Source organism: Oryza sativa, chromosome 12 (assembly GCF_034140825.1).
Source record: "Oryza sativa Japonica Group chromosome 12, ASM3414082v1".
Classification (NCBI taxonomy): Eukaryota; Viridiplantae; Streptophyta; class Magnoliopsida; order Poales; family Poaceae; genus Oryza; species Oryza sativa.
Window position 1 is genome coordinate 22,632,261 of NC_089046.1, and position 144,179 is coordinate 22,776,439.

A 144,179-nucleotide genomic window follows, 5' to 3' on the forward strand; every position below is an offset into this window, starting at 1 on the left:
GGTTAAATAAGCCAAAAAATAACTTAGGATGTAAACTGGACTACCAAAATAGTTCGGGTAGGGAATGGAACCTTTTTCTTCTGTGGGATATATCAACCTTTTTGCATTATTCTTTTCTTAGCTCTTTTTCCCTTTCAGCTAATTACTACATCATGTGCAAATAAAAGTCATATACAAAGTTATATTTATTCTGCATTTAATTCAGTAGTGCTTTGCTAGCTACTCCCTCCGTCTCAAAATATAAGTATTTTTAAACTTCAACACAGTATTCGAGATATTACTTTGACCAACAATATCTATAAAAGTAAAATATTTTAAATAAAAAGAGTTGAATATTATGATAGTTTGTTTAATCATAAATCTAGTAATATCAATTTTATATAATTGATCTTTTTTTAATTAATAGTCAAAGTTAAAAATGTTTGACTTTACACTATGCTAAAATGCTTATATTTTGGGACAGATGGAGTAATAAATTGCATATGACAGGATATGCATATAGGAGTATGTGAAGTGATCATGCATCCAAGAGGAAGGAAAAGGGTTTGTAACATTTATGGAACCGATATGATATGCATAGCACCAGTAGAGATTTAGAAATGGAAGTGGAAGGCATCGGGAAAACTAATGCTCCTACCAACATATGATGGAGATGGGTTGAGATGATTTTCCACAGTTTGAGTTTGCCATTGAGGATCTTACCTAAACCAGAAAGCCGGCCATGCCTTCCATGCGTAACATTAGTGGAGAATGCCCCATCTCTCCCGGTTCGCAACACCGGGAGGAGGAATCCGGGACTAAAGATCGTCATTTTTACTGCCGGTTTAAATACCCAGGAGTAGAGATGCATCTCTAATCCCCGGAGTAGAGATATTTTTTCCTTTTTTTATTTACTCGTGAATCATTGTTTTTAGCTACCTGCACTTGTTTTTCAACCGAACCCATCCACGGACCATCTCCCGATATCCCAAATCATTCACAACAACAAAATCATCATACACAATCTCAAATCAACCACAATCTCAAATCATCCACAACAATTATATAGTCAACAAAAAATCATCCACAAATTAAGAGGGAAAAAAGGAAAAAAAAAAAGAAAAACGTCCACGCCGCCGCCTGCCGCCCGGCGGCCACCGCGGCCCCTCCGTGTCCGCGCCGCCGCTTGCCGCCCGGTGGCCACCACGGCCCCTTTGCGTCCGTGCCGCCGCCTGCCGACCAACGGCCGCCGCGGCCCCTCCTCGTCCGCACCGCCGCCTGCTGCCCGGTGGATGCCGCGCCCCTTCACGTCCGCGCCACTGCCTGCCACCCGACGGCTGCTGCGGCCCCTCTGCGTCCGCGCCGCCGCCGCCCGCCACTAAGCGCTAGTTCACCACTCCTCAGCCGCTCACTCGCTTGCCACTAGAAGAAGAACACGACTTAGTAGCTAGGATAAAGAAAAGAAAATAGAGAGGACAAGAAAAGAGAGGAGAAGGGAAGAGTAGTTGCTAGAGAATAAGTGCAAAGGATTATATACTATGCGCCAATTTTTAGTCCCGGTTGGTGTTTCCAACCGGGAATAAAAAGAGTAGGGGACGACCACTTTTTCATCCAGGACTAAAAAGATCTTTAGCCGCGGTTGGTGTTACCAACCGAGACTAAAGATTATAAAAGGGCTTGTAAGATCAAACAGAAAAAACTAAGCCAACCAGAGGGGGTGAATGATTGGAGTACCCAAAAACCAAAACTTTTAGCGAAATTAAAAGTTATCCTCAATTCGATTCAGATCGGTCTGACCGAGGTTGATCTACCGGTCTGACCGCGCCTTTGCCATCGGAATGACCAATATAGATTGCCCGGTCTAATCGTCCCGAAGTCGCCTTGCCTCCTAACGCCACCGCCGGTCTGACCGCCGGTATCTCGCCGGTTAGACCGCCAAGCCCGAGCAAATACAATTTAAAGAACTCTCAGAGTAGATGACAACATTATTACTTCTCTATGTGTTTAGAAAGTGCAACAACAGCACACCACATGGAAACTCGACTAAACTCAAAACCGTAACTAAACTCACAACTCAATGCTCTAAAAAATGATACAGGGAGGCCACACCTTCCCTCTCTATTTATACATGAGGTAGGCAGCCTAAAGCCACGAATCAAACTCGTACAAGAAGTCCTAATCCACCTAGGAAACCTTCCCGTACAAGAAACCAACTTTACATACTCCAATCATACCAAATTTGGACTCCTTCCAAATTCGACTCCGCATCCCATACGCACACACAATATCTCCATCATATGCCATATGGAATCTTCACCAACCACGTGCATTGATCTTTAGCCAATGTATCCCGCATGCTATCTGATCGTCTGGACGTCGTCTTATCTCCAAGTCGACTCCCGATCATTCACCGGCAATACTCTCCCGAGGCATCAAGACACCTACACATGAATCAAACAAAGAAATCATATTCTAAGACTAAGATATCTCCAACTTGACTCATTTTTAGCAAACAACAATATTACATACAAAACATCCACGGATATCCAAACAAACAACCCGAAACCAAAACTGACACAGAGTCGGCCGGCCAGACTGTGGGCTGGCCGGTCTGACCGCTCGATGCGCACAGGTCTGACCGGACCAAAACTCCAGCAGTACCTTTTCATCACCTATAAAATCCAATCATCTCCAAAACCACTCCGCCGATAATCTCCAAATATCAAAACCAATAATCACATATGCCAATTGTTCATCACAGAATAAGAATCAAACATACTTTGATTTTACAACCGGGGCTAAAGATGATTTTTAGTCCCAATTCTCTTTAGAACCGGGGCTATTAAGGTTTTAGGTCGACCCAGCAAAGATCAGCTCTCAGTAGTGTAAGAGAAACAGAAAGGAGTGTGTCATGGAAATTAGCACAAATTGTAGCATGAGCAGCTGAAACTGCAACGACACATAGTACCACGGGGAATACCTCTGATCCTGCTATGATGTTGAATTGAATTTACTTTGTGTTTTGTGCTGAGATTTGACCTAAATTAAGGAGTATATGTTGTTTAATTTGGTAATGGCATATATCAACCATGACTGATCAATACAGTTACACAGATGCTATTCTAAGAATGAACTTTTAGGTAAACCTAGTATGTTCATATCATTTCCTAGTGTATTGATTGGATCAAAAACAAAAATCCTTTGAGTTGGTCGACCGATGGAGAAAAAAATAAGCGGGCGCTCTCCTGACCAATCATCCTCTATCCCCCTCTGCATTCTTATCCATTCCCTTCCTCCCCTCTTGCTCTCTTTCTCTCCCACTCTGTATTCTCTCCGGCGCAGGAGGGTATGCGGAGGGCACAGCTGGCGGTGGCTTTGCTGGCGTGGCGGGGGACGGTGCGGATGGGGTGGCAGGTGGCGGTGCTGAGGGAGTGATCGACGTCGTGGGCATCAGCGACAGAGGCACGTCGATGGGGTGGCAGGAGGCGGGGTTGTGTTGTTTGCAGCGGGTGCTACCGGCAGCGAGGTCAGCGCCGGTGTGGTGGTCTTCGGCGATATCTCGCGACTTCTTCCGGAGTAGACACCGTCATGGGGAGGGGATGCGGAGAGCACAACCGGCGGTGCCTTCACTAGCGCGGGCGGGGGACGGTTGTCACGCCCCGAACTAGCCCCGAACGGAACAAACCCGTGACGCTCCAAACTAACCTGTTAATCGATACCAGTCCCAGGAAACAGTGCTGGTATCATAGGAAGACAGATATCACAGCAACAGAGGTCTCTTTATTACAGAGTAGGAGTACAGTCATGTTGGGTTGCGGACAGATCCCGAGCTCACAACTGCATTACAAAAGGTAAAAGTGGAAGCCAAGACTTGGACCAATCATCACAGGCGCGACTTGGGAACTAGACCGAAACCCTAAAACTCATCGTAGCTGACTTGCTCCTGGAAGATCTCATCAGCGGGATCCACTTCATCTTCTTCAGCAACTGGGGGGTATTATTTATATAGAGCAAGGGTGAGTACAGGAGTACTCAGCAAGCCATAGGAATTAAGTGTTTAATGCAGGCTTCAAAGAAAAGGTTGTTGTTTTTGCAATTGATTTTATTTAAACTCCTTTTTGAAACAACTAAGTGAGTGCTTCTCAAACGACACGAATGAGACAGTGCGTCTCGTCCGGACGGAGTATGTACAGTGTATCAGTCTTTGAATTCATCAAGGTTGGCACCCGGCCAACAGCTTTCAAATGGCCATCCGGGCCTATCTGATCCCATCAGCCGCAGATTTTCCAAACATCGATCCCATTCCACAACAGCAATTATACAAAGTAGTAGTCAAACAAAACTACGCTAGGGATCACCTCACATCCGCCCATGACCGTGGGCACGGCTGTTCTAACAGTTTAATAACCTCTGCAGAGGGGGTACACTTTACCCACACGACATTACTAACCCGGATCACCCAGCTCATGCAGAACAGCCACGTCTGGAGACCTTGAGGCATTCATGACAAGGCATTTCGAAAGCCGACACAGGTTCACCATATGCCAACGAGAGGGGTCCCAGACTGACATCAGGTTAGGTCCCAGACCATACTATGCCAGGAAGCCCGGGGGTTCTCCTCGGCACCACCCCGTTGAATCCACATGTCTCTTGGCATCATGGCTCCCTCGGTCTGTGGTTTTGGAAATTCATTTAGTTCGCAAGCACCGACCCAGGTGTCGGGTATTCCAAGTCTTTTGTAAAACCCCAAGTTTTACCCATCGTTGGATATTTTAAATTAGAGGGGAGGTGTTCCGATGCCCGTGCCCGAAGGCCAGTGCATCGAAGCACAACAGTTGACAAAGGAGGTTTAAGTGTTCAATAATTCACAGAGGGTAATTGCAGCAATTAGGATTCGGGCCGGCAGGCTATCTAACAAGCCGCGGCCGAATTACTTGTGTTTAACCTATTCATGCAACATTTGTGGAAAAGAAATACTTAGATTTAAATTATAGGTGCAAGATGATCAAAGGTGACTTGCCTTGCTCGAGATCTTGAGCTCGATCCTCGAAATCCTCGCACTGCGGGTCTGCGGGCTCTGAAACTACACGCGAAACGGGACAACTCAACAAACGGCGAAAACAAAGCCCTATTATTGACCTCTAAGCGTGCCATTAGATCTTGAGATTTGAGGAATCTTGGAAGTTGAACGGAGTGAATCGGATGTACGGCTGAGAAGATATTGAATTTATAAGATTATTGGATTTTTGATCTAAAGGAAAAAGGATTTAATTAAACCCTTTTGGAAAAAGAAAAGAAAGAGGGAGGGGAAATAGACTTCCCTCGGGCGGCTAGGGCGCGGCCCGAGAGAAAAGGGCGGCTCGGCCGAGCTAAATGGGCCGGCCGGCCCGAGAAGGCAGCCCAAGGGCACGCGAGGTGAGAGAGGGAGGGGGAACCGGTGGGCCGGGTCCACCTTGCGTGGCCCCGAGTGGGACCCGCTTGTCGGCGGCTCAGCTCACCGTGAGCGGGGAGCAGGTAGCGCGGCGCTAGGGTTCGGAGGGGGGCGCGGTGCACGCGCGCGGCTCGCGGAGGACGCGGATGCGGCGGGCCCACGCGTAGCCTCACGGCTCGCGGTGGACCGCGCGCGCAAGCGGGGCGGAAGGGAGCGGCGGGCCGAGGTCGGGTTGACCCGGTCCTAGCCGAGGTGGCGCCGACGTGGCACCTACGTGGCTGCCACGCGGGCCGGCGGGAGGTTGAAGAAGGCGTCGGCCGGAACAGACGGCGGACGGCGGGGCGAACCACGGCGGTACAGACGAAAGCGATCACACCGGGAGGTAGCACGGGTAGAGAGGGGACGAGCCAACGGCTCGGATTCACCGGGGGATGCTCGATGGCGGCGGATTGCGGCGGCGGCATTCGGCAGCGAGAAAAGAGGGAAACGGCGACGGCGCGACGGGAGTTCGATTCCTCTGGACCAGAGCATCTACGCGGCCACCGGAGTCCGTTTCTAGCGTCGGATTGGGCGGAGCTACACCGAGCGAGGCCAGCGATGAGAGGCGCTACTGAGTATGGGCGGCAACGGTGGCGAGCACACAGCGGGCGGCGGCAAGGCTTGGGGCGGCGCCAGCTAGCTACGGGGGGTCTACTCGAGCTACTACCCAAGTCTAAGGGGAGGAGATGGAGCGAGGAAGGAGAACGGAGAGGATGCACTACCACTGCAGAGGAGGGCGCTGTGACGATGGCCGACGGCGCGGGGCGTGATTGCTCCGGCCTCGAGCCGGCGAAGAGGAGGAAAACGTGCGCCCAGAGTCCCCTTCCGTTCCTAGCGCGCACCGGCTCCTCTGGCACACGCAACGGCGGAAGGCGACGGTGAACAGGGCACGGACGAGGCGGCAACGACGCGGCGGCTTGGAGCGAAATAGGGGATCGAGCGAGAAAGGGAGGGGTGGCTTTTAAGGGGTGGCTATGTCGGTTCGGGAGGAGAGGAAACCGACCTCGAGCGGCATTGGGGCGAGGGAGCTTCGAGGGGAAGGGATGGGTTCACGGGCGTGGTCAAACAGCAGGGGCGACGGCTGGCGCGGCTGCTCCTCTGTGTCCATGGCGCGGGAACCGAATAGAGGAAGCAGGGGCCAGGCCAAGAGTGGAAAGGGAGAAACGGAAGGGGAGAAAGGGAGCTCGCGCTATGCCGATTTGGGGAGGGAGAGAGATGGGAGCGGGAGGCGCTGCCTCCGGTTTTTGGATGGATACGGGCAGCGCGGCTCGGGCAGGGCGCGCAGAGCAGCGGCAAGGCGGCTCAGGCGCGGCACGGGTGGCGACCGCGGCGGCGATCGCGCATGGAACTCAAAAACGCGGCGGGGAGCTTGCCGGGGATGGAGCGGGGAGAGAGAACGAGAGAGGGGGATAGTGCTCGGCTCGGCGTCGGCTCACGCGTACACGCACGCTCACGCGTGTGCGGCGCACTGGTAGAGCGAGAGGAAGGGTAAGGGAGAGAGAGAGAGAGATGGGCCGAGAGGGGAATTGGCCCACCGAACCTGAGGGAGGCAAACTAGACTTTTGCGGAGGAATTTGAATTTGGAGAGAGTTGGATTCGGAATTTGAATTCGACGATGGATAGGGAATTCTAGATCAGAGATTGGCACGGAGACTGACAACAAGCAAAGAAATAGATTTCGCAATTAGGGTTTTTAAGATTTAAATTTTCCCTCTAGGTGCCACGACGGAACGGGCGCTACAGACCAACCCCCCTAACAAGAATCTCGACCCCGAGATTCAGCACCTAAGGGAGCAGCTCCGGAAACTCGGCGCGGAGATGATCTTCTCGTTCCCAGGTTGCTTCATCTTCTGAATGGTTGCTCCACTGAACCTTGTAGAACTTGATGGTCTTTCGTTGAGTCTGACGTTCTGCCTCTTCAAGAACTTTGATCGGCCTTTCTTTGTAGGTTAGATTCTTTTCCAGCTCGGTATTGCCCAGGGGAACTTGTTCTTCTGGAACACGAAGACATTTCTTCAACTGAGACACGCGAAACACGTTGTGCACATCTGCAAGACCTTCAGGTAACTCAAGCTGATAAGCCACTTCGCCACGTCTGGCGGTTATGATGTAGGGGCCGATGTAGCGGGGTGCTAACTTGTCGGACATCCCAAACCTCCTCATACCACGGAGGGGTGATACCCGCAGGTACACATGAACTCCTTTTTCAAACTCGAGATCACGTCTCCGATTGTCGGCATAACTTTTCTGACGGTTCTGAGCTGTCTTCAAACGTTCTCGGATCAGCTTAACTTGCTCTTCTACTGCCTTGAGTATGTCGGGGCCAAACACTAGTGCTTCGTCGACCTCATTCCAGCACAAGGGGGTGCGGCACTTTCTTCTGAACATTGCCTCATTCGGCGACATCTGAATGCTGGCCTGATAACTGTTGTTGTAGGAGAATGCAGCATATGGCAGGCAACGGTCCCAAGTGCCTTCGAAATCCAGGGCACACGCACGAAGCATGTCTTCTAGGATCTTATTTACTCTTTATGTCTGACCATCGGTCTGCGGATGGTAAGCTGTACTGAAATTTAGATCGGTTCCGAGAGCTTCATGCAATTGCTTCCAGAACCTTGAGGTGAACTGAGTGCCTCGATCTGACACAATCTTCTTGGAACAACCAAATCGACATACGACATGGGTCATGTAGAGTTCTGCCAGTTTCTTTCCATCAAAGGTAGTTTTCACTGGCACGAAATGAGCCGATTCGTGAGTCGATCCACGATTACCCAGATGGAGTCGTATCCGCTAGGGGTTCTTGGCAAACCGGTGATGAAATCCATCCCGATCTCTTCCCATTTCCACTCGGGAATCGGTAGGGGTTGCAGTAGACCAGCTGGCCTTTGATGCTCTTCTTTGACTCTTTGGCAAATGTCACAAAGGGCCACGTTTTCTGCGACATCTCGCTTCATTCCAGCCCACCAAAAGTATGCCTTGATATCCTGGTACATCTTCATACTTCCCGGATGGATGGAGTAGGCGGACTCATGAGCTTCCTTTAAAATGAGGTCTCTTAACTCCTTCTTGGCCGGTACACAGATGCGTGGACCGCACCAAACTATGCCTTGATCGTCTATGGAGAAATCGGTGTCCTTCTTCTCCTGTATTCTTTTTATTAATTCTTTTATTCCTTCATCATCTTTCTGAGCTTCCCGGATTTGCATTTCTAGGGTAGGCTGCACTGTCAAGTTGGCAGGGACTCCTGACTACACCACGGTCAGCCTTAACTTCTCCAATTCTTTGCACAGACGATCTTGGTCTAGCAATATTTGAGCTGCATTGCAATAGGTCTTGCGACTTAGTGCATCAGTGATCACATTAGTTTTACCGGGATGGTAATGAATTCCAAGATCGTAATCCTTGATTAGTTCCAACCATCTTCTCTGCCTCATATTTAACTCGGTCTGAGTGAAGATATACTTAAGTCTTTTATGATCGGTGTATGCTTCACATTTGTTCCCGATTAAATAGTGCCGCCAGATCTTAAAAGCATGAACCACGGCTGCCAACTCGAGATCACGGGTGGGATAGTTGACTTCATGAGGCCTAAGCTGCCTGGATGCATAGGCCACAACCTTTCGCTCTTGCATTAGGACACATCCTAAGCCTTGTCTTGATGCATCACAGAAGATTTCGAAATCCTTTCGTATATCTGGCAAGGTAAGAACTAGGGCAGTGGTCAACCTTTTCTTTATTTCTTGAAAGCTGTCCTCACAGGCTGCTGACCATTCAAACATCTTTTCCTTCTTTAACAGCTCGGTCATAGGTCTAGCTAGCTTTGAGAACCCTTCGATGAATCTTCGATAATATCCAGCTAGGCCAAGGAAACTGCGGATCTCTGACACGTTCTTGGGCGGATTCCAAGCAAGTACAGCTTCAACCTTGCTTGGATCCACTTCGATACCGTTAGAGGAGATCACGTGTCCAAGGAATGCTACTCGGTCCAACCAGAATTCGCATTTTGAGAACTTAGCGAACAATTGATGACCCCTTAGCTTCTCTATTATCAGCCTCAGCTGTTCAGCATGTTCTTCCTCATTCTTGGAGCATATCAAGATGTCATCGATGAATACCACAACAAACTTGTCCAGGTATTCCATGAAGATTTTGTTCATCAAGTTCATAAAGAATGCTGGAGCATTGGTAAGTCCGAAAGACATCACTGTGAACTCATACAGACCATAGCGCGTTGAGAAAGCGGTCTTACGGATATCTTCAGATCTGATTTTCAACTAGTGGTATCCTGATCTTAGGTCAATCTTAGAGAAAACCTTCACTCCTTCCAATTGATCAAACAGATCGTCAATCCGTGGCAACGGGTACTTGTTCTTTATAGTTACTTCATTCAGGGCTCTATAGTCAATTACCATTCTCTCAAAGCCATCCTTTTTCTTAACCAGGAGCACTGGGGCTCCCCAAGGGGATGAGCTAGGTCGCACATAACCTTTACTCTCCAGTTCTTCGATCTGCCTTTTGACTTCTGCTAACTCGTTAGCTGCCATTCGGTAGGGTCTTTTCGCAATCGGTGCGGTACCTGGTGCCAGTTCTATGGAGAACTCGATCTCTCGATCTGGGGGCATACTCGATAACTCTTCTGGAAACACGTCGGGATATTCACAGACTATGGGCACCGATTCCAAGGGAGTGGCTTGCAAATTGGTTAGGATTGACCGACTTGCGGTAAGAGTGTTGGGGGTAAAGTGAACTTGCTTTCCACCAGGTCCTTGCAAGGTGATGGACCTTTCGGCACAATCTATCTGTCCTTTGTGCTTAGCCAACCAATCCATCCCTAGGATGATGTCCAAGCTTTGCGAGTCCAGGACTATCAGTTTGGCTAGGAAGTCAACTTCCTCAATTCTAAGGTTAACTTCCGGGCATATTTTAGTTGCCCTTATATCCCTTCCAGTGGAATGTACTATCATTGGTACTCGTAAATTTTAGGTTTTCCAACCATTTCTTTTCACAAAGGCTTGCGATATGAAAGAATAGGAAGCTCCTGAATCAAACAGAATTATTGCGGGTATGGAGTTGACAGAGAACATACCCATCACAACGTCTGGAGCATCCTGAGCGGTCTCAGCTTGAATGTGGTTCACCCGACCTCGACCGAAGTTGTTGGAAGCATGGGAACCTTGTCCACTTGCCTAAGAGCTAGGACGAGACTGAGCTGCTGCTAGAGTAGGAGTTCTGGCGGTGCTGCCATTAGCATGCCCTGAGTTGGTGTTGGTAGGATTCTGAGGGCACTGTCTAGCAGAGTGACCCATCTTGTCCCACCGGAAACACTGTACGGTTGACAGTCCTGGTGGTGACTTGAAAGAGGTAACACTGTTTGGCGCAATATTGCCACTTGGGGCACGCTGCTGCGGCGGAGGTGCTGGACGGTTCATCTGAGGGCGAGGGGCATAGCCTGGCTGGCGGTTAGCCTGAGTGACCGACTGGTGATACTGCTTAGGCTGACCAAAGCGAGGGTGGGGTGCACCTCGGGAAGAATTCCCTTGATGGGTAGACTTGCGTTTCTTATATTCTTCAGTAGCCTCTTTTCTGGCATCCTCAAGTGGAAGTGCCTTGTTGATCATGTGCTGAAAGGTGGGGAAGTCATGAGCAAGCAACTGGAGTCTCATTCCAACTGTGACTCCTTTCAAGAACTTCCTGATCTTCTTCTTGTCTGTGTCCACTTCTTCAGGAGCGTATCGAGCCAACTTGTTGAACTGACTCAGATACTCATTGACACTGCTATTGCCTTGCTTGAGCCTGATAAATTCTTCCTTCTTCATGTCAATAGTGCTTTTAGGCACATGAGCTACACGAAAAGCTGCAGCGAACTCATTCCATGGAATGTTAGTGGGTTCGGGGTGTGCATTGCAGTAATTCTCCCACCAATCTGCAGCAGGTCCTCTTAGCTGGTGAGAGGCGTAGACCGTCTTCTCAATAGGAATACACTGCACTAAGTTGAGTTTTCTCTCAACATCCTTTAGCCAATCGCCAGCCTCAACGGGCTTGACGGTCTGAGAGAACTCTGGCGGACGAGACCTCAGAAAGTCTGTCAGCTTGGATCTATTGTTGCCCATGTGAGGGTGGCCATTTCCATGCGCGTTGTGCTGAATACCGGCTATAGCTGTGGCTAAACCTTGCAAGATTTGAGTCTGAACTGCCATCAAGTGCTGCATGTTATTCTCAACATGGGGTGGTGAAGGAATGCGTTCTTCACCAGAATTGTGACCGACAGAGCGGTGAGAGCGGTGAGACTATTCCACTTCTGCATTACGGGAAACTATGCGATGCGAGCGGTTGCTGCGGTGGGATTGCTCAACTTCTGCATTGCGGGAAGCAGTACGGTGCGAACGGTTGCTGTGGTGAGACTGCTCATTAGCTGACTCATGATCTGCTTCTGGCTCAACTCTACCTTCCTCAAAACCGAAGCGGGCTGGTGCACGAGCAGCGCGGTGGGGCGGCTAGCCATCTAAACTCCCAGAAAAGGGCGAGATAAGCAACAGATAAGCACTTAAGGAAGACAAGAAGCAAAATAAATAACAACTCAGATAGCACATACTAGGCATAAACTGGATTTCTCAAATCATAAAGACACCTGATACAACGGGTGTGGACAAGTCACAGAGCTACGCCGAGCTTGACTATACGCACACCTCCTAGGAGAATCCAGACTACCATACAACATCCACATCAAACACACGCACGCACTACCTCGCCACGACTCCAAAAGAGTTGGCGGCGGCACAAAAGGGGCCTAACACACGGAAAACTGCTAAAGACGGCCTCCTCTACTCCTCGCCTGCCTGGCTGCCTCCTGTAGTCGGCTCCTCAGTCGAAGAAACGTTTAAGTGTTCAATAATTCACGGAGGGTAATTGCAGCAATTACGATTGGGGCCGGCAGGCTATCTCACAAGCCGCGGCCGAATTACTTGTGTTTAACATATTCATGCAACATTTGCGGAAAATAAATACTTAGATTTTAATTATAGGTGCAATATGATCAAAGGTGACTTGCCTTGCTCGAGATCTTGAGCTCGATCGTCGAAATCCTCACACTGCGGGTCTTCGGGCTTCGAAACTACACGTGAAACGGGACAACTCAACAAACGGCGAAAACAAAGCCCTATTATTGACCTCTAAGTGTGCCATTAGATAGATCTCGAGATTTGAGGAATTTTGGAAGTTGAACGGAGTGAATCGGATGTACGGTTGAGAAGATATTGAATTTCTAAGATTATTGGATTTTTGATCTAAAGGAAAAAGGATTTAATTAAACCCTTTTGGAAAAAGAAAAGAAAGAGGGAGGGGAAATAGACTTCCCTCAGACGGCTAGGGCGCGGCCCGAGAGAAAAGGGCGGCTCGGCCGAGCTAAATGGGCCGGCCGGCCCGAGAAGGCAGCCCAAGGGCACGCGAGGGGAGAGAGGGAGGGGGAACCGGTGGGCAGGGTCCACCTTGCGTGGCCCCGAGTGGGACGCACTTGTCGGTGGCTCGGCTCACCGGGAGCGGGGAGCAAGCAGCGCGGCGCTAGGGTTCGGAGGGGAGCGCGGTGCACGCGCGCGGCTCGTGGAGGACGCGGATGCGGCGGGCCCACGCGCAGCCTCACGGCTCGCGGTGGACCGCGCGCGCAAGCGGGGCGGAGGGGAGCAGCGGGCCGAGGTCAGCTTGACCCGGTCCTGGCCAAGGTGGCGCCGACGTGGCCCCTACGTGGCTGCCACGCGGGCCGGCGGGAGGTTGAAGAAGGCGTCGGCCGGAACGGATGGCGGACGGCGGCTGCAAACGGCGGGGCGAACTACGGCGGTACAGGCAAAAGTGAGCACACTGGGAGGTAGCACGGGTTGAGAGGGGACGGGCCAACGGCTCGGATTTGCTGGGGGATGCTCGACGGTGGCGGATTGCGGCGGCGGCATCCGGCGGCGAGAAAAGGGGGAAACGGCGACGGCGCGATGGGAGTTCGATTCCTCCAGACCAGAGCATCTACTCGGCCACCAGAGTCTGTTTCTTGCGTCGGATTGGGCGGAGCTACGCCGAGCATGGCCGGCGACGAGAGGCGCTACTGAGCTCGGGTGGCAACGGCGGCGAGCACACAGCGGGTGGCCGCAAGGCTTGGGGCGGCGCCAGCTAGCTACGGGGGGTCTACTCGAGCTACTACCCGAGTCTAAGGGGAGGAGATGGAGCGAGGAAGGAGAACGGAGAAGATGCACTACCACTGCAGAGGAGGGCGCTATGACGATGGCTGACGGCGCGGGGCGTGATCGCTACGGCCTCGGGCCGGGGAAGAGAAGGAAGACGTACGCCTGGAGTCCCCTTCTGTTCCTAGCGCGCACCGGCTACTCCGGCACACGCAACGGCGAAAGGCGACGGCGAACAGGGCACGGACGAGGGGCGCCTTTTAAGTGGTGGCTATGTCGGTTCGGGAGGAGAGGAAACCGACCTCGAGCGGCACTGGGGTGAGGGAGCTTCGAGGGGAAGGGATGGGTTCACGGGCGTGGTCAAACGGCAGGGGCGACGGCTGGCGCGGCTGCTCCTCTGCGTCCTTGGAGCGGGAACAGAACGGAGGAAGCAGGGGCTGGGCCGAGAGGGGAAAGGGAGAAACGGAGGGGGAGAAAGGGAGCTCGCGCCATGCCGGTTTGGGGAGGGAGAGAGATGGGAGCGGGAGGCGCTGCCTCCGGTTTTTGGACAGATGCAGGCGGCGTGGCTCGGGCACGCGCGCTGGCTCGCGGGGCAGGGCGCGGCAGAGCAGCGGCTAGGCGGCGCAGGCGTGGCAAGGGCGGCGACCGCGAGGGCGCGCGTGCGAGGCAACGGTGCGCGGGGAACTCGAAAACGCGGCGGGGAGCTTGCCGGGGATGGAGCGGGCAGAGAGAACGAGAGAGGGGGAGAGCGCTCGGCTCGGCGTCGGCTCACGCGTACGCGCACGCTAACACGCGTGCGGCGCACGGGCAGAGTGAGGGGAAGGCTGAGGGAGAGAAAGAGAGAGAGAGAGAGAGAGAGAGAGATGGGCCAAGAGGGGAATAGGCCCGCCGAACCTGAGGGAGGCAAACTAGACTTTTGTGGAGGAATTTGAATTTGGAGAGATTTGGATTCGGAATTTGAATTCGACGATGGATAGAGAATTCGAGATCAGAGATTGGCACGAAGAGTGACAACAAGCAAAGAAACATATTTCACAATTAGGGTTTTTAAGAATTAAATTTTCCTGCTAGGCGCCACGACGGAACGGGCGCTACAATGGTGCGGATCTGGTGGCAGGTGATGACGCTTAGGGGTGTCGGCGTCAGAGGTGGCATCGATGGGGTGACAGATGGTGGGGTCGTGTTGTTCGCACATTCGGACCTCACCTAGTCTCCGTTCTCATGGGGACCAGTTTTAAGTTTTTAGAGAGTGGTCATCATACCCTTGCTTTCAGGCTTGGGCTTGGCGGATCATCTATGTAATGGGTACGTATGATGACTAAGAGCTGGTACAAGCCACCTTTAGGGCTGCAATAAAAGCAATTTACATCTACATGATTCCAAGATAGTAAAAGGTAGAAAGTAAAAATGCTATGGAACGCATGGTGAACAACCTGCGGGAGCACGGTAATCCCGACGAGTAGGATCTGGAGGAACTCAGGCAAAAGTATTGCCTCCTTGGTTGGATCGCATGTCAACTAGCTGAGGACAGCAAGTCTTTTTCTATTGATCAGAAAGTCAAGTAAGAAAGTAGCTATTCAGAGAGGTACTTTATTCTTATCATTCTTCTGTTTCAACCTATTATTTACCTTAGCTTCAGATCTTTACTCACTTCAACCCACACGCTTAGCTATTCCCTTGATCTCAAACCTCAGATAGCGACACAAGAAGACATCAAAACCATAGTAGCATTGCGAATGATAAGAAGAAAAAAGGATGAGTTTGGGATTGCAGCCATGCTTCGCTTTGATGAACGAAAGAAAGAGTCTGGACTCACTAGAACTCTCTCCCTGGTTGCAGTTCCCTACTAGCTTTCCCAAACTTCACTAGCAAAAGACCTGAAGAAGGAAGCATTATGAAGGGGAGTACTCTTCTTCTACTCAAGTGGTCCATCACTGGAGGAGCCCACCGAAGACGAGGAAGAAATCAGATTTGACATGGTACATTTTTATGAGTTTGTGATGTTTCAGCCAATGTATCTGGATGTTTATTTAGGTTGGATCGAAATGTTGCACTTGATACTTCAATGGTGTTTCATCTTTTTTGTTTACGACTCTTGGAATTTGTTATGTTTCAGCTGTTGAAGCTTGATGTTTCATGTTTCATCTGTGAGAATAGCATGTTTCAATCGTGATTAATATGTTTTTCACCAATTTGATAGTTTAAAATATTTTTGATTTATTTGGTGAAACATTTTTTATTTATTTGGTCAAACATTTTTGTAAGTAGCGGTGAAACAACGCCCAATTTTTGGGAAAAAATTGGGTGCCCGAATTGTTGATGTTTCACCTATCGAAGCTTTGATGTTTCATATGTGAGAATAATATGTTTCAGTCATAATTAATTTGTGTTTCACCGTTTGATAGTCTGAAACATTTTTCTAAGTAGTGGTGATACATCGCCTGATTTTTGGGGAATCTTCGGGCGCCCGATATATAGATGCTTCCGATCAAAGATACAAGATATAAAAGTTCACATAAATATGGAAAAACACACTGCAGACCTTGTTGCTCAGACTATTTGTGACATGAAGCATGCAAAAGTTTCTTTTCTGTAGTGTACTCTACTAATTTAGAAGCTATAACACTAGCACAGATATGGCCTTCTTAACCGGCCATGCGGTGATGTTATTACTGTCATATTAAAAACACAAAGATGTACTCCCTCCATACTCGTAAAAAAAGTCGTTTAGGACAATGTTTAAGTCAAACCTTGGGAATATAAATCATAAATAACTCCCAAGTTATTGAGTTTAAAAAGGTAAAAATTATATGAATAGATTTGTCTTGAAAAATACTTTCATAAAAGTATACATATATCACTTTTAAATAAATATTTTTATAGAAACAAGAAGTCAAAGTTGTGTTTTGGAGACCGTATGTGTCGTTGTCCTAAACGACTTCCTTTACGAGTACGGAGGGAGTACACCATATATTTGTACATTATTTTTGACTTTATTGCATCTTCCACTTCAACATACGTGAAAAGCAGGTGGAAGATGAGAGGAGGAAGAATATGAACGGTGAACCGGGAACTTCGTTCTCTGTGATATTTTCATAGCATTAACAGGCTCCGTGCTTCCCGAAGTAGGATAGAGAGGCACCAGGAAGCAAAGGCGTCCACTATGTGTTGGCCAACCATCCAATCCTAATGAAATAGCACCCTTATGGTAGAGATCTTCAGATGGACTAAAAACTCTAATACAACTGCCGGCGGGACATGACTCCTTTCTGGCTTCCATGAGCTCCCATCCTTGCCGTCCTACATGGCATGCCAACGGTCTCCAATCCGTTCTTGGCATAGAGGCTGACCGTCGTGTGGCGACGTCGCTGGCGCCGCCGAGTGGCCGCTGCCGGAGGCCACACAGAAGGGGGCAGTGTACAGGGAGATCGATGAATACGAGAGAGATTGGTGAGAAGATGAGGAGATGAACAACGAAGGGGGGCAGTTTGGACCCTAAAAATTAGAAAATGCAGTGGAAGGCACACTACTGGAGAATAAGTGATCTTTGGAGAGTCGAACGATTTCCATAATAGTCCTGGTTCTTTAGAACCGGGACTAGAGAATATTTTTGTCCCAGTTAAAAAAAAAATCATCTTTAGTCCTGGTTGGAGTTACCAACCGGGACTAAAAATCATCTTTAGTCCTGGTTCATCCCTGTCAGAAGCCTGTCAGCGGCCGAGGATCTTTAGTCCCGGTTGATAGTACCAACCGGGAGTAAAGATTTATCTTTAGTTCCGGTTGGAGTTACCAACCGGGAGTAAATATTTCTCTCCCATCTCTGATCGGTTAAGTACTAGACGAGATATTTAGATAAGATCGGTTAAGTCCCCTCTCCTCCTCCGCTCAGATCCGATCCCCTTACTCCTCCTCCCCTCCCCTCTCCTCTCCTCTCCACCTCCCCCTTCTCCCCTTCCTCCTCCTCCCCTTTACTCCTCCTCCCTCTGCGCGGCCGAGCACGGGCAGGCGACCGGCGGAGGCCGGCTCAACCGCGTGCGGGCAGGCGGCCAGCGGCAGCCGGCGGGGCCGCGCGCACAGTAGGCGGCCGTGGCGAGCGGCGGCCGGCGTCCTCTTTTTTTTGATAATTTGTGATTCACTGAATGTATAATTTCTAGAATTTGTCATTCATTGTATGGATCTGAGATGTATAATCTGTGATGTATTTGATTTGTGTATAATTACTTATAGGATTTGTGATGTATTTGATTTGTGTGTATAACTTAGGATTTGTGATGTTAATGATTTGGGGTTTGATTTGGGGATACGCATCCTACTCAATTTGGGAGAAAATACAAGGATTAACTCTAGCCAATAGCAAATTAACAATGAAAAAAAAAGAAAAGGGGACCTCGAGGGATTGCCGCTACCCTCTTTTTAGTCCAACCGGGACTAAAGATGGCTCAGCCAGCGACGTGGCCAGCGTTCTCAAGTTGGCTAGGTGGTGAGACACGTACTCGGACTTCTACAAAAGGACCTTTCTTAATTAGGATCAAAATGTTACATAGGAATTACATTATCAATTAGTAAAGTGCGACCTTAGATATCCATTGCAAACTCTGAGATTTTGTGAAATTTACTCAATGCAATATGTGCATTCTTAATAATGTGTATGTGCAATTAGATCAGTGACATCCACTGAATTCATGCCAAATCCTTCACTTCATGCGCACTATATATGTTTGCTCCTATGATAGGGAGAAGTGAGCCCTGGAGAGAGGTGGGTGGGACGCCAGTGGGCGACGAGATTCGTGGCTGCAGCTGGTGGCGCGGCTGCGATAACGGGTGGCGATGAAGCCAACGTGGTGAAGAAACCAACAGCCTTAGTCACTAGATCTCGATCCGGCCTGATTAGAACTAATTCAGAATTTCTTTCCCTTGAGTTTCAACTATTTCTTACAACATTTAGTTTCTCTCTTTTCAATCAGTACTTACAACAGTATTATCACACCTGAGAGAGGGGGAAAAAGTTTACCAATTGTGGTGTTATTATTTTAGTGTGCTATCAATCACCATCTGATAAAATTAAATGGAGACAAGGGATGACACTACGTCAGAACTGACATTCTGTAACACTATTTTGTAACACATTCGGAGATGTGTTACTGGCGAATGCTATAGCAACGAAACCTTATGTGTTGAAAAAAAGGTTGTAACATATTTCCAATATGTTACAGTTGGTATACATATAGTAACACCAATTCATTGTTACTACCACCTATAGTAACTCTGTGTTGCGCTATGTAATTAAAACAGATTTAGTTTGGGATAATATATTGGTGCCTTGGTTTATTATAGGTTTATTTAACATAGTGATGTAACATTATCTAATCACATAAAAAGTACTAGGGTTGGATAATATATTGGTGCCATGGGTTTATTTAACATAGTGATGTAACATTATCTAATCGCATAAAAAGTACTTGGGTTGCTTTCTAAAACAACTAACGTGCCTAACAGAGGAGTTGAACTCCTAACCTCCTGTGTAAATACACAAGAATCGCACCAGACTAGCCAACTGGGCAAGCAAACATTTGTGTCATTAGTTGTAAATTATTGTACTTGTTTTTTTTTGCATTAATCAAATTTTAAGAAATTTAATTTTATACACACATGCGTACACTTTATTTTTAGGAATTGTGGTTTGATCAATGAACCAAGCATTCATTGGGTTGACCAATGCCCATTTTATATATAAAAAAAGGATGGCTGGACTCAAGTTATAAAAGTACCACAAGCACAGTGAGAAAGCATGCAGAATTTATAGATGAGGCTGTGGGCTTGGTTCATAACTCCTTGGATTTATTTTTTAATTTAGCGAGTGAGTCTGATCCATGACATGTGTATAAAAATATTTAATCACAAAATTGCTACAATGTAGCTGAGGTATTTGCACAGAATCTTTTTGTCTTACATCATGAACTTAGAAAAAAAAATGGAAGAATAATCATTTCGGCAATATGAAAGAATAATCATTTCAGTAATATGGTAAAAAACAAGATGCTAGAGAGATCACATAACCCAGACATGATTACAGGACTAATCAATATAGCAGTAGAAAAGGAAAAGCTCACACGAACAAATTTAAAATAATCTATACATATAGACTACATTGGGAATTATTATTGACTACTGAAGACTGGCCTAAACTCATGTTTGCTTGGACTAGAACTGCCATATGTTGGTTAGTGACAGCTGCTTGTTCACTTTCGCTTGCCGAAAGAAACAGTAACACCCTGATGCCACCTGGCCATGTAGGAAAAGAAACCAAGTTCATCAGCAAAGACATGACATTTCTTTTGTTGTTAAAGAAGACATGGAGATAGCGAGCTGATCAATAGAATCTAGAAAGACAGATACCTTGCCAATGTAACTGCGTCTGCATCAAAATAATGGACCTGAAACTAAACAATATAGAGCAAAGAATGGACATGAACATGCATGAACAGGTTTTAATCAATCAGAAATAAATATAAACACAACGATTATTGCTATCTTTTAATAGAAAGAATAGCCAAGGTAACCACAAATTATTCATCCACTACGCTTGTAATCATATTTCTCACAAGAACATAATGTAAGATCATACTTAACCAGTGGACCTAATAGTTGTACCGTACACCAAAAAGGCAGAAAAGTTAAATTAAAAGACCATAAATATTGTTGGATTTAGATGCATTCAGTTGGATAGAGTTTTCGATAGTTCTAAAACTGGAAGCACCTTTGCTAACAAAAATAAATCCATCAAAAGGTTTTAGATCAGGTAATTGCATATACCTTGAAGTAATGAAATAAATCATGAAAGAGTAACTATTTTCCTCTGTTATCCTTCATTATTCAAAGCATTATTATCAACATCTACTGTTGTTCCTTCAACATCTGTTCTAACCCATTGCTTGTAATTGTTTGCATTACTGGACATTCCACCAAGGTGTGAAACATGGAATGGCTCAATTTCTATGTCACCTGCCCATTCATCCTCACCAATGTCATATATATCTCTAGGTTTGTTCTTCCTTACCACAGACCACCCAGGATTCATTGGATCATCGACATAATAAACTTGATCTGCTTGATTGGGGAAAATAAAAGGCTCATGCTCAACTTTTTCTCCAGTATGTATGAGATGTGAGAAGTTAACTAGTGTGTAACCATACTTATCTTTTTTAACTCCTTTTCCAGAAACAACATCAACCCATTCACATTTAAACAGTACTACTGAAAATTGTCCAGAGTAATTTAGCTCAATAATATCGATGACTCTACCATAGTATGTTAGATCACCCAATATTGGATTTGTGTCACTTGATTTAGTATAACTGGATGTTTTTGCACTTAGGACAACTCCGCTATTCTGTGTCACTCCATCCAAATGTTTAGGCCTAAACCGGAAGCCACGGGTATTGAAAGCACGATATCTTTTTGCTGGACCAATCGGACCACGAGCCAGCCATCTATGATCATTCTTGACACTGCATATGCCATTTTTCCTCTCTAGATCCATTATCTGTGTACATAGGATTACTTAGTCATGATTTTATTTGTTGATCTAAATGATAATAACACGAAACTTACATGAGCTCTGAACCATTCATGGAATTTTTCATTTTGGATACGCTCGATAATCTTTGGGGTGATGCGGCCTTGCCGATATGTTCTTCTAATCTCATCAACATGAGTTCTGTAAAAGGAAAAAGTGTCATGAAGTATGCTTTGAAGAAAATGATTAGTGATGAAGTGTATGATCTTGAGCTAATACCGAAGGTATGGGTTGACATCTGGACAGTTGAAGAGCACATATCTATGTGCTTGCATTTTAGTCAAGCCCCTAATAACATAACTTCTCGGCTTGCCAAGTGGTTTTCCAACATGAGGAAAAAGATATGGTGTGCATTCATCATCTGAACATGCAACTGACTCATCATTATCATCATTTCGTGTAGGCTGGTTATGCTTTGTCTCAAAACCTTCAAGATATCTTGAACAAAATGTCATACACTCATCTGCCAAATATGCTTCTGCAATACATCCTTCAGGATGTGCCTTATTACGCACATATGACTTTAATACACTCAAATACCTACATAAATAAAGAGAAAGATTAAAAATGTTAAAATTTCTATACTAGATAACAAATGAAATTATATTTGTGAGAGAAATGTACCTTTCCACAAAATACATACATCGGTAACACACAGGACCTCCTAATTTTGCTTCAGTGGCTAAATGAACAACCAAGTGCACCATAATGGTAAAAAAAACTGGTGGAAATATCATCTCCAAACGACATAATGTCATTTTAATTTGTTCCTCTAACTTGTCAAGCACATCAATGTACAGGACTTTTGAACTCAGTTCTCTAAAATATCCACATAGATCAAATAAGACAGAAGTGACATTGTAAGGAAGCACACCCCGCAAAGCAACTGGGAGAAGTTCTTGCATTAGAATATGACAGTCATGACTTTTAAGACCTGAAATTTTCCCTTGACTAACATTTATACATTTTGAGATGTTTCCTGCATAGCCATCTGGAACCTTAATATCATGGAGAACTTTGCAAAATTGATGTTTCTCCCGTTTAGACATTGTATAGAAAGCAGGAGGCAAATAATACTTATTATTAGCTTTTCTTATGGGATGCAAATCTGGCCTTATATTCATTTCTTGTAGGTCCAAGCGTGCTTGTAAATTATCCTTTGATTTGCCTTCCAGTCCTAACAATGTCCCATATATGTTATCACAAACATTCTTCTCAATATGCATTACATCAAGATTATGATGGAGTACATTCAAGTCCCAGTAAGGCAACGAAAATAAGCCACTACGGCATTTCCATGTTTTTGACTTCTCAAAATCATTAATTTTCTCTATCTTTTGTAAAACTGATGTTTCAGAATAAGCAAGAGGTTCTACTCTATGTTCTTCAGTTCCATCAAAAGAATTTTCATTATATCGTAATTCATGGTCCAGAGGAAGAAATCGACGATGTCCCATGAAACAATACTTGTGTCCATGTTTCAAACGTTTAGAGCACGTTTCTTCATGACACATAATACAAGCAAATTCACCATTGACACTATATCCCGCAAAGATCCCAATCCCAGGATAGTCACTAATAGTGAACAGTACTGTAGCACGAAGCTGAAACATCTCGTTTTGAGATGCATCATATGTAGGAGTTCCAACCTCAAATAAATCAAATAACTCTTCATAAACTGGTTCCATAAATAAATGAAAATCCTTTCCAGGGTAAGATGGACCAGGAATTATTAGTGCAAGCATAATAGAAGATGCTTTCATGCATAACCATGGAGGAAGGTTATATGGAATCAAGACAACTGGCCAACAACTATAAGTTGAACTCAATGTCCCAAAAGGATTAAATCCATCACTAGCCATTGCAAACCTAATGTTTCGAGAATCCGATGCAAACTGGGGATTCCTAGAGTCAATGGACTTCCAAGCCTCTGAGTCAGCTGGATGACGCAACACACCATCCTTTGTACGACCCTCATCATGCCATCTTAATGCTATAGCTGTTTCCTTGTGCATAAATAACCTCTTAAGCCTTGGCTTAATTGGGAAGTACCTTAACACTTTCCTTGGGGTTGCCCTTCTCCTTTCCTTCTTTGTTAAAGTAGTTTTATCTTCTTTGTTTTTCCACCTTGAAGTACCACATTTTGAACAAAAGTCATCGTTTGCCTTAGCTTTCCTATAAAGCTGGCAGTTATTTGGACAAACATGAATTTTGACATAATTAAGTCCAAGCTTTCCTATTATCTTCTTAGCTTCAGCAAATGTTCCAGGTAAATTCTTACCATTTGGAATTGCTTGTTGCAAGATTGCTAGCAAATCATTTAATGATTTATTACTCCACTTGTTAACTGATTTTATGTGAAACAAGAGAACTAGAAATGACAGCCTTGTAAGTTCACACCCTTCCCACAAAGGGTCATGAGCATCTCGGAGCAAGTCATAGAATGCTTTTGTTTCATGGTCTGGCCCACTGTTTAAAAAATTTTGTACATCATATTCATTCACTGGAGGGTCATTGTTTGTGTTCCCAAAAGCATCTTGCACTAGTTGGCGCATGTTACCATCCATTCCTCTACTTTGTGACTCTGTTCCCCTACTGTTGGCAGAGATGAATGATGTGGTTTCACCATGACAACCCCATGGACTATACCCAAGTAACATTCCATGACATACTAAATGATCATACACTTCATCCCGCGTTAATAACCACTTGTTGACACACTCCTTACATGGACATCGGATCTTATCTTCAAGACTCTTTTCCCTATATGCAAACAGAAGAAAACCATCTATTCCAGCAAGGTACTCATCACTTGGTCTAGGGAAAAGCAATAACTTCTTAATATTATTCAAATCCATCAATTTTCTGTGTTAAAATAAGAAATATAGTTAATACATGAGTGTTCCTAATTTGACAACAACCACTAAATATTTTTGATTCTATAATTATGCCTTCAAGCCAAAAGAAATTTGTCTACCGAACATGTGTAGGTGAGGTTAACTGTACCTGGAAGCTTAGGATTAGGATCCAGTAGATACAGCGTCGATGCAGCCCTGATGCTTGTTTAATTGAACCAAACGAAAACGACCATCTTATCTACTGGCTAGATCAGAAAAATAGCAAAGCAGTACATGAGTGGATCAGACATTGCTGCAGATGGGATTGACAAAAGCAATCAGAATAAAGAATTAAGGACTTTACATGATAATTGAGGAATTAAACTGCACTATGAGCCAATATTTTTGGTTGTACAGATTAAATTATATGGTTAATATAAGAGTTTCTGTGAGCTAGATTAAAAATTGAAACAATAAGATGCAGGGTAAAGTTTTAAGATGCCATCTGCGTACAAGAAAAATGACAAACACTTGGTGTGCATAGAAAAACTTAGTGCTTAACAATTTGCTAACCTGCCGTCATATGCACTTGACTGCCTTAGGGTCTTGACCGTCTTGATCACCAAGCACAGATCCACCAACACCAAGTGAAAATGTGATGGTGAGGTCGCTGTTGCTGATGTGTGGCACGCACAAGGGACATGTAACGGGGACGCACGGAGGATGCTAGCCACACCGCGCGAGTCGGAACTGGACCTGGATTCCTAGGGATAGGCCACCGGGGCGGCTAGGGCACGTCTGCACCGGCGTGGAGGCGACCGGTGGCCAGCGCTGCAGGGGCTCGGGCCTGTTTTGGTGGCTCTCGTCAACGACGGAGTGCTGGGGAACGAGACTAGATTGGATGAAGATTGGAAGGGAGCGCACAGGCCTACACGTAGGAGATGAGCGTGTTTCTCAATCGGTATCACAACTGCTTCTGGATAAGGAGAAGTGAACCCAGGAAATTGAGAAAGAAACATGCAAAAAGATGTTTCTAGACTCAATTGATGAGCCCAGGAACTTCTTTTTTTTTCATGTTTTTCAGGAACGATATAAATAGATTAGATGCAATTCTTTTCTTTTTAGGAATGAGAGAAACAGATAAGATGCAATTCTTTTTTTTAGGAACGAGAGAAATAAATGATTGCCATTTTTTTAGGAACGAGAGATTTTCTTTTGTAGGAACGAGTGAAATAGATGATTATTTTTGTAGGAATGGGAGATAGGTGAGATGCAATATATTAGCTAACTCTTCTGAATGCTAGAACACGTGTACACATTTTTAAGTGCTAGAACACGTGTACACTATTTTATCTGTGCCATTGCAAATGTGTCTTTTTAGATAAATACTACTCCCTCCGTCCCAAAATATAAACATTTTTAGCCTAATGTAAAGTCAACCATTTTTAACTTTGACTATTAATAGAAAAAAATAAAAATATAATCATGTAAAATTGAGGTTACTAGATTTATCATTAATCAAACTATCTTAATATGTAACTTTTTTATTTAAAATATTTTATTTTTATAAATATAATGTGAAAATAGCATGCATCTCGAAGACTTTGTCGGAGTACAAAAATACTTATATTTTAGGACATGAGCATTAAAATTCGTCTATTTGTAAGGGATGTTGTGCGTGAAGCTCCACAAGGAGATCTATGCTGCTGCCCTCCCCGGCGGCTGCGACGGCAACACCAACAGCTGAGAGCCCGAGAACAACGCATCACCATTAGTCTTTGTCTTTAGAAAGCCAGCCGCCGGCAACACCAACAGTAGAGAGCCCGAGAGCGACGCGTCGCTGTTAGTTCTATCTTTAGAAAGCCGCACTCGACACGTTAACACTACAAATTCTCCTAGCATCGGACCCTATAAATCAAGTTTGACCAATAATAAACGTTGGACCGTACCTACTAATTAGAGGCTCGGTGTTATTAAGAAATGTGATAAACTAAAAGCATATTTGTCCGTACAATGCATGGCTCCCCTTAGTTTTGTATTATATGATATGAAAAAAAACAATCGGGTAAAAAGAATAGGAAAAAAAAGAACCATTAGTTTCATATTATATGATATAGATACCCTTTTAAAATAATATTATTCTGCTGAATAAAAATGAAGGGAGAGCTAGCAGAGGGACACAGTCATTAGGGGATCACGTTAATCACATAAGGAATTTCCTTAATTTTTATCAGTAAGGTACAAAATTACTAATGTAGTAATTAACCAATTTTGTAAAAAAATTGAGATGTATCTTTTTTTTTCAATAAGGAAATTCCTTGAGTTTTTTCATGCGTAGTTTGCCTCCAAATACTTCCCGCCAAACTCAATTTTCCCTCCAAGTAGTACCGCAACATTAGAGTAACAAACCTGCTAATCTCTCTCCACATCTCTCTCAACGAATAAGCTCCCTATATAATCCCCATTCAACCTGGAATCAGTTAGTCAGTCTTCTGCTCCCCACTATCTCTCACCAGAGCACTCCTCCATCGCCTCCTCCAAGATCGCATTCTCAACTGCTCAGCCGCGCAGGGCCTCCGGCCATGGCTCTCCCCCTCATCTGGCCATCTCTCTAGACTCTCTCCCCTATTTCTTGAGTTGTGGAATCTGCAGACTCGAAGATCCAAACCACCCCATCCTTTTCGCCTGCGCTTGGTGAGGGCAGGTCACAGGAATCGACATTTCAACCAAAGGATTCCTCTCTACAGTTTGTGTACCTTCTCTCTAAAATTCCTGATGCTTATTTCTGAGAGTTAGATCAACTAGGGTTAAATAAAACTGGATGGCTTGCTCTCTGTTAGAGCTATATACACCATGTGTTCGATGAAAAGCACCGGTACCACCATCTAAATTCCATGTTTATTTCTGTACAAGAAACAAAATTAGTTCCCACTGATGATTATTGAAGTTCTGATCAAACATGCAGTTATTTGATAAACCGTGGTAGCATCTGCTAGACAATCTGAACAGGTTAATGACATATGTTCAGTGACATTGACTACATTATTGTGAAATGAATTAATTGGATTTATGTTGCCAGATCTATGTAATTAGTTGTGTGCAAAATATTCCTGTTTAGATATCTTGATAATGCTAAGTACCGAATCAAAATGTATGCTCCGACTAATAATCAAAGTTTATGCAAAGTACAGAAGCAGGGGAAGATTCTTGTGTGAAATAGTCAATTTTAGGTTACTGCATTCATTCTCACTTTTATCTCCACCTCTACCATGTGGAACTGAAAATTTGTTATGCTCGTATCTCTGGCTGTACTTCCAAACCCAAACAAGCAGGTCATATGTGTGTTCTTGTCTATAATGAATATAGTGCCCCTGTCTTAACTGAAAGTTTAGTAGTACTTACCGCATTTAAGCTCAATTATATGCATCCAGTTATATCATATTAAGCCATTTATAATTTATAGTTATCTCTTTGAACAATTCATAAGTTTTCAATAGATGTAGTTTTCCAATTTCTGCAAAGCATACGATTTTCATGTAGAGGCGGTCAACCTGTAGCTTTTCTCTTGTAGCTGCCATATTACACTCTGCTTTAGCTTTAACATTTAAGAGCAATTGATGATTTATTTGCTTTCCAGTACTGTGGGAATGGAAGGTGCTGAGAAAAAGGAATATTTATTTGTTTGGTTCTTTTCTGGATTCTTCTCTAGCTGAAAGTGCTACATCCATTATATTTTTGTCATGCATATACTACACTTATAACTGTATAGTCTTCTAATCTTTTACTCCTTGTGCAGAGATAGTTGTAGTTGGTACAATATTCCCGTATAGTCAAGCATACATACACATAGATTAATTCGTGCTCTTGAAATACAGTAAGCCAATTTTGCAGGCAAAATGGCTGGAAAGAAAAGGTTGAACATAGTACATAGCAGCTGTCACCATGGAAATGGAGAGGGAAGTAGCAGCGGACAATCATTGCCACAAGTCGAGCCTCCTCTACCATATGAAGACGAGGTGATTCATGTTGAGCAGCAAGATGATGAGCCCCTCAACATGCCTGGTAAAACTTTAACTACCTGAATCCCAAATAGTTTGTGATTGCATATATATGGTTAACCTAAAGTTAGTGAGCCTTATGTCAATTAATTTTGTAGTACAAGATGAAGAGGTGAAGAAGCGCAAGGGGACAACCTTGCGATATGTTTGGGATCTTCCACCTGGGAAACGTATAGTTGTAAAATGCAACAGATTAGGGCAACCTATCGGGGATGAAGGTGGATTGCTAGGACAGTTTTTGGGCACATTAGCAAGAAATGGAGCTTACTGTCCATTAGATAAGATGACCTGGAGAAAGATCAAAGCAGATGAAGGAGATTTAACAATACTACAATTTGTCCAGGTACCTCAAACGCTAAAATAGCATAAGTATAATGCTCTGTTTGTATTACTAGTCATTACTTTTTTCCTACTCTCAGATTGATGCATCTGTTCATATCCATGGCAACTGAATGTTTTCGATTCAATGTTTATATGTATTTTACAGATATTCAATGCTGAGTTTTCTTACTTGCTGTTATCCCTTGCCTAACCATTGACGTAATCATGCAAATTCAAATACTTCTACTCTCATTATTCCTATGTATTTCAGACAAATTTCCTGTACCCTCCATCATGCGTTCAATGGATACTGAAATCAATTGGAAGAGATTGGAGGCGATACAAGGCTGCACTAAAAGATAAATATTTTAACCCAAAGAAGAAGCGTTCTGCTCTGTATAAGCTTTGTCCAGACGATGTAGAAAAAGACCAATGGATTCCACTTATCAAATATTGGAAGTCAAAAAAAGGAAAGGTAAAAAATCTGCTCCACAATCTGTACTATTGTCTCATTGACATATATTGTACTGTTGTTCCTACCGTAAACAACATTGGAAGTGTGAACTCAATGAGACTACATTGCTTCTGTAATAGGCCCTCAGTGCAAAGAACAAAAGAAGTCGTTCAATGTTACAGAACCCTCACTCAGCAGGGACAAAGAGTTATGCTCGTTGGTCTGAGGACTTGGTGAGCCAATTTGTTTTGTTCAAAATTCATCTATACATGTTCACTTTACTTTCTTACATTACCTTTCATTTTCAGAGACAAGATGATCCAAATAAGAAGCAGCCACATAGAGCAATGGTTTACTTAGCAACTCACAAAAAAAAGGATAAAGATAAAAATCAACACGTGGTATGCCATATACACATAATCCTTCCATAAATATCTAATATGTATGTTATCTACCTTGTACAGTGGGCATATATTTTTTCACTTGCAGGTCACATTGGAGAACCTCATCGATGAACAACCAGAGTTGGCACAAAATGACCAAGGAAGAGTTGCATGGGAAGGTGATGCGCTAAATAAAGTATTGGGCAAAGAAAAACCTGGCCAAGTGCACGGAATGGGATTACTTCCTGTTCCTAAGCAGGTTTATGGTCGTACATCACATCATCTCAAGAACATAAACATCACTACAGTGAATGACTCATCATCGAATGAAGAGACACATGTTAGAGGGGAAGTGGGGGAATTAAAAAAATTAGTCAAAACACTGGGTCAGCGTATTGAGGAGTTGGAAAACAAAGGAACAAGCAATGGGAATAGTGAACCAACTATGGTAAACGTTATAAATACCTTTGTCCTTAACATTGAATTTTTAGCTACTTCTGATTTCATTTTTGTAGATGCTTGTAAAATAAAAAATTTATGTGATTCACACTAAAATCTTACCCCTTCCTGATTTCATTGTTGTAGGCAACATCTCAGAGAACTTTTGATGATGGTATTGAAGAGGGAGTAGTACGGACTAATAGAAAGGTAATGTCAAAGTAATGCATTCTATGTTTCTCACCATATTTTGTGCAACAATATTTAAATATGTGCACATACAGAGGGTTCGATGCAGTAGACCTGATCAAGACGACTCAATGAGTAATCAAAGAAATATATCAATGGTATTTTGTCGTTTCTAATTGATAAATTTTATTTGAACACTCAATACACATACTGGCATCTATAGTAAATTTTTATTGTCCATTCCACTATAGAACAAAAGAAGATGTGAGGAACAGCAAAATATGCACCATGACAATATTCTGGATCTTTGTGGCAAAAAGGTTAGGATTTGTTGTTTTCATTCATATGGTGCAATGCAATTTATATATGGTTTTACATGGATTATATATCATGGAACCAGCACCAGGAGGCTGATAACAACATAGGATCACCATGTCAAGATGATTCATCATCACAGCCACACCTTGCTCATGATCTTCGGTGGGAGGTAGTTCTTGAATGCCTATTAAAATTGTACTTGTTTCTCAATGTGTTTTATCCATCTCACTACGATATTAGAGTGAAATATAAACACGTTGTTGGGAGAACTCCTAGTTAGGCAATGCTACATCTGTGAATGCATCATTTGTGTGAAACATAAACAAAATCTTTCCAAGGAGTACTGCTATATTTTTATAGACATTAATCAACTGAAAATTAAGTAGTAGCTTCTAGTGCTCAAGTTTAGCTTTGGACCCTTCATCTATGCCATTTAGTGATGGCTCACTGGTCTTCGGCGATCAGATACGAGAGGCTGCGCGACGACTAACAGATGCAGTGGAAGCCTCCTCTCAGGGCACGTTCCGACCAGACAGAGATAGGGACGAGCTGACACTCGCCCTGCAGACTCCAGAGCATCCAGGACGAACACGAGGGAAAGGGGTGATGTAGACCCCCGATTTTGGCAATCGGAAATCTTCTGTGTTTATCCGTACCAATCCCTGGATCAGTAGTTGGTACACACATACATAGTTGGATCACAACATATCACGAATGAATTTAGGCTAAAGGAGTTAAATACTTACATTAGGGCCAGGTAGGCCAACAACTATCAGAGAACAACAGCGGAAGACAAAATAACATAAGGGCCCGGTTAACATGCCACAGGCAGTCGACTGGGGAACGAGACCTAGAACAAGACCGCACTCCGATCATCTTGTGGGATACGCAAGCGTACCGACAAGGGCTTCTCTTCAACACTCTCCTAAAAGATATATAAATAGCAAGGGTGAGTACCAACCGTACTCAGCAAGCCACCACAATAACAATGCATATGATAGAGGGTATTTCAAGGAATGGCTTCAGGTCCTTTTGCATAAAGCTAATTTTACAATTCTTTTCACAAGCCTAAAACCTAGCATAGACTGATCAAATTTTAGTACCAGTGTTCACTTTAAACAACGACGGTTCTGTCCACCATCCATTGTGATCTCAAGGATAGCTTCCCGCCATTGAATCGTCATGGTTTTCTGAGGATGTCCACCTTCCCTCCTCTCGGGATGTGGCTCCATCAGCATAAAATTCATCATGCAATATCCCATTCCCCACAAGTTAAGAATTTAGAGTCTAGCCAAGTGTAATACATGTCCCGGTGCTCAATAACCGCGAGCGCGGCTATTCGAATAGATTTGGTTTACTCACACTGCAGTGGATGTACACTTTACCCGCACTCCGCGACTGCCCAACACATGAGCCTCGTCCCAACACATGAGACGCGTCACGGCAAAGCTTTTCGATAACCTCGCATTGGCAGTACCCGCTCCATGAACTTAAATCCTCATGCACTCTAGGCGTCCATGTTTCTAGCAGTGAGAGGAGTTCTGGCGCTCCCGGGAAAGAGAAGTCTCACACACATATTAAATTATGGTTCAAGTTAAGTTCTCTCTCTCACACACTCATGGCAGTCCTACCAATGGCGACACCGATGTAGGGCACGCCTCTCGGCCCTACCTCAACGGCTGTCCCATCGTAGCGCACCTGCCTCACTCAGGGGTGAACCATCTATGCAGGGATACTGCCTCCGCTCGGCTATCTAATCCGCTAGGTCTATACCCATTCGAGAAGTACGGTTGTACGGGGGTCGTTTCATGCTTAACTTCATGGCTCGGTCCTTAATTGACCGGGGACGGTACTAGCCTTTTCCAGATACCACCCAAATCCTCCGTCCGCCCCAGTCGAAAACAGTTGTTTAATTTTATTTCTCCTTTCACAAATCATGTCATCAACATCATGGCAATGTGGCGCTCATGTCTCCACATGCCGCATCTCAATTACCTTCCCAAAGGTAATTGCCCAAGCATATAGCATTTGATAAATATGAGTATGCATGATTCTAGAATAGCATTTCTAAGCAATTGTCATAATTGACTAGGGACTCATACGTAATCATGGGTACAAGGATTTTAAGGGTAAACAATAATCAAGGCATGGCATAATCACAAGTAGGATGTTCATCATTGCATGCAATTTTATTTGTAAACAAAACAATTTCGCAATTAGGATCAACATGTTCAAGGAATAGTGATGACTTGCCTTGCTCAGGATAATCCTTATTATTGATATAATCTTGATCAACCTTCACCTCCTGGAAGTTGCAGACGTTGCCTCACGACTAACCGATACACAAGGTCTATAATACGCGAGAAAAACCAATATTCAAACAACAATCAAATATGCGCAACAAAATGTACTATTCGTGTTTGCTAATGGATCCCAACCACGCTAGGGGCTAAGGTTTCTTAATCTTTCTATTGTCAACGTGGCCTATTTAGGAGTTAACCATCATAGCATTTATGGGATACATATATATTTGGCTAATCGGTGGTTTAGTCTATCAAATGGCTTATGGAAGGATTATGGCTAAGCATGCATCCATCTAAATAGGACAGTCATATACTAGAGGTTATGTTGTTAGATGGATTTAGGATCAATCAAATAATTACAGTGAATCATTTGTATTATTTATTTTATTGATGGAAGCTTTACCTTGATTATGAACATATTTTACTTGTCACAATAAATTATAAAAGGTTAATAATTATCCATGCTCTATATGTTAAATTCGGGAAGTTTATAATATTATAGTTACATATTATCTCTTAATGAACAATCCGGAGTTACAATTGAACTATGAACATATGAGGTCAAGATTTATAATTAGTACTTATCTACTATTCATGTTTGTTATATACTCCCAGTTTAATATATGAAAAAGATAAATTAATTGTGTAACTATAATGGGATGTACAATATATGTGTGCAACAACGTATAAGGTTTTGGTCGCCTACTCTACATGAGCTTATTTAGAAAGTGTACTACCCAATGCTCCAAGTGATTCCTGAATATATTGTAGTTTAATTATACATTAGCTAGTTTCTATGAGTGATATTGTATATGTGATGCGATAAGTTTAAGCACTGGTTCTATTGGGTTACTAATAAGTGGTAATCAATTTAGGCATATATAAGCTATTCTATATGGTATTGCGTCGATTAATTTACTTAGTGATTCCTCCACATCTAGCTCTATTATTATTCTCCTAAGCAGGTTAAAGATTCATCTATGTGTGTTTATATTTTAGTTGCATAATCATAAGGCTACACTTGATTTAAATAACCTATAAGCCATGGCCATCGAATATTAAATAAGTACTAGTATTTTCCTATACATCCATTCATTTGAGACATCACATAAAATTAGTTTGTGTGGTTGTTACAGTGGCAAGACATGTTAGAGACAAATATTATTACATCCACTCTACTGTACAATACTAATTTTATTTATTAGCATATTTTTAAGTTGACTATTATGCATCATCTTGATATTAATTATTTAATATTTATAACTATATTTTATCAAATAGTGAATTATATATCATTGGAAAGCTTATGAATTTAGATGAATTTAGGTTCAAGTTTCACTCAAATTGGAGCTAAATATCGAACGAAATCCTAGAAATATTATATGATTTAATTTAGTCTATGACTAAATGATTAAATATAATACACGGCTAAAATCCCTAGTAACTAAATCCGAATTTCTACCGTGAATCGATTACTTATAGGGATTACCCAAAAATAATCTATAATAATCTATAAGAATTCATCTATTTGTCTAGTTATTAATCACATCTAAATTACTACCGCGAATTGATTTCTCATAGAAATTACCAAGAATAATCCATAATTTATATTAAATTTTGCAATTCTACGACTATAATTAATCTATAATTAAATTCTAATTATTTTAAATTTTCTAAACTTCCCCAAACTCCCTCTAATTTCCTATTTATTTCCTTTTCCTTTTTCTCCCTTTCCTTTTTCTTTTCTTTTCTCTTTTTCCCTTTTCTTTTTCTCTTTTTCTCTCTTTTCCTTTTCTTTTCTTTCTCTTTCCCCTTTTCTTTTTCTCTTTTTCTCTCTTTTCCTTTTCTTTTCTTTCTCTCCTAAATTTCTTTTTCCCTTTATTCTCTCTTTTCCTTTTCTTTTCTTTCTCTCCTCTCTTTCCCTCTCTTTCTTTTTCCTTCTCTCTCTCCCTCCCGGTTTCTCTCCTCCTTCCTTCTTCTTTCTCTCCCTCGGCTTCTCCCTTCCTCCCCCTCTCTCGGCTCTCTCTCTACCCGGCGGCATGGCGACAAACAGGGGGGAAAGGCAGCGGCTCACCGATGGCGGCGGCGGCGACGACGGCGCACGGCGCGGCACAGCGCGGCGGCTTCGTGGCGGCGGCGCGGCGGCTCGAAGGTGGCGGCGCGGCGGCACGACGACGGCGACGCGTGGAGAAGGGGAGGGAAAAGGGAGAGGAGGAGGGGATGGAGTGGGGAGAGGGGAGGATGGTGGGCTTTTATAGGGGAAAGAGAGGATAAGGGGGAGAGGGAAGAGAAGGGAAGGGCGGTGGAGGGGGGGTGAGGCGACGGCGGCGATGTGACGGCGCGCGGCGCGCGGGTGGAGATGACGACGGCGCGGCGCGGCTCGGGGCGCAAGGCGGCGCGGCACGTGGCAGCGGCGCGGGGCGCGAGGCAGCGGGCGCGCGGCGCGAGGCGACGGGACGGCGCGCGGCGCGGCAGCGGCACGGCTCGAGGCGGCGATGGAACGCGCACGCGGCAGCAGGTGGTGACAGCGGCGACGCGACGGCGCGGCGCGGAGCTCGGCGCGGCACGGCACGGGGTTCGGCGCGACGGCGACGGCGAGGCGATGACGACGCGGTGCGGGGCGCGAGGCGGCGGAGTGACGGACGAGCGGCGCGTGGGCGCGGGGCGCGAGGCGACGATGAGACGGACGAGCGGTGACGGGACGGCCGACGGCGACGGCGCGGCAGCGGCGACGCGACGCGAGCGGCGTGGCGCGGGGCGCGAGGCAGCCAGGCGCGCGCGGCTGAGGAGGCTGAGGAGGGGGAAATAGAGCCAGGGACCACATCGAGCACCTAGAGTGCAATGAACAGTGCCATTTTCTATTTAACCCGATTTTAGTTTATCCCTTGTATAAATTTCATTCTATAAATCCTAATTTTTACATAAATAAGGTTTGCCCAATATATGTTTTAATTTAGATGAAAGTTTACCAAATTTTAATATTACCCATATTTTATTCTTATATATATATTTCTATTGTATTATTTAAATGAGGTCTAATTCTAAAATTAGCCTAGATAATTTTGGAGGCTTTGAGGGTTCTAAAATATCCTAGTGTGGCCCTTATTATTACAATAGCACATTGAATGAACTTATAGCAATATATTTTACACGGATAGGTTGAATCTATTTATTCTATAAATAGTATATTAAGACTCGGTACAACATTAATCTAATTTTAAACACTCACATATTCTTGTTTATATATAAGGATTAATTTATTTATATGACCATTATTTTATATGAGTGATTTTCATGTCATGAGTAACTCGGCGACATGTTGCAAGTATCAATCTATATATTCCGGTGAATTACTTATTTATAAACACGATCACTATAGTGGTGATCATCATTTCATGTGTTCTTATATTTCATGGGAGATTCGATTCAAATGAATTAGATTTAATCTTACTATTTCTTTAGCTAATTGTGACATCAAGCTATCAATCATGGTTCGAATATTTAATACCTAATTTGTAATTTGTAATAGAAATTAATATTTGACTTAACTATCTTGTGCATAATTATTTGTAGGATTAAATATATTCTCGTAAATCATATCTATTGCTTAAATGTAGTTCTTTTCTTTACCTTCTTGGTGATCATTTATGGTTTGGCAAGCAATAGGAATCATAACAACCAGCATGATGCAAAAGTTTTAAAAAGTTCGAAATTTTAGTGATTTTTATTGTTGGGAATTTTTAGGATGTTACACATCTACCCCCCTTAAAGAAATCTCGTCCCCGAGATTTAGTGGGACTACGGAGACATTAAACTATTTTGGCTTAAATATTGTTCGACAAACAAACATGCAAATCAAAAGTAGGAAATCCCGGGTCTTCGTGGCTTCTGGATGTCATGAGTCGATGGGCGAAGCGAAGCGACACTCTTTGTACTTCCGCCGTCTTGGTCAGCAACGGACTTAGTTGACAATCTTGGGGCACATGATCCGTCTTTTCGCAGAGGAAGCACGTGATCTTCGTTGTTGGGCATTCTCCGTTTGGATGGTCTTCGTCACAGTAGGGGCATTGAGTAATGCAATTACTACCGTAGTGTCCTATCTCTCCGCAACGACTACATGCCTTAATCTTCGAAACTTCTTTGGATGGGTCTGGAACTCTATCCTTTTCCGGGCCGATCTGTGAGGGCAGTGTTTCTTGTTCTTCATTGGTGTCTTGAGTACAACCTATCGCATAATGTCCAAATTGTCCACAAGAAAAACAACAGCCATCTCTCTTTCGTTGCCATAGTTGTAGTTCTTCAACATCTTCAGGCAAATCACCGATTTCTATTCCCATTTTACTGAGGTTAAGTTCAGCATATGTTATTCGTGATGACGCTTTTCTTTTCCGTTTTCCCTTCCACCAATGTGGTGTAGTTCCTTGTCTACGAAATTGCTGATACATAGGTTTTGGATAGAGTGAATGTGGCATCGGTTTTGGTGGTATTCCTGCCCTCATTTTCCTTTTTGGGTGTCGAGGTATATTCCTTACTTGTCCATTTCCTAGCTTTTTCTTAGGGCAATCCAAGGCACAATGTCCTTCCTCGCCACATCTATAACACGTGACATTTATCCTTCGTTTTGCTGGAGTCAGGTGGCACCTTTCATTCGAAGAATATTGCTTTAGGTGATTCAGATTGATGGTGTAGTCTTCAGGCTTTAGTGAGGCTTGGACTCGTCCTTTGTTCCTGGAAGCTTGGGGAGGATCTTCAAAGAGTAGCATGGGCTGGTTTATTCCCATATTTTGGGGTCTTGTAGATTGGAGGAATTCTTGTTTTTCGATGTCGATTGGTCCATGTCTTCACGTCCTGTGGTAGGTTTCTCTTGTTAGAAGTTAGTAGGTTGAAAGTTAGTAAACTACTATACTAGTCATCAATAGTAGCATGACAATGCTGAATTGTTGTTTTTCTTCTTCATTTGTTCAATCCTTCGTTCCTTAATATTTATTATGAATCTTGCCGACGAGAGTTAAGGTCACACCCTTTGCAGTTTTACTATCCAATGATACTTCAAATTCCCTGTACAAGGGCAAATATACCTTGATATATAGTATTCCTTGTCCATATTTTCCCACAAGTTATTGATTTCCTCGAGGTTTCTCCATCATAGGCTACCCCCCTTAAAATAAGAAATTTTGAAAGCAATTTAAAAGGAGATATGCTTTTGCGTTCACAAAGAAGATTTTTTTTTTTCAAAATGATTTTGCAGAAATATCCTTTGGAAGTGATGTTTGCAAAACATTTAAAATATTCAAGAGATGCAGTTTCTCACCAAATATAATTTGAAAATAGATTTTTCAAGCAAGATTTTGTATAATCATACATATGTTTAACAAAAAGCAACATGGCAACTAAAAACTTTTGTAATCAAATTTTTTTTTTTAAACAACATTTGATTTTATTTCGCAAAAGAGCACTCTTGCCAATAGGGCCAAAATACCATATAGATTGTATGCATGGTTCAAAGTTGAAACAACAATAATTTTGAACACCTCAAAGGAAAACTCATGAAAGAAATTTATTTTTTTACTATTATTATTATTATTATTATTATTATTATTATTATTATTATTATTATTATTATTATTATTTTTAAACAAAGCTTTAGGCAAATAATTATTGGAATTCAGCTTGGAAAACCTTTTGAAAGGAGGCTTTCGAAGACATGCACTGAAAAATTGGTTTTGAATGAAGTTTTATTTTGGAAAACTTTGCAATACATTATTTGGAATCAAAATTTCACAAATAATTTTCAGAGAAAATTTTCTTTTCAAGCTAATTTCGACCATTCCCAAAATTTAATATAAGTTCAGTGCGGCTCTGGGGACAATTTTGCAATTACATAGTTTGAAACAAACATTTTCTTCCTTTTTGAAGTAATTTTTTTTTGTAAGGCTATATTTCAAAATGCAAAAATTAATTTGCTTCGCAATATTTTCTAAAGACATTTTATAAAATAAAGTTCAGAGGATTTAAGCCATATGAGTTCGACTTGTCCTTGGAATTTTGAAGCAACCCTCAAGCTAATATCCAATAAATTCAAATCTCTTTCATCATTCGTCCATGTACTCTTATCCAAATAAGGGTTCCTTTTATTGAATTTCCATATCTACGTAGCATCTTATGTTCCTTCTTGATCCATAATCTTTAGATCCTTGTATGTTTAGTATTCTTGCTGGGCTTTCTCATAAATACGTAGTCTGTTTCTTTTCTCTTTATTGTTCTTTATGAACTTCCATGTCGCAGGTCGAGCTTCTATGGTCACTAACGGCTTAGTCGAGACTTCACTTCTACTATACGAGTGTGTGACTAGAGCAAACTAGTACTAACAATCATGAGTTATCATGATTGATGAGTTAATTTCTGTTCTTTTCTTTTGTTTTTCTTTACTTTGTTTTTCATATAATCATGATGCAATCGTCTACTTTCGAGGATGAGGTTTCGGCACAATCAATAATATCCCTATAGCGTCTTAATTGCTTTCGGTTCTTATTCTAAAATTTTGAAATGTGGATGAGAATGTAGAACCAATATTTTTCAATCACAAATCAAGTGATAAAATCGCCTTGTCAAAGGAAGGGTTGAGATGTAAGGTATCAAAAATATTTTTTTCTTTTTGGCGTATCGGAATCAGATATTTTTGAAGAGAGGTAAGATGAGAAACAATATTTGAATGTTTTCATAACCTCTTTTTTTAGCATTTTAAAAATATATTTGTAAAATATAAGGTCCTGCAACTAACGGCCATTCTATCTAGGGTCTCGACCTACAGTCGATAGGCTCTGATACCAACCCTGTAGACCCCCGATTTTGGCAATCGGAAATCTTCTGTGTTTATCCGTACCAATCCCTGGATCAGTAGTTGGTACACACATACATAGTTGGATCACAACATATCACGAATGAATTTAGGCTAAAGGAGTTAAATACTTACATTAGGGCCAGGTAGGCCAACAACTATCAGAGAACAACAGCGGAAGACAAAATAACATAAGGGCCCGGTTAACATGCCACAGGCAGTCGACTGGGGAACGAGACCTAGAACAAGACCGCACTCCGATCATCTTGTGGGATACGCAAGCGTACCGACAAGGGCTTCTCTTCAACACTCTCCTAAAAGATATATAAATAGCAAGGGTGAGTACCAACCGTACTCAGCAAGCCACCATAATAACAATGCATATGATAGAGGGTATTTCAAGGAATGGCTTCAGGTCCTTTTGCATAAAGCTAATTTTACAATTCTTTTCACAAGCCTAAAACCTAGCATAGACTGATCAAATTTTAGTACCAGTGTTCACTTTAAACAATGACGGTTCTGTCCACCATCCATTGTGATCTCAAGGATAGCTTCCCGCCATTGAATCGTCATGGTTTTCTGAGGATGTCCACCTTCCCTCCTCTCGGGATGTGGCTCCATCAGCATAAAATTCATCATGCAATATCCCATTCCCCACAAGTTAAGAATTTAGAGTCTAGCCAAGTGTAATACATGTCCCGGTGCTCAATAACCGCGAGCGCGGCTATTCGAATAGATTTGGTTTACTCACACTGCAGTGGATGTACACTTTACCCGCACTCCGCGACTGCCCAACACATGAGCCTCGTCCCAACACATGAGACGCGTCACGGCAAAGCTTTTCGATAACCTCGCATTGGCAGTACCCGCTCCATGAACTTAAATCCTCATGCACTCTAGGCGTCCATGTTTCTAGCAGTGAGAGGAGTTCTGGCGCTCCCGGGAAAGAGAAGTCTCACACACATATTAAATTATGGTTCAAGTTAAGTTCTCTCTCTCACACACTCATGGCAGTCCTACCAATGGCGACACCGATGTAGGGCACGCCTCTCGGCCCTACCTCAACGGCTGTCCCATCGTAGCGCACCTGCCTCACTCAGGGGTGAACCATCTATGCAGGGATACTGCCTCCGCTCGGCTATCTAATCCGCTAGGTCTATACCCATTCGAGAAGTACGGTTGTACGGGGGTCGTTTCATGCTTAACTTCATGGCTCGGTCCTTAATTGACCGGGGACGGTACTAGCCTTTTCCAGATACCACCCAAATCCTCCGTCCGCCCCAGTCGAAAACAGTTGTTTAATTTTATTTCTCCTTTCACAAATCATGTCATCAACATCATGGCAATGTGGCGCTCATGTCTCCACATGCCGCATCTCAATTACCTTCCCAAAGGTAATTGCCCAAGCATATAGCATTTGATAAATATGAGTATGCATGATTCTAGAATAGCATTTCTAAGCAATTGTCATAATTGACTAGGGACTCATACGTAATCATGGGTACAAGGATTTTAAGGGTAAACAATAATCAAGGCATGGCATAATCACAAGTAGGATGTTCATCATTGCATGCAATTTTATTTGTAAACAAAACAATTTCGCAATTAGGATCAACATGTTCAAGGAATAGTGATGACTTGCCTTGCTCAGGATAATCCTTATTATTGATATAATCTTGATCAACCTTCACCTCCTGGAAGTTGCAGACGTTGCCTCACGACTAACCGATACACAAGGTCTATAATACGCGAGAAAAACCAATATTCAAACAACAATCAAATATGCGCAACAAAATGTACTATTCGTGTTTGCTAATGGATCCCAACCACGCTAGGGGCTAAGGTTTCTTAATCTTTCTATTGTCAACGTGGCCTATTTAGGAGTTAACCATCATAGCATTTATGGGATACATATATATTTGGCTAATCGGTGGTTTAGTCTATCAAATGGCTTATGGAAGGATTATGGCTAAGCATGCATCCATCTAAATAGGACAGTCATATACTAGAGGTTATGTTGTTAGATGGATTTAGGATCAATCAAATAATTACAGTGAATCATTTGTATTATTTATTTTATTGATGGAAGCTTTACCTTGATTATGAACATATTTTACTTGTCACAATAAATTATAAAAGGTTAATAATTATCCATGCTCTATATGTTAAATTCGGGAAGTTTATAATATTATAGTTACATATTATCTCTTAATGAACAATCCGGAGTTACAATTGAACTATGAACATATGAGGTCAAGATTTATAATTAGTACTTATCTACTATTCATGTTTGTTATATACTCCCAGTTTAATATATGAAAAAGATAAATTAATTGTGTAACTATAATGGGATGTACAATATATGTGTGCAACAACGTATAAGGTTTTGGTCGCCTACTCTACATGAGCTTATTTAGAAAGTGTACTACCCAATGCTCCAAGTGATTCCTGAATATATTGTAGTTTAATTATACATTAGCTAGTTTCTATGAGTGATATTGTATATGTGATGCGATAAGTTTAAGCACTGGTTCTATTGGGTTACTAATAAGTGGTAATCAATTTAGGCATATATAAGCTATTCTATATGGTATTGCGTCGATTAATTTACTTAGTGATTCCTCCACATCTAGCTCTATTATTATTCTCCTAAGCAGGTTAAAGATTCATCTATGTGTGTTTATATTTTAGTTGCATAATCATAAGGCTACACTTGATTTAAATAACCTATAAGCCATGGCCATCGAATATTAAATAAGTACTAGTATTTTCCTATACATCCATTCATTTGAGACATCACATAAAATTAGTTTGTGTGGTTGTTACAGTGGCAAGACATGTTAGAGACAAATATTATTACATCCACTCTACTGTACAATACTAATTTTATTTATTAGCATATTTTTAAGTTGACTATTATGCATCATCTTGATATTAATTATTTAATATTTATAAATATATTTTATCAAATAGTGAATTATATATCATTGGAAAGCTTATGAATTTAGATGAATTTAGGTTCAAGTTTCACTCAAATTGGAGCTAAATATCGAACGAAATCCTAGAAATATTATATGATTTAATTTAGTCTATGACTAAATGATTAAATATAATACACGGCTAAAATCCCTAGTAACTAAATCCGAATTTCTACCGTGAATCGATTACTTATAGGGATTACCCAAAAATAATCTATAATAATCTATAAGAATTCATCTATTTGTCTAGTTATTAATCACATCTAAATTACTACCGCGAATTGATTTCTCATAGAAATTACCAAGAATAATCCATAATTTATATTAAATTTTGCAATTCTACGACTATAATTAATCTATAATTAAATTCTAATTATTTTAAATTTTCTAAACTTCCCCAAACTCCCTCTAATTTCCTATTTATTTCCTTTTCCTTTTTCTCCCTTTCCTTTTTCTTTTCTTTTCTCTTTTTCCCTTTTCTTTTTCTCTTTTTCTCTCTTTTCCTTTTCTTTTCTTTCTCTTTCCCCTTTTCTTTTTCTCTTTTTCTCTCTTTTCCTTTTCTTTTCTTTCTCTCCTAAATTTCTTTTTCCCTTTATTCTCTCTTTTCCTTTTCTTTTCTTTCTCTCCTCTCTTTCCCTCTCTTTCTTTTTCCTTCTCTCTCTCCCTCCCGGTTTCTCTCCTCCTTCCTTCTTCTTTCTCTCCCTCGGCTTCTCCCTTCCTCCCCCTCTCTCGGCTCTCTCTCTACCCGGCGGCATGGCGACAAACAGGGGGGAAAGGCAGCGGCTCACCGATGGCGGCGGCGGCGACGACGGCGCACGGCGCGGCACAGCGCGGCGGCTTCGTGGCGGCGGCGTGGCGGCTCGAAGGTGGCGGCGCGGCGGCACGACGACGGCGACGCGTGGAGAAGGGGAGGGAAAAGGGAGAGGAGGAGGGGATGGAGTGGGGAGAGGGGAGGATGGTGGGCTTTTATAGGGGAAAGAGAGGATAAGGGGGAGAGGGAAGAGAAGGGAAGGGCGGTGGAGGGGGGGTGAGGCGACGGCGGCGATGTGACGGCGCGCGGCGCGCGGGTGGAGATGACGACGGCGCGGCGCGGCTCGGGGCGCAAGGCGGCGCGGCACGTGGCAGCGGCGCGGGGCGCGAGGCAGCGGGCGCGCGGCGCGAGGCGACGGGACGGCGCGCGGCGCGGCAGCGGCACGGCTCGAGGCGGCGATGGAACGCGCACGCGGCAGCAGGTGGTGACAGCGGCGACGCGACGGCGCGGCGCGGAGCTCGGCGCGGCACGGCACGGGGTTCGGCGCGACGGCGACGGCGAGGCGATGACGACGCGGTGCGGGGCGCGAGGCGGCGGAGCGACGGACGAGCGGCGCGTGGGCGCGGGGCGCGAGGCGACGATGAGACGGACGAGCGGCGACGGGACGGCCGACGGCGACGGCGCGGCAGTGGCGACGCGACGCGAGCGGCGTGGCGCGGGGCGCGAGGCAGCCAGGCGCGCGCGGCTGAGGAGGCTGAGGAGGGGGAAATAGAGCCAGGGACCACATCGAGCACCTAGAGTGCAATGAACAGTGCCATTTTCTATTTAACCCGATTTTAGTTTATCCCTTGTATAAATTTCATTCTATAAATCCTAATTTTTACATAAATAAGGTTTGCCCAATATATGTTTTAATTTAGATGAAAGTTTACCAAATTTTAATATTACCCATATTTTATTCTTATATATATATTTCTATTGTATTATTTAAATGAGGTCTAATTCTAAAATTAGCCTAGATAATTTTGGAGGCTTTGAGGGTTCTAAAATATCCTAGTGTGGCCCTTATTATTACAATAGCACATTGAATGAACTTATAGCAATATATTTTACACGGATAGGTTGAATCTATTTATTCTATAAATAGTATATTAAGACTCGGTACAACATTAATCTAATTTTAAACACTCACATATTCTTGTTTATATATAAGGATTAATTTATTTATATGACCATTATTTTATATGAGTGATTTTCATGTCATGAGTAACTCGGCGACATGTTGCAAGTATCAATCTATATATTCCGGTGAATTACTTATTTATAAACACGATCACTATAGTGGTGATCATCATTTCATGTGTTCTTATATTTCATGGGAGATTCGATTCAAATGAATTAGATTTAATCTTACTATTTCTTTAGCTAATTGTGACATCAAGCTATCAATCATGGTTCGAATATTTAATACCTAATTTGTAATTTGTAATAGAAATTAATATTTGACTTAACTATCTTGTGCATAATTATTTGTAGGATTAAATATATTCTCGTAAATCATATCTATTGCTTAAATGTAGTTCTTTTCTTTACCTTCTTGGTGATCATTTATGGTTTGGCAAGCAATAGGAATCATAACAACCAGCATGATGCAAAAGTTTTAAAAAGTTCGAAATTTTAGTGATTTTTATTGTTGGGAATTTTTAGGATGTTACAGGTGATTCCTTGGAAGATTGGTTTCAAGGAGGACATCCACACGTACAGGAGTCGGATGAGGAGCAAGAGAGATACCGAGGCGAAGATTGCAGACCTAGAGTTCCGGGTATCGAGCTACGAACTCAACATGCAAGAGGAGGTGGCAAGGAAGGTTGATGAACGCATGGCCGCACATCGGTCCCATGATCCCCAGCCGACCATTCCTCCTGCAATGGTGAGTCCGTCAGGAAACCGTAGCAGCTGCGCCTCAACGGGGCAGGTAGGATCACAGAGCATGGACGCCATGCAAACACAGGACGAATCGACCTGTCCCGTTGATGACATCACTCAGCGGACACCATGTGAGCTGCATATTCCTTTCAAGAACTTATCAATAAAGGTAAGATTTAGCCATTCCGCTAGTTGCTGCTTATATATGTTGATTACTAATAAATAATCTCTCACAACATGAAGGTGACGTCGGGCATGGCCATCCCAACAGACCCTTCAGGTACTTACCACTGCAGGCCGATTCCAGCAGGATACTCGAAGGTCGAAGTTGAGTTGGTCGAAGGCGCGTACGAGGACCTCGAGCTGGATTACCCTGGAGGAGACGGTGAGACGCATCTACGAGACACATGACATGCCATTATTCTATGGCGCAGGCGGTACATCATCCTCCCTGGGCGACAAGCGGCGTCTCGTGCACCATCTCCTCCGGCTCCGCCATCTCCTCCTCAGGATCCTGCACCGTCTCCTCCTCATGCTCCGCCAGCACCGTCTCCACCTCAGGCTCCAGCATCGACTCCTCCTCAAGATCCTGCACCGACTCCTCCTCGTGCTCCTACACCTACTCCCCCGCAAGCTCCTCTTCCGGCACCTTCAAAGTCAAGGGCCCCCCCAGCTCCACCGCCTGCCCACACAAGGGCAACGAAGAAGGCGAAAGTTGACGCCGCCAAGAACAAGGACCCGGGGTACGATTGCACGCAAGAGGAGCTTGACGCTTACGTTGCATCAGAAGTCAAGAGACAATTCAAGCCTCGAAGTCCAAAAAAGAAGATTCCTATAGACCCCACTGTCAGGAACTTCTTCAGGGGTATGTCTGCATCTGTCAAGGAGGCCATCAAGCTATCGGACTATGAGCGAACGCTGAAGAAAGCATCTTCTGGAAAGTCCAAACCAGTCCCTCAGCTTGGAGAGCAACCAAACCAGGAGATCGAGCCGTTGGTGACCGGTAAAGAAATGACGATAGAACAATTTATTACTGACACCGGTCTAACTACGGATCAATTGCTAGGAGTCGCACCAATCGAAAAGGCGGAAGTAAAATACATGTACGAACTCGGTAAACCGCTTGTCAAGCCTGAGCTGCTGCAGTCCCTACCCACACAAATGTACAAGTTCCATCAGCTGTACATGGAGATGAGCGCCACCGGTAGAGAGATGATCGGAGCGAGGATCAGGGACACGGACTTCTTGCAAGGAGATGACATTCTCTGGATCAATTTCAGGGGAATCTACGAACTATACCAGCTGGACGCCCTCGACGTCTCTATTATGAGTTGCTGGATTTTGTAAGTATATCGTTCAGTTAGATTTCTTACTATACGTCTCCTTTAATTAATTAGGTCCTTGTATATAAGTAGACCATAGAAAATAATATACTCCCTTTTATCGTTGTAGAATGGAGATTCAAAGGGCCCGACGGCGGAGGGTTTTCGATACTGGATTCATCGACCCTCGGAAAGTAAACGTCGCAATGCTCGACCAATATCCACAAGAAACAGAGGACAATCTCGTCCATCTCCTGAAGGCGCAACATTACAAGACGTTCATACTGTTGCCATACAACACAGAGTTAGTTTAATTTTACTGTCTTCCTACATACCAAATTTCATTCCCGTACGAACTTGCTAAGTGTTTCATATGTAATGCATCCCACGCACATTGCAGATTCCACTAGGTGCTTTTATTCATCGACCTGGAGGCCTGCACCGTCAACGTATATGACTCAATGGATAAAAAAGAGTCTACATTTGACAAGGTTTTCGAACTTATAGACAGGTACCGTCATAAGTTCCTTTGTTAATTAAGAAAATCTTGTTATGTTAATTGCTACTATGAATTATAGCTTTAAACTCCATGTAGGGCTTGGTATCGGTTCCGTCATTTGGTCCGCGGCAAATGGAGAGAAAGACTTAGGCGGAAGTTCAAATTTCCTGTGAGTACACATGCTCTACATTTATATTTCTCCGATTCAAATACATACAAGTGTATATTAATTAGATCTCTCGTTGTTTGTCATTTATTTGTAGTGCGCAAAGCAAAAGCAGGGAACTAACTTGTGCGGCTATTACGTGTGCGAGTATTGCCACTGCCTTGCAGACCAAATCATCACCACAAGAGAGCTCGATGTAAGTACAAATAAATTCAAAATTTCATTACGTAGCGATTTCTTGTTTAATTACTAATCAATTTCATACATTCATATAGTTTATTCGCATGAGGGATAACCTGACCACACACAAGGAATTTATCGCGGCGGTTCAAGAACAACTCATGGGATTCATCAACAAAGAAATCCTTGATCCCAAGGGTGAATTCTACTACGACGGAAACACAATTCACCGGTCCTTAGCTTCTGAGCTAGCAGCGAGTACTACTACGTCGAAATCGTAGCTAGCTAGGACATATAATGGATTGTAATTAATACATGACTACATATGTTTCTATATGCATGTGTACACATTTTCTATAATGTAAATATATTTTGGTCATATATATATATCTATATACATATGCATTTGCATAACATATATATGTATAAATACATATATATTATGCATGTATATACATATAATATAATATAATATATATATATATATACATATATATATGTATGCATATATATGTATTGAAACATATACATGCATGGTTTATATATATATATATATATATATATAAACCATGCAGCAACAGGGCCATGCAAAAAAAAAAAAAGGTCAGCTCGATCTTTAGTCCCGGTTGGTGTTACCAACCGGGACTAAAGATCGATCTTTACTCCCGGTTATTTCACCGCTATCTTTAGTCCCGGATTGGTACTCCCGGTTTGGAAACCGGGACTAAAGGGAGGTTACGAACCGGGACTACAAAGGGTTTCTCCACCAGTGCTAATAGAATGATCAACAAGCTGCAAACTAGAGTGAGCCATTGGAAGCAAACATGAGCTCGACACCACCAAGTAACGAGCTTCTGGTAGGCTCGAGCTTGGCTCTGTCAAAGCTGGATTATAGCACAATCGCAGCAGAAAGAATGAAAAGGTTGTATTTCTCACTAACAGTGCTGACAAGAAGCTGTTCAAGCTTTGAAAAATAAAGCTTGCAAAGTGGCGAGTTTGCACTGGGAAGCTCGCATTTGTCAACCTTTTTACAAGGCCATCCTGCTAGCGTGCGAGAGCTGGTTCAAGTGCCATCAATCCATAAGTTCTTTATATATAAATTGTCGTGTATTATGTAATTTTGATGTCTAAAGAAAAGATCGTAGACGTTTATGAAATTACCATTTTTTATTTCGTAAGGACACACAATTGCTTTGGCCCAACTTATATGAACACTATTCACCTGTTACACATAGTGACGAAAACGGATCTGAAACAAACGGAAACTAGCTAGTGTGCGTAGTGTCTGGCACTTCTTTTGTATTTACGATGGTCTCCCACCACTCATGTACCGTCGAGGTTGGTTGCCAGTAAACAGGGCTTAGGTGGTCGCAGGCCGTCTAATGTGCGATTTCATTCTAGATTCTCTTTGTGTATCTGTATTCTGCCAGTAGGTATAGAGCCGTCTCTTGCACCAGTCAAAAATTGGGCGCTTAATTTTCTAGACATGAACACAGTAGAAATAGAAGGCATTGGAACAATCCCTACAATCTAATAGAATCGATGAAGAGCTGTGAACTCTTTCAAGGCCGCAATGGCCCCAAATACGAGCTCTTCATCAGCTAATTAAGCCAGGGCCACGATCCGATCCAGCCTGCAGCCATGGGCAGATCCGGATTCTGGTCCGTTGCCCAAATCTCACACACTTGTTTCTTCAATTTCTGTTTGATCTGCCGCAAAAGGCGAAATGGCTAATGAACGACTCTATTATTTTTTTTCCTTTTAGCAAATAACTAAAACGACTTGATTAATCACGGGCTCAACCTAGTTCTTCCTGATTTTTCACACACTTGTTCTCTTTTGTTTGTATGTATTCCACGGAAGGCCCATCGAGCAGGCATGCTATGTGGTCTGCCCCAAGCCCATTTGGACGTTTTATTTTATTTTTGTTTTAATATTCATTTGCATAAAATTTTGATATCTTAATATTTCTATGGAAATTTCTATCTACAAAGTTTATATGTATAAACTTTGAATATATAAAGTTTCTTTGGTGTTATACACTATGTATAATGTCAAAACAAATGAATTTTTAATGGACGGAAAAATAAAAGTGGGTTATGCAGACAATTTTTTTTCTAAGCCACAAAGTATGGCTAATCAGGGGAAAAGAGAGACGTGGGTTGAGAAAATGCTTGAGAAATATAAATGGACTAATACTTGGGCCATCCAGTTCACAATTTTTTTTTCTCTGTTTGTACTTCTTACACCATTTCTCTCTGTTTTTCTTTGCTCAAAGTACACCTATATTACTACAAAATATGCAAAAAAAAAAAATGCAGCCATTATGTTACCAAGAGATTATTTTGTAGTAAACTGACGACCAAAAAAGGACCAAGTTTGAAGTGGCAGAGCTTCAGTTCCCCTACCTAGCATGCCACTGTTACTTTATATATGCTAATAAACTGACGACTAAAGGTGAGCATATATAAACTGATCTCCATTGAAGAGAATGGCATTGTGATGTTATTGCAAGGCAAGCGTAGAACCCGTTAGAATTTCATGCTCTTTGAACAAATATATATACGGAAACTATAGAATGGAATGCATTGGGACAAGCGATACTACGAAGTGTACAAGAATTGGTAGAGCAGTGTATTTGTCATCCATTGAGCTAGAGTGTCATGATAATTTAGTGTCATTTGACTAAATAGAAGAGGGGAAAGCCATCAATCATTGAAGAAATAGGAGAATTTTTATAAGTCGGTCACCGAAATGAGGAGTAGCTGGCTGCGTCGGTGGTGCATAGGTGGCGGCGTCCTCCAGTTGTGAACTTGTGAAGGCGACGGCGATGGCCCAGGTGGATCGAGCGGCACCGGCAGCCCTTGTGGATCCAGTGGGCAACGACGACAATAACGACGTCGATGGCGATGGGCTGGGTGGATTGAGCAGCAACTACGGCTCTTGTGGAACCAGCAGGCAACGACACGATGACCTCAGCGATGACAACCCCGGCGGCGATGATGACAACCTCGACGGCAATGGTCCGAGTGGATCTAGTGGGCTAGGGTTTTGGGTGATGGTGCAAATCGGGTGGCGGCGGATCCTTCTAGGGTTTCTGGGCTAGGGTTGGATTTTTGGAATTTTTTTTTGCGATATTTTTGTCGCAATCGGTTGGTTTAAACGCCCTAAATTTCACATACTATTACGGCTCTACCCACTTGTAAAAATCTGCGAAAATCGATTTTAGCTGCATGGAAAAATGGATTATATAGTGGTGTGATTAGACACCCGATGAGCCCCAACAGGGCCAGCCAGAACATTCTAATTACATTGAGCATTTACTGCGAGAACAAGTACGTTACTAGGAAGATTATATTTTTAATTTCTATAGAAACATCGATATCCTACAGCATGTTTGCCAATGGTCGAGCTTGGGGGCCGCAGGAATAGGGATGGATGCCCTCAGCCCTCATTCAAAATTAAAATTCGTAAAATTATTTATTGTTGATAGTATAATTATTCTACTCTAAAATATGATGAGTCGATAATAATTTCAGATTTTTCATCTTTGCTTCAAACTTTTCTTATCATGCCAGCTTGATTAACTAGCTGTTGGTCCGTAGGAGTCCTGTCTGATTCAATGTTCTTTCTTTAGGATTAACCTTTTTGGCACAGTTAGGTTCTTCTACTTGTCCTTTCAGAAAGTACAACCACAACTCGTTACTAGTTATCTACCATGTGCAAAAAAACATATCCAAATTAAAGTGATATAATTCTTTTTGCACTATGCATCAAGTGCTTTCGCTTATAAATGTTGCATATATCATGTTACATGTGAAGTGATGCATGCTCCTTCTGTTAGCTGCTTGTAGGGTAGGCTCAAGCCTACCAGAAGCTGCTTGTAGGGTAGGCTCTCGTTACTTGGTGGTGTCGAGCTCGTGTTTGCCTCCGAGGGCTCACTCTAGTTTGTAGCTTGTTGATCATTCTATTAGCTAGTATACACCTTTAGGGCTTATTCGGAATATAGGATAGGAAAAACGAAGGAATAGGAAAAATATAGGAATATGGTAGGATTGTATGCGTAAAACAGAGGATTGGAAAACATAGGAATTTCTTATTCTCCGTTCGCAGGATTCTTACAGCAAAGAGGCTAGAGTGGATTCTTTTTTTCCTGTGAAAACATGGGTAGGGAATAGTATTCCTATGGAATTCAAGATAGCTAACCCTTTCAAACGAATGCATCTACCGTACCCAGTTCAAAGGAATCATCAATCCTCCATTTTTCCTTTACATTTCCTCCATTCCGAATGAGCCCTTAGACTTGGAAGGCACTGGGAATACGACTAGCACTATTGAGTACAGGTAAGGGGGCTTTCAAAGCCCATCTCCTTCTGCCCGCCATCCTCACCCTCGCCCTTGGGCCGGTTCATCAAGTTAGCTGGGAGGTACATACGCCATATTCACTGATGCAGCATATTTTATTACAATTATTACTGTTGTTTGATTCAAAACTGTTTTTCCTTGCGATTCAACTATCTCGCGCAACAATATTTAATTTCTCTTTGTTTTTTTTTTCCATTTTCAGTTAAGACGAGGAAGAGCAGAGATTATGGTATCCAGTGATCTCCGTGACTCCGTGTGCTTTGTTAAAATTAATGGAGACCATCAGCGGATGATGAGCGTATACTACTACGTGCCGATGTCATTTTAGTGCTACTACTACGTACCTTACTACAATTCCGGCCAGTAAAGATGCATTTTGGTGCTACTACCTACCGATGAATGAAACCATTCAAAGATGTAGTGGTGCTCTTGAGACGTACATCGGCACAAAACTAAAAGGAAGGTGTCGGAAAAAACGAAAAGTAAATTATATGTGAAAAACACTTTAAGCTGGCTGTACGATCTCGCATAGAGTTTTTGAGAGCCCGTGTTCTGTATGCCATGGGAATAGAAGAAAGGAAGGACTTGGTAGAAAACTATTATTAACTAGATAAATACATCGTCGTGTGTTGCTACAAGAAATTAAGTTGTATAATATGTATAAATAATGTGCAATATATTTTATAAAACCAAAAACAATATGGATTCCTATGTTTTACGTAATTTGTACATGGTTGTAAATATAGTTGTTAACGCCAAAATTTGATAATCCCGAAGTTATCATCGGCAAAGCAAACATATTTTATTTGACCAATACTTGTGAATTTTGAGCCTAAAAAACTATTCAAATTGCACAGTTTTATGAGAGAAGAAAGAGATAATTTGTGCCATATATATATCTCTATTATCCGAAGGGTAAAAATAATTGTGGTGATGTGACTTCATGAGAAAAGATCGAGAAATAATATTTTCTACACTTAGTGAGGATTGTATATATAGGTTGTTTGCTAATTAAGAATGAACTTTAGTTAGATCTGGTTCATGTCACTCCCTACATAGTAATATTTCAGTCTGCCAATGAACACAATGCTGCATATTGGTCTACCGTGAGTTCACTTGTCGGTGTTAATTTTTTATTTTCCAAGTATTGAACACAGCACCGTCACCAAGTATACTTATGACTTGTTCGGCATAGCTCCAACTCTGTTTTTTTTTCCTGAACTACCTAGCTTCAATTTTTCTTTTGCAGATAGAGTTGCTGCTGCATATATATATATATATAACAGTTATCAGGGTGATATTTTACACCAAAGTAAAAATGATTAAGCCACATTAATTTAATGTATAAACTCTATTTTCTAGAAGAATTTAAGAGTTAGAACCATATTAAACAGACCTAATATGAACTACCAATCGGGGGCCATATCACCATTCATATCATTACTCTGCCCATTCATATATGTAAACACGGAAATCCAATTTCAATAGTTGAAGAGATTTGTACCTTGCAGTTAAGAGTGATCAGCGGGCTGGCTATCCTTTTTCGCATCTTCTCTTAATTTATCTTCCTGCATACATACTATGCCCATTTGATACTATGTTTTTTTTTCAATGTACACTGAACACGCAGTTAATAAACTGGATGATACACTACTGGAGAAACGATCTTTGGAGGGTCGAGCGATTTCTACAATAGTCTCAGTTCTAATAAGAACCGGGACTAAAGATTGTTTTTAGTCCCTGTTAAAAAAAATTGATCTTGACCAACCGGAACTAAAGATGATTTTTATTCCTGGTTCATCCCCTGTCAGAAGCTTGTGAGAGGGCCGAGGATCTTTAGTCCCGGTTGACACTACCAACCGGGACTAAAGATTACCACTTTAGTCCCGGATGGTACTATCAACCGGGAGTAAAGATCATTTAGATCTTTATTCCTGGTTTGTACTACCAACCGGGAGTAAAGATCTATCTTTAGTCCCGGTTGGAGTTACCAATCGAGAGTAAAGATTTATCTCCCATCTGTGATCGGTTAAGTACTAGATAAGATCAGATAAGTCCCCTCGATCTCTCCTCCCCTCAGATCCGATCTCATCCTCTTCCCCTCCCCTCTCGTCCTCCCCTTCTCCCCTTCCTCCTCCTCCCCTCCACTCCCCTCCTCCCTCTGCGCGGGCGAGCGTCGGGCCATGCGCGAGCGAGCGGCGAGCGTCGGCGGGGGCCGGCGGTGGCAGGCGCGCGGCGGGCCAGGCGGCGGCAGGCGCGCGGCGGGCCAGGCGGCGGCGGGCGCGGGCAGGCGGCAGCGGCGGCGGCCGGCGCGGGTGATAACAGTGAAATTTGGTAAGCCCAAAGTTACCATCGGTTTGGAGTCAGTATCGGCTTCAAAGTTCTAGAATCAGCCGAAGGGAGTCAAGTCGCCACGATGTCATGTTCTTGGTGGAGTCGAATCAATCAAAGGAAGCTTATCTAGAAGAGTTCGAGTTCAAGAAGGATGCGATATGACAGTTATCTGTTAATTAGGCATAGTTTGTTAGTTTCCTTTTATCTTTAGGAAAGTGTGTTTAGTGTCCGATAAGAACTTTATCTTTTCCTTTTTAGTTTCTTTCTTGTCCGACAAGGACTAGTATCTCCTTATGGGTATAAATATGTACACCCGGGGTCATTGTAATCTATCAATCTTCACGATCAATACAATTCAGCGCATCGCCACCCTTTTTACCTTTTCTACTTTATTTTATCGTCCGGCGTAACTTGGCACCCGACGGAGGGCTGCATCGGTGTTCGATCTCCGGCGAAGGGGTAAGTCCAATGTTCCGTCGGTCTAGGCAGTTGTATCGTCTACGTCGGCGTCGTTCAAGGCTGCATCAGTATATTCGACCTCTTGGATTGCTCTGGTTTGGATGATATATTTGCCTACCTATTTATCATATGTCTCTGTTAATCTAGACTTAGCATATCAATTTAGCTCTATCGGCTGCTTCTGGTTTTAGGGTTTCTGCCGGTATCGGCTAAATCGTGTTGCTAGATTAGATTAGCTTAGACATCTACCACCTTAAAAATCAGTCAACGGCTTGATTGTCTAGATATTATGTTTCTTTTCATACTTAGTGCTGCATCACTTAAGTTTGATCTACTAAGTCGTGCTTAAAACCATAATCTCTATCCTGCTTATTGATTGCCAACAAGGGTTTCATCGCGGTTTCAGCCGGTGAGTTATCTGAACGTTGCATTGGCTCATAAGGATTGCACATACATGTAAGTTGGATTTAGCCGATGACAACAAAGGTTTCACTGTTTAATCTAATCTTGTGGATTTCATGACATCGGACCTCCAGCCGATGTGTGCTTTAACCTTCGGATCGATGCTTATTTATCATATCATTGCTAGCCGATTGGTTTATACTGGATTATATTGTTATTTTATTGCATCATCATCAGCCGATTGCCTTTATATCATTATCTACATTGGACATATAGCCGATTGCATAGACCCTATCGCTATCGGCTGGTATCGGCATCGGCTATTATTGGCTACCAGGCTGGAACTACTCCATCGGCTGTCTAGCCGATTGGCTGTTTTGATCTACTACTTGCATATCTTGTCAGTTGCAGGATCAAACTGACTGGCACGCCCGCATCTCATCATATTTGGACCTGCACTGGAGCTAAGCAGATCTCCCAGGCCGGTGTGTTCGATTTTTTCGTCAACAGCGGGCAGGCAGCCTGCGGCGGCGGGGGGCACGCGGCGGGCCAGGCGGCGGCCGGCGGCGGCCGGCGCGGGTAGGCGGCCTGCGGCCGGCGGCAGCGGGCGCCCGGCGGGGCCATCAACGCAGGCGGTAGCCGGAGTCCTCCCGTTTTCTTGCCTGCAGCTGGAGTCCTCCCGTTTTCTTTTTTCTTTTTTTTTTGTGATTTGTGATTCACTGGATGTATAATTTCTAGAATTTGTGATTCATTGCATAGATTTGTTATGTGTTTTATTTTGTGTGTAATTTATTTAAGGATTTGTGATGTATTTGATTTGTGTGTATAAGTAACTTAGGATTTGTGAGGTGAATGATTTAGGATGTTACTTGATTTGGGGATATGAATCTCACCTGATTTGGGAGAAAATAAAGAGATTAATAGTAAATTAACAATGAAAAAAAAAACAAAAGCGGATCAACCGGGACGTGGCTCTATCATCTTTAGTCCCGGTTGGTAACATGAATCTTTACTCCCGGGAATCTGAACCGGTCTTTAGTCCCGGATTCCTTCTCCCGGTTCGCTACCTGGGAGTAAAGGTAGTTGTGAACCGGGAGAGATGTGGGGTTCTCCAGTAGTGATATATAAGATTGGCATACGTGAGGTGATACCTTGAAGAGAATGACACTGCTAGTGTTGGCACCAGTAAAAAAAATGGTTGCTTAATTTTCTGGACATAGACATACAGTAGAAATGGAAGGTATTGGGACAACCACTACAATCTAATAGAATCGATAAAGAGTTAAGGCATTCCTTCATGCTATGGGCCCTAATATGAGCTCGACATATTCAAGTTATGAGCATGGCCGACAAGTTTATAGCTAGGCTCGATCGAGCTTGGCTCGATCAAAGGTGGGCTGTACTTGAGCTCAGCTTCGATCCTCCAGCCATAGCTAGAGGTGGATTCTGGCAAAGATCCTACCAAATTGTTTTTCTCTAGTTTCTTCAATTTCTCATAGTTCTTACCATGTATTTTTCAGCTAATCATCCATCTTGTTTTTCTATGTACTGGTCAGTGACTTTTGGATGTGGCTGTGTTGTGCTACCTTACCTCTTCCTAATGAATGATGGGATTAATTTAACAAAGGGTAATAATAATAATGTGTTTAGTGTGCATGTATGATGGTGATCTTTCATGTAGACTGTATATTCCAGTTGGTACAAGCCATCTGTTTATCTATATTTGATCCACAGATGGGGTTTTGTTCTGTTTCCAGAGCACTGGTAGGTGTGTAAATCAAGTTTCATATAGATGAAACACATTTATTTTCTGTCTTAATAATTATCATCATGAGATGTCATCAGTTTAGCCTATGTGGCATCTCATTTAATAAGGTTGAAACTCTTATGAAACTTCCACTCGGAATAGCCATACAGGAGTGCACTAAGACAAAGAAAATATTAATAACTCTCCCATACCATATTTACCTCGGTAACAAACTCGAAGCATGTATCATCCCACTACTTCCGAGTCACTAACAACCAAGATATTACCTGTTAGTTGTAAAGTGTTGTGTAAATGAATACATGCATTAGGGTGTGTTCGCTGGTTCTGGTTCCCATCCAGCACAGTGAGCACGGAAAACGGAGTGATCTATTAGCTATTTTTTTTAAAAATAGATTAATTTGATTTTTTTTAAGCAACCTTCATATAAAACTTTTTTAAAAAAACGCACCATTTAGTAGTTCGAAAAGCATGCACGTGGAAACGAGGGAGAGAGGTTGGGAAAAGGGGCATCCGAACACTCTCTTTTTTTTTTAGATAATGGAATATAATATCCCGGCCTTTCCTCAAAAAGAACTACAGCCAATTATTACAAAGATCCACTCCAGAAGAGAGTGTAGTTTAAGACAAGTTGAACACACCAAACAAGAGAAGAGAGGACCCAAACTGAGAAAAACAAAACAAAATGTGGAGCTAGAAGGCCTCGTCAAGGCCTAGGACTGAAGTTCGAAGCCAATGCATAGACCAATGACAATATCCTTGCACGAAGAGGTTTCTCCAAAGTGGTGCCCCCAAGGAGGATGCGACGTGGATCGCCGCCACCGCTCGTTCGGAACCGAAGCAAGGTTTTTACCCAGAGAATATGGTAGGGAAAGGAAAGGGGTATGCTAAAACAACGCCTCCAAGGAGGGGAACGACGCCACACGGCGTCGCCGTTGTCAGCTAGCCAAATGGCTCGACAAGGCTTTCGCCCGCGATTCCCTGTCCAAACCCACACCACCAATCCGCACAAGAAGGATCGTCGTCGGTCAACAACATTGTCCCTTCAGCGATTCGGCCAAAGCCACCACCCACAGTTGTTGCCGCCGTCGACGGCGCGCCCGCACCCGGACTCCTCCTTCCCCGCCGCCAGACCCCTTCCCCGCCTCCACATACCGATGCCGACGACGACGCACCATCAGCCGGATGATGGCCTTCAACCATCGCCGCCATAGGTACCATCGTCGACAGCCGCCACCGCCACTACCACAGCCACCACCGTCGCCAGCCGCCACCGTCAGCCACCATCGCCACCACCACCGCCACCGCCACGGACACCCCCGTCCAGCCACCACCGTCAGCCACCACCGTCGCTAGCCAGCGCCGCCAGACGCCAGCCGTCCAGATCCGGCCGGGGTAGCGCGGATCGGAGGTGCAGCGCGAAACGCAGGTCGCCAGCATCATGGAGGAAGGCGTCACGGGCACGGCGTTCACAGCCGGAGCATTGACAGCTGCCACCGTCAGCCACCATCGCCACCGCCACCGCCACCGCCACGAACACCCCTGTCCAGCCACCACCGTCCAGCCGCCACCGTCGCTATCCAGTGCCGCCAGACGCCAGCCATCCAGATCCGGCCGGGGTGGCACGGATCGGAGGTGCAGCGCGAAGCGCGGGTCGCCGGCATCATGGAGGAAGGCGTCACGGGCACGGCATTCACAGCCGGAGCATTGACGAGGGCGCCGCGCCTCCCTCGTGGCGGCGAGGTTCTTGACAAGGGCCGGCGTCGCGGCACGCACCGCAGTCCGCCGCCATTGTCGCCAACTTCGTCGCCACCACATTCGCCACCATCGCCGCCGCTAGCCACCCCCCTACCAGGTCCGCGGAGCGGCGCCGGCGACGACCGAGCGCGTCACCGGTCACCCCGGCCAAGCGGGGAGACCAGATCTGGCGACGCCGTCGCCCGTCGCTGGAGCCGTGGAGAGCCGACACCGTGGAGCGCCCCACCGCCGCGCCCAACTCCGCGCCGTCGCCGCGCCGTCCCTGTCGCCACGACCTCGCCGTCCCGCCACCATCGTCGCCACGCCCACGCCGGGGCGAGGTGGAGCCGAGGAGGATGGCCCCGCCGCCGCCATCCCAACGCGTCGCCCGGCTTTGCCGGCGACGAGCTCCGGCGGCGGCGAAGCACGGAGGAGGGAGGAGGAGGGGCGGCGGCGGCGGCTAGGGTTTTGCCCCCTAGGGTTTCTATCCCTCTTCATAAGAGGCTCACTTGCTCATTTTCTCCGAACACTCTCTTAATGTTCATTTACTCCCATACACAGGTGATAAAACAAACTTAAATTTAAGGCATGAATACTAATATGATGATTATTTAAAAATACCATAGAAAATTACATGATGATCAATTGGGAATCAGAGGGAGCAGAAATATATATATGGTCCCTCATGGTTTTCATTTGCTCATGGGTTATCCGAGTGGCTCGGCTGCTGATGCTCCCGTCCTGCAGGTAAACGCTGACCTGCAGAGAGAGTTAATTAAGGAGAACTCCTACCTCATTTAGCAAGTTGCTTGTCGTCACTGCTGATCCATGCTGATGCTGACTTGTACTGCTTCGAAGCCATAACAAAAAAAAAAGTTTTATACTGACTTCACTTACAATTGATCTTCACACTACCAAAACAAATTCATGTTTAATGGGAGGCATTTTAAATTTTTTTGTCACTATTACATTTAGCACTTAATTATTTGCCACCCATATATTGATTATATGTGGATCCTTATTTATCTAGGACACGTGAGTTTGGTAGAAAATAGTTAATTGTGTACTCTGCCATCCCATATTTGAAAAAATTATGGAAAAATTTTAAATATAAGTCATGTATAAAGTGTAGTATTTATGTTCTATCATGTAATATAAATAAAAATACTAATCATAAAAAATTTAAAATAAAACAAATAGTTAAGTTGAATATGAAAACTCACAACTGTATTTAAAATGAGACGAATCGAGTTAAGGGTAAGATTTATAATGGAGGTGATAGTCACCTCCATTTTTATCCATATCATCTATCCAAAAAAATTAAAAGTAACTTATATAAATATATTGCATTTAATATACTAGTCCTAAATCCTAATACATTTGCCACCAATCAACCCTCTCATTTTCTATTATCACGTGAAGTTTGTGTAGAGGTTACCATGAGGGGTGGCTACTCCTCTCTCTCCTCTTCTGACACTTTTCTTCTCACACTAATAATTGCCCTTAAAAATTAAATATTTCTACATGCATGCATAGAGCCATGGATTTAAGGGCCTGTTTGGTACAGCTCCAATCCCTAAATTTAGCTCCAGGAGTTAAGTCTAGAGTGGAGTTTTGGAGCTGCCTAAACCCAGCTCCACAACTCTAGTATATTTTGTGAGAGAGCTCCACCCAACTCCACTCCCAGTTTTGGTGGAGCTGAAACTGTTTGGCTGAGCTCTAGCTCCAGGAGGGGTGGAGCTGGAGTTGGACCTGTAACGCTCCGCTTGTCGTGAGACGTTAAAAACTAATTCGGCAAAAATCCTATATGCGAAAATTTCGTTCTTTGTGTGCGAGTCTAAGTCGTGCCGCGGAATCTCAATTCAAATCCTGTTGTTCCCTCTCGTCGTCATCAAAAATCCTCCACCTCAACTTTCCTCTTCCAATTCAAGTCTCCGAAATCAAATTCCGAAAGTCAATCCCTTCCTTTGAATCCTCTCCAAATAATTGTTCCCACTCCCGAAAGTATCAACTCCCCTCAAATCTTTTCCTTGACTCCACCCAATACTCCCGAGAACAAATATCCAAGTTTCCGTTTTGAATCTCTTCCTTGATTTCTCCTTGAGTCTTCCTTGATTCCACCCTGAACCCTCGAGTTCGAATATCGAATTTGAATCCAAATCCAAACTTCAATTCTCAACAAACCAGCCTTCTCTGTGAAAGTCTAAATCGCCTTCCTCAAGTTTTGTGGGCCGATTTTGTCCCCCTCGGCCCATCTCTCTCTCTCAGCCATCCCCTCCCTTCTCCGCACGTGCGCCGCACACGCGTGTGCTGAGCTGACGCCGAGCCGAGTTCTCTCTCTCTCTCTCTCGTTCTCTCGATCTCTCTCCCCGTTTCACTCCCTCCCAGCGCCGATTCCCGCCTCTGCCTTTGAAATCGCGCCGCCTTCGCCCTTCCCGCGCGCTCGCGCGCGCGCGCCATGCCGCCCGGTTGCCGCCGCGTCAGCCCTGCCGCGCCTGCGCCGCGCAGCCGCCCGACCCCGCTCGCCTTTTTGCAGTCGTCGCCGCTGTCATCGCCCGGTCCCGATGCCCCCATGCTGCATGCTTCCAAAACACAGAGCTAGAGCTCGCGCTCTCTCCCTCCTCCTTTCTCCCAAAATGGCATGGGCAGAGCTCCCTTTCTCTCCCCATTTCTTCTTTTTCCATGACCGGCGCCATTGTCACCTCCACCGCCGTTGCAGCAGCTCGCCGCCCCCACCTTGACCGCTCCACGCTGCCAGCCCGCGCTCGTGGTTCGATTTCCACCGCTCGATCCACCGCCTTCGTCGCCCCTTGCATCCTCGCCGTCCGCCGCTCTTCGGTCGCCTGTGACCACCAGCCGAGCTCCCTTGACCGCCAATGTCGGTTCCCTCTCCCAAACCGACTTCACGTGCCTATAAAACTGCAGCCGAGCCCCTCCTCTCAACCCTACCCACTTCACTCTCCACATTGCCGCGCCACTATCGCCCCTGCCCTGCAGTCGCCCTCTCCGTCCATCGCCGAAGCACCAGGGAGACCGGTGCGTGCGAAGGACACGAGAAGGGGACTCCGGGCACCCTTCTCCTTCCCCTTCCCCGGCCCGAGGCCGGAGAGCTCACCCCGCGCCGTCGGCCGCCCATCACTGCGCCCGGCTCGGTAGTGCCTCCTCCGTTCTCCCTCCCCGCTCTCTCTCGTGCCCTTAGCTTTTGAGCTAGCACCCGTAGCACTACCGAACGCGCGTGGACACCGCCCCGAGCCCCACTGCCGCCCCGCATGGCCTCGCTGCCATTGCCGTCCGCTCCCGGAGGCCGCCGCTCGTCGCCGGCCCTCCTCGGTGCTCCTCCGTCCCATCCGGCGCCGGAAACGCATTCCTTGAACGCTGGAGGTGCTCCCCCCGCCGAGAATCGATCCCTCTCCCCTCCCGGCGAGTTTCCCTCTTCCTCTCACCGGCGGTGACCTCCGCCGCGATTCATCGTCGTCGGCCCTTCCTCTTCTAATCTGTCCCGTTGGCTCGCTCCTCCTCGCTCCGCTCGTCGCTCCGGTGGTCCCCCTTCCTTTCGCCGCGCCTCGCCGCCGTTCTGCCGATGCGCGTCGCCGTCCGCTGTCCATCTCGGCATCCCCTCTTCTTCCTCCTCCCGCCGGCCCGCGTGGCTGCCAGGAAGGCGCCACGTCGGCGCCAGCTCGGCCGGACCGGGTCAAGCTGACCCCGGTCAGCCGCTCCCTCCGTCTCCCGCTCGCGCGCGTGGTCCACCGCGAGCCGTGAGGCTGCGCGTGGGCCCGACGCGTCTCGGTCCATCCGGCGCACCGCTCGTGCACCATCCCCACCGAACCCTAGCGCCGCCCTCGCGTGCGCCCATCCCACCGTGGGCCGTGTCACCGACAAGCGGGCCCCACCCGGGACCCGTGAGGTGCTCCCGGTCCACCGGACCGCTCCCTCTCTCTTCCGCGCACCGTAATGGGCCGCCTTCCCCGCGCCCGCGCCGGCCCAAATGGCTCGGTCGAGCCTCCTTCAAACCTCGGGCCACGCCCTTGCCGCCCGAGAAAGTCTAATATACATCCCTCGTCCATTTCCTTTTCCATAAATCAATTCCTTATTATTCCAAAATTGCATAAATCAATTCCTTTGGTCCCGCACGTAAGTGACTGTCAATAATATTCTGGAGAATATTATTTCTATAAATTCCATAAACCATTTCTCCTATTCCAGAAATTCCATTTAAGCTTCCGAAATTCATATCTTCTCAACCGTTCGTCCGATCGCCCCCGTTCAACCTCCAGTGATTTCGTAAAATTGAGATCTATCTAATGGCACTATTAATTAGTCTAATTAGGATCTTTCTTTTAGTCTTTTGTTTAGGTTTTTGATTGTTTGCGTATAGTTGCGGTTACCGGATTTTTCGTCGATCGTGGTTTTCTCGAAGATTCGTGAAGCTCCCTGAAGACCTTGAGCAAGGCAAGTCACCCTTTGATCAATTGCTCCTATAATTGGAAAATCATTATTATTTTGTTTGTAACTTGCATTATTAGAATCACACACTTAATTTGCTTGGCCTCGGTTTGCGTGCCAAACCGACGGACCTACCCAGTAGTCGAACTAATTCCTGTAGGCTGTACTACCCTGACTCCTTGTCGCTCCACCTTTGTGGTACTTCGGTATCCGTGCTCTCTAAGCGCGTATACCAAATATCCCACATACACCGTTGATTGTCGAAAAATTGAGAAATGGGTTTGAGAAGACTTGAAAACCCGACCTGAGGTGTCGGTGTGTTTAAAAATAAAATGAATTGTGAAAACTCGCGATGCGGCGGTTGTGCCTGTGTGGCACTGTCCCGTATTCGCATATAAGGACCGATTCCTGTGGGAAACTCATCGAGCATAATCAAAGTGCAACCACAAGGTGGAATGGGACACACTGGCTAAGTAAGTAGTCGGTTCAGGGAAACCTCGCATGCCAATAGTTGGGAACGCCGGGGCGGGGTCGGTTGGAGCCAAACCGGGTTCCTGGTAAGAAGGAAGAGTAGCTTGCTGAATTATCGATCGAGTGGTTGGAGTTTGATTTGTGAAAACTAAAATGGCCTATATTTATGTGAGGATTTGATCCTTCTATGTGGCATGAGGTAACCCTGGGTCGGCTTGGGAAAGGCTTTGTCGCGAATCTCTGACACTGGCCAGTGTCTGGAGTAAGTTCGTGTCTTGTGGGTGAAGTGTACCCCTTTGCAGAGGTTAACTAACTATTCGAACAGCCGTGTCCACGGTTATGGGCGGATGTGAGGTGGTTCCCGTTGTGTAGATTTGTTGGCCTGTGCTTTGTGAAAATTTGTTGTGGTGTGGGAATCGTAACCAGAATCAGCCTATGTGGCAGATGGAGGACCTGAGTGGTCAGAAACGAATCTGTGTGATTCGGGATGTCTGCGGGCATCATAGACTAGACTTCCCGAGTGGAAGCGGATTGTTGTGCTGGTGGGCAGCTGGACTCTGGGAGTCCGAGAAAATGAAAAAGGCTCTGAGAGCCGGTTAATCAAGTGAAGTGGCTCTGGGAGCCGAGAAGTAATGATCTGACCCCAGGAGGTCGGTACATTACCATTTGAGTTGTTGAAAAGCATCTCTTAAAGTTGAATCGAGACGCAAGTCTCTTTTCGACCCAAAGTTAAAAAGAAATAAATCACTTAGTGATTCCAAAATGCTTTCAAACAAAAGATTTGCAACACAATCTTGCCTCTCTTCCAAGCTTGCATTAAACAACTAAGTTCTCTTGACTTGCTGAGTACGAAAGTACTCATCCTTGCTCTATATAAATATATATAATTCCTGTGCCTGGAAGTGAAGATGAAGTGAAGATTAGGGTTTCGTCCTGATTCTCAGCCGTCGCCTGTGGTGTTAGGTGTTAGTTTGTTGGTTCCGCTGCTGCTGCTGTTGTTGGTGTTTCCTCGTCCGTGTCATCGGTTGCATTCTTGGGCTGTTCTGAGCTGCAACCTAAGTTAAGATAAATAAGTCATCTATTTATTTTAAGGATTGCAATGATTCATATTTGTCACCGTGGGTACCAGCGCTATGTCTTAGGACTGGTACTGAGATCACGGTTTCGTAGGAAGCGGTCCGCGCCGTGTGGACCGCTTCCTACGACACGCTCCTGTCAGCTGCCGTTGTACGGCGGTACCGGATTGGGGTGTGACAGGAGCTGTGCCAAACAGACCCTAAGTGTGAGAGATTTTCTGGAGATTAGTTAAATCACTTGGTCCTTTTTTACCGCATGCATGCGCGCGTGTTTCTGGAGATTAGTTAAATCATTTGGATTCAATGCCATGACTAATTAGCACAAGAAGAGTTATAAATCCCCTCACACTTTTTATTGGTCATGTGTGCGGCATGCCCGGCAACCGAACCGGCACTGCTATCAACGAATCAGCAATTGCTTGATTTATCTCTCTCGTGGTAAAGAGTATAGTAGAAATATAGATCACCTCTCATACCTATCAATTATATCATCCTTGCACCTAATAATAACTAGAACCTCTTTATAAGAGTGAAAACTTGACAACCAAAAACCTCTATAGAATTTAGAATGAAGCTCTCAAATTCATAATAGGTTATATCTTTATAATTTGCTGATGAGAATTTGTTTAATTCCGTAACAAAATAAGGCCCTGTTTAGTTACATGGGTGAAACGTTTTGACGTGTTACATTGGATATACGGACACACATTTGAAGTATTAAACATAGACTAATAACAAAACAAATTACAGATTACGCCTATAAACTACAAGACGAATTTATTAAGCTTAATTAATTCATCATAAGCAATTAGTTACTGTAGAACCATAATGTCAGCTCATGGAACAATTAGGCTTAAAAGATTTATCTCACATTTTACACGCAATCTGTATAATTAGTTTTTTTCTATATTTAATACTTCCATGCATGTGTCCAAACATTCGATGTGATAGTGTGAAAAGTTTTTACGTGAGAACTAAACAAGGCCTATATGCATTTTGCTAGAAAATAAATAAAAAAAATAATAAAAATGTTGGATTTCCACGTCAGCCACGAAAAAATCACTCGCCCCTTAAACTTCTTCCTTGGATGCCGTTACTAATCCATCCTCATTTCTCTCGCAAATCTCCATCGTCGGCGGCGGCGCGGCGGTCGAGGTCGACGTCACGAGAGATGGCGGCGGCGGCGGCTGGGGTCACGTGCCACCTCTGCCGCGAACACCAGATGGAGATGGAATGCTGCCGCGGGGGCCTGCTGCCGCGCGGCTCCACCACCGCGCTCCCCGACGCCGCCGGCGGTGAGGCGGAGGAGGAGGAGGAAGACCGCCTCAGCGCCCTCCCCGACGACATCCTCCTCCCGATCCTCGCGGCCCTCCGCTGCGCCCGCGCCGCCGCGCACACCTCCGTCCTCGCGCGCCGGTGGCGCGGCCTCTGGGCCCGCCTCCCCGTCCTCACGTTCCACCGCGTCGCCCCCGCCCCGCTCCACGCCGCGCTCGCCACGGTCGCCGCCGCCGGCGGCGCCGCCCCCGCGCTCCTCGACATCGACCTCTTCAGCCACCACGACCTCGACCCGGCCTCGCTGCTCGCGGCCGCCGCGGCGGTGGCGCCGGGAGAGCTCGTCGTGAACGCCAGCTGGTCCGCGCGAAGCACCGAGCTGCCATGCTTCGACCGCACCGCCTCGATCAAGATCGACGTCCACTTCGCCGGCTTCACGCTGCCGCCCGCCGGAGTCTTCCCGGCGCTCGAAACCCTCCACCTCGAGAACTGCTTCGTCGACCTCGGCGACATGATCCCGCGCTGCCCGCGCCTCCGCAAGCTCTCCATCCCGTTCTGGAACGCCACCGCGGTCACCGTCCGCTCGCCGTCGCTCGAGGAGATGGAGGTGTATGCCAATTTCAAGATCACCATCGACATCGTCGCGCCCGCGCTGAAGAGGCTGTATCTGGATGCACGTCGCGGGATCAACACGGATGCCGGCGGATTTACGCTCTCGGCGCCATCGGTGGAGGATCTGACATGGAACTGCGAGTGCCAGGCCGTGAGCGATAGTTTTGGTGTGAGATGGCGCATGTGGAGCTTGAGCTTTAGCTCATCATGTCTTGACCCCCATGGGATTATGCAGATGCAGCAGATGGACAACAACGGCGAAGCCGAAACCGCGCATTCGCTGTCATTGTCGTCGTCGTCGCAGCGACGCCCTCGTGGTGGCGTCCTGTCTCTGAACTTAGAGACCAATGTACTATGTCTCCTCTCGTGTAGTACTCCTCAACATCTTGAACTCGTATTGTCATATTGATTTTCAAATCGTGCTCAATCTGTTGTGTAGGTCATGACAGGTGATTCAACCAGGAGCTTTGAGCAAGAGATATTCCGGTTTCAAGTTACGGACAACTTTTCTGTTTTGGAGCTGGATCTGAAGGCACAAGGGCATGTCTATGGGGCAATCGTCCTGCACCTACTTGGCATTTGTACCTCTACACAAAGGCTTAGGGTGTTGCTAGATGAATTTCTGGTAATTATTTCTTCTGTTAAATATTGTATTATTGTCTAGTAGATCTCAAATTTCTATGTCAAAATACTAGGTTGATTCAGTAGGAAGCATCACTGACTGGCCACTGTATTTCAATTTTCTTTTAGTCGCAGGACTCATGCTTTGTAAGTTGCCGTTGCGACCAGCCCAATAACTGGAGAAATCAAAGTATCTCCTTGACTGATCTTAAAGAAGTAGAAATCAGAGGCTTCAGAGGACAAAACCATGAAGTTGATTTGTTGAAGGTGCTCCTGAGATGCGCAACCGTGCTCGAAAGAGTGACCGTCAGATTTTCCAGGAAGGTTACACCGAGTGATTGTCGATGCAGGGAACTCAGTGGCATTTTAGAGGCCTATCCTTCTGTGAAATGCAGTGTTTATTATCTCCAATCTGGCAAGCAGGTTTTCATATGCAGGCAGCAATAGGATGCTAGCTCTTGGATGTAACAGTGGTATTCGCTTTAGCACAATATTGTCCAAACTAGAAGTTCCAATTTATCAGGTAAACTTTGTCATGTTTGGTTTATTTTTGAATGGATATTGCTAGTTTGTCAATGAGTGATGGTGGGAGTTATGTGCCTATTACCTTAAATGATCTGTGAGTGCATATGCTACACCTATGTTATTGGTGTTAGAGTAATCAAATAGGTGGTGGTGTTTCCAATTCTCCTTCCCTAATTGTGCTACGAAGCACATGCTTTAGCCGTCAGATGCACTTCGATGTGAAATAGTTATTCCACGGATAAACTAAATGGTTAATTCATCCGAACTTAGGCAAGGCATGATGCATTGTGTGCATGTGTACCTTGCAGTGATACCTGTACATGTTTTTTTTCCATGTAATAATTTTAAAAAAACCAGCATTAGGGATATTTGTTTCCTAAAAAAAATTTCCAACATGAGCAATCACTTTTCCTATAACCTAGTTGTTGTTATGGGCATATGAATTGAGACCAGAATTCCAAAAGGCCGGTGATAAAAGGCCAAAAGGCTAACCATTCAAACGTAAAACTTTATTAATTTTTCACTGGAAACTAGTTTTTCTAGAGAAAGCGGTATTAATTTGAAGCCTAAACTTTTACTAGAAACCAGTTTGTCCAGATAAATATAATTTGTTGGGCACCATATATTGGTTCAAACTTTTGTCATATATATATATAATGAAAGAAAATTGAATAAGGAATGGCTCGTTTAGTTCAGCTGTATCATTTTTCTGCAACTAGTATACATTCAATTCCACATGCTCAGACTAGATAGCCTCTTATTCATGAACTTATAATTACATATATTTTTTTATTATATGTGCTACTAGTTCCTCAGTAGATAAAACGGGATCAATGAGAAGAGTTCAGATTACGGCAACCGATAACTTATCTGTGAGATGCATATATACCAATGAAAGACTTATAAGGCACGTAGCATATATAGCTACATATATATACACCACACATCGGAATGGGAGTCATCGTGATCGGAAGGTGAACTCTGTCATTTCGCCGACCAGTGGCGAATCTAGAATAAAAATAGAGGGGTGCTATGTATAAAACTTAGATAAAATTAATTAAGACAGCTAAATATACATCCATGACGTATTTTGCTAATCAAATCGTAAAATTAATAAATAAATAGAAAGAGGGTGGCATCATATAAAATAAAATAACTCTAGCTCGTCGTTTATTATTTGGAAAAGTACTTGTTAACCTTGCTTCTCCACTTTAATGTGCAGTTATATCCACTAAATTCTGGCAAACAAAATTAATTTGATAGGAATGATGCGCCCATACACTGAAAGATTTCCAAACCTAAATTACCAATAAAGAGTCTCACGTTTACATACTAGTACAACAGATGGATTAATGTCCAGTCCAGCTAGCTAGAATATGTCGTAGAGGCCCTGACAATAAAGATATAATGAGGCAGTAGACAGCAACGTTTTTATTCCTGAACCTGACTGTGAAATGCACAACCGTGGAGCTGGGGCTCGAGCCCCAAAAAGCCCCAACGGTGGATACGCCAATGTCGCCAACTATCTATGATTCCTGATTGGTTATGTATCTACAATCAACATCCAGGTTTTTATATATACCAATGCGATAAAAACCTATCTGGATTCACTGTAACACACAACCACCTCATCCTATATGTTTTGAACAATGCAAGCGTTGGAGGCAATTGGAGGGCTATAGGAACCAGTGGAAGGACATCAGGGCTAGCCGGCCTGTCTCTCGGATATATCGGAAGGCAAAATGAATTATTGTCGGAGTGATAATATATGACACTAAAACAGTACTGGAAATAGATGCTGCCGCGACTGCATGTTGATGAAGGGAAGAATGCCGATGTTGTGTGAGCACCACATCAAGACTTCGAAAACCGTAGGATTGAATTGTTCTTCAACACTGTAACAAGCGTCTTTTCAAGGCCATTCTATGACATAATGCTTACCATGCATGGACGCCAATTTCAGTTCTTTTTTGCTAGACATAATACTAATCCCTCCAGTATTTTAACGTATAACTTATTGATTTTTCATATAACGTTTGACTATTAACCTTATTTTAAAATTTTAGTACAAATATGTAAAAGTATAACTTAAGATTATACTTTTTTATAACTAGAAAAAATGGCCATGCGTTGCAACAGGTGAAGGTTATTTCAATCTTATTATTATTATACGGTTTAATTAATGTGGAATTCACTGTGGGAATTCGATTGGATATATTTTTTTTCATAAAATCATGAGTTGCAATTAGGAGTCCGATCATCTCAAGTTAGCATACAAGGTTTGTTAAAGATATTTCTTATACAGCTTATTCTGTATTTCCAAAAACGAACGAATTTAAAGTCCGACTCAAATACGTATATGTTTCCAAAAGCGAACGATCTTAAAAACTATGACGTACCGAAGTACTGGCAAAAACACTTTAAATTTTTATAATAGTAGAGATAAAACAAGTCACAGCAAAATAAATAATATTTATATTTTTTAATAAGACGAAGGTTAAACATCACGTCAAAAGTTACGGCGCTATAATAAATTTTTTTACAAGAGTAAAGGGCATGGACGGTCCTTAAACCTATAGGGTTGTGTCATATAGGTCTCTAATCACTCAGAATACAGATTTAGGTCCCAGAACTTGCAAAGTGTGTGTCATCTACGTCACATATCACCACAAGCCCCTCTAGGATCCGGCGGACGTTGGGTTGGGCGGGTGCCGGATGTCTACTGTGCGGCGGTAAGGGAGTGGGGCCGGCGACGTGGGGACATTTCAGCGTGGCCGGAACAGGGATTGAGCGGAAATGGCGTCGTCGGCGAGGCGTGCGGCGCTGAACATGTCGCACGGCGACGCACACAGGGGAGCAGGGGAGAGACGCGGAGCCATGGCTGGCACGACAAGGCTCGGCAGCTAGAGGGTTTGGGCGCGGCTCGGCGAGAAACAGCGGCGTCGCGGCGGGTGCCCTACAGTCTTACAGGCCAGGGAGGACTTTGGCAGAATCCGGCGATGGAGGCCGGCGATGATGCCCTCTCCGGCCATTAGAGACGGCCATATGCTAGAGCTATAAGTTTGTTCAGAATATTTGGCCCAGTGAGAGACATCATGAACACGCACTACTACAGAAAAGGGATTAAGTGCTGGTTGGAAAACCCCCTTCGGTGCTGGTTTTCTTAACCGACACAAGGGATGTGTCACTGATTGAAAATAAAAAAAGTGCCGGTTAGAACCAGCACTTTTTAGGTTCGATGAATAAAAAAAAGATGCCTCGATGCGTCATTTCGATCGAGCCGACGCATCGAGCCGTGCAGTTCGTCCTCCCGCATCCACAAGAATTTTTTTGGCAACATTCATCACACAAAGAAATTTGGCAATATTCATCTCTCTCTCCGCCCGTGAGCCACGTCACTCTTGCCGCCGTCGGGCTGTCGCCGACTCTCCTCTCGCTAGATCTAGCGGAGGGGAGGGCGTCACGGCCACCTCCCCTCTGGGCGCCGGGCCGCCGCGGGCTCCCCTCCAGCCACCGGGCAGGCATAGTCGCGGGCTCCACTTCAGCTCCCCACCACCGCCTCCCCTCCCGCCGGATCTAGCAGTGGGGAGGGCGCGGTCACTGCTGCCGCCTCCGCCGGCAACGCGTGGGAGAGAAGGGAGGGAGGGAGAGAGAAGAGAGCGAGACGAGAGAGAAGGAAGGGAGAGAAACAGAGAAGAGAGCGAGATGGGAGCGAGACGATGAGAGCGAGACAACGAGCGAACCTTATCCGATGCCGCGTCTCGTCATGGTGGGGCCCACCGGTCGGCTCTTTCGATGCCGGCTCGGCTCGATTTATATAGGCACTTATAAGATATTATAGGTGTCAGTTTTTTAATTAACCGGCACCTATAATATATTAAAAGTGTCGGTTTTTTAAAAAACTGACACAAAAGTATAATAGGTGTTGGTTTTTATTTAGAACCGACGCCTATAATTACTTAAAGGTTCCGGTTTTTTGTGATTTCAACCTGTGAAGGTGGGAAAAGGTTTATAGGTGCCGGTTTTAGTGGTGCCACTGGTCGTGATGATACGTCGACACCTATTTGATATTTTGTAGTAGTGACGGCCTTACATCATTTCAGCTAATCCAACGCTGATCGTGCAATGATTAAGAAATAACATTGATCGTGCAGGGCAAACCAAACAAATTAAGGAACCCATACCATATATTAAAAACATACTTTGTACTTTAACTAGACGCCTAGACATAGAGCATCGACTGCATTTTCTCCCAACAACTAGCAGGCACATGATTTGTGAGTGCCCATATTAAATATAATAACTAGTTTCCATTGCATTCTTCTTGTAACCACTTGCAACTATATACTGTTCCAGCATACCCAAATTAAAAAGACATGTAAGTTACGAATTTATAAGGGTGTGTACATTCGTACAACCATTTTTATGGGTTGCTTCCTCTGCAGATAAAAGGAGAGCAGAAAGAGAAACAAAAGATGAGAACATGGCAGCCGAGAACTTCTCCACGAGATCTACACATACATGACGGGACCAGTGCTTCAGTGGTGTATGTGTATTGCAGCCTAAATACATGGAATTGGGAGGCATTAGGAAGCCGAGAAGTGCATCTCTTATTTTTCAACCTTCCAAATTCAAATGACTAGCAGGCTAGCAGCATTTTCGATGTTCTGATGCTGCAATGGAACGTCCCCGGTTTAATTGCAAGGCTGCCTCTTGCTATGTAGTCTAAACAACGGAGCAAACACAGCACAAGGGCTCGGAGAATTTAACTATTTGCCACTTTTAGGTTTGGCACATATCTAAATGCCCCTCTTATGTTCACATTTAATAATTTGCCACTGGAGAGAGGTGATTTTTTAACTATTTATCTCTCTCTAGTGGCAAATTATTAAGTGCGAATCTAAGAGAGACATTTGGATAATTGCCTAACCTAAAAGTGGCAAATAGTTAAATTCCCATAGGCTCCTCCTAGCAGATGGAAGAAAATTGGTTCTATCAGCACAAGCCAAAAAAAGAAGTCACGGCGTGTGCATCTGCACTGGTTGAAGTTGCAGTAATTGCGTGCTCGCTAAATGCTGAGACGAAGACCCTGTTTAGGATAACTTGAGAGTGAGATTTTACTGGCGATAATCTAGAATCTCATGTTGCTTCTCATTTTATTACAATTATTTTCTTGACCAATTCTGTAATTATAGCAAAAGAAAATGGAATGAACAAATGGTTCAATATATTTCAGGGGTGCTACTCAGGCCACTACAACTAATAGACTACATGCCCTTTCACGGGAAGTCTTCCATATAGTTGTACCATATAATTAGTAGATAAAATAAGACCAGAACATGTAAACAGAACTGACAACTTGTACGCGGAAAATATACATATCTATGATAGGTTTAGTGCTTCACAAGCTAGTTTGTAATGTAGCTGTACGCCTACACATATAGGATTGGGAGGCATCCTGAATCAAATATCTCAATTCTAGTCGGCCAACCATCGAAACTTCAAGAAGCATAGACATTGAATTTGCAAAGTAATGATGTAATCGAACAGCTTTGGTTTCATGGTAATTAACACAACGGCCTCATCCGTTGTGTTCCAAACAAGCAAGCTAGCAGACATGGTTAAAAATAGATGGGAGCTCTACAGGTAGCCTATTTTCCGAGCTAGATTGTGGTTTCTTGTTCTCAATGTCAATGGAAACGAGCATTCAGAGGTTCAAGCCCTTTAATTGGTTCAAAAAAAGTTAACGTGTTCTAAAATCAATGGTAGATTGACATCCTCATTAGAGCAGGTAACATAAGCAAACAAACACACGTATTAGATCTATCATACCAATGCTTCAAGATGCCAACCAATGCTTCAGTAGGATTTCTCGATCCGTCATACCAGGGTTGTCATACCAATGTGTGTGAGGGAAGTATTCGGATGTGGGTGCAAATTGTGTGCATGTGTACGCGTTTGTTTTCCGTGTAATAAAAACAAGAAACAAGCATTAGGGATACTTTTTTCTAAACAATTTTTCTAGATTAGCAATCACTTTTCCTACAACATAGCATATGAATTGGAACCTGAATTCCCAAAAGCAGGTGGTGACAGGCCAAAAGGCTAAGCATTCAATTCAAACCTAATACTTTATTAAAATCTCACTGGAAATTAAACTAGTTTTTCTATACTAGATAAAATGGTATTTGGAGTATAATTTTTTCTAATAGAAACCAGGTTTTCTAGATAAAACGGTATTTGGAGCCCTGGTTGAGATGACGTTTCTATCTTGGTGGTAGCCACGAGTTTGCTTCAATTTATTTCAAAGGAACTTGGCACTACGAAATTCAGAATATCAAGACTAGCAGATAAGTGAAAACATTGTTGCTTTGGTGGGAAAAGCACAAGTGAAATATATTTAGTTAGGCACCATATTGTCATGCATTAAGAAATAAGAGCCATTTGCGCTCAAACTTTATAGCCATAGTGAAAACAAAATTGAATAAGGAATTGTTTTCATTTGTTTAAAACACAAAAAAATTGTCGTGGATGGAAATTTCGCCCCTCTTGGAACATACAAAATACTACGAAGGCTCCCTCTACGCAGCCTAGGACGTGCCTACACGTCACGTGTAAGACTTAAGGCAGGGTGGCTAGGGTTTCTATTTTTTTAACGCAGTCATGAAAATCCGCTCCTATGGGGAGTCAAACTAAGGCCACGGGGATGCTGCTATACTAGGCACTATAATCACTAGGCTACATGTCAATGCGCTCTCCTCTACTTTAGCATACTATATCAGTTTTTTCTAACTACATACTAGCACATGCTATGTCATATCATTGCATTAACAGAACAACAAGAAAGTACACAAACTCGCACCCCACCACCAGGACGGTTGCACGGCATATCATTTAAGAACTTTTTTTCCATTATGTGTTCTACTTCCTCAACTGATAAAACAAGAGCAATAAGAAGCGAGTTCAAATTATGCTGATCGAGAACTTTTGAGATGTATACACCTATGAAAGACGCAATAGTTAGCAGGCATGTAGCGTAGCTACATCTACATATAAGAATGAGAGGCATCATGGTCTAAAGGAAGGTATTGTGATTTAGCCAGCCGTCATAGCTTGGACATGTAGCGACATCCAGGTTTCCAATGGGGTAGAAACCTAGGATTCAATATAACACAACTTCCTGATCACTCTGGATGTATTGAACATGGAAGCACTATGTTGGAGAACTTGAGATTGAGATTCTGCTGGTGAGACCCTATGTTGGAGAACTTGAGATTGAGATTCTGCTGGTGAGAATAATCTAGAATCTTAAGTTGCTTCTCATTTTATTATAATTAGTTTTTTTAGACCAATTTTGTAATTATAGCTAAAGAAAATGGAATGACAACTGGTTCAATATACTTCAGCTGGTCGATCTTAAGCATTTTCGTCTCCCACATGCTTTCCCATCATGTCCGAATCGAATATCATCAAAATTATGAATTTTCTACTTTTAGGCAGATAAAAGAAGAGCACAGCGAGGGATGCAAAGAACAAAACATGGGATCCCGGCTACAACTTCTCCATGTAATCCACGTACCAAAGTGGTTTATGCTGTGGAAAAAATGCATCATACGGACGTCGGATTGCGAGGCATCAAGAAGCAATGGAGCACTCAGTGAGATGTCTAATCATCATGAATTGAAAAAGTATCCACATTGAGTTTATAGTATCCTGGTGCTGTTAGACATCCATATGCATGGTTTCTGTATAACACAGCTGCCCCCCTTTGTGATGTTTTCAACAAGACATGGCACGCATCATGGAGGGCAGTGACGAGCAGTGGAACAACAACAATACTAGCTAGACTACTCCTTGACTAACTTGGTAACCGAGTGACTGGGATTGATGTTGAACACTGAACAGTGGTTTTGATATCAGAGAGTTATGAGTTTTGAGAGCTGTGTGCTTTGTGCTATGTGTTTGTGTTGACTCCCCTCACCATCGTTGTTGTTAGGCTAGCTATCTATTACACTCCTTTTTTCATAATAAAATATATTCCGTAGTAGGCATTTCTTCATGCAATATGAATGCAAGCTGACTTTGATTATCTGTATATGTGAACTCAGAAATTAATGCGAACTAAATAGTACTTAATTGTAACCCTCTTGTATCTTTTATTTTTCTCGGTCCTTGTATACACATGATGTTATTTATTACTCCTTCTCTCCCAGAATATAAAGAGTTTTAGAGTTGGGCACGGTTATTAAGAAAATAGATAGAATTAAATACAATGGAGTCGTAATTGTTTAAGAAGTGGAGGTAGGTGGAAAAAGTGAATGGTGGAGGGTTGGGATTGGTTGAGAAGTGAATATTGGTAGAGAAGCTGTTATATTTTGGGACGGAGGGAGTACGTGTCTATGGACATTTGCTGCATCTCTTATTCTTAACTTTATTTAAACCTGAAAGCTTGTATTTCTTTCCCTTGTCTTTCATCCACACCTCAGCAAAAACTCTATCCAATAGTTCTTTGAAACCCATTTAATTTACTGCCCTTGGTATATATATGCACATGGAAACCAAGTATATATGTTTCATCCTAGATTCTACTAAAATACACGACACATATATCTTGGACACAAACAAGCAAGAATTTAAATGCTAACTGAATAACATCATATATATGCATGGTGAGCATCTACCAACACATGTCCATGCCATCCATGAACACTCCTTTAGGATTGGAAGACATCAGGAATACCATAGGCACAATCGTATAGCTTAGGGCAAGTTATCCTCAGAAGTTTTGCAGCTCACAAACAGGGGCAGATCCATGGTTGAGGCCTTGGTGGGCCGCAAGACGAAAGCGCAGCTGTTGGAGGTTGGAACCCAAGGATCCCCACGTCATTACCGTAGCAGCACTTTAGTTACATGCTACACACCCACCAGATCAAGGCTATAGACGAATTGAGCACGCTAGTATTCCGAGGATTTTCCACACCTTGTAAAATCCATGAATTTACCTCAATCGGGACTACAGGAATGGAAGTTGTCGGGAATAAGAGGACTGGACTCAAGCATTCCAGTTGCTGGTCTCCCATCGTCTATCCCGCTTCCATCTCACATTCAGGTTCATGTTCTCCTCAGAATCAAACCTTTAATCTCTCCTCTCTCTGCAACTCGGCAACATGGTGGAGTTGGCGGTGGGCAGTGGCGACCAGTGAAGAGTACTTTGGCTAGTACCCTCCAGGATCGATCTAGTCAGGAACTCAGGATAGATCCAGATCCATATCAGCTAACTATTCATCTGAATTTTTTTTCAAGGCTGCAAGTTTGTCAAAGTATCAAGAACATGAATTTTGGTAAGAAGCTACTTCGAATTGGTGTCATAAATGAATAATTAGCAGTACAAATCGAGAACTATATGCACTCAAGGAAGAAAGCCATTCTGAATTTTGGCAAGAACTATATGTATTCAAGAAAGAAAACCATTCTGAATTTTGACAAGAAGAATGTGGTTAATGCTGCCAATTTGTTGTATTTATGATGTTGGATGTATTGAAGATTCCTTGGTGTATTATCTCTACTACTTAAAAAATCTGGATTGGTGATGGTGAAGCTAAAACAGACACGCGATCCAAAGTAGAAACGTACGTCGACACGTTTGGAGCGAAAAAAAAAAGTACACGCTCCTCCGCAGCGGAAAAAAACCCCAAGCCCCGCGACCCGCGCCCCGCCCCGCGCGTCCCGCGTCCTAGGCGCCCCTCGACCGCGCCGCCTCCTCACCGCCCTCGACCACAGTCGCCCCGCGCGCCCTCGACCGCCGCCGCCTCCTCGCCGCCCCGCGCCGCCTCCTCTCTGCCCTCAACCGCCGACGCCCCGCGCCGCCTCCTCGCCGCACCCAACTCCGGTTGCGCCGTAGTGTCCACCGCCGCCGCCCGCCGCATCGTCGTCCTCCCCATCACCCGCCACCAACGCCTACTCCGTCCACCCGCCACCGACACCGAATCCTCCGCCCACCCGCAACCGCCGCCAACGCCCCCGCCGCTGAGTCAGCTCCAGATCCGCTGTCGGGCTGACTCCTCCTCCTCCTCCCTGTCGCGGACGCCGCCGCCGCCGATGCCTACTACTCCGCTCCGAGCCCCATCTAGCGAACAGAGCAGGGATGGGAGGGGCGCCGTCGTCCTACTGCATCCTTGGTGAGCATCCACATCCTTTTTCTCATTCATCTCTCTATGTCCCACCCATTTTTGCCTGGAATTTTATTGCGTTAACCATAGCTTCTCTTCGAGATCTGGATGATGCTCTTCTCTTAGTTAGTTTAATTGTTTGCTCCCCCCCCAGTCCAAGTTGGATCTGCCCCTGCTATGGATAAATAAGATTAATCTGAATCACAGGCCCTTCAATCCCTTCTCATTTGTAATCCTAAGCAAATTAATAAGCTACATAGATGTTGTTCTTGTAATTTATTTGGAGTAATCAGTTTAATTGAATCACAGTAGCATTGTGTTTCCCCAATTTGGTTTTGTCACTTTCAAAAAAGAAAAAGACATTTATGTTTCACATTTGGTACTCTAGCAAATTTATTCAGTTATCTACCCAATTTATTCAATTGTTCTGCTGTGTACTGTAGTCTAGCCAATTTATTCAACTATTCTGCTTTGGTTCCGCTCGTTGTCCATCTGCTCATAGTCGTCCACTCACTGGTGTTTCCCTGGTATGTCTCTGAAAGACTGAAGTGGCATATTTTCTTTTGACGTAGGACATACGAACCGAGCTCTTGCAGGCCGCACAGGTTATCACAATGATATGTGCATGGGATATGTTTAATTACTCAATACCTTGTATTTTTTTTCTTCTGGATATCGAATCAAACAAAATCCGCATGAAAAGCTGATGGAGTAATGGCTGCAATGTGCTGCATAGGAAATTATGTTTGCATGATCGTAGTCTTCAATATTCAGGATACATAAGAGAGGATGTTATCTCAAATTAGTTTCAACAATATACTCATTATTCCATCCCTGTAACAGTAATGCATGACTCCAAAAGCTTCTGAAACTTTTAACCCCATACAACTATTTTCAGTTTTTAATAAATGAACAATGATTTTCTGTAAGAAACAGGAAGTAATACTTACACCGGGTGAGCTGAAATCATGGTTGTGTCGTCATGATATAACAATCCGTGGACTTGCTCGTACAGGGAATACCCGATCGATCTAGAATAGGGGAATCAATCGATTTCTGCATCAGATGCGCTTTCTTTTTCTCGGTTAGATCCGACTGCCGGCGAACAAGCCTGATAGTTCCTAAGATTCAAGCCATGAATTTTGTTACTAGCTAGGTGTTGCAACAGATCTCCTGACATCCTTACCCATATTGCAGAAGTTTTTTTCATTTCAGCCTTGGAAATATTCAAAGTAAGACCCTGTACTACTACCACATCAAAGATTTAGTTGTTCCTTTGTAATGACATTATTTTTTGACAGCACGCATACTCCATTCCTGATTCACTTGATATTCCTAATGATTTTGATTACTCAACATTATATAAAGAACTTCTGATTTTGATTCTTAAGTTTTTTTTTCTTATCTTAGGATTCAAATGGTATTTAATTCAGAATTTGGTAAATCACCTCCAAATTCACAATCTGATCTTTGATTTATTTCTTTCGACATTTTCCAAATGTACAGCAACATTGCTATCTATGACATATTCCAAATGCACAGCCATTTAGGAGATTCTTTTAGCTAATTCAGCAATAAAATAAACCATGCTGTAAATTTGAACTGGTCTGCCTCTGTTCATGGGGCTAAAAGTTATGGATGCTTAGCCCAGATGAAATAGCATCATTGCGCTCTACTGTATCAGGATTCTCCCTTGAGTCGTGTATTTGCTATTTTGTTTTGCTTCTCTCAAACAATTGTTCCTGATGTTATGATCTGATATATCATAGTTTTAACGTGATACACAGGTATAGATAGTATAAGCTGTCGTATTTCATGATAAATCAATTTTCAATGATGAACCTTAACCAGATTTGGACATCTTCAGGTGTTGGACTTGATAAAGCTTGGAGATCATCTCAGTGAACGGGAGGATGCTGATCTCTATAGGATTGGGATTACTGGTGAATCACTTGGAGGTATTGTATATATAATGAATTCATGATTGCATCCTTATATTAGAGTAACATATGCCCCCCTGTAGAGCATATAAAATAGGTGTGATAGCATTAGAAGATAAGGTAATTTTTTCAGTAAGAAAAAAATTAAATCATTTTTTATGTGTCTGAAATCTAAATTTACAACTGAATACAAGCTCTTAATGATTCTCTGCACTTGAGCGTGTCCCTGAAACTGACTGAAATCTATCTATTATATACTAAAAGTCCATGAAACTTCCTATAAACGCTCTCAGGCCGCCACGTGGGGCTCCTACAAACGCTCCTAGGCCGCCACGTGGCTCTGTCAAATCTAACCGTCGATTTTCACTTAAATTGGTGGACCCGATACTTTACACCATTAGATTAAATTTTTCATTGAACCTCCCCTTCCATCGATCCCCGGTTTCCCTCCTTTTTCTGATCCTATTATTAAGCTACTCTTTCACCAAAAAAAAAGACATGCGAGTACATACGTGAGTATAGCACGATCAGATAAACCCGAAAGAACATACTCCTATACGTACTTAATACATGATCAGAGAAACACCGAAAGAACACATATATATATACTTACACGTACATATAGAAAAAGATAAAACATCATACTCTATAACTTTACATAAATACCACTGTCGATTTTCATTTAAATTGGGACCCAATTGATGTTTTAGAACATTAGATTAGATGTCTAAAAGTCCATTAAACTTCCAAAAATGCTCCTAATTCGTCCTACGACATCCTACAAACGCTTCTAAGTTGCCATGTGATGCTCTAATAAATTAGTGAAATATTCTTAAAATTCTAAAATAATCATATTTTCATTAAATTTGGTGGACCCATTATTTACAACTATTAGATTAATTTTCAAGAAAAAAATTCCTTTCCTAAACCCGGGCCAACCAAAGCTTGTATGTATAAGTTACTTTTTTTAAAAAAAGCGAATATACGTATGTACGCCTTATCTTCATTCAATTCATTTCTCCACTTTTTCACCTATTCCTTCTCCTATTTTCATGCCTTATTAGTTAGATAAGCAATAATATCATGTTAAACAATTAAGCTTCTTAATCATACAACTAATTTCTGATCCGCAAAATCTTTAAATTATTTATAACTAAATTTACAGTTGAAGACCATATTTCACTACAATTTAGCTTTGAAAAAAAAAGTCATTTTGGTTTATATTTCTGGCTTTTGCGTGCCATTCAAGCAATTATAAAAAACATATAAAATAATGATAATAATTAAATTAGGTCTACAATCATGAAAATAAAATGAATATACTATGAGTAATGTTTACAGAATATGTTAGTTAGAAAGCAAAACTTATGCAACAAAATAAGCAACTATAACATCTAACTCACACTACTAATATTTGATGAACTTATGTCTTTAGATTATTTTACATTTAAAGACCCATATCCACTGTAATATTGATTTTGAGAAGAAATATGTCACTTTGGGGCTATATTTTCTGATTTTTGTGTGCCATTCGAATAATTATAAAATTATAGAAAGATAATGATATATATCTTATCACCATATATGACTTCGGAATAATTAAACTAGATCTATATGGATAACAGTAAAATAAACGAATGCTTTAAAAAAGTACTCCCCATTATAACATTAGAATAAGTCAAAATAACATTATTAGATTATTAGATTGTAGTGTTCGTATTTTTAATATCTACTACGAATATACTGGAAAAGACAAGTAAAAACTATAGATTTTAATCGAACAATAAATCATTTTTTAATTTTTAGTTAAAAAACTAATAGCAACTAAAACACTACAACCCGGGAATTATTACAATTATATGCCCACATAATCTCCTCCCTTCAACTCTCTCTTCCTCTGCTCACTCATTTAATTCCTTTGTCTCCTAATTTTTAACTAAGTAAAAAAAAGATCAATAATTAGAAAGCCAAATAATTATAATTCTAAAGTTAAATCATAATTTTAACTTATTCGAATTTTTTTATTTATAATTAAATAGATAATTTAAGATCCATGTTACCCATATTTCAATCTATAAAGATGAAAATTCGTCATTTAAGCATAGACACCGTTCCTTTGCATAGTAACCAAATAGAAAAAACACAAACCATAACACAAAATGAAAACAAGTACTATATTATTGTAAATCATTGTACATCCTTTGAGCACACTTAAGGTGTCACGTGTTATGTCTTAAAAATAAAACTTTACAAATTGGAAGAAAAATCATCTGACCATCAGTTTCCACTTAAATAGGTAGATCCATTATTTTAACCCAATAGATATACATTTAAGAAAATCTTAAGCCGCAATGTGTTATGTCTTAAAAATTAGAAAAAATAACAAAAAATGTGAGAAAAAAAATATATCAACGGTTTCACTTAAATCATTTAGATAAAATAGAAAAATCCACCCCTCCACTTCGCCCTCCCCCCAAACATACGCACAACACGGCACTACTCGTCCCATCCCTTCTGACCTTCTCCACTCTATCCCTTCCTGTTTATATAGCCAAAAATAATAAAAATATTAAAAATGCATAAATTTCAAGCTCATCTGATTTCTAATCTAAATATTATTGTATTTATAATTAGAACAATGATTTAAAGATCCATAAAGACTATATTTTGAACTGTATAAAATATAAAATAAAGCAGGTAATAGAAAATGTCAATAGGGACTAAATTAAACTATTTAGAGAAAACATGATAAGTTCATAAAAATATTGGTTCTTACATTTCACTAAAATTGGACCAACCATTGCATGTTCCATTTTCGTAACAATTTTAAAATGCTTAGACATTAATGGCCTTACATCTATCCTATATCATAGCATTATGAGTTTCTCCACATATTATTACACATATAAACCACACTAAGGTTCACAGTATATAGTTCTTTGAAAAGTTATATTTGTTACTATTAAATTTAAAATTTTGGATTCATGTTAACTAGGTATATTCTTTTAAAAAAGATAGTATAGATCACAAGGAAGCGAGGTATATGACATGTCTTAATTAATTTATATATAAGTATGTAACAACTTGCATCAACTTAAACCTACTATAAGGAGAACTACTTGATGGTACAAATAAAACATATTTATTAACAATATAGTTCTTTAGAATTTGTTTAAAAAAAGGCAAATAAACATTCTATTAAAAAAGGACAAAACACCTTACTTCTAATTTATGATTGATTTGTCAGGCACGTTTTCCAAAAAAACTAAATCGAACTTCCTTCTATATATTAAAGAGATCATAGATAATTATTTATACAGATGTATCAAATATGATATATTTTAAAACCAAACAAATATCTTGGAAAAATTATCAAAGCAAAATGCCGAAAAACAGCGGAGGCCTCACCTGATGTGTCTTATTCAAATAAAAAAGTACGTTTAAACATGGGAGGTGTCAACCAATTGATATTCTGTTTATATATATATATATATATATATATATATATATATATATATATATATATATATATATATATATATATATATATATATATATATATATATATATATATATATATATATATATATATATATATATATATATATATATATATATATATATATATATATATATATATATATATATATATATATATATATATATATATATATATATATATATATCAAACACAATGTACAAATCAGGTTGGAAATTTCGGAGTAAAATTTCCAAATTTCAGAAATTTCGATCATTTCGGACCCCTCAGATATGATATTATTTCGGCCGAATTTTTTCATTAATTTTGATAATATTTGTCCAAATTCAACTAAATTTTGTTCAAATTTTTGGAAATTTTATACCAAAATTTTGGAAATTTCGGTATTTCAGTGATGCCCGATCAAATCGGCTAAACCGAAAAGTTTAACCCTGTGTACAATACATCCCCGCGTGAATGCGCGGGCTATCTTTCTACTTTATATAAAGAATATCGAGGACAAATCTATCAGGATACACAATGTGATCGTTCTATTTGAAGATTTGTTCTATTTGCAGAACCCTACCTCTATATCTCCAAAATATGAGAACTGCATTATTGTAGATATAATTTAGTAATGATCTGACATAAATCTAGAGGAAAAACAAAAACAATTTGGATTTTTCTCTTTGTCTTTGACAGATTGCTTTTGTGCATTTAAAAAGATAAGGGTTTGTTTAACTAATTTCTTTTTGCTACAGCTTTCAGTATAGTTTATTAAATCTGATGTGCTTCTAATTAATCTTATACAACATATACAAAATGCTTCTAAAGAAATCTTCTAATTAATCCTCCACCACCATTCAGTCCGCCGCCCCGTACGCTGGACTATATAGTTATTATTAATTGCTATTATCTTTAAGAGGCGCTTTTCTTTCCCTTTGTCAGATAATCAAGAACTATCATGATCTTTTGTGATCAAAAGCCCATAGTCCACTACTATGTTTTACTACTTCCAGATTAATGGAGTGGTATTGTGGTTTCTCAGCCATGGCAATGTGGGTATGTAAACAGTTCTCACGTGAGCAGTACATTTTCTACCTCATTTTGTGCATATGTTTTATCAAAGAAGTAAGATACACAATATTTCGCTAGCCCTGTGGTTGGTTTCAGAATAATGTTTTCTCTGAAGTGAAAATTAGATTACAATTGGTCTATATACCTTAACATAATTACATTAATATGTCAAAAATAATCGAGGTATTTGCTATAGTTTATTTGGAGTTCATATCAATATCAAAACAAAAATGTACTCTTTAGTTCTTCATATTTGATATGTACATGCTTCTGGAGGATGGAGTATTGGAGTGTTAATTAGATATGGTGTCCCGCATTAACCACATTCCGTGTTGAATGCCTTTCATGGTTTGAATAAAGTGAAATTATATACTACTGCACAATTTCTGCAGTTGCGTGCGTACAAACAAATCTTTAGATTTCTAAAATTGGCATGGATGCTTATGACAGCTTTTGGCTTTGTTGTCGTTTGCAGCGAGCGTCGTCGTCGTCAGGTCCTCCACTGCTGTTCAGTCCGCCGCCACCTACGCCGGTCCTCTCGCTTCCAGGTGACGAACTCTGGTTGATGGCATCGCACTGCTGGTACCAGGGTAATTGCTGGCGCAACCGCATGCCAAACTTACCTGCTGCCACTCCCATGAATTTACTAATTAGCGTTTTCTTAGTTTTCATTTGTTGGAATGATGGATCGACGAATTGATGATATGCTCCCTCCGTTCTAAATACAGGGATTTCTCAAAAGATTTTATTTTAGTTACTAATTCAGTTATCAATTTTTGAATTTTGAATTGCTTAAATTCCTTTCCTGAGCATCTGATTGGCTCTGGAATAATTGAAGTGATGGGAATCAGTGCAGATGCTTCTATTGTGGTACAAAGTGTGAATTCTTATATTTTGGAATGGAGGGAGCATATCATATATCTGTATAATTTAAGAATTCCTTTTTTGTTCGAAACCTGAAGTTGGACAATCAACTTTTGCTTTGGAATTTCTGGTTCTATTCGGATACCAATCTCTTCGTCCTCACTCCAAAATGGAAGTGATTTTCATTATTTACATGATTACATCTCATTTCTTAATATTTATATGCAAAATCAGAAGAGTGAGATTATTCCCTTATAGCTTGTCTGGTGACACCCTCGATTTGTTTCTAGGGTCTTTGTTCAATTCTAATTCTAACATTTTTAAGGACGGATTGGTACTGTTTTGCAGCATCTTGGCTTAGATTTATTTATGTGATGTTCTACATATTTTGCTCTGCGCAATAGTGATCTGGTTGGAGTACATACATATATTAAATAAATAAGTGCTCTCAATTTTGTTTCCGTAGATGTGAGTAAGCAGTTTTTTTTTTTCATATGTTTCAGTGATTCATTTTGCTGCCTTCAATTGTGAAATGAGAAATACCTGTAAGTGAAGGCCTAAGCTCAAGGAATAATTTGTTCTTTTTGAAAACAAAAAGGTTAGCGTTCTAATTCTTTCCAATTTTTTAATTGACAACATGTTGAACCATTCATCCTTTCTGTTCTCTATATGATGTATTTCACCTTCGTAAACATTTTACAGCTCATAGGTAGAATGTTCACCACCAGGCAAGTCAAGGAGCGAAGTATGGGGACAGTGTGTGCTCGGAAGATCTTTGCCAGCTTGTGTTTTGACTTCTGAAGGCATGCACAGATGTGAAGATATGAACTTCTAGGGGAGCTTTATAAACCGAGAATAGTTAAGGCAATACTTGATTTACTTTGGACTGCAAATTACTTGATCGGATAATCAATATGTGGCGAGCTTTACACAGATTGGCTTTGATGAATCATTAAAGGGCTATCGGCGGGGTGAATATCTAGCTTTGAACATGATTTGTTTTGATTCCTGTTGCAACGCACGGGCACACAACTAGTAAGTTGTAAATTCATCTTGCAAGCAGCTGGGAGAAATGTTTTGAACAATGAATGGAATGCAAAATCTTTCTAATACCTGTAAACTGAATGAAATGGCTTATGAATAACTGAATTCCTGTAAACGCAATGGCTTCTAGATCCCAGTAGTATTCAGAGTCTCAGACAAGAACATGATGTGAGAGTAATGTCAGCTTTGCCCAAGGATGCGAAGAACTCACGGAGCAGCAAACTCAAGCGATGACACACACGCACGAGCAACAAATTGTAGTGGACACACACAATAGATCTCTGGAGATGAACACACAGAAGTGCACACACACACATAGTTGTTAAATTCAGACCGGTGATCGAAACAGTGAGTCTACCTGTTCAAAGGCTCCCTGGTCCAACCGCTTGTTCACCGGTTTAACCGTCGGTTCAATAAATAACTACATTACATTCTTTATGAATTTTTTGGTTGACTCAAAGGTTAAACATATTTGCTATACAACCAACGCTAGCTGCTTTCTCAGTTGGTACAGAGCACGTTGGGGCAAACTGAAGTCAGGGAATCGAACATTTTTGCTCAAAAAGTATTTGGCTCAAATTTTAAAGATATAGCAAAATAAAATTAGATGAGGTTTGGTCTTGTATTTCAACTTCTTGTATTTTATATTTCTCCCAACTCCGTGGATCCCGCATGCTTCAATTACAACATGTACAAATGGAATGGCATTAAAGTTAGAGAAAATTCAAGAAATGCCATTAACAACCGCACAATTATGATATCTACAAATACGATTTCATGGAGTTCCATAAAATGTCATCGTACAAGCGACTGATTCTGTTAAGTGCTATATGATGAATAATATATTTAACGGTGTGGGATACACGGAACCCTAGATAATGGTGATGATATTTCAAGGATAAATCGCTTGCTTGATATGGAACTCGCACTCGCCCATAATATTTCTTGGATTTGAATGTTTATCGATGGTATTTTTTGGATTTTCTATGCTTTATAAGGGTGTGCAGTAGTGAATTATTTTTTCCTTGTATTTTCTTCCCCTTCAGTCGAAAGAGTAGCAGAGAGAGAAGCAAGATGTATACAAGCATAAGGGAACCCACAACCTCTCCATGAAATCTACATACCAATGAGAACTTTAGTTCGCTTCCCAAGCATGTGGTTTAGCGACATACGCAGGATTGTGAGGCATCGTGAATCACAGGAGCACACATCGAGTTGGCTAGCAATCAAGACCTGAGGACGTATCCACATTGAGCTTGCAGAGTCCGATCGATGCTATAAAGCCACATGTTTGCACTGTAACACAACTGCCTGTCTGCCTCTTGCTCCAAATTTTCGACAAGCCAGCACACATTGACCAGTTTGTAACCAAGCTAGAGATGCAAATGGTTCCGGCTGCCATAGCTAATGAAAAATCAGGGTTAGCTGAGCAGTGAGAGTCGCGAGACTATACATATAACTTATCAAATGGATTCATAGAAAAATCAAGTGTGAGAAGAACTTTAACAAAGCCATTCAAAGCCTCCAGTTAATTAAACATCCTTGTTTTGGTCCCAATTGATTTTCTTGCTATCGACAGCTTTCTGTAGATGACCCATGCGGGCCGCAGCGATGTGAGCAAACTGGTCAATAAGGTTTCAAGTAATTAATAAGGTTCACTAAAAATAATTGAGCTGTTCAATAATCAACTGGACAAAATGACGTATATTGATCTATATTTTCTGAATTTAAACTACCATCAAACAATTAATTTTTCATGTGTGTACTATTTGTGTGTGTGTGTGGCCCTGTATGTATTGTCCTGAACATATTACAAGACAGTATATTAACTAGCCGGCAACACGTGCATATGATCAGTAAACTTTGAAATTAGAGCTGTTGACCGTCACCATAGTCGTATCTTGCCACTACTAATTTGTCTTAGAATGGCGAAAAATAAAATGAAATCTTTATGGGGACAGTGGGAGCTAGTACGGCATAGGAAGAAGATAAACGTTGGCCAGGTAGGCATTATTAGTCGATCGATTTCAAAGTCAACACGGTAGGTATCTAGGCGTAACGACGAGGAATGTGGTTGGGTCACACTTGACATTCGGTAACAAAACAAACTCTGAAACCTGACATTGGGTGGCTATTTGGCTGAACGAATCGTCCGAAATCTTGACCCTTCCCAACCATATATATCAGCCAGTCCTCCAAAATTAACCTGTTGGGGCTCCTCCAACATGGGCCTAAAAAGTTTTATTTGTATGTAAAATGAGAAATGCCAACCAATACTTAATTGTTCGCCTCTTTGACAGTAGATAAAACGAGACGGGAGACAAAGCCAAGTAACCGGAGATAAAACTTCTCTATGAGATATACGTACCACTAAGTAGTGATTTAGTGCTTCTTATGTAGCATAGCCATGTTAGGATTGGGAGGCATGGTGAAGCAAATGTGTGCATTATGAGTTGGTCAACCATTTATTTGTGTTGAAGTATCAGCTTTGAAGTCGCAAACCACAGATGCAAAAATACCTCTCTGGTTTACATTTTTCAGCTTGCTCGGATGAATTGCCAAGCAAACAATGTAGAGGGCTGGGACAAGCACTGCAACAACAACGTTGTGATCACCACGTTCCTAGACCAGAAGGCACGCTGAAGCTCCATACACCACCTATCGCATGAATTCAGACCGTTGTCAATCAAGAACTTCCCTATATATGAGGCCTACATACCCATACGAGAGCTTCTGTGCTTTATGTACAAGTTCCTGTTGTCTACACAAATAGGATTGGGAGACAAAAGGAAGAAAATGAGCATATTACGAATTGGCAAATCATCCAAGTTCATACGAGTCATGGTGTTCAGGAGCAGTCGTGATGCAGTGTAACCTCTCTGGCTTAATTAACTGCAACACAACAGCTTTGCAGTCCAGAAGGCAAAATAAGTCACCACACGAGAAATCATCTTGACATGGTAACAAGTGATTGTGCCTGCTGTTCTAGTGAATGGAAGAGATGGGCCAGCCATAGTTGGTGAATCAACTATAGAACTGTGGAAGCCTACCTATACATGAATAAACTACAGTAATAGCAGCCTTTTCAGGCATCCAGAATCCTTACCAAGCCATGTCCATAACCTCACTTTTACTGCTGAAAATTATAGTATGATACCATTTCGATTTGCAGTGCTAGCTGCTATGCAATTAGTGTAGGATCGAATAGTAAAAACCAAGCCAACTAGAGGAGGGGTGAATGATTGTACTACCAAAAATCAAAACTTTTAGCGGAATTCAAAGTTACCCTTGAAGTCGATGGAGATCTCGACGTAGCCAATCTGACCGTTAGATCAACTCCGGTCTAACCGCAGTGCCGCCACTAGTTGGACTGCCTGCACACCGCCGGTCTGACCACCGTCTTGTCACTGGTTGGACCACCTCCCTGCCGCCGATGTGACCGCCAACTCGCTTCCGGTTAAACCGTCAGGATCTAGAAAAACACGTATTGATGAAACTCTTGAAATTATAACAACTTTATTGCATCAAAATGTGTTTACAAAGTGCACCAACAACACTCCTTACCAACATCTCGACTAAACTCGAAACACTAACTTTTCTCTTAACTCAACTCTCTCTAAATCCGATACAGGGAGACCACATGCTCCCTCTCTATTTATACCCATAACATGGTTGCCCCTAGCCACAAATCCAACTCATACAAAAAGTCCTAATCCCCTAGGAAACCTTCCCGTACAAAAAACAAACTCCAAACTTTCCAGACTTGAACTCCAATCCAAATTTGACTTCGCTTTCCATGCGCACACAACACCATGTGTATTCCATATGGAAACCTTCACCACCACGTGCATTATTCTCTAGCCTATCCATCCCGCATGATATCCTTGACCATCTGGACCTCAACTTCCCCCAAGCCTAGTCCCGATCCATCACCGGCTATACTCCCATGGCTTCAAGCAACACCTGCACATGAACAACAAAGAAACTCCATATCCAAGTACAAGTTCGCTCCAACTTGACTCATATCAGCACACAACAGTATTACATACGAATAGAGACCATCTAGAAGTCATATCCATGAAGCAATCTATAAATCTCACGAAAACAACCCGAAACCAACTCCAACCTGGAATCCGCCGATCTGACCGTCAAGCAACTCAGTCAGACCGCTCCAACACCACTGGTCTGACCGACGGCACCTGCCCGGTCTGACCGCCCACACAGAGCCGACAACCAAAAACACTATTCACCATATTTTCACAAAACACTCACCTTTGACAATTGTTTATCACCACAATTAAATCATCACTTGATTCTACAATTAGTAGATCTCGAGGTCATAAACACCCGTGTAATCCATGGGGCAGTGTGTCGACGTCTAGCTACTACTGGCTGATCATGGTCTAAAAAATCGGTTCGAAATTTTGGTAATCTCGGCCCACACTGGCTTGTAGAAATGTCCCCAAAATTTTTAGGTTTTTGTCAAATATTTGTATGTTTGGTCACAATTTGTTCAAATTGACCTCTGAGGTGTGATCTTCCTTCGAGCGCTAGCAGAAGGTCTGTCCAATCATGTATGAGCACACATATTTATTGAATATCATGTCAAAACATATTGCCTTTCAGTTTGCTCTTCAAATGTTGTGCTTCCCTAGCTAGCACGTGGATATTGAATGTTATTTAAAAACATAGATATATACTTCGGGCAGACCCAAGACCGGGCCATCCTATGGTGTTTCTTTTATGAGATCAGCAAACCACGTAGAAAATTTATCATGGACAATTGGCTTTCAATCCCAGGCCCATGGCCATGACCAAGGATGCCCGGGGCTAGGTTGCAAGCTTTGTGTTAGCATGCATAGACTGAATAATATTAAAGTTACGAAGTTTATAAGAGGGTACGATGTTATATCATTTATCGTTCTATGAATTTTACTTTGAGCCTTTGAATGCACATAAAACAAGAGCGCGTGGAAATTGAGGGAAAAACAAGCGGAATCTGCAAATCGGATGGCCGACTTTATAAAAAAGAATCGGGAGGTCAAATGTTTCAATTGATCATATGTGAGACATTAAGTTCTACATGGTGAAACAAAAGAAGATCAGTGATTGAAACATTAAAAAATTTGTGAAACACAGTGAAGACACAAGTTGACACATATCGCCATTACTTATGAAACATTGACTTTTAATAGTCTCAAACATATGCTTTTCTTTTATCAAAATATAATCATACGACATCTTATTCTAAAAATTTTATTAGAATGAATACAACGATATGATCAGATCGTTGATCGGATAAGTAGTTTATGAGAACAATTATTCTATAGATTGCTAAGTGCATGCATATGTGGACGAAGTGGAGAGAGAGCAAGTAGTGTATGGCATGAAAGAAAGTAGTGGCATGTAGTTGCTTAAATTTTATGAAACGAAGTGGAATATAAATTGAAACATGTAACTATCTCGTATGAAATATATAGTTTTAACTGTTTGAAACATATATTTTTCTTTCATCAAAATATAATCGTGCGATATCATGGTGTAAATATTTAGTTACAATAAATATCATGGTGTAATCGGATCGTAAAATAGTTAAATCGTTTAGGAGAAAAATCTTTTGCAGTGAGAAGGAGGAATGGAGAAAGATGCCAGCTTGATACAGCCACCATACCGTGCATGCGGCAGTGAGCGACCGATTTTTCTTCTTTGATCGGAGGCCCGAGCATAAGTATTCTCCTAAAGCAACCATGAAGTCGTCCATGAGATGAGAGATTTGATTCACACATGGATATATAGCACAAAATCACGTAGATGTATAGGATTAGGAGGCATGGTGAAGAAAATCAATGTTTTGTGAGTTGGCTAATGATCTGTGATTGTTGAAGTCACGCATTGAGATATCATACTCCTGATGCAGAAAAACTCAAGAACATCTACGGTTCAAACAGCCACACTACTGTCTCTGAAACTGTGCCCTGAACCACCATGAAAACAGGATGGAGGTGTCCGGTGGGAGCAATGCAGAAACATCAGCTCGCAGACAAGCAAGAATATGAGTCTCCCAGCTGAAGTTTCGACACCTAACCGTGTGATGAAGGGATAGGATTGTCAGGATCAGGGTTCACTGCACAACGAGTCTCCACCAACAATCTCCACGCATCCAATGGGTCCATAAAAACTCTAATTGTGAAACACAACGACATTAAGCTTCCAACAACCTTAGAGGCGTCCAAACTGAGTTTAATTAATTATCAAACAAAATACTCGTAGTGGAGGCTCGATGGCATAGCCAGACATTAATACAGTCATAAGTAGATGTTGCAACTGAAGATCATAGCATATTTTGGTTTGCGAAATCAATCATAGCATTGGCATCCAGCTGCTAGCATCGTTGTATGGGTAATAGATCCAATGCAACAAATCAATAACCATTTACGAGAATATTTAAGGTCTAAGATTGTTGGCCCAAACTTCATAATTGTAACAAAGGAAATTAGAATAAGGACCACTTCCTTGTATATAACGTTTTTTCTCCCAACTACTCTTAACCATTAATTCTTGGTCAGCATACACTGATTGAATAAATTCCAAATTATGGACTTTATAACGGTGCACAATTATTCATTGCTTTATCACTGCATGGCAGTAGTTATAAGTGAAAGTGTGGACAAGGGATGAGCAACTGTCAACTTCTCCATGACCTCCACATTCCAGTGAGATTTTATTTGCTTCGAATGTGCTTAGTTAGCCACATACGTAGAATTGAGAGGCATGGTGAAGCAATGGAGTGTGGTTTTAGCTGGCCATCCATCCACAAATTTTGCAATATCAGCACGGAGGTAGCAACCTACTGATGGGCTAAAACCTCTCCGGTTTATCTGTAACATTGCTACCTCTTTCACTTTTCGCTGATGAACCGAGAAAACAATGCAGAGACCTGGGAAAAGTAATGTAAGAACATCAGTGGTACCATGTTCCAAGACCAGCAGGCAAATGGATCGCCTGGTGTAGAAATCATGCTCAAGCTCCTCGCGATGGTCCCCTATGGTCATACAAGGATGGTCGGGGACTCGGGGTTTTGCTGTGCAATGAGTCTCCGTCCACTAACTTTCTAGGTTTCAGAGAATCAGTAATTGTTAACACATAGTGGCAGGCAGCAGCCAGCCAATGGTATATACTTCCCACTTTGCAAAATCTCTGAAAGGTTTCCGGAGGCATCTGACTTAAGGCGGCCACCTGTGAAAAGCACTACTACACATGCGGGGTTGTGAGGTCTCGGCCACCGCCTATAAAATTCATTTTCATAGAGGACCGTCTTAAGCGACCACATGTGATGATCCTTTTTAAAGACGGTGCTTTACCCGCCTGTGCAAATACCTTAGCTTCACATGCCTTTTAAGCGGCAATCAATGGACACGTCTCTGTAAATGCTTTTTATCTGCCTATAGAAAACGGTTTCGCAGTAGTGTGTTCATATTGAATAGCATCGAAGTTATGGACTTTATATATGGGTGTACTTATAGTACATCATTTATGCTTTGTATTTGATATTTGAGATTTGCTCCGGTCGAGCAAAAAGTACCTCGAGGTACCGCTGGTACCTCACGGTACCAAATTGTTTCCGGTCGTTGAATCTAGCTGGGCAGGATGGGTACTGTTAGATCCAACGATCGGAAACGATTTAGTACCCTCAGGTACCGGTATCTCGATGTACTTTTTAACATATATAGGATTGGGAGGCGTGGTGAAGCGGAGGTGTGCGTTGTGGTTCAACTGTCCATGTTTGTTGAAGCATCAGCACTGAGGATGCCAACTATGCAGTTAAACCTCTGAAGAATATACAGCTAGAGAAAAGAAGGGGAGAAAAGTTGTTCTCAGATGACTTATATAGGTAGAGTTTTGTAGCCAAAATGATTTATATTTGGAAGGAGAGGAAGCAGCGGCTTCTGAAGCATCAGATATTCAACAGCCTCGTATATAAATTGAACCTGAGTGAGTTTAGAAGAGAAATTCTACCATTATGCTATTCTTAACAGAACCGAGAGAAGCAGGAAATCTATAGCACATTTTGGTTTTCCATGATGCAAAAGCAAGAGGCCCAGCACATAATATACATATACACCAAAGTTCACTAAAAAAAATTGAGCTGTTCAATAATCAAATGGACAAAATGACGTATATTGATATATATTTTGCTGAATTTAAACTACCATCAAACAATTAATTTTTTATGTATACTGTTTGTGTGTGTATGTGTGGCCCTGTATGTATTGTCCTGAACATATTACGATACAGTATATGACTAGCCGGCAACCCATGCATATGATCAGTAAACTTTGAAATTAGAGTTGTTGACCGTCACCATAGTCGTATCTCGCCACTACTAATTTGTCTCCAAATGGTGAAAAATAAAATGAAATCTTTATGGGGCAGTGGGAGATAGTACTACATAAGAAGAAGACAAACGTTGGCCAGCTAGGCGTTAGTCGATTGATTTCAAAGTCAACATGGTAGGTATTGAGGCGTAACGATAAATGTGGTTGGGTCAAACTTGACATTCTGTAAGAGCAAATACAATAGGGCTCCAGAACCGGCGATAAAATCTCCACGTCGGCTCGGACGATTTGCTCGAGGAGAAAACGGAAGAGAGAGCGAGAGCAAGCGACTAAATAAGCGCCGGGCTACCACGCGCTCCAAGAAAACAGGCCCACTAAAAGGAAGGAAAGGGGAGGGAGAAAGAGGGAGATTAGAGAAGATGGAGGGTCCACTAAGATAAAAAATATTAGTGCTATAGTATTTCTATTGTACACATTAGCTACACTGTTTACTATAGATGACATGGCTATTTTTAGGAGCTGACAGTAGGCTATATTATTGACCTTGCTCTAACAAATCAAACTCTGAAACCTGACATCGGGTGGCTGTCTGGCTGAATAAATCGTCCGGAATCTTGCCCGCCCTTCCAAACCATATCAGCTAGCAGTAAACCTGTTGGGGCTCATCCAACATGGGCCTAAAAAGTTTTATTAGTGATGTAAAATGAGAAATGCCAACAAATACTTAACTGTTCGCCTCTTCGACAGTAGATAAAACAAGAGTCGGAGAGAAAGCCAAGCAACCAGAGATAAAACTTCTCTATGAGATATACATACCACTGAGTGATTCAGTGCTTCGCAGGTAGCATAGCCATGTTAGGGTTCAGAGGCATGGTGAAGCATATGTGTGCATTATGAGTTGGCCAACCATCTATTTGTGTTTAAGTATCAGCATCGAAGTCAACCACAGATGCACGAAAACCTCTCTGCTTTACGTTTTTCTATGTGTTCTGATGAATCGCCAAGCAAACAATGTAGAGGACTGGGACAAGCACTGCAACAACAACGTTGTGATCACCACATTACTAGACCAGAAGACATGCTGAAGCTCCATACACCACCTATCGCATAAAGCCGTAGATGGTCAGGGTGAGATCGTTCAGACCGTTGTCAGTCAAGAACTTCCCTATGAGGCCGATACCTGTATGCGAGCTTCTGTGCTTCACAGGTGTACACATTACTGTAGCATACACACATATAGGATTGGGAGACAAAAGGAAGAAAATAAGCATATTACGAGTTGGCCAATCATCCAAGTTCATACAAGTCACGGTGTTCAGGAGCAATCGTGATGCAGTGTAACCTCTCCGGTTTAACAAACTGCAACACACAACAGCTTCTGTCTGTGCAGATGCAAGAACATCATATCAGCTATGCAGACAAGAAGGCAAAACAAGTCACCGGACGAGAAATCATCTTGACGCGGTAAAAAGTGATTGTGCCTACTGTTCTAGTCAATGAAAGAGGCATGCCAGCGTAGTTAGTCAAGCAACTATAGAATAGAACAGTGGAAACCTAACTATACATGAATAAACTACTGCAATAGCAGCCTTTTCAGGCATCCAGAATCCTTACCAAGGCATGTCCATAACCTCACTTTTACTGCTGAATAGTATTATAGTACTATACCACTTCAATTTGCAGAGCTAGCTGCTATGCAATTAGTAGATCTTGAGGTCATAAACACCCGTATAATCAGTGGGGCAGTGTGCCGGCATCTAGCTACTACTGGCTGATCATGGTTTAAAATTTCGGCCCCACCGGCAAGCACAAATCTCCCCGAAATTTTCACGTTTTTGTCAAATATTTGTAAATTTGGTCACAATTTGTTCAAATTCAGTCAAAATATGTTAAAAATTCAAAAAAAATTGGCCAAAAATTCTGAAATTACCGAATTTTGGTTCTTTCGGTCCCACTGGCTAAAACCCTTGTTTCGAAATTGCCCCTGTGGCTTATCGAGACGATGAACAAGACGGCGGCAGGTGGAGTTGCATATGATCGTGGTTGCGCTGGGACAGGATCTGAGGATCTCATGGGGCAGTTGCTCCATGTTAGTGGCTCAACCAAAACAGGCTGTAGGAGTGTAGGTATGTCATAATTAACCTCTATCCCAACCAAACGGTATAGCTCTGAGGTTGAGCATTGAGCTCTGAGGTCTGATCTTCCTTCGAGTGCTAGCAGAAGACATGTCCAATCATGTATGAGTACACATAGCTATATTGAATATCATGTCAAAACATATTGCTTTTCATTTAATTTGCTCTTCAAATTTTGTGCTAGTCTCTAAAACATAGATATACTTGGGGCAAACATAGCCTAAAGCCAATACCAGAATTTATCATGGAAAATGGGCTTTCAATGCTAGGCCCCTGGCCATGGCCGAGGGTGCCCGTTGCTAGGTTGCAAGCTTTATGTTGTCATGCATAGACTGAATAATATTTAAGCTAGGGAGTTTATAAGGGGGTATAGTAGTGATATAGTATCATTTATCATTCTATATAGATTTTACTTTGAGCTTTTGAAAGCACATAAAACGAGAGCGGAAATTGAGGGAAAGGTTAGCAACCATGAAGTTGTCCATGAGACGAGAGATTTATAGCACACAATCACGCACATAGGATTAGGAGGCCTGGTGAACAAAATCAGTGCTTTGTGAGTCTCAGCTTTGCGGGCGTGCCAGATAAGCTACAGAACTCTGATCATCAGGAGGAGGTTGGACAGACTTTAAGGAGTAGACCAGTAAGAAGGAGTAACTGTAATCCTAGAGTGTTTGGGCCGGAATGGACCTAACTTCTTTGTAAGATTTTGTTTTGCTTGAAAAAGAAGGCACAGTGGCGCCGCCGATCCTGTCGGATTGGTGAAACTATCTCGTGTTCTCGAGCGATTATTCATTTCCATCTAGTTCTCTAGTTAGTGTAGCTAACAGTGAGTTGGCTAACCATGTATGGTTGTTGAAGTGCCGCATTGAGAGGATAGATATATATCATACTCCTGATGCAGAGAAACATCAGTTCAAACAGCAACACACACTACACTGTCTCTACAACTGTGACAAGAACCACCGCGAGCAAACAGGATGGAGGGGGTCCAGACGGAGCAATGAAGAAACATCACAGCTCACAGACCAGCAGGAAAATGAATCTCCCAGCTAAAGTTTCCACACCAACAGTGTGATGAAGGGATTGTCAGGATTAGGGTTCATTGCACCAACAACATATCCATCCAATGGGTTCATAGAAAGACTAATTTGAAACAGAACGACATTAAGCTTTCCAACATCCTCAGAGTTGCCAAATCTAAGCTTAATTAATTATCAAACAAAATACGTACTGGTAGTCGATGCTCGATGACATAGCCAGACAATACAGTCATGAATAGATGCTGCAACTGAAGATCATAGCATATTTTCAGTTTGCAAAATCGTAGCATTCGCATCCAGCTAGCATCCTTAATGTGCGAGTAATAGATCCAACAGATCTTCATGATCAGGAATAATTGTCTAACAGCAGCATATAGGGTCAAGGAAGAATGAAAAACACAGTGGCGGCGGTGAGCAAAGGCACAGAGTCATTGCTGGAACAGAACTCATGAGTGTTCAACCAGTGTATTGCTCTCTCCCTCTTCAGAGGGTAGCATTTATATATTTATACTGAGTTACATGTAAAGGAAATTACAACCCTACCCCTATCTCTCTAGCTATACCGGGGTGGCTGACAGGTGGGCCCGCCAACGGTTCGGGAGCCCATTCACCAGACCAAGAGTCAGTGGCGCCCATTAAGGAGGGCGGTATGGCGCCATCATGATGCTAGTGTTTACTTGGGTAATAGCGGGCTCCAGGTAATGACTAGCATCGGCTTTCACATCGCCAGTCGTGACGTGACGACGGTGATGGTTGGAGGAAGAGTAGTGCGCTTTTATAGTGCCCCATAGTTATTCCCGGTGTCCTCTGTAGGCTTCGGCTTTGGAGCCATGGCAAGAGCTCTGGAGCCTTTGAGCCGGCTCATGGGCCTCCAGATCCCTTGAACCAGCTCTAGGGCCTTCAGAGGCCCTTGACTGGGCTTTGGGATCCCCCGGGCCTTCCGGTTGACTCCGAACTCCTGGGAGCGAACTGCCCTCTTCGGGCTCAGCTGGCTTCCTAGGCCTTCGGATTGGGTTCTCCCTGCGGAGACGGGCTCCATATGGCACTGGTGGCGGGCCTCCCGACGGGGCCCTATCTCCTCCGAAGCTACCAGGGAGTGAATGGTGCAATGTCGCTCTCCTTGCCCCAACAGTCATCCTCCATGGAGTACCGCAACTATGAAACTAAATTTAGGCCATCAGGCAATTTGGAAATGTGTTATTTTACTCTTAGTTAATCACACTTAACAAACTAATGAATCAATAACCATTTACCAGAATAAGCCAATAAGGTCTAAGATTGTTGGCCCAAACTTCATAATTGCAGCAAAGGAAATTAGAATAAGGACCACTTGATTGTATATAACGTTTTGCTCCGAAGTACTCTTAGCCATTTTCTTGGTCAGAATAAACTGATTGAATAAGGGTGTGCATTTATTCATTGCTTTATCACTGTATGGCAGTAGTTATAAACGGGAGTGTGGAGAAGGGATGAACAACTGGGAACTTCTACATGAACTCCACATTCCAGTGAGAATTTTTTTTATTTGCTTTGAACGTGTTTAGTTAGCCACACACGTAGAATTGGGAGGCATGGTGAAGCAATGGAGTGCGATTTTAGTTGGCCAGCCATCCACAAATTTGGAAATATCAGCACGGTGGTAGCAATCTACTGATGGGCTAAAACCTCTCCGGTTTATCTGCAACACTGCTACCTCTTTCACTTTTCGCTGATGAACTAAGAAAACAATGCAGAGACCTAGGAAAAGTAATGTAAAAACATCAGTAGTATCATATTCCAAGACCAGCAGGCAAATGGATCGCCTGGTGTAGAAATCATGCTCAAGCTCCTTGCGACGATCACCTATGGTCATACAAGGATGGTCGGGGACTCGGGGTTTTGCTATGCAATGAGTCTCCGTCCACTAACTTTCTAGGTTTCAGAGAATCAGTAATTGTTAAAACACAGTGGCAGGCAGCAGCCACCTCTAGCATCGTTACAGGTGTCAATATTCAGTTCTATAATTCAACAGAAAATATACAGTGATCATGCCTAGGTGAAGCAAGTTAACTTGTAAATATTATTACTTGATTCCGAAGCTAGAGCCAATGGTATATACATCCCACTTTACAAAATCTTGGAAAGGTTTCCGGAGGCGTCTGACTTAAGGCGGCCACCTGTGAAATGCACTACCACACAGGCGGGGTTGTGAGGTCATCTTAATTACGCAGATCACCGCCTGTAAAATTCATTTTCATAGAGGACCGCCTTAAGATGACCGCCTGCGATGATCCTTTTTAAAGACGGTGCTTTACCCGCCTATGCAAATACCTTAGCTTCACATGCCTTTTAAGCGGCAATCAGTGGACCCATCTCTGTAAATGCGTTTTAGCCACCTATAGAAAGGGTTTTCTCAGTAGTGTGTCCATATTGAGTAACATCGAAGTCATGGACTTTATATACGGGTGTACTTATAGTACATCATTTATGCTTTATATTTTCTACTTCGTAAGATATAAAATACAACAGCGGAGAGAGTAGCAAGGTCAAAACAGGGGAATCCATAACCACTCCACGAAATCTAGATACCAGAGTGAGAGAGTAAGTGCTTTGAGCGCAAGCATGCAAGATGGCTACATATATATGTTGGATTCTGAGGCGTTGCGAATCAAGGGAGCACAGCAAGTTATGTCATATCACAACCTGAAAATAAGCTTATGGAATCCTGATGCTACAAAACCTCCACTGTTTGTAACACAACTGCTTCCTGCTCTTAATTCACGGTACAAATTAATAGTGTAGATAGCAACCCAAGAACTGTAGTCATAGCCTACTCCTTGACAATAGTTGGTAATCGACTTACCGGACTGAGATACATTAGCTAGCTAGAGATGCAGATGGGCGCTGCTGCCATGGCTAATTAGTGGAAGACTAGCTAGGGCTAGCTGAGAAATGAGAATCGCAAGACAATATAACTAACAAAATACGTTCCATATAAAAGTCAAGTGTGAAAAAGCATAGTAGCATATATAATAGCTATTCGAAGATCTAGGATTGGGACGAAGAGAGTACTACTTCGTAACATATATAGGATTGGGAGACGTGGTGAAGCAGAGGAGTGCGTTGTGTTTTGACCGTCCATGTTTGTTGAAGCATCAGCGCTGAGGATGCAAACTATGCAGATACAGTTAAACCTCTCAAGAATATATAGCTAGAGAAAAAAAGGGGAGAAAAGTTGTTCTCAGATGACTTATATAGGTAGTGTTTTGACGCCAAAATGATTTATATTTGGAAGGAGAGGAAGCAGTGGCTTCTGAAGGCGACAGATATTTATAAGCGAAATTCTACCATTATGCTATTCTTAACAGAACCGAGAGAATTAAGCAGGAGATTATAACACATTTTGGTTTTCCATGATGCAAATGCAAGAGGCCCATCACATAATATACAAATACATGTTGTTGCATACAAGGGATTGAGAGGTATAGGAAATAAAACGGGAGCTTTAGGTATCTGAATGTCCAAGAACGCTTTGATGCATTCAATTCGACGAAGCATATTAACATCATAAGCGGATGTTATAAAACCAGCCCCGAAATTGACATCGGTAGCTAAAACGCGGAAGAAAACGCCATAGGAGATCTAAAACGATGACGACACCGAGACACGATATTTGGTAACGGAGTTCAGCCGTAGCCTACATCTCCGGGGCACTGATTACGGGCGCTCCTCCCCGATCCAGCATATACAGCATATCAGAGTTACAACGACTCACGGCCGGTCGATGCCGGCAGCCGCTCCCTCTTGCTATGCTAAGTCGCCATGCGGTTACAACAGGCACGCCCCTCTATTTATGAGAGAACCTAGGATAGAGTCCGACTCATACTCTAGTCCTAATACCCATTATAACTCCAAGTCCTAAACTGTAACCGACTACGTACACATATTCGACACAAACTCTAACAAACTCCACCTTGACGAATATGCCACGCCAACCTGAATTTGTTACTTGCTCGAACCTCCGTGTACCAGGACTTGAGTTGGTTCTGCCACAGTTCACGCCGAGCCACCCGACGAGCCTACGCCAGGCTCACCGCCTTCAGGATCGTGCACAGCAACACCAGCATGCCTATCTTCCATGACTCCACCTGCAACAGCACTTCCTTGTAACTTGTACAAACATGAGCTTGTCCTCTCACCAGTCATAACAGTCTTGCCGTCCTTCATGATATTCATGGTCTTCCTATCAAAATCCACCTGATACAACCAACTTGTCTCATGTAGGCTCCCAAGCGAAATCAAACTCTTCCTTAGTCCCGGCATGTGTCTCACATCTGAAAGTAGCACCTCGTTTCCATCATACATCTCGAACTTGACATCACCCACTCCAACAACACGATAACTCGTGTCATCGCCCAAGTAAACAACACCAAAATCACCAGATTTGTATGAAGAGAACCACTCCCGCTTCGATGTCACGTGATAGGAACTAGCTGAGTCCAACATCCACGCTTCTCCAGACTTCTCATTAGACACTGTGAGAGTCTCATGACTGCTGCTATCTGAATCATCACCACGAGCTGCTAAACTTGCAATGCCACCTTTCCTCTTCTTCAGTAACGGGCAATTCCTCCTTATATGTCCAAACTCATGACACTTATAGCACCGTGCCCCCTTATCCTTGCTCTTCGACACCCCCGCTTCATGATCATGCTTTGCCTTGACCAGCAAACTCTCAGCCTGAGAAGCCTCCATTGCCTCGTTTTTGTTTGATCTTCTCAAGTCTCGTGCAAGCAACGATGAAATTTTCTCCTCAGTTTTGACAGTATCCTTGCCGTGCATCAGGGTAGTCACCACATGTTCATATGACGGTGGAAGCGAGCACAGAAGAATTATGGCCATGTCTTCATCATCAAGTTTCACATCTAACTTACTTAGATCCACAACCAACTGATTGAAGACGTCCACGTGCTTCCTAAGATCTGACTCCTCTTGCATCTGCAAACCATACAGCTGTTGTTTGAGATACAACTTACTCGTCAGCGACTTGGACATATACAGGCTTGCCAACTTGTCCCAAATTTCCTTCGGCGTTTTTTCATCCATGACCGGGTACATGACAGAATCCGAGAGACTCAAGCGTATTGTTGCAGCTGCCTGCGCCTTCATCTCCTCCCACTTGCCAGCATCCATCTTTTCCGGCATCGTCTCCTCAAGAGCCTTGGATATCCCTTGTTGAGCCAATAGATCCTTCAGCCTCATCTGCCAGAGAATGAAATTCCCGGTGCCATCGAACTTCACCACCTCAAATTTGGAAACCACCATCGCCGCCATCGACGATAATCAACTCAACAGCTGTTGCCCTGTTAAATTGATCTGCCCTGATTAATTGACCCACCGACTAAACTTGCACAGTCACCAGTCGGACAAAACCAACCCCTTTTCTTTTTCTCCAAAAAACCGGTTCGGTTTTTTTTTCGGTCAAAAAACCAATCAAACCGAGCGGTCAAAGGAATCAGATCGATTCCTCTCCTTCCTTCGGCCTTTTCTCGCTCCCCTTCCTCCTGCGCACGCGTTCTCCCGATGCGCCGCCGCCTCCTGCTCCTCACGCCACCGTTCTGTGCCGCCGGCCCCGCAAGGGACCACCGCGCCGCCCCGCCTCGGAAACCGCCTGGGCGCCGCCACCTCCTGCCGCCGTCACCTGCGCCGACTTCGCGAGGAGCCGCCGCGTCGCCTGCCTTGGGAAGCCGCCGCCTGCCACCTGGGAGCACCCGCCGTCGAAGTCCGGCGCCGGTTCCTCGCCGGGAACCGCCGCCGCCGCCGCAAGCTCCTGCCCGAGCTACGACGAACGCCGCGCCGAGCACCACGCCGCTGCACGCCGCCTGCAATGACGCCTCCAGCCGCCCGTGAACTCGCCGCCCCAAACCACGCTGCCCACGAAATCAGAGGTAAGATCTCGCCCTTGCCTTGTGGTTTGTTTCGATTGCGTTGTTGCAATCCCGTGGTCCTCCGCTGCTTTTATTTGGGAAAAATCGAGTCCCATTCATGGACAGATCGTAATCCTCGTCCGATTCCCCTTCCGTGCTTGACTAGGTCTCTCCCTCAATCTGTTTCTCTATTGTGCTATGCATCCGAGTTGGAAACATATCCGACTCCTTCCATGTCACAACCTCTCCAGATCGAGTCCTGTGCAATCCGACTTCCTGCTACTCAGGCTCTGGCCACGTTCCATGGTCCCGGCTTCAACACCAACACGTGCACACCGCCATCTCCGTGACCTCCTCAGCCTCCACGCACCCGTACGACCTCTAGCGTAGCCACCTAGCCTCCCGCTGAACCTCGCCAGTGACGAATACCGCCGGTCAGTTGCAACCAATGCTTATTGCTGTGCTAACACAATTGATCAGCGCATTGACGGTCTGAAATTGACTGCCCTTCTGCTTGATTCCGTCGCTTTTCATATGTGCGCTTTCTCCGTAGCAGTCTGTCACGCAAATACCTCGTCAACACCTCCAAAACAGCCTATAGGATCCACACGCTCCGACTTTTGATTGAACGCCATCAATCTAATCGCGAGCCGAAGCCGATAAGTCGCATGCCGTCTTCCCAGCCACCGAACGATCCGAGCGCTACGTCTAGCCGTCTCCCTGTCGAACGTAGCTTATCGAAAGGCCCGGGCCACCCCGCCCAGAGTGTTCGAATCCACCGATCGAGAACGCCGATCGCCTCCAGCTTCAATCAACCCGAGCATGCGGCCGCACGTCTCCCTGTCGAGAGTAGCTCACCGGAAAGTCCGAGCCACCCGCCCGAAGTGTCCGACCCACCGATTGGATCGCCAATCGCTTCCGCCGCCATCAACCCGAGCACCACGTCTAGTCATCTCCCTGTTGAAAGCAGCCATCGACGGTTCCGGCCGCCGCCAGAAGTGTTCGATCCACCGATCAAGACTCCATTGATCGCCGCCGTGCTCCACCTTGCACCAATGCCCCTCCCTGGGCATTACAGCAGGCTATGCGGTGTGGAGCACCTCCATTGCGCCTCTACCATGGACCTTCTGCAGGCTCTGATACCACTTGTTATAAAACCAGCCCTGAAATCAACATCGGTAGCTAAAACGCGGAAGAAAACGCCATTGGAGATCCAAAACAATGACGACACCGAGACACAATATTTGGTAACGGAGTTCAGCCGTAGCCTACATCTCCGAGGCACTGATTACGGGCTCTCCTCCCCGATCCAGCATATACAGCGTATCAGAGTTACAACGACTCATGGCCGGTCGATGCCGGCAGCCGCTCCCTCTCGCTATGCTAAGTCGCTATGCGGTTACAACAGGCACGCCCCTCTATTTATGAGAGAACCTAGGATAGAGTCCGACTCATACTCTAGTCCTAATACCTATTACAACTCCAAGTCCTAAACTGTAACCGACTACGTACACATATTCGACACAAACTCTAACAGTGGCTATGGTTGGAAAACAATTATATAACAAGATCAGATTACCTACGGTTGGAAGAAAAAGAAATTGAAAGTGTTGGACCGATAAAATAATTTGTTTTTCCAAAATTGGTCGGTTCAGTGAAATAAGCGTGTGGAGAGTCATATTGTCCATTCGTTTTATTCAAAAACTTTTGTAAAATATGTAAAACATAAAAATATATTTAACAATAAATCAAATGATAGGAAAATAATTAATAATTACTTAAATTTTTCGAATAAGATGAACGGTCAAACATGTTAAAAAAAATCAACGGCGTCAAATATTTAGGAACGGAGGGAGTACTTTATAAGAAAAATTCCATATATACCTCTAATTTTTTATTGAAAAAGACCGTCTCATGCCCTGCCATTGTCATTGCTCACAGCTCCGCCACCTTGTGCCCCGCCATCGCCGTCGCTCGCTCGCTCGCTCATGAGCTGTTGCTTGTTTTGCCGCTGCGACTCGCCGTTCCTAGCCTCGCCGCCGACATATCCACTCACGAGCTCGCACCCGCCACCGTCGTCGCCATCGCCTGTTCTCGGCCAGGGTTAGGATTGGAGCAGCATAGAGAACAAGCGACGACTACATAACCTAGTATATATAGTAGTATTTTTCTTTCAACTACTTGCAAGCGTGAGCTTCTTCAGTTGACCCAAATTGAACAACATATTATGGAATTTATCAGGATGTACGATCCTTCATTATTTCTACATCCTCCATTTCAAAATGAGTTAACCTATTGTTCAGATTTGCAGTACTAGCATATTCAATATTAGATTAACTTATTTTGGTACGAAGAGAGTACATTAATTGTTCATGTTGCTTCCTAACCGATAAAAGGAGAACAAAGAGAAGAGTAACCATCGTCAATGGAGAAATCCTTTGTCATATCTTACATACCCATGAAAGGTTCAATGCATCACAAGTGTATTTGTGCAGTGTACGTAGCCTACGCAAAAATAGGATTGGGAGTCAAAAGGAAGAAACGAAGCATATCGTGAATTGGTCAGCCAGCCACATTACCAATTTTCTCCGGCAGCATTGAGGTATAGAAATCATAATAGACATTAGAGTCTAGCTCTCGGCTGGTTGATCTTCCACACACTGTAACTGTTGGTGTAGTTTAACAAACCGATGAAGCAATGTAGTGGAGATGCTCTAGTTGTCCAGACGAGAAATGGCGGCACTGAAGCTGGTCAGATCAGGATGAAGCAGCAAAGGCCTGCCGTTGTTGGCCAAGAAATTCTGAAACTATCAAGTACACCTTCAGGATCAATATATGGTAGCATCATCCTTTTGAAGCGTCGTCTAAAATCCTTACGTACCAAGCCCTGTTAGCTCAGTTTTTCTACTGAACATGAACACATTTACTTGTCTATAGCTAGCTAGTATTTGTCGATCCGGAGGTTAGAAACACAAACAAAAATGATATCGTGGTCCGACCAAAATGGGACGGACATACCCCACAATGGCGCCGTGTGGACCCAACTGAAACATTGGGTAGTTGGCGACAGCTCTTTTGGGCTGAAACTTCTAAGTTTTCAAGTGATGAGGTATATTCTATTAAGTCTGGGCTATATTGCATACTTATGGAGCATAATGCTGGGATATAGCTAGTCTTGTTGATTTTCATTTTCTAATAATCTAATATAGTTGCATGCTTCGCCAGACTCCAACACATGCATATATTGAAAGCCATCTTAAAACTGACATCACTAAGTACTTGCCATACTACACTATATATGCACTAATGTGAAATATATAAGTTACTTAGACTTCTGGTATCCTACTATCCTTCATGTTTACACCCTAGCAGCAAAGATGAGAATTTTTTTTATCTTTTAGACTTTTTTATTTTCTAATTTTATTAATAGAACTTTCCAAAACGTATTTCCAAATCTAAAGCTTTTGGCCGCGCTAGCCCGCCTAGCGTGGCCAAATAACTTTGTTACGCCACGTGCAGATGTCGTGGCAGTGTTGTTCTGCCACACCAGCCTCTTGCCTCTCGGCTAGCATGGCTAAAAGATTCAGTTTTTGAAAATATTTATTTGGAAAGATTTATTAATAAAATTAAAAAAAGTCTAAAAAATAAAAAAAATCGAAAGATGACTCATTTATTTGAAATCTATAACACTTAATATACATGTTGTTGCATACATGGGATTGAGAGGTATATATAGGAAATAAAACGAAATTAAGCTTTACGTATCTGGGTGTCCAAGAACGCTTCGATGTATTCTATTGGACGAAGCATTAACATCATAAGCGGCTACGGTTGGAAGAAAAAAATTATATAACAATATCATAGCTCCTATGGTTGGAAGAAAAAGAATTGAAAGTCTACGACCAATAAATTAATTTGTTTTTTTTAAATTGGTCAGTTCGGTAAAATAAACTAACCGTGTGGAGAGTCACATTGTTCGCTTGGAATGCTACTTTACTGTGTTGTGCTCCCTCATCATGAAAATTGTTTCACGATGAAAAGCAGTTGTTTCACCATGAAAGGAAATTATATGAAAATTGTCATGGGATGAAAACCTGATTGGAACTTGGAAACAGCGAAATGGCACAAGCAAAGCGCACGTACGCGATGCGAGGAGACATACTCTGCCTTTGTCAATAGGATGGTTCGCATGAATCGGACTACCAGCAATGACTGAAGCGGAAAAAACGAAAATACTCACGCTCGGGCGATCGGCGCAGGGGGAGCCGGATCGGGCGCTCCCCCGCGCGCCTCTCCCCTCACGTGCGTACCTGTTGGGCCCAACACTTCTCCCTCCCCTTTTTTTAAAAAAGATGTTTCATTATAATGTTTTACTTTTTATAGATCTAATGTTTTACCAATGAGAGGGAGGGAGAGAGCGGCGGCATCTTGGCTACAGCCAACATTGCCCAAGTACAACGCATCCTCCGCTGGTGCCGCGCTCGTCGTCGCCACCATCTCCTCCTCAATGCTGCGCGGCCTTCGCGCGCCGCTTGCCGTCCACCACCACGCCCCGACCACTGCTCGCCATGGCCACTGCGTCCCGCCATGCGGAGGCAAAGAAAGGGCGTGGCAGAGCGGATCCGGTGCCGACGAGGTGGATGGCGACAAGCGGCGGGGAAGACAGGGAGAGATTGGCGGCGGGAGAGAGAGGCGCCGTGTGGAGGGAGAGAGAGAGAGAGGGAGAGAGTGGCGATGAGAGTGAGGGAGGAGACCGTCGCTGGGAAAAAAAAGAGGAGGGTGTCGTAGAGAGGGAGAAGAGAGGGGTAGTACAGAAAAATACCCACTGTGGGCTTTTTGGGTTGGGACACCCATTGTGGGTTTGTGTATCTTCACCGAGTTGCTTCAAATTTTGAAAACCCCACCTAGGCGTAGCCTCCATTGAGAGATGTGTGCCCCTGGGAGTGCCCTCAGTTAGTGAGGGCACTCTAGTATGGTTTTGATTGTAGATGCCCTTAGCATATCATGGTCACTACCAAGCAGAAGTTCAGCACTACCTTGCGTGGTGTGAAGTGCGCCAATTTCAAACCAAATGTGAGTAGACTTTGAAATTAGAGGTGATGGTAAATCTATTTGACCATTCCCAGCTTCAAAATCGTAGCAATTGTGTATTAGTTTCCACATAAGATGAAATATAAACATTGGATCTAGCGATTGGTCGATTGTGAGGTCAGCACGTAGTATGAGGAGAGACAAGAGGAAGCCGGCCAGCGGTTACACTTGTTGTTTAGTAATGAAAACGACTCCACCAAACCCAACATCCGGTGGCTTGCAAAAAGGCCCAGCCCAGTTATATGGGTGATACAATGACATGTCCTTTGAAATCTAATTTGGGCCCAACCAAGATGGGCCGCATGGAAATCCTACATGTGCGTAGATGCATTGCATATTTCTATACGCCCCATCTTGTATGGGTCATAACTGAGCCACTCCTAGGCTCACCCAACTGGAATTTTTTGGGCTTAAATTGTTGAGATCTTCTTCCAGGTACCCATTTTGGGTTCAGACTGTGTTAGTGTTTAACTTTAAAGCTTTTTTCTATTTCTCATCTCTTCCATCCACCTCATCAAAAAGATAATGCTTTAAACCCATTTAATGTTATTGCTTCGATAAATTCTTATATATATATATATATATATATCATCCTGATCAAATTCTAACAGAGAACGCAGAACAAATCTTTGAAAAGGCAAGCAAGAAGTAGGTGTACGTGAACTATCAGGTAATTAGGAAAACACATATGGGGAGCATTGATCAATGATCTCCTCGTCACCCACAAATACCTTTAGGCTTGGAAGACATCAAGAATACAGTAGGGACACTTGTATCCAAGGGCGGAGACAAGAGTAGAGCAGCTAGAGCTTGGGAATTTGATGAAACTACTACTGGCTCAGTATAACGGTGTTTAGGCATGTGTCTTAGGGTTTTTAATGGAACTTCATGGGTTGTTAGATGGCACGAACATTGAGTTTCTAATTGTTCTATTTGTATCAGAAGCTACAACATGTAAAGTTGAGTTACATTGTTTGTCTTCAAAGTAAAAGAGACAGAAAACTGCCCCAAATCCCCCCCAAGTCCTTTGTTTCTTCCTTTGCTCTGAATTTTGTCGGAACAGCTACAGAGTGCGCCCAAAGTGTTCGTCCATGGTTCTTCCCAACAAAACTAATTCTAATGAATAAATAATCTTTTATTTTGCAAAATATAATTTAAGAACTGCTGCTCCAAATTTCATAATAGGGAAAAGAGTAAAAAAATTCATGACATTTAGAGGCCCAGCACTAGCCTAGGAATTTGCTTCCCATATATCTTGTCCAGTGCTCATGCCATGTTGAAATACTTTTCATTTTTCTTTCATCAAATTGCATGCTTCACCAGCACGTCCATATTGAATGCCATCTAAACACTAAAAATACATCCCACAAATCCTTTAGCATTTTTAACCCGAAAACTTGCTACCACAAGCTTTCCCAGGATGCACATACTGAATCTCTCTATGTTGACGTTTTTTTTTTGGCAAACAAAAACTCAACTAACAATTTGAGTATAATTTGTGGACAACATAAATGCTACTCAATGGACATATGAAAGAAAAGCAGAGACATAGATGAGCAACATGAGAACTTCAGCTTGAGATATACATACCAACTAGAGATTCAGTTGCTACTGCTTTACAAGACTATTTCATAGCACCTACATATAGGAGTGGGAGGCATGGTGAAGCAAAGAAGTGCATTGTTTGTCTACCATCCATCAAGAGTAAAATTTTTATCAACACGCAGTTCAGATACTCTAGATGCAGTATAACTTCTCGGGTCTATCTATAACGGAGCCGCCGCTTCAATTTTCCTATTGCCTAACCAATGGAGCAAACAATGTATAGTGTCTAGATGGCTTTGGAAAGCAATCCAAGAACATCAGTGGTAGCTTGCTCCTAGTCCAGAAGGAAAATGTGTCGCTTGACGAGGTACCACTGAATCTTCACCAGCTATCGTGAATGGGATGATCTGAGTTGGATGTGCAACCAAGACTTCGCCACAAAAATGGGAAATAGTCATACCAAGATGAAGCAAGCTAAGATGCATATATTACCAATTATATATGTATCCCAATTTACAAATCAATTAGCATTACTGTGCGATGTTAGAGAAATATTTCAGATGATTTTCCTACTCAGAAAGAACCTGGTACATTTGCACGGTGCATTAACAAGGCAGAAGAAACATAGGCTCTGCTTGTAGAGGCAGAGATGACTATTGCCGGGCACACACCTGATGCGGGAGAGCGAGCATGGCTGGAGGTAAGGGTGTAAATGAATAAACCGCGAAACTCACTTATAGGTCTGACCTATAAGTGGGTTTTGCAGATTAAATACTTATTCCCCTGGCTTGAGGTCGTCACGTACAGAAACATGTCACTCGTAGCCGTCCTAGCTGAGATACGGTAGCACGCGAACCAGACTTTGTGAGGCCTAATGTCTAGCCCAGACTATCCAGGCCACATTTAAGCCACATGCCTAGCCCAGCCCAGTTGGCAAGGTAAGTAGCTGACCGGGACATGTTGGTGTGTAATGCACAAAATCGAACGAGGAATGGCTCTTTGTAATTCAGATGTTCCTATAGCATTTTCGCTCAACAACATAATTGGAATCTACAACCAGCGGCGCGCGGATTCACCGCCGGACCAGCACGCGGGGGAATTGCCCGGGTTTCGTCTGCACGATCCATTGAAGTCTACTGATTTCGTTGTGTACAAGTCTACAGATTTGCTGATTTCTGACAAAGTTAGCAGGCTAAACTCTTAATTAGAAGCCGTGGAACAAGCATGCTTCACTGTGGCTGAAGTGATTGAGTTGAGTACTAGCCATATGAATCATCCTTTTTTATTACAAATCATCTTGTTGTTCAACTAGTGAAAATTTACATGCATGTTAAACTATGCTTTTATTAGAAAAGCTGCTGTGTGTTCAATTTGGTAGTAAAATCGGCATATAAACATTTGATAAGTCGGTAGTGGTTTTATAGAGTTTTTATTGATTTGCTCAGGCTGCTTAAAATTTCTAGTTCCGCCATTGTCTGCAACCATGTTTTTTCAGCATTCTTTTTTTTTTAAACAGTAGATGGTAGGAGTTCTACCGGATATATTAGAAGAAGAGAATTGACCCTATTTATAATGAAAACCGGGCCCAAAAACCATATAACTGCACAGTTTACTAAAGGGAAACCGCTAAAACCTTGCACAGAAGACACAAAAAGCCTATGACAAAACTACAAACCACAGTAGACATCGAGAGAAGAGCAAAACCTTCAAGGCGAAGCCTCCAAGGAGGTGAACAACGACAGAAGCCGTTATCAACGCCCACCCAACTGGGCTGGGTTTTCACGCAAAAGGGGAGAGAGTCCACAAGGCAACACCTTCAACGAGGAAACGGCACCCGTAGGCGTCGATGTCGACGATCCTAGGAGACCAGACTAGGCTTTTGCCTAAGACTCCCTCAAAAGGTGTAGAGCCTCTAGGAAACCAGAGCCGGAGTGTTGAGTATTATCGTTGCCCCGGCCCATCGGCTAAACCCGATGCAGCAGCTCCGACTCAGCCTAAACACAAAGACTCTAGTATCGTAGAGGACAAGCATCCCGCTCAACACTCGGCACTACAACAGGTTCGCACCGACACAGGGCACTTGAAGCAACGGCGTGGCCAAAGAGCCCTGACTACAGACAAACTGAACCTCCAACACAGACAAACAGAACACCTCAACCACCGAAAGGCTCCACGGCCAGGTCTGGAAGCAGACGGCCAAAAAGAAGGGAGGATCACCAAGGAGTGAAGGAGGCTTGGCCGGCTTGAAAAGGAACTAAGAGCTGAGTCAGGGGCAACAAAGACATCAGTGTCTTCTATGAATCCGGCGAGGATCTCCGGGCTTTGCGAGACACACCAAACAACTGAGCAACCACCTCAAACTAAACCACCAACGCAGAGAGAGGCGCGCTGGGGCGAGGAGAAGAGCAACTAAGAAGAAATGCTAGTGAGGAAGGGATGGGGGGAAGGGCACCGGCGCAGAGAGACGGCAGACGCCCCTTTTGCTAGGAGACGACACAGAGACCAAAGGAGGAAGGAGGAAGGGAGGAAGAGAATAAGAAGTGGGTTGTTGAGGGGGTGGCCTCAGCAACCGCCAAAGATGAAGAAGAGGCAGGAGACCAGAGATGCCGACGCCCTAGAAGGCCGACTCACCCCGCCGACCACCGAAACCGGCAGGCGCCGCAACGCCGCCACGCGAGCGCGACGGTGAACTCCGCCGCCCACGTGCCAATATTCGCACCGCCGCGCATGCCTGTCGCCACTCGAGCGCCTTGCGCTGCCGTGACCCCGTCGCCTGATGCCACAGCGGCCGCCGCCAGCCGCACCGTCCAACAACACCGCCACAGACGCTCCATCCAGATCCAGCGACGGCGGTGCCGGATCTGTCCCCGACAAGCCGGAAACCTCGCCGCTGCCACCCCCGCCACGGGCGAAAAAAAGCCACCTCCCCCATGCCTGAGAGGGGGCAACAGCGTGGAGAAGCCCCGCCGCTGCCATCCTACTCACCATTCGGCTTTGCCAGTAGTGAGCTCCAGTGGCGGCGAGGTAGGGGGAGGGGGTGACATGGGGTCAGCACCGGCGGTAGGGTTTCGCCCAGGTGTCACCTGCGCGTGGGAGAGGGGGGGGGAGAGGGTTGAGTCTAATTCTATTATGTCTAATTCTAATTGTATTATGTCTTGTAATTTTTCAGCTTTCACAAATTGAATAATATTAAAGTTTCAGCTTTTATTTTACATTCCGACTCTCTGGCATATAAAAGGAGAGGAGATAGAGAAGCAATACTAAGTTGCGAACCGTATTGTCAATCGAGAACTCCCATGAGATCTACACTAAATTTAGTGGATCACGAGTATCGTACGTGTAGTGTAGCCTACCATAGGATTGGGAGGCCACAGGAAGAAAAGTAGTGTATTGCAAATTGGCCATCCATCCATATATGTCTTGAGGACGCTATTCATTGGGGTAGCAAACTCAGTAGCTTATTAATGTAGTCCGAATTACCAAGCAAACATAGTACACCGTAGAGGCCTTTGGCTAGCAAAGCAAGATTGACGACACATATAATGCTACACATGAAAGCAAGTAAAGCATGTCGCAGCGTTTGAATAAGTGAAATTGATAAAATGTAATTACGGCGGCTGCAAGCTGATTGAGATGAGAGCAGGAGGAGAACGCTGGTCATAGTAAGAAGCAATTGTGACAATCATTGCGATATTTTACATGTATGCAAGGAATATATAATAAGAGCAGTCTTTTCAACGTCCTTTGCACTTACAAGTTACAACTCATTTTACTAGTAATAATACTAGCCTTTTAAATTCAGGCAACGCGGTAGCTCCACGTTACTAATTAGCAAAACTAACACGACCAACAAACGAAAACTAAATAGGTACTTTCTCCATTTCACAATGTAAGTTATTCTAGCATTTTGCACATTTATAACAATGTTAATGAATCTAGATAAATATATATGTATTAATATCTAGATTCATTAACATCAATATAAATGTGGGAAATACTAGAATGACTTACATTGTGAAACGGAGGGAGTACATCATTGCTCAGATGACTTGCCTATTATATTTTCTCACTTCATATGGAAGTCCATATAAACTCTCTAAATTGTTACTCCCTCCTTCCCTAAATATTTGACACCGTTAACTTTTTAAATATGTTTGACCGTTCGTTTTATTCAAAAACTTTTGTGATATGTGTAAAACTATATGTATACATAAAAGTATATTTAACAATAAATCAAATGATAGAAAAAGAATTAACAATTACTTAAATTTTTTGAATAAGACGAACGGTCAAACATTTTTAAAAAAGTCAACGGCATCAAACATTTTGGGATGGAGGTAGTATGTACTTGTGTTTTTTCTCCAAAAACTTTACGTGCCAGCATATTGCTTAGATGACTTGTCTATTCTATTCTTTTACGTTATAGGAGAAAGTCCATATGTATATATACCTCCAAATTTTGATTGAAAGTCTGTCTAGCAACCTAAATCTTAAAACCGGACATTCAAACCCCAAAATCATATTTTTAACCCAAATTCTCATACTAAATAACAACGGAAGTTATATGGAGTGGAGTTTACAAGGGTGTAGCACGTACTACGTGCTACTTCAACCGTAGATAAAACAAGGGTAGCGCAAGTGACAAAAGCAACCGGGAAAAACTTCGCGAGATCTGAGAGAGTCGATCGCTACTACTGCTTTCGCACGAATAATGTCGCACACAGCTTCACACACATATGATTGGGAGGCATGGTGAATTAAAGGTGCACATGACGACTTCACCAACCATCCATAGCTAAGGGTGTAGGAGCAGCGAGGTCGCAAACACTCTAGATGCAGTAGAACCTATCTAGTTTAGCTGTAACACAAGTGCCTCTCTCTCTGTTAGTACGTCCTTGTAGCTTCGACGACCGAGTAAGCAGTTTAGAGCGTTGGATGGAAGCAAAGCGATAACATCAGTTCTGCATGCTCATACACCAGCAGGCAAATGAATAACACGGCTGAGAGATGGACTTTAGCAGGAGTTGGTTGAAGCTTCGACACCTACTGTGATATGAAGTGATGGCTGGGGTTGGCTGCACTGCGTGTATGCAACACGTTCTACGTACAGTACTGGGGTCTGATAGAAACACTTATTGTGAACCACAGTAATTTTAAGCCAGCACACTGCACCATGGCACAGATTTGCCCACAGATGTTTGTTTGCAAAAATAGAGAATCAACCAATAACCATCAATGGGGAAAAAATTTATATATGACATAGGATCTATCGGCGCGCAGTACTTTGGCATGATGCAGATCATATGTTGGGAGTTTTACAGATTTTGATGGTTAAACTATCTCTTAACAATTGCGAGGGCCTGTTTGCAAGTGCTTTTGGCATGTGCAACTTTTCCTAAAATCAGAAGCACCCCAAACAATTTAGATATTCATTCAAATGCTAAAATGTTGTAGTTATAGAATCCGGGAAATGAACTAGAAACCAAAAACTGGGTTTTCTAAATTTTTAGAATCTAGCTACCAATCAGTTATTTCTTAAAATTCTGAGTCAGCGGTGTGTCTGCAAAGCTTACCTACGCACCATTTGTCGCCGAAGATTGATCCATTGGATCTCGATCAAGCAACACAAAATTACTCTCGCTGCAACATATATTTTCTCGGCTCACCACCCGAACCCTAGATCTAGCCGCCAGACCCTCATCCCTCCTCATTCTTCTTGCCTCCGTCGTTCCCCGCTGCCTTTTCTCCGCCAACCCCTAGACAACAACCCTGCCGGCGGCCACCTCCCGCCACTAGACAACAAAACCGCCATCGCTAGTTCTCTGGGGGCCTTTCGAGGGCAAGGCGGCAAGGTGGCGCGCAGCCGCACGAATCGATTCAAGCTCTAGCTAGATGCAGCACTGAGGTAAACATCCTCACACATAAAACTTCCCTAGTTAAAATGCAACACAATTGCCCCAGCAGCAGCAGGTAGTGCATGAACAACCACGCAAACAGTATTCTGGAGGGCTAGGGTTAGTACGACAAAGGTTGTGGGTGGCAATGCAAGAACGCTGGAACAAATTCACGGGAGTGAGATTGCGTGCAGCATCACAACAGAGTGAGATTGCAATATAACTTGCCTGTAACTTTTTAGAGAAACACTAGGATAAGGTCACGGGATATAATACCCTCACCTATGCATGCACTGTGACTTTTTTTCCTTCCTCGCTTGCGTGAATCTTGGATTGAGTCTAATGATCTAAAATTACGTGAAAAGTTACATACAAGTTACACTGTATAGTATGTATGTTACAATATAATTACACTACAATTATGATACTGTAGTTACATTTGATATTTTTTCGAGAAATTTTGTCAAGAAATGTAAATAATGGTTCGGAGGTGGCTAGGCGATGAAGCTAAAGACCTGAGGTCCGGCCCAACCACCTGATGTACAGCACAATTCTTTCCAGCTTAACCAAACTGGGCTGCACTTGTGTTACAACTATGCCATAATAAATTTAATAGTTTTGAGAAACACGATTATAATTCACCTTATTGTAAGGATGCCATTGCATCCCTTTCAAAATTGGACTCATGCTTGATATCTATTTGGAATCCTTTTTTGGTTATTGTATTTTTTATGGACCAAAATACCCCTGCATACACTTTAGATCCATATGAACATGCTTCATTTTAGATCAAAACCCAAACTGCAACGAATCATTGCGATGATATATCTATCACACAAAGAGAGAAAAAAAAAGGGAGAATCTAGGATAAGAAGAATTTACGAAGGAAAAAAGGGAAGAAAAAGAGCCAGTCGACCCCGAGCCGGCCATCCCCTCCATGCCGTGACCTGCCGTCCCCAAGCTCGCACTGCCGTCAAACTCGATCACCGGCCCCGACATAGCTCGCCACCGCCAGATATGCTCTTCAGGTCTAGCTCGTGCCTCGTACAGGATGGCATGAAACCAATTTTGAAAGAGTTGAATTAGCATGATGAATTATATTAGCATTCTTTGAAATTAGCAAATTTATAATGGTTTGGATCCAATGAACCCTAAATAAAATTGGCCAAATATACCTGCAATCCCATTGAAGCCCAATTAACTGGATATGTGAGCCTCCCTCTATCCTGCTTGGGCCCAACTGAAATGATCACGGCTCACTTGGGCTGAAATTTCTGAGCTTTTAAGGGCTATTTTGGTTTGAAGCCAAAATGTGCCTTACCAATGCAAATTGTTTCGCACTTTGAATAGTATTTTATTAGTGTTTGGTTTGATACCAAAATATACCAATAACATACAAAAAGTTACTAAAATTTTAGCACACCAAAACTTGCCTACGTTTTGGTAGTACCAATATTTTTGGCATGGTAGCAAACCAGACACATGCTAAGTGACAAATTGTTCTTTCGATGCCCAGCACTAGCTAGGCCATGGCAATTGCTTGACTGTCCCTTGTATAGTACACACGCTTAATTATTGAGCATTCTTCCCCACAAAAAAAAATATTATTGAGCATTCTTCACTAGCACATGCACATGTACACATTGGATGCCATCCAAAGGCTTATGTTACCATGTATCATATATATAGGAGTTTTACCCCCAAAAACTTGCAACATATGCTACTTGCTACTTCTGTACTAGATAAAATGAGAGTGGAGAGAGGCAGGAAATTTGAAACTTCTCCATGGCATCAACCGTCCACGTTATTCCAATGAGAGATTTCCACAATTCGCATGCGTGTACCTTAGCTATGGAATAACATAGGATTAGGAGATATCGTGAAGCACATGAGTGCATTGTGACCCAGACAAGTATCTAGTCGTAAACCTGTTGGAGCGATGAGGTCTCTAGCTCTTGATTCAGTAAAACATCTCCAGTTTGACTGCAACACAGCTGCCTCTACACTTGTGTCCTGAACTAAACAGCCAAGCAAACAGCGTGGAGGGATGGAGAGAAGCAGTGCAACTGCATCGAATTCTACTCTGCTCGTAGACGGGAAGGCAAACAAGTCTCCCAGATGATAACTTCTTTGGTGGAGGGATGAACGAGACGTCGAGACACTGAGCTGGGAGGCAACCAACTTGTGCTTTCTCTTACTTAACTAAATATTGAAAGTAGCTAGCTTGTTGATGGCATAGCATTTGAACATTTGTTTTTTCTGCGTAGATATATATGCAGCAGGGTAACATGCAGACATATTAGAACATTTTGAAGCTAGAACCATCCGTATATCCCAATTAGCAAGTTCGTATGCCTCTCATATACGGCATCATCGATCCTTCGTTAGAAAAAAATATAGATTACTTGTACGAGGAATCAAAATGCAGAGGCAGCAGCCACTAATAAAAAACCCTCATAGGTATCGGCTCATAGGTGTCGGTTCATTTAAAACCGGCACCTATTAATATTTTCCCACTTTTGTGGGATGAAAAAAATATAGAACTGGCACATATGAGTAAACTATATGTGGTAGTTCAGAGAACAACCGGCACTTATTAATATTATATGTGCCATTTAAATTAAAAATTGATACCTATAATATATTATAGGTATCGGTTCTTAAACAAAATACACCCAATGAATTAAACTGAGACGAGCCAAAGACCTGGTGGGAACTTTTATTTGACTCCACCAACGCACCTAACAATCTTAACCACTCATAATGTCTCTCCACCGACACCAAACTCATCTCTCTCACACTCTTCTCCGCCGTCCCTCTCCTATGACGCCTCCTCTCCCTCCTCTCCTATGGCGCCTCCTTCCCATCATCTCACCGAGCAACTGCAGCCGCGGTCATGGTGGCGTGGAGGCCAAGTCGGGGGATTCGGATCGTCTAACTTCGCCCTGTGAAGGTACGAACGTACGTGTGCAGTCACACTTATCCACCATCCATGCAATCCACCATCCGCTACTGCCTTCACCCTCGTATTGATTGTTGAAGCTTTGCCATTCCATCTTCCTGCTAGGACTGGATGCATCAATCGGCAGTCATGCACCATGCTTGCTGCGTGGAATATGGAACACAACTAAAATGAGCGGAGCAAAGTATGCATTATTGCATTGGATTCTATATTGAGCATACAAAGCACGCATTCCATCAGGCAATTCATAAGTTTCAAACAACACCACTCATTACTAAGCACAAATTTACACTGGAGAGTCGAGCGACACCGCAAATCAAAGAGATTGTGAATAGAGTATAGGTTGACAAGAACAAAAGCAGCGCCCTAGAATACAATCTCCATAGCTAAAGTATGTATTCAGTGCCATCAGCAGTTGGAAAAACAGACAAAATTAACTTAGCAAATTTGGTACTTGGGCCCGGCAACAACAAAAAATACTTCAGAGGCGGCTGGTGACAGCCCCGTACTGGCAGACGAGCTCCGGCCGTGCTAGTGGCCACTGGTGGCGGCAATGACAGCGCTGAGACATCGTCGGACTGACACTTGAGTGCGTCTTGTTGGGTTACCATCGGCTTCAAATAGACTTTATCAGCAGTTAATTAAGTGCATGCGTCACACGAGCCGTTGGATTGCATGGATGGTGGATAAGTGCGACATCACACTCGTGCCTTCACGGGTGAAGTTAGACGATCCGAATCCCAAGTCAGGGCAGTTTGCACTGTCCCACCCACTGCAGTCCGGGCTCTTCCTCCACCGCCGGCGCCGCAAGATGCAAGGCGGCCGTCGGGGTCTCTGGAGATCTCCTACTCAAGACCCCTTGCTGTGCAAGGTATGGGATTTTTCCCCTTTTTGTGCCTGTGATTGGTTTCTTGCATGGTTTCCTCAAGGGACTGATTTCATTGAGATGGGATTGGGTGTAGTTGGCAAATTGGAACGTGGTGCATCGCGGATGGCGAATACATGATGTGCGTGTTCTGCAGTGAGGATTTTTTTTTTCATGTTGAAGTTAAGGATTTAGGGGATTATTCGTGTGGGGTTGATCTTGATTTGTTGATTTGGGTGATTGTTGATTCTGCATGTTCTTAATCTGATGTTGGGATTAGGGCAATGGATGTTCATTCTTGGTCTGATTTTGGGAAATTGGTTTGGGCTGGTCGAAGCATTGGCTCATAGAGCCAATGCTACGAGCCAACTTCTCCTCTTTTTCTAATCGTGGGGAGAATAAAGGTGCCGGTTCTACCACCAGCTCCAATGACTCAAGGGTATTAGTGCCGGCTGCAAATCGACACCTATGTTGGGTTTGCAACAGGCATCTAAGAGGGGTTCTGCAGCAGTGAGCAGCGGGCACGAGGAGGCAGGGAGATTGGTGGCATGGATGCTAAGGTAGAGGATCTAGCAAGTAACAAGTCATGATGTCTAGCCCATCTGGCCCAACCTAACTGAGCCGCATGTCATCCGCAATCCCGTTCAGGACCAAATATTATGGGCCACATATCAGCCACAAGTGCATTCCATCCCACCTGACAATGGTGACAGCTAGCTAAACTCTCTTTTGGGGTGAAATATTTGAGGTACATGAGGGTGTACATAGCCAACAAGATAAAACAAGGAATGGTTCCTTGTAATTCAGATGTTCCTATGCCCTTTTTCGCTAGCTACTTGCAACAGAATGTTTCTTCAGTGTGCCCAAGTTCAATAACATCCAAGTTATTATGGACTTTATGAGGTGTATGATCATACATTATATCTGCATTGTATGTGTTGCTTCCTCAGTGGATAAAAGCTAGAGTATAAAGTGAAGCAATACCCAAACATTGTAAATTTAGACATCCTATGTGGGATTTACATACCAACGATAGGTTCAATACTTCATTGGTGTAAGTCTAGTGTAGCCTACACACATTGGATTGGGAGACGAAAGGAAGAAAAATAGCATATGTTGACTTGACCAATCAACCAAATCAGATCAGGACTGCATTGATGTCTTAGGCCTTCTTCTTTACTTCAACTTTTTCGTTTTCTGTTAGCACGTTTTTCAAAATGTTAAATAGTGCGCTTTTTAAAAAAATCTATATAAAAGTTGTTTAAAAACAAACAAATCAATTATTTATGTTTATAATAGTTAATATTAATTAATTACTTCCTCTGTTTCAGGTTATAAGATGTTTTGACTTTGGTCAAAGTTAAACTGCTTTAAGTTTGACCAAAGTTAAACTGCTTTAAGTTTGACCAAGTTTGTAGAAAAAAGTAGTAATATTTTTAACCCAAGATAAATTTATTATGAAAATATATTCAATTATTGATTTGATGAAACTAATTTAGTATTATAAATATTATTATATTTATCTATAAACTTGGTCAAACTTGAAATATTTTGAATTTGACCAAAGTCAAAACATCTTATAACCTGAAACGGAGGGAGTATGTGTTAATGAGCTTTCCCATTTCGCGTGTATGAGAAAATTTTCCTCCAAACGTTTGCAAAGAACACACTTGCAATTTTATAACCCATACACAATGTTTAATGAGTCATTCGGTTTATCCTAATGTTATAATACTTAAAATTGGCGGATGGGTCAGATGATTTTAGAACAAAATTAGTTGGATATTGACTATTTGTGGAAGGAATTTTTTTACGAGCCACAAGCAATTTGGGACCCGAATGACAACTGCAACAAGTTGTAGGACCTATATATATCTGCGAGCATGTGGACCATCATTTAAAACATAGGACCATCACAATCCTCATGGCAAATGGACAGATGGAAGTGGAACCATCTCATCTTAAAACAGGGGTGAGTCCAACCCATATCTTGTTTCTGAACCAAACACATGCCTAGATGACATAGACGAGAGAATTTTAGGGACTTCGTGACCACATGCTTTGTCAAGATCCATAAAAAGAATAACATTTATGTTAAAGGACTTTATAAAAGGTTCTACCAAATAAAAAGGACAGCGGAAAAAAAGTGGGAAGTGGGCAGCTGACAACTTCTCGACTAGACCAGTGCTTCACAAGCGAACCATGTAGTTACATTACATACATAGAAATGGGATGCATTGGGAGCCAAAAGAGTGCGTCGGCAGCTTGTCGTCCATCCAAGATCTCCTGACTACCAGTGCTTTGGTTGCAAAGTGTTGATGCAGATAACCCTCTTTGGTTTAACTGTAACAGAAATGCCCGAACAAATCGATCTCGGTCAACCATGTAAACAGTGTTGAGGACGACCGGAAACGATGAAATGGAAGGGGTAGATAAAAAGCTGATTGGCTGCTTTCAGACCAGGTGGAAGTTGTATGGCTGTTATAGAACTCATTGAATTCTTGGTAGCGGGCTCCCAATATTGTCGAACAAAAAGTTTCCATAGAAACAGCACTCCCTCCATACTCGTAAAGGAAGTCGTTTAGGACAATGTTTAAGTCAAACATTGGAAATATAAATCATGATCGAATAACTCTCAAGTTGTTGAGTTTGAAAATATAAAAATTATATGTATAGATTTGTCTTGAAAATACTTTCAGAAAAGTATACATATATCACTTTTCAATAAATATTTTTATAGAAATAAGAAATCAAAGTTGTGTTTTGGTGACCGTGTCGCTGTCCTAAACGACTTCCTTTACGAGTATGGAGGGAGTATTTCAGAAACACAGTAATATATAGGAGTATTTTGATGTCCATTGATCTACAACACGCTTACTGCAGGCATACAAATAAATTCAATTTCCTCAAGTACTGAAATTCAGTGGCAGCAGTTCATCCCAACTGCACAATCGTAGTGATTGCGTCAAACACGAGAGATATATAGTATGCACATTGGAGAGCTAACCATTAGTCGATTTCAAGAATCATTCAATGACACAAAGTAGATGATAGACGTCAACAAAAGCGAGATTTTCAGAAGCTGATAAAGGTTTTCAAAAGGAGATCATTAGCAGTTACCCATTCACTCACAAAAACGACTAGGCTTGAAAGAGATCAGGAACGACAGTACAACAGCCACAATTGCGCAGCTGCTGGTCAGTGGTTATTACACTTGGAGTTCATACGAATCAACCAGAAGCAAGCACATAATAGGTGTTTTTCTTCAAGCATGCATAATAGTTTTTGCATCGAATAATAACTTTTCCAACCACAAGCAGATTTGGTCCTCAGACAAAACAAATCGACACTATATATCATGTGTTCAGATTCTCAATGATACACTTCATGAGAGTTTTCGATCTCGGGTGGTCTCCAGGGATTCTGTTGAATTGACTGGACATTTTGATACCATTCGAATTTATTCCTTTAACTCAGATCTAAATGGCTTCCATTGGATCATTCATTATTTTTTTTCGAATTGCACCAAAGTCATAGAATTTATTCACAATTAGCATTTCTCTCAACGAAATTTTGCTTGAGATATATCGAACTCACTATCCCTTGACCCAGTGGAGACTTTTCTTCGGGGTGAGAACCACCAGGGTATGAATGAAAATTTTATTAATATTGGCAAAAAGTGAGAACAAAATCTAATGAGATAAATGTCATTTTTTATATAAATACAAATCAATATCCATATTGGCTCAAGCCAAAGTTTTCAATACCAGTCCCAAGCTCAAACATTATGTAGGTTGTAAGGAACATATTGTTGGAATTAATAGATGGGCCTTAGCCCACTCGAAGTTTAATTCTTTGAAAAATCAGAAAAGTCCACCACATGCGATGGCATGCATAGCGAGTTTAGTACCACCTTACTTATTCTAGGAGAGAGGGATCTCCTTAGGGAGGATGCCCTCCTAGCCACTTGAAGTATGTGAGATGGAGAGAAGAGGGGGAACACACGCGCTTGCTCGCTTGCCGGGCCGGGCAGGCGGCGCGCGACGTACGCATCGAATAGATGCAGCCTGCTTTTGCAGTTATGTTTTGCTGTGTGAAATTCGGATTTGTTTTATTTTGGAAATATTCTGAAAAATCCGAGAAAATTCGGATTTGTTTTGTTTTGGAAATATTCCGAAAAATCCGGTGCGTGAAAACAGACTTAAAATTGGTTCCTCACCCTTACGCAGATGCAGCCTGCTTTTGCAGTTATGTTTTGCTGTGGGAAATTCGGATGTGTTTTGTTTTGGAAATATTCCGAATAATCCGGTGCGTGAAAACGGACTTGACAAGGGTGTGTAATCACCTATTATTTATGCATAGTATCTCCTCCGGTGCGTGAAACCGGTCTTGACAAGGATGTGTAATCACCTATTATTTATGCATAGTGGCTTCTAGTTCTCGGAAATATTAAAAAGAGATAGAGAAGCAATAGGCGAGAATAGGCTAGCTGGGAACTTCACAGTAAGATAAATAACAATACTACTCTGAGATTCATGGCTTGCTACTTGCCTATTTGGCATGCATGTACCGTGGCTACATACATAGGATTCGGAAGTATTGGGAATCAACAGAGTGCGCTATGAGTTGGACAACCATCTAATCCCAAACTAGTGTCCACTGCGAGGTAGAGAAGTCCTGATAGAGTAAAATCTATCTGTTTTCACTGTAACACAACTAGCTGTTGATGCGAAAAACACACATTGATCTGTGAGATCTGCTTAGCTCCAGTCAAATTTTGGCGTTAACATCAGCTCTTCCCACAGGCTCTTATCAAGCGAGCACAAAGTGCGGAGGAAAGACTTAGGCCTTCTTTTCTTCAACTCCAACATTTTAGTTTTCCGTTAGCACGTTTTTTGGTTAAATAGTGCGCTTTTAAAAAAATTTCTATAGCAAAGTTATTTAAAAAACAAAAAAAATCCATTTTTAATGTTTATAATAGTTAATATTAAATTAATCATCTCTTAACGAGCTTTCTCGTTTCGCGTTTATGAAAAAAATTTCCTCCAAACGTTTGCAAAGAACATGCTTGCAATTTTATAACCCATACACAATTTATTTATGACTCATATTGGGTTTATTCTAATGTTATAATGTTTAACATTGATTGACAAAATTGGTTGGATGTTGACTATTTGTGGAAGGAATTTTTTTTAACGAGCCACAAGTAATTAATTTGGGACTAGAATGACACATTGTAACAAGTTGTAGGACTTATATCCATGAGCATGTGGGCTATCCCTTAAAAAATAGGATCATCCTATTCCTCATAGCAAATGGATATAGATGAAACGTACCATCTCATCCAAAAATAGGGGTGAGTCCAACAAATCTCATTTTGTTACTGAACCAAACATATGTCTAGATAACATAGACGAGCAAATTTTGGGGTTTGCCATGCACTTTACTCTGCTTTGTCAGGATTCATAAAAAGAATAACATATAACTTAAGGACTATATAAAAGGTTCTACCAAATAAAAAGGATAGCTGAAAAAAGGGTGGGAAGTGGGAAGCCGACAACTTCTCGACGAGGCCATGTAGTTACATTACATACATGGAAATGGGATGCATCGTGAACCACAAGAGTGCACTGGCAGCGTGTCCATCATCCAAGATCTCCCGTGTACCAGTGCTTTCGTTGCGAAGTGTTAACTGTAACAGAAATGCCTCAACGAATCCCTGGAGATCAACAATGTAAACAGTGTTAGAGGACGACCTGAAAAAAAGGATGCTCTCAGATCTCTGCACGTTGGAAGCTGCATGGCTGTTATAGCACTCACTGAATTGTTAGTAGTGGGAGAACAAAACGTTGCCATAGAAACAGTATTTGAGAGGTACAGTAAATAGGACTATTTGATGTCCATCAATCTACAACACCCTTCTTACTACATGCATCCAAATAATTAGATTCAGTTTTCTTATGACCTGAACATGGTATTACACTGGCACTGGCTTGACGCCTGACGCAAGAGCCAGACAGTACCGTGGTGCATATTGATGCAGCAAGACAGGGATGGAGACTGCTACAAACCCTGAACCTGAACTTTCGAAATTGTGGGTTCCTAGATGTTGGTTGTCCCAGGCATGCATCATATGCATAGAGTATATTTTTGCATGGAAGGGATCTCCTGTAAAGGGGACTTATTTGGAGAACTGTGGATGGTACAACTATTTTTAGATAATGGAAGTTCTATTGGTCTCAGTCAATTACATCAAAGTGACCCAATTATCCTAAGAACACTCTCAGCCTCTGCATAGCTAAGATGCACACAGCTAAAACACACTAAAAGAAAGACATCAACAGTAGTATTAAGGACCATCAATTCTGAGACTAGATCGCCACTCATGTTTCCGGGTAAAACAATCCTTGAGGATGGTACAACTATTGATGTAAAGAATGATAATTGGATCCCTAGGATTGGAGTGGACTGCTTAAACCACTGGGTTTAAGGCAAAATAATGGTGTAATCAAAGTTAACGATCTCTTTCCCCCAGTAACAAAAGACAATGGAGTATGGAAAGTTAACCACTGGTTCCTTTTACTTCAGCTGTACCCGTAGCATCTAATTTTTGCAACTACTACTTACAACCACAAGTTTTGCCAGCATGCGCATATTAAATGACATTCAAGTTATGGACTTGACAAGGGTGTGTAATCATCCATTATTTATACATGGTATGTCCTAGTTCCTGGAAAGATTAAAGAGAGAACCAAGAGGCGAGAATTGGCTGGCTGAGAACTTCACAATAAGATAAAGTTACTATACCGTGAGATTCATGGATTACTACTTGCCAATTTGGCCTGCATGTACCTCAGCTACAAACATAGGAATGGGAAGAATTGGGAATCAAAGGAACACACCGTGAGTTTGAGAATCTCATCTAAGCCTAAACTAGTATCCATGTAGATTTAGAGAAGTCGTGATAGAGTAAAATCTATCTGATTTCACTGTTTAGGGCATGTACTAAGGGAGAGTCAGGTGTGAGCTCTATATCATCAAAGGCTATTATCTTACCGCAGTTGAGACAACCATTAATGTACCAAAATAATCTTATCTTTCTCTTCTTTCCTTTCTTTCAAACCACATCCAACAAAATATTTTCTAATAAATGTTAAGAGTCGACTCTGAACTAGTGTTATGCGTAATGATCATGTTTCTCTTTCCATCCCTCTCTTTGTTCCATGTCATCAAATTTATTTGCACGATAATAGCGAGAGCCCACTAGTAAAGACCATCGTACATACCCTAACGCAACCAGCTCTTTCCATGGGCTCTTAGCAAGTGAGCACAAAGTTCCGAGGAAAGCCAATGGAAGTTAAAAGATTTCGATCGACTGTAGCCTCCTGTATGCCAGCTAGCGGGCGGACGAGTTGATCGGTTAGATCTGCACTCATATGGAAAGGTGCCTGTCGTCCCTTTTTTCGTTCCTTATTTTTTGTTCACGTTAATTTTTTGTTTTCCCTCCTATATTTTGTATTTTGTGTATATAAATGCCTTGGAAATTTTGTTCCGCATATATGAACTTTTGACACATCTATATATATACATATATGCATATATAGGCACACCCAATGAAATTTCCGTAAGTATATTACATCTGAGTAGTTTTGAAGGCAATCAAGTATATTCATCCACAGGTATTTTAAAACTTTATACCCTTCAATTGAAAGCTGCTCCCAGCATATGGTGCACATCTGAGGTGAATTATTGCTCTGCAGGAAGCCAAGCATACACTACAATTATGTGCATGAATACATTTTTTAGATAATGATGTGTAATACGTACTGGCAGATAAAAGGGGACTTGACAGAGGACAGAAAACATTCAGAACTACAAACGGGTTTGGAGCTCAGACATGAGAGACACAAACAACACTTTTAGTATACACATGCATAAGGCATACAAATTAAGGATTGGATCATTGGAAGGTATCGGCAATCAAGCTAGTTGCTTTGCAATTTCTAACAGCTTCCCCACTACAAAAAGAGGCAGTATTTAGGTAGCTAAATCTTGCTGGTTTACTACATTTTAGGCTGGTTTCTATCTCAACTGGCTAGTGTGTTTTATGTTCAAGCGAATGCACTATGGAGGGTGCGTGCATGATGCTGTCAGGCGCCTTGCAACTATATTACCCTGGCATCTGCTTGAGTAAGCTCCATTACAAGAATCTATCATCAACGGTAGCACCGATTTCCGATAAATTGATCTGTCTTGTACAGATCCGCTGATCAAGAAACTTTCATGTGCGAAGAAGATCAGGGGGTACAAAAGAGATATCTGAAAAGTTTATTCAAGACAAATGAGATCGTGCAGGATACAACCATTAGAAATTTAGAATTTAGCCAGGATATAATTAACTTGATAGTTGACATGGCCATAATACCAAGTATGCTTGTAGAAACAATTTTTTCAGTGTTCTCCACTGATGATATAATCAATTTAGACCTTCCATCTTTTCTCATCCAATAGACATTATATATTTGATAAATTTTACCACCGAAACTACTAGTAGAATCCATTGAAAAAATTGTTGGTAGTTGGAACATTTTCTTCAGTAGCTAATAGATATCATAAAGCAATTGTTCATATAACTTCTGGTAGTCATAATACTTGTACTATTTATCGTAAAACATTACCATTAGAGATAACCCTAAAAATACTCGCTTGCAAAATGAGAATTCGTTGGGTGCTGAATATGAAGGACATTGATACTCCAATTGCCCCAATATTAGTCTAGTGAAATATTTTAAACCGTTGACAAAAAATAGAGCGAAATTTGATTTTGTTTATTGGAGTAATCTAATACTATTTTAGCTCCGTCAACTAGTAGCAAGTGCATGCTTGATAAATAAAGGCATCTAAGCTCAACGTACGAATGAGTTTACTAGGGGAGTACATTTTTGACAGATTTATTGTTACTTTGGTCAGATAAAAAGAGAGCGAGAGGGCATTGTGTCGTCCCTCCACATAGCTGCAGTCACTACGCCAGATCAGTCAATCTTTGATGGTCCATCTCTGATGCACAGATTTATATTGTTAATTTAAAGTTTTCTTTATACTCTTCCACATATAAACTCTAGCTGAAGATCAAAATTCAGAACGTATTGGTGGGAGACGTTAAAAAGCGCTTGTCATGCATATAGTGAATTTCCAAATAGGATTGGGAGGCATTGGTAATGAAAGAACTCCGAGAGCGATGGATCCAGCATCCAAGACTTTTTAGCTGTAGCAGAAAGTGTGAAGCAAACTCTCTCTCCATCGATTTGCCAGTTTTCAGATGTTTTGGAAGCTAAGTTGCCTCTCGCGCTCTGGGGCAAGTGTCAGTTGCTGTTCAGAACTGTGCACAGTACGACTGCCTCAGGTGAAGCTAGCTGTGTTGTGCATGTAGCTTCGACGATTGGAAGGAGAGATCTAGCAGCTGTACGACTTTCCAGGATGGGGTTATTCGAGTGATCGATTAGGGCTCTGTTTAGTTCCACATCAAAATTAGAAGTTTGGTTGAAATTGGAATGATGTGACGGAAAAGTTTGAAGTTTGTGTATGTAGGAAATTTTTGATGTGATGAAAAAGTTGGAAATTTGAAGAAAAATTTTACAACTAAACACAGCGTAGGTGTTCTAAACAAGGATAATCGCTAAATGAATAGAGCATGCACCCATAATGCTCTTACTCCTTAATGGAAAAATCTTTCGAAATGAGCTTCCCTCGTTTAGTTTTTAGAGGGCTTTATTTAAAGCTGATGTTCTTCTGCATATGTGCAGAATGAAGAAACCTCTAAAAGAGATAGTTTTTTATTGGTTACCAACAGTGTAATCTTTTTTCTAGTCTCTTGTAATTTGTAAATATCTTTTTTTCTATAAAATCACACTGCGAGGCAAAGTCATGCAGTATTTCCGGTAAAAAAAATATTCGTCATGTAGATAAGTAACCGTCGTAAGCGTAATCTGCATAAAATCTCGATCTTAATTTGCTTTCTACATATAGTAGTATAATGCGGCATAGCATATATATCTCCTACTTCCTCTTCCAATAAAGCTATGACAAAGAAAGCCAATCAGGGGAGGAGTCGAGTCCGAACATCATGAGAAGGAATTAATCTGAAAGAAGTATATAACGAGGCATCAACAGAAACAAAATCATGCGGATCTTCCATTGTAAGAAGGCACGATGTAATTTGGCAATGCACTCAAAGCAATATGGGTAAAAATCTAACAAAAAGTACTAGTACCATACTTCGTCTTAACGGTCCAACGAAAGATCGAAGACGATACGAAACACCTTTCAATACGTGAAAATTCTAGATAATGTGTATACAAGGGAAACAATATATAATAATGACTCGATGGAAAATTAATCTGTACTTTTACTTATGTGCATAACTTATGTTTAATTGTCGAAACAAGATTTTGGCAATACGAAAAGGGGGTGGCTATCAAGCTAGAAAAGTGGATGGGTTTTGAGACACAGAGTTTTATACAGGTTTAGGCCCTCTCAATGAGAAGTAATACCCTACTCCTGTGCGGAGATTGATCCACCGAGTGTATTATTGATCGTATGATCTGGAAAAAAAGTTATGCTCCAAGAGACACCCGGACCCCTCCTTATATAGGGGGAGGAGTCCATATTACAAGGTACAACCCAGTCGGATACGAAACTGACTAAGAGGTGAGTAAAGATAAAATATAATCGTAACTGACTAAGACTCAGGGTATTTCCTTGATACACAAGTTTGGAATTTAACCCGAGTCCCTTAAAGATATTCTATCTACATACAGTACCCCTATACCTAGTCGGATATACATGCCATGTGGGTATGGGGTATCCATAATCTCCACATTAATTTTCTTAACAAAGTTAGTGATCACCAGTCATTGTTTATAACTAATTTATACTTGTACCATAAGTTGAGTGAAAGTTGGGGATTTTCTATAAAGTAGTGAACATTGATGCAATTCAACAACAATGTACTGAATATTTTCTGTTGAAACATTCGACCAAAAAATCTATACCTATACTAATTGGGCACTTTCTACGAACTCTCACGTTAATTAGAAAAATCCATCCGTTAATCGAGTAGACAGTGTAATCTTAACCGTAGATTATCAATCTCCTTTTAATCGTTTTAACGTGATGGGCCTGGCAAAGCCCATTCAATCTGTCCTACTGTCACCCACCTACGTATACCTTTTCTTTTTTTTCTAATATTCTTTTAATCCTTTTTAACGTGATGATGGACCAGTCACCAGGGAAACATCTGTCTGGCTGTCTCCCACATAAGAATTTTAATTCTTTTTCTGTTTTTTTCAATACGCGAGTACTACTATTTTCTTTCAGTAATCTGTTGTCGTAAGTATTCTTTTCCACAGCTGTACGTCCAAAATTGGTAGAACGGCATAATTGCATTATTCGGTAGATGGCAAGGATTAACGCGTCGACGGTAGTCCTTCTTCATATGCAGATGGCTATGGCGTACGTCCTGCAAACTCTCCAGCTCTGATGATTTTCTCACCAAGAGACATCGTTCGAATTGATCTCTCTGCCTCCGGTTGATATTTTCTTAACAAAGATTTGGTTCAATTTCTTTTGTTTAATTCATAACTCAGCTATGCCATCATTTGATCTTATAAATTCAGGTGTTATTTGCATGTCGATCTAGAATTAAACAAGTTCACTTGCACCCAATAAGATCGGGAGTGGCCAGTACATCTGCACAGCATTATAAGGAAGAAGCATATGCACACACACCCCTTAATACGCACCTAACAAATGCATACTCAAATAAACGGAGATTAGCTGTAAAACCAAAAACCATAGCCTTCATATGGATGGTAAGTGAATCCTTACATAACTTTCAAATATGACTAATTTAATATTTTTTATGTTACTTGGCATCATATCCTACAAATATGAAGAACTGAAGAAAACAACACACACATGAGACATAAGATTAATCCTATTTCGAATTACATATATAGATATATATTTTATATTATACTCCATGTGGTTAGGTGAATCTTATTACCAGCTGATCAACTTCAAGTTGAGAATTTGTTTTTAAAGTAAACATTCCAATTGCAATATGTAATCTCTTTAGCTTTTCAACATTGTCTAAAAGCAAGATTCCAAAGTCCAAACCAAATTAAAAGTACAACACGAACAAACATGCATGATTAATTCTTAATTTCGAAATTATTCTATCAAGTAAAATTCTCGATCGTTACTGAATACTAAATCTAGGATCATTAAATCATGGAAAAACAGTAACTAACACTTGAAACAAAGAACATTTCAATACTTATTAAATAGTATTAACTTCACAACTATTAAATCATGAAAAACCTATAATCAAGGTCCCAAACCGAGTACAACTCTTTAATAGTTAAATTTTGGAGCTATTAAATAACAATATTCTATAATCAACACTTAATGTCCATACTGGGTATAGTCGTACTAACTAATTTTAAAATTTCAAATTAAATAATGAAAATGATAAACCATGACTCCATAGATGCGTGCAAATCAACAGTTATTAATTCTTATTTTTAATATTATTAAATATAGAAAATAAAAAATAACTAGCAGAGAAAATATTAAGATGGATGACTCAATATTTGTGTATTTTTCATTTTTCAACAATCAATCATTCTGCTGTGTTTAGAACATTAATATAAAGTCTACATGTAAATTTAATAACTACCGTATTGGACATATGATAAAATTTCAATATTAATAATAATATCCCGTGCAACGCACGGATAGACGGCTAGTTATCTGAATTTAAAGACATTGTTCGATTATACCAGTTAGCTAGCTGACATTCAGTATGTGCGCAACACACTATCGCCAGTTCCCTTTGCTTGATTTCATCGCATTTAATAAGTTTGGACTTTATAAGGATGTGCAATCACACAGTGTGTTTTCAACTGTATCTCTCCTTAATTTCCTAGAAGATAAAAATGAGGAGAAATAGGGTGAGAACAGGGCAACTCACAGCTAGCATCTCGGCAAAGACCAGTGCTTCACATGCTTACAATGCAGTTACGTTACAAACGTAGAACTAGGATGCATCGGGAATCAAACGAGTGCATTAGCAGTTAGCCAACTATCCAATAGTTCTTATCCAAGTTTTGATGCTCTTGTTTAGCTGTAACACAACTACCTCTGCCAATAGCTTGTGGCCTTCCGGTCAACCGAGCAAAGCATTTTATTGCTTTTAGTTTTTCAGTCTCTGCCGTCTCCATATTTTCTAGACACCCAAGAGTCAAAATGTCTCATAGAAATAGCATGGTTGTGCTTCAGAGGTGCTCATTGGGAACTTTTTTCATCCACACACAAAACGAGGTAGCTCATTAGCATATCATTATTTAAGTATTAGCTTAAAAGCTTCAAAATGGATTAATATAATTTTTTAGAAGTTTTTCTATATTCATTTTTTGGAAAAAAAATTGTACCATTTATCTGTTTGAGAAGCGTGCTAACGTGAAACGATGGGGTAGAATTTGGGAAACATGAGTTACAAAGGCAGCTAAGTATGAAACACAGTAACAGCAGTATCGTAATTCCGAAGCCAATCTCTACAGAATTAATTCTTACGCATGCCGTCAAAATAAATTCAGTTTTCTAATTGAACATACTAGGTAACTAAGATGCACACATTAATAGATTTTCAATTCAGAGGCAGTAGTTTATCCCAATGCAAAATCATAGAGTTGTATCCAATATAAGATGAAATATACACATTGGAGATCTGGCCAGTACTAGTTGATTTGACAATTTCTCTCAATGTCACCAAGGAGATCATAGAACACGAGGCAGCTCATACACATGAACAAAAGCGAGAATATCTGATCCAGATTAAGGGTGTGTTTAATTCACGCTAAAATTGGAAGTTTGGTTGAAATTGAAACGATGTGATGGAAAAATTGGAAATTTATATGTGTAGGAAAGTTTTAATGTGATGAAAAAGTTAGAGGTTTGAAAAAAAAGTTTGCAACTAAACACGGTGAAAGAATCTCATATAGAGAGCCCTATAGCACATACCCATTCACACACAAAAACGACGACTATGACTTGGAGGATACCGGAAATACAGCAGGCACAGTTGTGAAAGCTACAGGCCAGTGGTTAATTCACTTTTTGGCCGTGTTTAGTTCCCCTATTCCCAACTTCCTATCACATCGTATCACATCAAAAACTTTTCTACACACATAAACTTCTAACTTTTTCTCCAAACTACCAACTTTCTTCCAACTTTCTAACTTTTCCACATCTAAACATAGCCTTTTTTTTGAAGCATAAACCGATCAGGCAACAGCCTCAGCAGTACATTTATTCGATAGCAACCGAGAGTACAACTGATTTTGCAAAGAAGCCCCCGAAAGTAGGGAAGATTACACTTAAAACACAAGGGATGCAAAGAAGGACCTGAAAAGATAATGAAAAAGCAATTGGAGCCGTGGCCCGGCTGCAGAAGATGACGCCTAGGCTCGAACCCAAATGGGGCCTCCAAGAGTAGGAGGTTGAAGAAGCCTTGACAAGCAAAGATAATATCACTCGCACTTTATGAATCCTTTCGCCGGAGACGAAGAAGATGGCCAACACCAATGCAAGAAGCTCGCCAGAGAAGAACTGGGCGGCCGGCGCAACCTTCTTCTTCTTGGGCTAGAGGACAAGTCTCCAAACCCGAGCAAATCAGCGGAACTCCTAGTTGTAGGCGTTGAAGGGGAACCCAGCAAGTACAAGAGACCCCGATCGATGAGAATGCCGGTGAAGTCCTCCATGGCCGCAAGCCGGGACAAGAAGAGCGAAAATGCCGGTGGCCTTCTTGAGCCGCACAACGAACGTGATTAACCCGACTATGGGAGAGACCCAACTAAGCTAAAGCTATACCTATTAAAGGAGAAGCCGGACACCCTCCCCTCTTACTGGCGACCGGAGAGCCGCCGGATTCCGAAAGGAAGAGGACATGAAGAAGCACTAGTATGAAATCGTCCATCTATGACGTTTTGCTCGTGACGCTGTATAATTTCGTATTGAACAGAGCATATCTATGACGAAATTTCATGTTTTGTCAGGGATCACTCATGGTGGGGGTAGACATTGAAACTCCATGACGAAATTTAAAATGGCGTCAAAAAAACAATAGATAATTTCGTCACAATGGTGTGCACGATTCATGCTCCTTTATTAGTACAATTTATGCTGTAATAGCAAATCAGGTTGTCACTGGACCCACATATAATTAAAGATAAAGTAGGTCGCTACATTCGTTTTAGTTATAGCCCATGTGAACTATTTTTTCTAAAAAATATGCTGCACACCTAGGGGTCGAACCAACGACCTGTGGAATGGCATAAGTCAAGCTTAACCACTACACTGCGAAGATCTTTCATGCTATTGGTGTCTCAATTCTAGTTTTTTTTTTCACAATTCTTGAACGCATGAATGATTGAATGTTTTATGCGGACGACCTAGGACCTGCATCACCTGCTCGTGGGGTTCATCATAAAGTGTGGTTTATCTTTTTAATCTCTGGCTAAAACTTGTAGGTAGTTTTTCTCCCTATACTAACTTCAAATTTGATTATTCCTTTTTCTAAATTTTTCTAAATTCATGATCTATCAATTTATTGTGTTATTACAACTATTATTTTTGTCATACCTTAAGGGACTTTTTTTTCACCCTGGGAGACGCTCCAGTTAATTCACTTGGAGTTCATATGAATCAGCCAGAAGCAAGCATATGGTAGTATGTTTTCAAATATGATATTCCTGCATCTTCAGACGCCATGAAATATGCATAAATATAATATTCGAAAACATACGCAGGAATATGATGTGTCGTTCTTTATACTTTGTTAGAAGTTGTTATATTTGGTTTTCAGCCAAGAGTTGTAGCTTATGTTGAAGTAAATGCTATCTCCGTATTTTAATATATAACGCCGTTGACTCTTTTTATAAATGTTTGACTATTCGTCTTATTCAGAAAAAACTTATGTTATTATTATTTATTTTATTGTGACTTGATTTATCATAAATATTTTTATATTTGCACAAAAATTTTGAATATACGAATGGTGAAACATTGGTAAAAAGTCAACAGCGTTATACATTAAAATATGGAGGTAGTAGATATTATCAATTATCTTAAAAAAAGGTGTGATCACTTCTCTTACCACGAAGGGGGCCTTGCTCTTCAAACAGAACAAAAAACGGGCAATTTCATGTAGTTCATATTCTCATATTTCGTGAGATTTTGTTATCTTGGATGGCTGGGAGATTTTATTGAACAGGCCAAAAATTTTGAATACATTCAAATTTCTTAAGTTAAATTATCTTTTTTCAAACTGCGCCAAACTCATAGAATTTATTCACTATTAGGGCGACGATCAGCAACAGACGGCAACCTCCAGATATAGATACCCTCGGTCGCCTCATCGAGCTCGTCGTCCTCGGGCACCGACTGTGACTCCATGCCACTGCCGCCCCCACTAGTCAACGAGCCGCGGGAGATGCCACGACGATGACGACCTCATGCTCAATGGGATTTGTCGGCCAGACAGCCTTGAGGCCGTTCCGCCATCATTCTACCGAAGATGAGATCTAGGCGGAGGCAAGGTGGCGGCGACCTCGATGGCGGCCCTCCGTCTTCCTCCCGATGGCCCAACCTCCCACAGGCAGGCTGTCTGCTTCGTCGGCGCCATCATCGATTCGGGAAGCGTGGAGCAGGAGCCGGGAACATGAGGAAGTGCGGACTCGTCATCTAGATCTATCCATATCCACAGCAGCTGCCACTAGTGGAGAAACCATCTTTGGTCGGTCCACCAGATTTCACAATAGTCCCGGTTGGTGTTACCAACCGGGGAAAAGATCAATATAAGCTTTACTCCCGGTTGATGTTACCAACCGGGAAAAAAAAGTCAACATAAGCGGGGTGGTTGCACGCGATCGGATCAATACAATCTCCTCCTCTCCTTTTTTAACTCATCTCCTCATATATTCACCCTTATCTCCTCCTCTCCCTCCTCCTTTCCTCTCCTCTCCCTCCTCCCCACCTCCCTCTGCAACGGCGGGACGCAGAGGCCCGGCCGGCCCGCGCGGTGGCCCGGCGCGCGGAGGGCCGACCGGCCGGTGCGCGGCGGCTGCCAGCCAGCGCGGCGGCGCGGCGTGCGTAGGGTCGGGCGAGGCAGCGCGCGGGCGGCTGGCGGCCTCGCGGTGGCGCGGCGTGTGGAGGGTCGGGCGAGGCAGCGCGCTGGCAGTTGGCGGCCTCGTGGCGGCGGGGGGCGCGGCGGCGGGCGGCGACGCGGCGGGCGGCGCGGCAAGCGGCGCGCCGGCGGCCGGCGAGGCAGCGGCCGTTCATCTTCTTTCTTTTTTTTCTTTCTTTTTTTATAAATCTGTGATTCGGATATGAGACGATTTGTGTGTGATGTGAATATGTGATGTATTTGATTTGTGTGTGATGTGAATATGTGATGTATTTGTGATGAATTTTGTAGAAGTTGTGATGTAATTTTTTTTAAGATTTTGTTATGTATTTAGAGATTGATTTGAGAATTTGGAGACTATTCGGGGATGATTGATTTGGGATTTTGGGATGGGATAGGGTGAATCAATATATTAAAAATAATGAAGAAAAGAATAGAATAAAGTAGCAACCTGAGCTCTATCTTTAGTCCCGGTTGGTAACACCAACCAGGACTAAAAATGGATTTTACTCCCGGTTTTTTCACCCGGGAATAAAGATAGCGATCTTTAGTCCCGGATTCGTAGTCCCGGTTGAAAAACCGGGACTACAGGGGGGTTACGAACCGGGAGTAAAGCCCCTTTCTCCACCAGTGTGCCTTCCCAATGCACCTAGTCATCATCAAATCATCCAAGAGATGTGCGGGGCGGTGGCGCCGAGAGGCTTGCACGAGCGCCACCTCGAGCTTGCTTGATGGCAGCGGTGGGCGGCGGCGCCGCCGGCCTTCACGGTAGTCTCGCGTGGCCCGCGTCCCCCCCCGCCCCGGCGCCCCCCCCCCCCCCCCCCCAAGTTTCCTCCAGCATCTTGACGTAGCCACACTGGCAGAGGGGAGAAAGAAGGAGAGAAGAAGAAAGAAGAGGGAGTAAAGGAGATAGAAGAAAAGAAGGAAGAGTACAGGAGACACTGACATGTCAATACCACATGACCCACTGTATTTTTTTCAATTTTTTTCTAATATAAATTCAACTGACAGGTGGGTCCCGTTGGTGTTTTTACTTTTCTATTTTCCTTCTACTGCCACGTAAGTTGAAAACCAGGTCAACAGTTCCACATAAACATCACGTCAGTACAAACCACCCTCAAAACTACTAAAGGAGTCATTTTTGAATGGTTTTAATTATTGAAGGGGTCGATTTACCTAGTTTTACGGTTGAGGGATGCGAATGAGATTTGACATATATTTAAGGGAGTCAAAATGGACTTTTTTCGAAAACAAATTGCGGCAGCCATGGCGTCGACGGAGGAGCCAGCGCATGCCGGAGGGGGCCGCCGTATAGACATGGGAAGGTTCAACATGAAGGAATGACAGTAGCAGTGACACGGCCAATCATATGATTTTAAAAATAAATAAATGTTAAAATTACCCCTAACTATAAATTAGCAAAATACTAGTGTGCCCTAACAAATCAACAGCCCAAATCATTTTTACTGGTAGAAGAATACTACCAGTAGAGTACCATAGCGGCACTCATGTGATTTATAGTTGCAGATCAAGCAGAGTTGATATTCAATTTAAGAAAAAAAATTGAAAATATATCTTTTTCTTCGTTATTTTGCGTTTATATACCAATGCGATGAAATTGTGAACAAATATACCTTTACCGTAGACGGGAACCGCCTTGGTCCTGCACCACCATTTCGTGGAACCGGCGGTCGCGCAGAACAGCATTGCGGGACCGATCGATCCCGCAGCCTGGAAACGCGGAACCGCCGCGCCGTGCGCTGCTTCCAGTGAATGCATGCAACGTCAATGCATCCGCTGCATGTGCTGCTTGCTTTGCCGCGCCGGTCACGCGTCGTTAGCGCGTGGGACCGCGCTGGTCGCGCTTATGTGTCACGCGGGAGCGAGGCATTGCGTGCGGGAGTGACGGTGCCGCGCGGACGCTGCACGAGCGAGCGGCACTGCCTCGGTCCCGCATCTCTATTCTGCGGTAGATATATATTTTTACAATTCTTTCCCATGCATGTATATAAAAACAAAACATTAAAAATAAAAGTATATATTTAAATTTTATTCTTCAATTTAATCCTTGATTTTATTTTTGTGAATATATAAATGCTTTGAAAATTTAGTCTCGACACAGGTATATATATATATATGCATGCATAGGGACACCCCAACAAAATTTATTTTCTTGGGTGAAATGAGTGAGACCAAAAGCATAATTAAACATTCTCATGCCATGAAATTCGGTGCGTTTTGAAAAAAAAAAACTGAGGGAGTACAGTACTCTAGCACACTTGTATAGATTTGTGAGTTACTGAAAATTGAGGGAGTGCATACCTCAGGATGTGCTGATTATATTTGCATACACTGGTGGAAAAACCATCTTTGGTCGGTCGGCCAAAATCCATAATAGTCCCGGTTGCAATAAAAACTGGGACTAAAAATAATCTTTAGTCCCAGTTAAAAACACCACAGCTAGTTTATGATCTTTAGTCCCGGTTGGTAACACCAACCGGGACTAAAAATCATCTTTACTCCTGGTTCATCCCGTGTTAGTAGCCTGTCAGAGGGCCAAGGATCTTTAGTCCCGGTTGGTGACACCAACCGGACTAAAGATCATCTTTATAGTCCCGGTTGATAATACTAACCGGGACTAAAAATTATTTTGATCTTTAGTCTATTTTGATCTTTAGTCCCGGTTAGTATTACCAACCGAGACTAAAATTTAATACGTAGTATATAATCCCTATCCCTTATCCTCTCCTACACTTCACAGATCCGTCCCCTTCCTCTTCACAGATCTAACTCCTCCTCCCCTTCTCCCATTCCTCCTCCCCTCCTCACTTCCCATCCGCCCCTTCTCCTCCCCTCCTCACTTCCCATCCGATCCGGTGGCCGGCGGCGGTGGCCCGGCGGCCGGCGGGGCCGCGGCGGCGGCGCTTCCGGCGGGCGGCCGGAGGTGCCGCACGCGGCGGCGGCCGTGCCCTCTCAACTGCCGGCCGGTCTCTTTTCTTTTCTTTTTTTTTTACAATTTGTGTTTGATTGAGATGTGAAATTTTGTGATTCATTGCATGGATATGAGATGTATAATCTGTGATGTATTTGATTTGTATGTATTTTTTAGGATTTGTGATGTATTTGATTTGAGTGTTTTTTTTAGGATTTGTGATGTATTTGATTTATGTTTATAAGTAACTTAATATTTTGGATGTTACTTTGAATTGGGGATTTAGGGATTGATTTAGGGATATACATGGCACTAAATTCGGGAGAAAATATAGAAATTAAATCTGGCAAAAGAAAAAAAAAAGCGCTACTCTCTTTAGTCCTGGTTGGTGTTATCAACCGGGACTAAAAATAGCGATATTTAGTTCTGGATTCGTACTCCCGGTTGGAAAACCGTGACTATATGGGGGTTACCAACCGGGAGTAAAAAAGCTTTCTGCACCAGTGATACATATACATAACTTGGATCGGGTGGTATCAGAAATGAAAATTGTGCAGGGTCGGCGTAAGTTTCAGAACTGGACGGAAGGCATCAGCAAGTCATATACTCGTATAGTGGATCTCCCGTTGGTTATTTATTCACCAGCTTTAATTTGATCTAGCATGATTGCAGTATCAATGTCATCTTGATCGTTTGATGTGACTGATGAGTCGATTAATTATATGTACACGTTTTGCCACTTCGATTTTGATGTAAAGATTTTTAAAAAGTATATGCTGGCCGTTCTGCACGTTGGTATGGTCATTCAATTATTGATTATATTATTTGATTTGTATCTTCTCTCGGTTTCCATGTTCAGATATATATTTCAGTGAAGATGACTAGCAGCAAGACAGCTTCTGGGTGGTTGGGAAGAATGTGTATGAGTCTTCTGCATGTCATAAAAGGAGAAACTAATTATATGAAGTGTATATACACCATGGCATGGATTGCAGTAAAATTTGTTGCATAAAAGGAGACCTGAGAGACGACTGAGAGCCAATATTTCAGAACTACAAATTGCGTTCAGAGTTCAGACAAAGAGAGACGCATGCAGCAGTGCTTAGTATGGGATTGGAAGGTATCGGTAATCAAACTAGTGCTTTCGCCTTCCTAACAGAACCCTCACTAAAGAAAGATCTTAGTACTAGCTACATTATTGGATGGCATTTTGTACCGATTTCTGCTAAATAGATCTTGTACTGATTTCCGCTGAAACATAATGTCATGTGGTCAGAAGAGATCAGGGGGTTAATAAAAGAGATGTCCAAGAGTTTATTCGACTAGACGGGGATCATATGTACTATGCAGTGTGGCATCAAAACTGCTCCATCCGTTTTTTAACACATGACGCTGTTAACTTGAGATACGTTTGATCATTCGTTTCATTCAAAAACATCATGTAATTATTATTTATTTTATTATGATTTGATTTGTCATCAAATATTCTTTAAGAATGATTTAAATATTTTTATATTTGTTAAAAAACTGTCAGGGTTATGGATATCACATACCCAATAGTAATCGACTAAGCTTAGCGGGGCCCACCATATACCAAGTCTTATACAGACATACCTCGTATATAGAAGAAATTCTGGATAAGGAAAGACGAGTAGAGTTCTATATGGAAACAACAGGGACTACTCTGATTGTATCCATATTGGTCTTCCTGGTTCTACTTGGACAAGGGGACATCTATTGTGTATCTATCTGTTGTTGTGTCCTCTCTCCCTACTCAAGCTAACACACGCCGCCAGACATCAACATCAGGCATAAGCCTAGACAGACCTCGTATGGTGCCTGCGGAGGCCGACAAGAGAGATCTAGCGCCATCTCTGATCTCGATGAGCTCATACTTCAGGAGGAAGACTACCATATCGTTGACTATGTGTTGGTTATCCATACCGACAAGTCGATGACATTTAGATAGGTTATCCCAATTATTGTATTTGTGTGATTCAGATGAATAAAGACCAACACCGGCTTCGGTCAACAGGAGTAGGGCTATTACCTGTCAGATAAGGGTCCGAACCTATATAAAGATCCTTGTTCCATCTCTTTTACCTCAGTCTCGCATATACCCTGATACCAACGATCCTCATACCATGCAAATACCATAGTCATGACCTCAAACATCGACAAAAATATTTTAAATAAGACCAATAGTCAAACGTTGATAAAAAAAATCAACGGCGTCATACATTAAAAAATGGAGGTAGTATTAGATATATAGACTTCAAATTAGATTTTCTGCCCTTTCACATCCGATGGGTCATTAATATTTATATTTTCCTAATGTGCACTGCAAGGAAAACCATTTTCCTAGACAATGGCAAAATATTTTTCAAGGCAGGTAGAACTCTCAGAACCAAACGTCCGCCTACGAAAACAGAAGGGAGGCGGGCGGGTAGGGGGGGATATCGAAAATGTACCTTCGCAGACGTACGTGGTCACCAAAAATAATGGTAGTACTATATTTTTTTTTCTCTATTGCTAATAGATTTCATAAATCGGAGTCTCGGATCACTTCTAGCGAGTGGTCTAGAATACTATACCAATGCAGGTCACCACAAATATATACTCGCTAGTAAAATGAAAATTCTCGTTTGGTGAATATGATGCACACTGGTACTGCGAGTACATTTTAATTATTTGTTGCTACTTATTTGGTCTTATAAAATGAGAGCTGAAACGAAGGAGAGGAAAAAGGAGAATAGAAAGGGCATGAGTACAGAGAATTGGTGCCTTTATTTATTACCGTGCATATAGTGAACTTACAAGTAAGATTGGGAGGCATGGGTAATAAAAGAAGCGCTCGTCTGTGGGATCGAACAGTTTTTAGTTAAGGGATGAACTGTGAAGCCGACTTTGTCTCCAAGAATTTACTAGTTTTCAGATTTGTTAGTGACAGAGTTGCCTCTTGTACTCTGTCAAAGAGAAGCCTCAGTCCACCAAGCTGAACTGTACGGCGCCTGCGAGCATCAGGTGAAGCTGCAAACCAACGTCGCTTTGGCAAGGACAGCAGTAGATTAATTAGCTTTGCGACATGGGGTTCTTCGAGTGAATTAGGTGTTCCTCCTCACCAAGGATGATGTCAATCGATGAATAAATTAATTAAGCATCTATAATGCTCGTTATGTCATATGTGGATGTGTAACTGATGTGTAAACTTAATCTCCGTGAAGTTTTTGGGTGACTACGACAAAGCGAGCGCAAATCGGAGGGATAAGTTGAGTCGGATGAATTCCGCATGAAAATTAATTAATCTGAATGAAATTAATAGAATGACGCATCAGCATAAACAAATTCAGCATGAACATTCTCTATTGAAATTTTTGGACAGAATTATCCTGAGTTTTCAAAAACATTGCCCACTTGTAGACATGTTCACTACTAAAAAATGGCCAAAGGTGCCGGTTCCTAAAAGGCCATAGGTGTCGGTTTTCCAACTGGCACCTATTGGTCAGCATTGATACTAGCAACCGGCACCTATAAGAAAAATAGAATCGGCACCTTTAGCATTGCTCGAGCCAAAAAAAAAAAGAGCTGGCTCGAATCCAAGCCGAACTCACTAAGTGCTATCAGTGTGCATGCGCCCATCCCAAAATCAAATTCCCAAACCCCAAAATCATCCACAAATCGTCACCAAAATAAATTGACATCACAGAATGAACATATTCAACAACAAATTCACAAAAACATGTTCTACAAATGACATCACAGAATAAACATATACTAGCAACCGCTAGCCGCCTCCCCTCTTGAGCCGCCGCCTGCCGCCTCTCCACCTAGCGGAATCGGCAGAGGGGAGGGCGCCGCCACAACCCGTCGCCCGCCGCCTGCCGCCTTCCCTCCCGCCAGATCCGGTGGAGGGGAGGGTGCTGCCGCCGCCCGTCGCCCGCCACCTCCCCTCTTGCACCGCCACCTGCCGCCTCCCCTCCTGCTGGAATCGGCGGACGGGAGGGTGCCGCCGCAACCCGTTGCCCACCGCCTACCGCCTCCCCTCTCGCCAGATTCAGCAGAGGGGAGGGGGCCGCCGCCGTCCATCGACCGGCACCTCCCACTTGCGCCACCGCCTGTCGCTACCCCTCCCGCCGGATTCGGCGGATGAGAGGGTGCCGCCACCACCCGTTGCCCGGCTGCCAGTCTCCCCTCCAGCCACCGCCGTGCGTGAGAGAGAAGTGAGAAGCCGAGAGAGAGAGGCAAGAGAGAGACAGACGAGAGAGACGAGAGAGGTGGAGTATTAGATAAGGTTGAGTGCATGGTTGACTCATATACTCCGTAGGGTATAAGGCCAATGCGTTGGCCTAGATCAGCTCGGAGGCTCGGCTCGGTTTGGATAGATGATTTATTATAAATTATAGGTGCCGGTTTTTAATTAACC

The 144,179-nt window shown here is 42.7% G+C and overlaps 4 protein-coding genes and 4 long non-coding RNA genes across 12 annotated transcripts; 6 read left to right on the forward strand and 2 right to left on the reverse strand.

Annotated features, from left to right (window-relative positions):
* Positions 1-10,635: 10,635 nt before the first annotated feature.
* Positions 10,636-11,658, reverse strand: LOC136354601 (uncharacterized). The gene has a single exon (XM_066306102.1). The coding sequence runs from the start codon at positions 11,656-11,658 to the stop codon at positions 10,636-10,638; it is 1,023 nt and encodes a 340-aa protein (XP_066162199.1).
* A 7,891-nt stretch (positions 11,659-19,549) lies between these two features.
* Positions 19,550-24,980, reverse strand: LOC4352450 (uncharacterized). 4 transcript variants are annotated; one of them, XR_003240020.2, is made up of 8 exons: positions 24,598-24,980; positions 24,194-24,286; positions 21,812-24,052; positions 21,407-21,727; positions 21,223-21,328; positions 20,425-21,154; positions 20,008-20,051; positions 19,550-19,893 (listed from the first exon to the last, which is right to left on the reverse strand). XR_003240020.2 is itself a non-coding variant. In XM_015765204.3 (6 exons), the coding sequence occupies exons 3-6, from the start codon at positions 24,043-24,045 to the stop codon at positions 20,471-20,473; spliced, it is 3,345 nt and encodes a 1,114-aa protein (XP_015620690.1). In that variant the 5' UTR covers positions 24,046-24,052; positions 24,194-24,290; positions 24,598-24,980; the 3' UTR covers positions 20,204-20,470. The 4 variants fall into 4 exon arrangements, 1 of the variants encoding a protein (XP_015620690.1); XR_003240022.2 differs by having other exon boundaries at positions 20,008-20,045; positions 24,194-24,290; XR_003240019.2 differs by having other exon boundaries at positions 24,194-24,290.
* A 3,443-nt stretch (positions 24,981-28,423) lies between these two features.
* On the forward strand, positions 28,424-30,482 carry LOC107279681 (uncharacterized). Its single transcript, XM_066306554.1, has 6 exons — positions 28,424-28,878; positions 28,998-29,090; positions 29,166-29,258; positions 29,347-29,688; positions 29,826-29,888; positions 29,963-30,482. The coding sequence occupies exons 2-6, from the start codon at positions 29,031-29,033 to the stop codon at positions 30,041-30,043; spliced, it is 639 nt and encodes a 212-aa protein (XP_066162651.1). The 5' UTR covers positions 28,424-28,878; positions 28,998-29,030; the 3' UTR covers positions 30,044-30,482.
* A 15,965-nt stretch (positions 30,483-46,447) lies between these two features.
* LOC136354710 (uncharacterized) lies at positions 46,448-46,971 on the forward strand. The gene is made up of 3 exons (XR_010738309.1): positions 46,448-46,607; positions 46,704-46,814; positions 46,899-46,971. It is a non-coding gene; the product is annotated as an uncharacterized lncRNA (long non-coding RNA).
* A 101-nt stretch (positions 46,972-47,072) lies between these two features.
* On the forward strand, positions 47,073-47,562 carry LOC136354696 (uncharacterized). Its single transcript, XR_010738272.1, has 2 exons — positions 47,073-47,164; positions 47,244-47,562. It is a non-coding gene; the product is annotated as an uncharacterized lncRNA (long non-coding RNA).
* Positions 47,563-65,304: 17,742 nt separating this feature from the next.
* Positions 65,305-67,318, forward strand: LOC107277834 (uncharacterized). The gene is made up of 3 exons (XM_015763798.3): positions 65,305-66,433; positions 66,524-66,709; positions 66,835-67,318. Exons 1-3 carry the CDS (start codon positions 65,372-65,374, stop codon positions 67,150-67,152), a joined length of 1,566 nt encoding a protein of 521 aa, XP_015619284.3. The 5' UTR covers positions 65,305-65,371; the 3' UTR covers positions 67,153-67,318.
* Positions 67,319-76,944: 9,626 nt separating this feature from the next.
* LOC9269585 (uncharacterized) lies at positions 76,945-85,917 on the forward strand. 2 transcript variants are annotated; one of them, XR_001541842.3, is made up of 6 exons: positions 76,945-77,408; positions 79,267-79,357; positions 83,766-83,879; positions 84,370-84,484; positions 85,262-85,356; positions 85,461-85,917. It is a non-coding gene; the product is annotated as an uncharacterized lncRNA (long non-coding RNA). The 2 variants fall into 2 exon arrangements; XR_003240091.2 differs by lacking the exon at positions 83,766-83,879.
* A 16,918-nt stretch (positions 85,918-102,835) lies between these two features.
* On the forward strand, positions 102,836-106,390 carry LOC107279811 (uncharacterized). The gene is made up of 3 exons (XR_001542347.3): positions 102,836-103,243; positions 105,718-105,824; positions 105,901-106,390. It is a non-coding gene; the product is annotated as an uncharacterized lncRNA (long non-coding RNA).
* Positions 106,391-144,179: the final 37,789 nt, after the last annotated feature.

What these genes read in the sequence shown, in the direction of transcription:
- LOC136354601 (XM_066306102.1), bottom strand. Translation starts at nt 11,658, where the DNA reads ATGCAGCACTTGATGGCAGTTCAGACTCAAATCTTGCAAGGTTTAGCC.
- LOC4352450 (XM_015765204.3), bottom strand. Translation starts at nt 24,045, where the DNA reads ATGGATTTGAATAATATTAAGAAGTTATTGCTTTTCCCTAGACCAAGT. An exon ending in TGTATGTATTTTGTGGAAAG is followed by an intron (nt 21,728 to 21,811) that starts GTACATTTCTCT and finishes TTATTTATGTAG; the next exon opens with GTATTTGAGTGTATTAAAGT. An exon ending in ATGAATGGTTCAGAGCTCAT is followed by an intron (nt 21,155 to 21,222) that starts GTAAGTTTCGTG and finishes CTATGTACACAG; the next exon opens with ATAATGGATCTAGAGAGGAA.
- LOC107279681 (XM_066306554.1), top strand. Translation starts at nt 29,031, where the DNA reads ATGTTACAGAACCCTCACTCAGCAGGGACAAAGAGTTATGCTCGTTGG. An exon ending in CTCGTTGGTCTGAGGACTTG is followed by an intron (nt 29,091 to 29,165) that starts GTGAGCCAATTT and finishes TTTCATTTTCAG; the next exon opens with AGACAAGATGATCCAAATAA. An exon ending in GGAATAGTGAACCAACTATG is followed by an intron (nt 29,689 to 29,825) that starts GTAAACGTTATA and finishes TCATTGTTGTAG; the next exon opens with GCAACATCTCAGAGAACTTT.
- LOC107277834 (XM_015763798.3), top strand. Translation starts at nt 65,372, where the DNA reads ATGGCGGCGGCGGCGGCTGGGGTCACGTGCCACCTCTGCCGCGAACAC. An exon ending in CTCTGAACTTAGAGACCAAT is followed by an intron (nt 66,434 to 66,523) that starts GTACTATGTCTC and finishes TCTGTTGTGTAG; the next exon opens with GTCATGACAGGTGATTCAAC. An exon ending in TGTTGCTAGATGAATTTCTG is followed by an intron (nt 66,710 to 66,834) that starts GTAATTATTTCT and finishes ATTTTCTTTTAG; the next exon opens with TCGCAGGACTCATGCTTTGT.